At 41.8% G+C, this 144,179-nt stretch overlaps 3 protein-coding genes and 1 long non-coding RNA gene across 4 annotated transcripts; 1 reads left to right on the top strand and 3 right to left on the bottom strand.

The window, feature by feature from the left end:
* Nucleotides 1-5,258: 5,258 nt before the first annotated feature.
* GOLGA5 (golgin A5) lies at nt 5,259-23,934 on the bottom strand. The gene is made up of 13 exons (XM_074908569.1): nt 23,763-23,934; nt 22,352-22,967; nt 19,277-19,498; nt 18,294-18,513; nt 17,594-17,717; nt 16,574-16,777; nt 15,236-15,406; nt 14,450-14,578; nt 12,379-12,477; nt 10,985-11,210; nt 9,647-9,752; nt 8,283-8,346; nt 5,259-6,632 (listed from the first exon to the last, which is right to left on the bottom strand). The coding sequence occupies exons 2-13, from the start codon at nt 22,914-22,916 to the stop codon at nt 6,552-6,554; spliced, it is 2,211 nt and encodes a 736-aa protein (XP_074764670.1). The 5' UTR covers nt 22,917-22,967; nt 23,763-23,934; the 3' UTR covers nt 5,259-6,551.
* A 12,180-nt stretch (nt 23,935-36,114) lies between these two features.
* On the top strand, nt 36,115-63,142 carry LGMN (legumain). Its single transcript, XM_074908568.1, has 14 exons — nt 36,115-36,206; nt 42,604-42,783; nt 50,016-50,113; nt 50,953-51,034; nt 51,582-51,667; nt 54,675-54,750; nt 55,229-55,291; nt 56,193-56,259; nt 57,894-58,012; nt 58,690-58,779; nt 59,414-59,611; nt 60,265-60,435; nt 61,488-61,555; nt 62,359-63,142. Exons 2-14 carry the CDS (start codon nt 42,646-42,648, stop codon nt 62,396-62,398), a joined length of 1,296 nt encoding a protein of 431 aa, XP_074764669.1. The 5' UTR covers nt 36,115-36,206; nt 42,604-42,645; the 3' UTR covers nt 62,399-63,142.
* Nucleotides 63,143-69,487: 6,345 nt separating this feature from the next.
* Nucleotides 69,488-141,511, bottom strand: RIN3 (Ras and Rab interactor 3). Its single transcript, XM_074909247.1, has 10 exons — nt 141,223-141,511; nt 119,397-119,583; nt 115,700-115,814; nt 96,434-96,506; nt 93,696-93,787; nt 87,714-89,195; nt 84,963-85,271; nt 76,172-76,303; nt 72,412-72,575; nt 69,488-70,613 (listed from the first exon to the last, which is right to left on the bottom strand). The coding sequence occupies exons 1-10, from the start codon at nt 141,267-141,269 to the stop codon at nt 70,305-70,307; spliced, it is 2,910 nt and encodes a 969-aa protein (XP_074765348.1). The 5' UTR covers nt 141,270-141,511; the 3' UTR covers nt 69,488-70,304.
* Nucleotides 109,504-113,975, bottom strand: LOC141961894 (uncharacterized). Its single transcript, XR_012633841.1, has 3 exons — nt 113,865-113,975; nt 112,103-112,159; nt 109,504-110,115 (listed from the first exon to the last, which is right to left on the bottom strand). It is a non-coding gene; the product is annotated as an uncharacterized LOC141961894 (long non-coding RNA).
* Nucleotides 141,512-144,179: the final 2,668 nt, after the last annotated feature.

Below are 144,179 nucleotides of genomic sequence, written 5' to 3'. Positions count from 1 at the left end.
CTTCACTGCTTTCCTGAAGTAAAGGCTGTGAAAGTTTATATGTGAACAGCTTGTAGCCAGCTGAGATTCCTGTAAAGATCAAAGACATGGCCCACTAAGCTAGCAGGGCCCAGAAGAATCAAGGCTTTCTGAAAGAAAGTTCAGACTCCTTCCTACAGGTGCGTAAATATGGTTTTAGGAAATCCCACTTGTGAAGTCTCAATCCGCATATCCAGTTGGCAGAAAATGGTAGTCAATTCAAATTGAGCTGGCTTTATTGTACAGGGAAGCTTTGAACATCAGCAAAACCAGCTTGGGAAATACTAATTTATGCTCTTTGTTTCATCTGCTGCATCTGTGCAACCTCCTGAGCTGTCAACAGCAGGAATGAAACTGGAAGGCTCTCTCCCAGCCTGCCAGGGAGGCTGCATGGAGATGGAACACTCATGGGCAGGGATCTCCTCAAGCACCTATCTGTTTGGGCTGAAAACTGGCATTTCTCGTCTCTCATCCGGCAGAATATGTTTTCTAATTATAAATGATAATTATAAATTATAAACACTAATTGTGAATCATTAGATTTTCTTGCCACTGAAGATATCAACGCAAATGCTTTCAACAAGCTGCTTTTTTTTTTTTTTTTTTTTTTTTTTTAAATGGAGCAATTTAGGACCTAATTACAGCTTGAATTTGCATATAAAATTACCTCTATTTCAGGTTGCTGTGAGACACTAATGTTAAGGTGATATTTTCTTTGTAAGCTTTTGAGAAAACATACCAAATACATTAGCACAAGACTGGAGAAAGCACTGTCTTTGATAATGTTTCTCTTCACTACAAATGCTAAACCAGACTCCTTTTCTGTGTGGAAAAAACCCTCACATTCACTCTATCCCATGCCTCCAAGCCCAGAGCTTTCCTATATCATATCAAGTATTTTGCTGCAACTGATTGATTACAGCTTTGGTAGCAGCTGTAGCAAATGAGAACATAATTTTCTTATCACAGACCTTTACCAAACACATCTGCTTGACTTTGCAGAACATCTGGAGCCCATCCACTTGTTGCTACAGAGCTCAAACTCCCACTTATTTGTGTCTTCCTCCAGTTTCTCTTCAACAAAGCTGGACTCAAAATACAATTTGCCTGATTTGAACTGAATATGCAAACATGAAAATCTGCACATGTCACATCTGTCTGAAAAGAGATAAATTTCAGCACAGGAAAAGTCACTTTTAGGCAACCCACCCGTCCATGTTTCTGATTCCTTGATTAGAAAACCCTAAGTCATGGCACACAAAGGCCATTTCTTGTCTTTTATTATCTTTTATTTTCTAACAAGAAGTCTCCTACATGAGATATGACCTGTCAGACTTTTAACAACATCATTAGCAGATTTTTTAAAATCATAAATCAGCAGCTTTTGTTTTTTCCCTCCAACATAAAAAAGTGTCTTTGTGTTCCCAGCCCAATATTTGTCCCTTACACCTTGGATCTATTCAAAAGTCCACAATTCCCCCAGTTTCTTGAGCTGCCTGTAGTGTTGGATGCTTTCTCTGAACAGCTTGCACTTAATTCTTGATGAACAAGTACGTAATTCAAGTAATATTGGCAGGAAGCAACATTAGGTAGAGAGAGCTCAGAAGGTTACTCTGCTATTTGTGGAATTCAGTGGTGGGGTTCGGTTCTGCCAGCAGCCCAACATCAGGTACTATAAAATACAGATTATATTCGTAAGTGCATATCTGAAAGGAAACTATATATCTAGGAGTATTATTGAGTGCATGCACATGGATGCTTCTTAGAATAATGCAGATAATTTTGTGAGCTGCTATTCATCTCATAATTTCTGGTTTGCTGACATCTGTCTGCTTGTTTCCAAGTCAAGGCTTTCTAAACCCAAGCCATAGTGCAAGATGGTAACATACAAAGGAAAGCAATTGAAATTCTTATGAATTCTCATCAAAATTTCCCTACAGTTTCATGGTTAAATACCTAGAAACACATTCACATCAAATCTTATAACCAGGCTGCAGTCGGTCAGCAAAACAGGGAAGAAATCCATCTTCTGTGGTAAAGCAACATCTGTCTCATCCATACTGATGAGAAATTAGTAAATTACCAAGGTAAATCCCCCTTGTTCGTGTTATCTGCAATCAAGCAATAAAGTCACTTCCTCCATACAGGGTGTTGGTACACATATGGCTGACCTAGCACAGTAAATAAAGCAGAGTGGTCAGATATCAGCAAACCAAGGTGGCAAAGAAGAGTTTGTTATCACACAAGGGCTTGTGAGCATTCACACAAAGCTCTCCTTCACAGAAACCCAAATGCAGCACTGAGTGCATCTCTAATTGAACATGTACCAAGATGACCAGTGTCTGAAGAAATAGGCCTTTTCTAGGCTTCAAAAGATCAGATAAAGGGTAGCCTTGCTCTCACTACCCGTTGCCACCTTCCTCTGCAGCCTCCACCACCTGAGCAGCTCCCACCCTCCCCTGTGGTCTGCCAGCTGCTCCCCGCGAGCCTGCTTCCAGCTGTCCCGGAGGGGACATCTCACCCCTTTCCATAAGGGTGGCATAATGCACTCTGTCCTTCTGAACATAGTATGGAAACTGAGCACAAATGGGGAGGGGGGGAAAAAAAAAAAAAAAAAAAAAAGGGATGCTCCCTATCAACCCTCTCTTCCTTATTTTTCATCTTTTTGACTCTTTCAAGGTGTACACTTGGTTGCTAGAGAAGTTTCAGTCCTAGAAGGAAGGAAATGAAAAAGGACTTTTCTTCAGCCACACAATAGCTTATTGTGCTCTCAAGGCAGTGAGATATGGCAGCTGGGAGACAGAGATTCCTATTTTCTGTGAGTTATTATGACCATTATTTCTGGTGCTAGGCTACAGAGCATGGAAAGATAGGCTCAGCATTTGTAAAACATTTTTAAAACACCCAAATTGCTATGTGGGTCTCTGAAGTAGTTTAACTGTTTAGTTTACTGTTTGGTTTAACTGTAGTAGTATGATAGTCCCTCAAGAAGACTTGGCGCTTGGAATATCCTCCCGCCACTTATGGTAGAGGCTAACAGAAGCTTCTTATTAGCTCCAGAGCCATCTGTTCAGTAAGGCAACCTCCAGACATCATTAGGAGCTGCTTGTCAAAATGGTGTCCTTATGTCACCTTTGACCCGTAGCTGTGGCACACTTTGCAAATCTGTATAGATGACATTGGAGCCCAACATTGCTAATCGGAAACGTATCTTACCATTCAACTCAAAATTTTACACTTATATTCAGACTCCATCACATCGACTTGTGCGTTCTTGCACTACATCATGCGCAGCTTATTAAAATGAATTATGGAAAAAGATCCAGTGTGCTTAAACAAAAGCATTACGGATTAGTTCTTTGTCTTTCTTGTATAGCTCTGAAACAGTTTAACACTATAATAAAGGGTTTTCATACTGCTCTATGCTTTAAAGGTGTTTAAATAAACTGTAATAAAACCATTAATGGCACCGTAACATTAGTTTCCTCATCCCATGTTGCTCTCCACAGTGAACAGCCCTTTGTCTGGCAAGGAACTGTGACTATAAGGTGCCTACTTCCAGGTTTTTTACTAGGTGAAAACACACATCCACAGTTTGATTGTTAACATTGCACCTTTTAAAAATCAGAGTCTAATCAGGTACTCAAACGCCTATGTCCTTCTTTTACAGGTATTTAAAAAAATAAAAAGGAAAATTAATAATGTTAAATATGGGAACTGAAATTGTGGTAAGAAAAGTATATTATACATCATTTCATGGACAAGGAATAGAAACAGAAACATCTTAGCAACACACACAGAGGTCAAGAACACAAGGCTGATGCTACTCAGGTGCCCTGGACTAAAGACATCATTCTCCATTCTAAGACATCACAGGGGTCAGCACTACACCAGCCCAAACTGATACTGGAATACAAGAGCCTAGTTCAAACACAAAAGTCAGCAGGAAACTTCCAGCACTTACTCCTGTAAAATTTCTAGCATAATACCTGGAAGAACTGCAGAAAAAAAATTTTAAAATGCTAATCTATGCTAAAACTGTCCTAGAAGCACTGTAATGGCTTTAATAAGTTACCAAAAAAAAACCCCCAAACCAAAGCTATCTGTGGATTCCAAGAGGTTATCTGTACAAAAAAATAGAAGCAAAAAAAAGGGAAGGAAAAAAGAAAAACATAGGGAGAAAGGAAGCAAGAATCGATCTGCAATTAGTATGATGTCAGCAAAGCTGCAACAGGCTTATACCCCTAAGAATGTTCCCTCAAATTGTAACAATATACTGGAGTGTCCAAAGATTCAGTGGTTTGGAGGTTTTAAATGAAAAAAATGCATGTGTATAGAAAATAAAATTTAAAGCACCTTACCTGATCTCCTTCTATAGCAATGAGCTCTCTCCGGGTTCAGAAGTGGCTTTAATCACAGAATCATTCAGTTGGAAAAGACCCTTGGGATCATCGAGTCCAACCATCAGCCCTACTCTACAAAGTTCTCCCCTACACCATCCCCCAGCATCCCACCTAAACGACCCTTAAACACATCCAGGGATGGTGACTCCACCACCTCCCTGGGCAGCCTATTCCACTGTCTGGCCACTCTGTGAAAAAATTTTTCCTAATGTCCAGTCTGAACCTCCCTTGTTGGAGTTTAAAGCCGTTCCCCCTTGTTCTGTCACTAATTACCTGTGAGAAGAGACCAGCACCAGCCTCTCTACAATGTCCTTTCAGGTAGCTGTAGAGAGTGATGAGGTCTCCCCTCAGCCTTCTCTTCCTCAAACTGAACAGTCCCAGCTCCCTCAATCTCTCCTCACAGGATTTATTCTCCAGGCCCTTCACCAGCTTCGTTGCCCTCCTCTGCACTCGCTCCAGCACCTCGATATCTCTCTCATATTGAGGTGCCCAAAACGGGACACAACACTCCAGGTGTGGCCTCACCAGTGCAGAGTACAAGGGCACTGTCACCTCCCTACTTCTGCTGGTCACACTATTTCTAGTACAAGCCAGGATGCCGCTGACTTTCTTGGCCACCTGGGCACACTGCTGGCTCATATTCAGTTGCTTGTCAACCAGAACCCCCAGATCCTTTTCTTCCAGACAGCTCCATCCACTCCTCCCCAGGCCTGTAGCGATGCATGGGGTGGCTGTGGCCCAAGTGCAGGACCTGGAACTTGGCCTTGGCAACAGGAATCAGGCAGAGTGCAGCAAATGTGACAGAGGGCAGGGACACAGCTTACAGTAAATGCTCTCTTTTATTACTTAGTTCAACAAAACATCTCAGTTTTCTCTGCAAGATCTGAACCAGAGCAGCAATACAGTCATTTCTCTACTGTAACATTTCCATATGAGTTAGCATGACAGACTTCATGCGCAGGACCTAGTGCTTAGTGTGTTCAAGTCACATGAAAACTGAACCATATTCTTAAGAGCAGGAGTGACAAATTGCTCATATTCATCTTTTCATTACTCAGCTTTGAGCACCACACAAGAAAACAAGAAATTTCTTAGGGAAAGAAAGTGACCTTGTATTATTAATGTATAGAGAGTTCATAATTACAGAATGCCATGGTCTAACAATAGAACTATTACAGTAGGCTTGGTTTGGTATTATGAGGTTTATCATAAATAATTGATGAGGTTCATTTATTTGTATATTTGATAAGTGTTTGGACATAAGAAATTTTTGATGTTTTGACAGATTTTATATAGAAATAGTTTTAAGTACCCAAAGCTTTAGAAAATAAGTATTTTGCTGAATATAAGATCTGATTAAGACACGTAGCAATGAGAGGTATAAGAAAATGCAGTTAAAATATATAAATTCCAAGTGCAAAAAGAAACATTATTTCTAAAGAGTTTGAACCTTCTTTCTCAAAACCATCTCTCTCTCTCTAATAAAGCTAAAATACCAGCCTTTAAATAGGCACTGCCACTATTCAGCTGGTAGGGAAGATACATGTATTGCACTAGAAGTACAAAGCTAAGAAGAATGCATAATATTTTATTTTTAAACTTATTTACAAAAAGATATTGCACAATCCATTGTCCTTTTTTCAGTTTAACATCTTAAGCAAAAGCCTATTATTTACAAAGTTAAAAACAGAGTGCAAAGACTGAAAGAAAACAGAAAGACTAAAGTTTATTCGAATTGCTAAGTACAGTTTATTACCTGACCATAGCCCACATCCAGTATGATCTAAAATAGTTTGTATCCTATATATCTGTAATTTCAGAAATCCTTGCGCTTCTCTGTAGGTGCAACCCTCATCTTTTACACTAACCACCAGAAGGGTCTACGTAAAATGTAAAGGCTAACCATAGCTTAATAGCTTTATTTCTCCAGGAAAGAGACACTCCTTTAGGTAAATTGAAAAAGTTACGTAGTATTATACATGTATTTGAAAAGTAGTGATAAATCAGGCATGATGGTTTTCATTCTTTCTAAGAACCAGAAGGAAAAGTTTGCTGATATTTCAGGACTGATTATTCTAAAGACACCGCCAGTCCGAATTACATCAGCACAGCATATCGTCCTGTCTCAGTCTATCTGCCACTGGGACTGTCATGATGCATTTCTGGGGTGTAGGTAAGTAGAACAATCATGACCCAGAGATGAAGCAATGCCTAGGAAAAGAAAAGAAAGAATTAACTTATCAGCACTGACAAACATTGTTCACAGCAGCAGTAAATATGAGAGCTCTCAACAAGAGCTAACAAAACCTAGTTTTGTAGAAATATTTTAAATATTTTTCATATTATTCAGATACTCCTAAAAAAAGAATTCTCCTTTGCACAGTGAAATGCTGAGTCAGATTCTGAAGAAGCCATTTGCAGAAAACTCAAGATTTTACACAAACAGCAAAACTAAAGCAGCCTGGTTTCCTACAGATTTATGTCCTCTGGCTTCTCTTTCCCTCCACACCCCAGTAACTCCAGCTGTTTTCTCTGATATCCAGCCCTCAGCCAGCACATTATGTGATCGACCTCAAGTGAGTGGTAAGTCACTACTCTTGTGCCAAGTGGCTGATACCAGACTGTGTAAAACAGCTGAGCTCTGCTTTCCTTGCCACAGGCACTGATTTGAGGTATTTTAATGAATGTTTTAGGAATGTTAATTCTCATTCAAATTTGGCTGAAACTATCTAATTAGAATAGAAGTTGCTGGGTGTACAACAAGGGAGGTAATTGACAGAATACATAAGCCACATTTCCTTAAAACAAAAAATATTTTTTAAAAAATCAAGTTAGAATAGTCATAGTCAAGGTTCAAGCTGAAAAAGGGTATCAGCCACTGAATGCCCAATATACAGCTCCTATGCAACCATCATTAAGTTTCACTTCAGATAGCAGCTTAGATGGTAGAAGTCTTCAGTGTTTTGGTACAAAGCATTTTATTCACATATTGATATGTCTACGTCATGAACATGGAGACAGAGAGAGCTTAGGAATTAAACAGCTATGTTTCTTCCAGTACCTAATAGGCTGGAAGAAGCAATTGCAGGGGGAAACTATCAATTTCTTTATTCACATGTGTCTGTCTGCTGTATATCCTGAAACAGTGACAGCTGTTCTCAGAAACTCTGTTCAGAAGTATCATTATGCCTTCTCAAGCAATTTTTTATTTCAAAGACTCAAAACGGCTCAACTAGTGCAATATTTTCAAGCAGGGTAGACTGCACACCTAGCTTACCGCAGGCCACCTAAACTGATAGACATCTGCCCTCCAGTGGAAAACAGAGGAATTTAATTTTTATCAATTTGAAGTCTAACAATTTCACCTGGTATAGATGAGCAACTCGCTACTATTTGTTTAAGTCCAGCGAGAAAAAACTTCTCTTGCTACTTTTTCAGCTACTAGAGAAGTGTGATTATTAGCCACTGAAGAAAAAGTGAAGTGACAAATATAAAAAAAAGCTGTAACAGATGCCATTTTCCCAAATGCAGTGCATTCAGGTGTAGTGGGTTAACCTTGGCAACAGGTCACTATTATTCTGTATTTTAATAATAATACTCTACTTTTACAATCTTTTAAATGGTTGTTACATAAATGTCTTTAAGACTGCTATACTAAGAATTCCTGGGAAAAACTGAAAACTGCTAAGCAACATGACTCCAAAATACTATTAGGTCTGCTTCACAAATAAACACACTGAGTTGTTAAAGTTAATTGTATAGCCTTTTGGACATCAAACATCCTGCAATTTAAGAAGTATTATATAAACTGATTATAGAAATCTTGCATTAAACTTCTTACTTTAAAGAAACCTTACCCACCATGTAAATGATTACAAAGACTCTTGCTATGGGATAGCGCCTTAGAAAGATTCCCAGCCGAATGCTACACAAGAGAAAAACAATATGCACGTTAGCACTGAGCAGTAATTCTTGTTCCTCTCATTCCAATCAACACAAACTCATAAACATCAGCTGATGTTCTAAATGTGCCTTTGTTTCCGCCTTGAATTTTATTTCATGTACTCAAGATATTAATGGAGTGAGAAAATTCAGAATTTTCAGAACATAAAACATTCTCCTAGGTTTTTCTGTTACATGCTAGGCTCAGTGTTTGTGAAAAAGCGCTAAGGTTCAAGACTTGTATAGGTATTTTAAAACTCACAAATATGCTATATATTTGTCAAATTGTGTTACTTGAGGAGCTGTCATGAACCTTTGAAAAAGATTTAAGCAACTGAAACCTTGTATTTCTTTGAAAGAACTGATACATCACTACCATTCTTATATTTCATTAGATGAAAGAAGACGTGGGTTTTACAAGTTTACTCCGACAGTGCTACAGGGCATACTGAATTAGGTATGTGCTCAGTAACGTCAGTTAAAGAAACCCATGCATGTACTAAAGTGAGTATGATACTGCCAAATGAAGTTTAGTATTAAAACATCACATATAATAGGTCCCAATCATGGAAATTCTGATATTCTTCACAATAAGATTAAAGCACCATGGAAGCAGAAAAGACTTTCTATCAAGGTATCTTACTTTCAAAGGATTAAAAAGTATTACCTAATTTTGTTTTCTACTGGTATTGGATTCAAGTTTTGGAGCAGAGCTTTGTTATGAATATTGATGATTAACCTAACTGCTCAGAAAAAGGGATCAAAGCAAGTCTTTTGCTGGACTCAGAATGATTTTTGTGTACTAATTCCCTGAACAGATTATCTTTCAAGATAAACAGCTGCACTGGGCAGAACCCAGAACCCAGGTATCCTGTTCATCAGGATACCTGAACAGGAGTAAAAGAATACATATGATACTCTCCCACTACTACACTCCTACAGTGTTTATCACAGACACAGTCAAAACCTCTGAAAGTGGAAAAGGCAGATGGTAATGAAAAAGGTTAGGGGTTTTTGTACATAATTTAGTGATTCTCTTTGTATCAACACCTACAAGAGCATTGTTTAAATCATTGACTATGATCTGCAAAAGCCCAAGGATATTAATAACCTAGGAAAGCACAAGTGAACTAGGCCAGTATTTAGTAATTTATACCATATTTTAGCTTCTTTATTTTTTACTTTTACCTTCATAAAAGCAGTTCAAAACAGAAGGTGTGCCAACTGAAAACTGAAAAAGAATTCCAGCAATTATAAAATGTATTCCCTTAGGACACTCTTACCTAAACTGATCTATACTACTGGCAGCTTTGCGAACTCTTCCATACATTCCTGCCACATTAGTATCCATGTCACTAAATAGGACAGGAACGTTACGCATACGAGCACCTATTTGCAGGGAAAAAAGCAAAAAATCTCATTAGTTTAAAACCAGCTAAGTTGTTATGTAAAACAGATCAACAGTGTATAACAAAGATACGTAAGAACAATATAAAAATAGTGATTAATCGGATTTATTAGTAACGTTTTGCTGGGAGCAGAAGGGTGCATTTCAGGGCAGGATTCTTGACAAACTTACAATCAATTAAAATTCTTCAATTTAGTATATTTTTAAGACTGATGTTAGTTTACTAGACGGACATCTTGATATTCAACTCTCATGTAATAATAATTCTATAACTAGGTGTATAAAATGATGGGCTTGATACTGTCACACTTTCTCCAATTGCTTTTATTTCTCATACAGTAAAGCTTTGATAGCACGTCTGATATTAACTGCTTTGTTCCAAAAATTTCTACCGTATTTACATTTTCAGTATGTATCAACTTTATTAAAAAATATTCTCAGATAATATTACCTTTGTGCAACTTAAGTTTACTGATGTTACTTAAAAACAAGCCAAAAGAAAACGTGTTTCAAATCTGTTAGTACTCCTGCCATGTTTTTTCAGAAGTCTTCCATAAGCAGAGAAACAAAAGACTGGATTGTCAATTTACTCCCCTTCGTAATTGTCCATTGCTTGTGAAGTTACTTCCCATATATACAAAATTTTGACTTTGAAAAGTAATCTCAAAACCATGGATCAACTGCTGGTGTTTTCTAGAGAAAAAAATACTCGCTACGCAGTACAGACAATTCAAGCTCAGCAGAACCACCATATTTTAAGCTGCTTTTCAAGAAAAAGAGAAAGCAAGGAGGAAACTGATTTCAACCAGAATTCTGATCAATTCTCAAAAGTAAGTATCCCATTCTTGCTCACCTCCTAAACCCTTTTTACAAGAGAAGACTTATATCTTGCTTCTGACATTGTTTAAACCCCAAGACAGATTTAATTGCACCTGTGACACGTGAATGATTGTTTCAATAGCATCTTAGTATTGGGAATTAAAGATGAAATTGGCTTTATTAAGTTTAAAGTAATTTACACACAAAAAGGAGCTTCTACTTAACTATTTTTTACGATAATAGCTGTTGCTGACAAGGTCTCTGGCATAAGCTGCATATTTTCAGCATTTTTTTTTTCCTTATAGACTCAGACTTCCAGGGAAAGGCATTAGGAAATATAAAAGTCTGAACTGCAGAAAGGACAGAGTTATAAGAATTATATTCCCTTATTTACCTTCAGCACTGTCAATGCCTGCCATATTAATGGAAGGTCCATTAGCACTAGTGCCTTGAACAGCCTTCAGCTGTTGCTCAAGTCGTTCCAGTTGATAGACAAGTGAGTTTTTCTCTGTGCTCAGGCTCTCTAACATGGTTTGCTTCTGAATTAGTGTTTCTGTCAGCTGATGAAGACGATTTTCTAATTCTGTCTGACTGCTACTACTTAGAGCCTTGTTTGTGAGCTAAAAAAACAAAGCAAAGAAAAAAATATCAGAATAAATTCAAAGTCTGACCAACCAACATATTACAAAACTCAAAAAAACCTAAGCCCTCCAAAAACCAAGTTACCCCACTGTAGAATTTTCACAGGATAATACTATAAAAATGAGCACAATAAAGAAGAAACTAATTTCAACAGTTGCTAAAATGAGATTTTACATGACACAAGAAACTATGTAAAAATGTATTTCTATGTTTTCTACCTCCAGTCATATGAATCTTTCTGTATAATCATAAGTTTGATCACAAAAGTCAATGCTATGCTTCACAGTGAGTTTAAATGGTAGGCATGACAATAGCAAGATAATCCAGTCTGGCTATCATACTTGCAACTTCACAAAACAAGTGCGTATGTAAAATGTTTTCAAGCGAGGAAGGAAAAACCCAGTACAAACTGGGAGAACCTGATGTCATTCTACAGGAAAGCTTGAATGAAAACGGTGAAAATGCAGGATACGTTGCAGAAGAATTGAGGAGCACTGAGGCAGAAAACATGATTGTACTAGCAAATAGAAACTGCAAGGACAGCAAATAAAGACATGGATAATGTAATTCAATTTGCAGAAAATATTTAAAGCAAATGGGAATCTCCAGATTAGCCATATGTGCAATAGCTCGTCTATTCACCAGAGTCTTGGACCTCAGCCACTTGACGCATCATATACCACAAAGATATAGCTTTTAATGATGAAAAACCAGAATCATCAGGAACCAGAGGCAGTGAGATACCAAAAAAATGAAATAGATGCATGCACCAGGGCAGATGCAGGTGGTCCTGAGGCCAGCATTACCAGAAGAATCATCTGACAACAGGCTCAATAAATTTGTATCACAACACAACACATTCCAAATCTTCTGACACTAACTGTACAGCTGACCACAACTGACTCTAGACTATCAATTTTTCTACATATAGACTACTTCTCATTATGCTAAGATAATTTACAGAAAATGAGGCCTATGCCTTCATACTGCCCAAGGACACTGTGGGGGCTGACAAGTATCAGAAGGTTCCAAAAGGGATTAGACTAATTCAAGGAAAATAGGTCCATAAACACAGATATACAATAGCTCTCATCACTTTTTTTTCATAACTGAAGTTGATAAAATTATTTTCTACACACACAGTACCTGATTTCTGAGCTTCTGAATTTCTTCCTCTCTGTCTTTTACTCTGCTTTGCAAAGTATTCTTTGTTCGATACAATTCTTCTTCAGTATAATGGAGTTCCTAAAAAAATTATCACAATCACAAAAGATTTTATACATGTATGTATTGTGAGAGACATTTTCTTATCTAGTATTTCAGAGTAGAACACAAGAAGGCAATATGCTGCAATCAAATATAAACTGAAATTTAATCTTAGTTAAGTGTTTGGCTAGGATGGGAAGAAAAAAAAAAATAGAGATGAGTATGAAGACACAACCTACAAGACTTACCAAATTCTTTTGTGGAGACTGACCTAATATAAATATTAATCCAAACTAGTTTACCAAGAGTCACACAATTTCATTGGGACCATGATTTATTTCTCTTATACTTTCACTTTTTATTATATTGCTATCTTGAAACAATTTCAATAATACAGCCTAAACAATTAGGCAATAGCTGGGGGGGGGGGGGGGGGGGGGGGGGGGAGGAATATGTATTCCTAAAATAAACCCATCAATCCAATATACCATTTTTTAAAAACTCTTTAAAATCGTTTGGCATATCTATCTATAATTATGTATGACACAGCTTTTCTTTTAAAGTTTAGGATAGATTAACACAACAGATGTGAAAAGGGAAGGAATATTAGTATGGGATAACTTACAGAACAGTAAATCTAACCATAAGTTTTGTTATTCCCATGATTTAGTGGCTATTTTAATTCTGACTTAAAAGACCTGGTTTAATTTAAAAGATAAGCATGACAGGTCTTCAAATCACTGTATCACTTCAGCTGTCAGTTGTTACAGAAAACAGATACCCTATTCTCCCTTCAAACCATCAGATGTACAAGAAATAACACATCTACTTATTTTCTACCTTCAGGCTCAGAGAGCTTATGGCAATATTTAAAGGAATTCCCAGACAGAACAGACTGTAATTGTGTTAAATATCAATGTACACAATTACTTTAAAAGCACAAGTAAGTGTGCACCAACAAAAGGAATACTTTAGTTTCTGTAATAACGGATGCCTTTTTTTTAATTCACGTCAATTTTTCTATATGTAGTATTGACTTACAATACACTCCTCAGAAGGGCAGAAGTAACAAAATACAATCTACCATCTGCTTTGATACAATAAACATCAGCTATCCATCAAAACCAGACCTTGACTTCTGCCTTTTAATTACTTCAAGCTGCTAGCATCTCATTAAAATGTAATTTTTGGAAGGACAGATAATCCTATAAGATAAATTGTTCTTAGTAGATACAGTGTACTCTCCTGCTTTCCTCAGTATTAATTCTCTTCACATGAGCTTTTTCTTACAGAGAAATTTTTTAATAGGGTGCAAAGCATTTGTCTGATTCCGACTGAAGAGTAAGTTTGTTCACATGAAATATGCGTTTGTCTTTTTTTCCCTCTTTTTAGCACGAAACTGCTGAAATCAAGGGGGACTTTACTAAAAAAGATGATACAATCTGACAAAATTCATTAATATAATTTTATAAGCAATTTGTCTTATAGACCAGATTGGAGGTAATATTTAGATTCAGAACTGAGTAACAAGTGGATTAAAAAAAAAAAATCTATGAATTGGTACTACAATAACATTGTTTTACGAGCTAAATTGTATGTAGTAATTGAGCACAAGAACCTCCACAGTAAGCATTTTTAGTTATTGAATTTCCTGATATAAATAATGGTTACAAATGTTACTATATCCTTATTGTTTGCTTGTTCCCCTGCTGAATAAAATTTAAAATCATGAACAATTTTGTGCACTCCCTAGGGTCAATGTTTATTTTTTAACACATCAGTGAGATCTCTGTTTATCAGGAGTACCCAGAAGGCCCTGTCCATTACTTAGTACTGGTTGTACTTTGTTTGGCCTAGTGACATTCATTAAGCTCTTGGGGATTGCTTTGGAATACTACACAAAATATAACATAAATACTGTGTAAACTACTCTCTTATTAAGCCAAATGCTTTACTAATGACACCACATGAGGCCTAAAATAAGATCAAACAGCTTTCAAGAACTCCTTACCTGTTTTTGCCGTTCTAGTTCAGCTTCTGCTTCTTGCTTGGCCATTTTATGTGCTGCTATCTGCTCTTGCAGGTCTTGAAGCTGCTCTCTCGCTGACTCAGCTTCACTTACTTGCTGAGTCTCCATATCCTGAAATGAAAAGAAATGTTACCATTTCACAAACATTCAAACAACACTGCAACCTGTCATAGTTAACAGCAAAAAACAGTTGTATCAGCCATATGGCTTCAAAGGAAAATGAAGTTAATTGTGTATTTAATAAATGACATTTGGTCATCTTATGCAAAATGTTTTACTAACATAGTAATAAAATAAAAGCATTTTGTGAATGTGAAAAGCCTCCACTTTTCCCTTTCTACAGTCTACAGGCTAAAACTGTGTAAACCAGGTTTGCTTGGGTTGAGCCAATTATGCCAGCAGACAATTTGGATTAGTTGCTTCAGGGATTAGCAGCCCTTGCAGAAAAGGATATAGGTGATCTTTACAGAAATCACCACACTTGTTTGGAAAGAAATACTTCCCTCTAAAAGTGCACACAGTAGTGAGAAGAATGGCGGGAGTACCATAGAAGCAGTACTATAGTATTTCTCCCACCATTGCTGAAGTGGTGAGAGAGAAAATAGAAAGAAATTGGATATCAATAAGCACTTGTCTCACCTCAAGCGGAAGTTGGCTTCTTTTAATAGTAGGTCAAATAAACACTAGAAGCAACAATCCTAAATATACAAGAAAACAGTCCTTTGTGCATGGTTAACTACAAATACATGTGTACATAATCACAGCTACCTGTAGCTCTGTTCTCATCTGTTGTATCTGCCCCATTAGTTTTTGTATTTCTTCTCTCTGAGTGTCTCGCTCATGTCTCAACTCTTCTAGTTCCATCGTGCTTGCAGTATTGCTGTCCAGGCCTTCAATACCAGAGCCTTCTTTTAAGCTGTTTATCAACTTTTCTTTAGACTGAAATAATAAATCAATGTATTATTTATATCAGTATTTATGCTCAACTAGAATATGCCAGAATGACTCTGCTCTAAAATTCAAGTGTAGACATATAGTAAAAGACCTGCTTTATTTGTTCTTTTAGCCAAGTTAATAATGACCCTACATATTTTGAAATGAAAGTGATTCCCTGCTGATATTTTCTCTGACTTCCGTATGCCATGATACTGGATTTATTGGAAGCCTGTTACCTGAGGAAGAGTCCAGCTTTTCTCTTTAAAAGTGCCTGGAATGCTAAACATGTCACAGATCATAATTTTGGCTTTCCAGCTATCATAAGAGGTAAGACAGTAACAAACACTAAAGACAAAACTGACCCCCTTCCAGTCCACCCTTTCTCCTGACAACAAAGCCAAATAAGAACCAAATACAGCAATAACTCTTCCGGGAAAGAGGGTGAACCATTTTATTCAGAGTCAACCTAACGTTGGTTCGAGATTGACTTCTGATCTCATGCTTTTCATGTTTATCGCAATGATTTAAAACCTGTCCTTGGATATCAGATTAAATTAATTGTTCTAAACAGAGATCTTTATCTTCAATATTTTGCTAACTTTTATAAACAAGACTCAAACTGACCATATTTGGACTTGGTATCTTTGGCAATTTAAGTAGTATAAAACTCCGCACAAAATACCTGATTTTCCCATTGTTTATATAATGTTGATCACATGCAACCTTTCAGAATACATAAAAATATTTTCTTTGGTTTCCACATAAGTATCCAGTATGCTTCAGCCTCAAGCAGAATAGAACAATATTCCTGACTCAAGAGTACTGGGTGTGGAACAAATTGTAGGTTACATCTATTTATCTATCTGCCTAGGATTGGATTCTTGGATGTGGAACACACTGACAAACGTTGCACAGTAAGTGCAATGGTTCACTCTGATTTTTCTTTAAGTTCAGGACCCGAACTCTCATTTCAATTACCTAACTCAACCTGTAAACTTAAATCTACAAAATGCAGACTGGTAGCTGTTCTGTATAGGTATCATTATAGATATGCCCCAAAAGATATTAAAGGTCACATGAAAAGAACCACAGAGTAGATTATTTGAAGCATAACACCTTGAAAAAGTTAAGTGTACAAAGCAAACTGGACTTCTTTACAGATATGCTTACTTGGAGTATACGCGTAGCTTTCTGTTTATAGTCTGACAGTTCCTGCTTTGCAGATTCTAGGTGGTTTTTAGTTACTTTGACTTGCTGCTGAAGCTCATCAGCTCGCCTCTTTTCATCTAAGTACTTTCTTTCTGCTACAGTTATCCCTTCTGCCAAGCTCTGGCGTTCTGCTTCCATTTTACTCAGACGAGCAGCAAACTCATTCTATAAGCAATAAAGAAACAATACTTTGTGTGTAAACACAGTTTCAACTTTAACCTAGAAAGTTAAAAAGAAAGTTTAAAATCGACTGCACACACAACACCTCATATCTATCACCTCCAACTTAAAGATGCATTAGTGCTACGTGGAAAGAAATACTGCTTGCTTAAGCAAGTTCTAAATAGTATCAGTAAAAATACGCATTTCTTTCCCTCACCAGAAATAGTGAGGGAATAGCAATCTTCCCATTCTTCGTGTTTATTTGGTAAACCAAAGGCAAGCTTTCCCTTCAAAAAATATTATCAAATGTAGTCTGCCGTATTTTGACATACTTTAAAAAACGCAGATGCTGATAGAGATTTTCAAAGATGCTTTTACATGTAACAAAGGCCAAGTTAAGTGTGGAAAGCAGGCTTTAGCAATGATGTACTCACATCTTTACCACAGAATTGATCACCCAGCTTAATATGTTTAAGATTACATATTAAAATTGTGTAACAATTTGTTGTGTAAGAACATAGCATGGAAAATTAAATTGGTTACTGATTTAGTTTTAAAACATATTTTAACATTCAAGTTAACATGAAAAAAACAGTAAAAAGTGTCAGCATTAATCCTCAAAATTTTAAATCACAAAGCTTTCAAAATAACATGTAAGAAGTAAACTTGCATCATAAGGATAGTTGGTGCAGCAGACAGCATATCCTTCCAAGTACTGAACAGGAAACTGAAGTCAAGGGGAAGACAAAGCAGTTGGAACCTCACAGATCTGATCTCAAAAGCAGTGTCTGAAACTCTTGCTTACTCTTCATGTCTCACCTGCATTTGTTTGTAACCTTCTTGCTCTCGCTTGAGCGCAGAATCTGCATCACGCAGCCTCTCCTGAAGAGTTTGAAGGGCTTGATTTTGCAAACTGCTCCCTTCACTGTGGTCTTGTATTATCCTGAAAGAGCGATATACGTATTAGTTGACAAAGAAGAAATTTAGTGTGATTTTCAGGTAGAAATATGAGTACCTGGTTTTCAGAACAGCTTTGAAAATTTACCCAGTAAATTATCGAATATGGCTGGCTACATGTGTGAGGCCTGGAGTTAATGACTCATGCATCTCTTCCCTGATCTATATTCTGCAGTATCCAATCACCGATTCATATCCCAGCACTGAGGTAAGTCAAAATATTCATATTTGTGGATAAGCAAATGTATTTTTCAAGACAAAACCATTTTTCTTGAGATCTTCAGCTTCAGGCCTCTGACACAAACATAAATACTTTGTACAAAATTAATTTCAATAATCAGGTGACAATTGCTCCTATTTAATACTCATTTGCCCTGTTCCCACTGCCAGCTATGATATAGTGGGCTCAGAGCAAACTTTAATCCCCATATTTCAAATCTTGATACAATCTCTTTCCTCATTAGTTTATTCATTTTTGTTCTTAAAGAGACCAAATTATCTACCTTGAATTTTCAAACCTATTACTATTTGCAGAATTATGAAGTATGAAATTACGAAGTACCGTGATTTTTCACTCTGCAACGCTTCCAAAGCTTCTGTCCGAGCACTTAAGAGTTGATCAGCTTCTTGCAATCGTACTTTCAGCACAGCTAGCTGTGAATCCTTGGCACCAACAGCTTCTGTCAGATCATCAACTCGAGCTCGAAGTTCCCTAACCATCCTGTCACTCTTTGAATGGTCAACATTCCACTTCTCGACCCGTTCACGGGATTTGTTCAATTCTACAAAATAAGAATTTTCTTTAAGGTTTATAAAAGTAGGTATTGCAAGGTCTTGTAAATAGTCAGGATGCACACATCACATTTCTTAAAGAAAGAATTTAAATACAACCAAGTTGAAACAACACTGAAACTTTATGAGCTACCAAGTGACAAATGCCAGACTGTCGGTCAAGACAACAAGAAGTAATCTCAAAAGAGGCATTTCATTCTGTGTCACACTGCAGTTGGCAAATTTTACCTGCCCCACCCCTTGCAATGGCCTACTGTTGAATAGCCCTGTGAGAGTAAGCCTTTGGAAACCTCTGCGTAAAGCACCTAATTCAACTCAACGTGACAATAAGCTCAACCTAAAAAACAGTAGAAAAATACTAGTGTTGGAATAATGCCTGAAGTTCTGAAGTATTGAAAGTAATCTACACATTTAAAAATTAAATGTTTTGCAATAGCCTCTAAAAAGCAGGAAAAATACTTTAATACCGTTAACATTTGCTAAAAACATTTTAATAAGATGTAATTTTCAGTACTAACTTGATTGTGTCATTTTAATCAGTATTTGTGTTATCTTTGTAGTTGAACAAGCCTTTTAGTTTCTCACAGCTCATTATTCTGAAACCAAGAATCATTTTGCTTGGCAAGTCATACATGCAAATTTAACTAGAAAAATTTTATTATAAATACAAAACACTAACGTAGAAATAGAGTTGTTTTCTAGTTCACTAGCATTTCAGTAATATGTTACAGTTTAGTTTCCAAACCACAGTACCTTCTTGGGTTTCTTTGGACCTCTGAATTAATGAAGCCATTTCCTGATTTAAAGACTGAACTTCATTCCGCAGCAGCTGATTCTCCAGGCGAAGGTTAGATAGCTCATGTGATTTGAGATCATCATTAGCTGAAACGCTAGGATTAGTTACTGTACTTAGTGATGCATCCTTCACACCACCTCCTTGTGCTCCTAGTCCAGAGTCTGAACTGTCTGGAGTTTCTGTACAGAGAGATGCAAGTTAGAACTAGCATATGTATTTGTAAGTTGCCTTGATATAAACTGTAATTCCATGTTCTGCATCAGTGGTTAATTGTATAACCCCAAAACATCAAAATAGCTTATACTGAAACGAAATATGGAGATGATTGTCCCAAGGGACTTGCACAAAAATAGATCTCTTATACAGTATACATGCATCATGCAGCATTTTTGTTAATGCTGCAAGACAAGACTTGGAAGTTACAAAATTTCTTATTAATGTCAAATTTAGGATTTCAAACCAGTAATACTTTTTTATGACTATGCTGCCCAGAGATGTCTTCAGAACCTGAGAGAGTAACAGAAGAGATTAAATATATATAGCAACTACCTAGGGGAATATATACTGCAAGTTCATTCTGGTTTTCCCTTGAGATTTTTGATTTTAAGGATGTAAATTTTATTTTTAAAAAATTCTGTTAGATTACTATAAACATTTTGATATCAAACCTAAATATGTAACTTAGCCACATAGCTACATATTTTAGTTATCTTTATGTAAAAAAGCATTTTAAGAATAATTTCAGTCAAAACATCACCTTACTGATAATTCTGCATTAATAATTTAAAATATCTTTTTCAAAAGCACTTTTAATAGGAGAAATCAAGTTGCAGTGATTTGAAGCAGAAGCATGATCTTTCCTTTCTCTAACGGAAAAATATAAGGTAGATATACTCTGTCAAACCGTCAAAAGCTTTCTGCCAATAAAAACTGTAATTCTCTTGATTATGGAAACCAAAATACAGATTTTTACTTTTTTTTTTTTTTTTTTTTTAATAGAACCTCAGTGAGAACAGCAAGGGAGCTCCTGGCAGTAGTCTGAACAACAGTCCCTTGCAGGGAAGGAGGAACCAACAGCCTTCCCACATCATGCATAAACACACACAGAGGATCCTAGATCAATGCTGTGAAATTGATACATCCTCTCTAACAGTCGTGATTCCAGCATGCAGATAGTTGGAAGCTTTGCAGCAGTGTTAAAGATAAAACAACATAACACACAATGAGCAAACAAACAGGGGATCCAAAAATATTACTTCTGAATTTGGTACGTCCCAGATGAGTAACTGCTGAAAATCCAGGGGGACAGACTGCAACTAATTCCAAGTAAGTCTGCGGTTTAGCTGTCACAATGTTATTTACTTCACCCTGCGATCGCCAGCCAACCTGCTCCTCCTTACTTGTTACCACTGCAACAGCTCCTACCACCCAGAGCTCAGGGAGCTGGGGCAAACTATTAATTATGAACAACACATCGACAAGCAGCAGCAATGACAGCAACCTTTCTTCCATATTTTCTCTAGCCCCTTTCCTATTTAAACAGTTGTAAGAGGTGTCATGTCCTTCCTTTTGATTAATTTACACAACTGCCAGATTATCAGACAATTTATCCTCATTCCTTTGTCTGGAAAACTCAACAGACTAATGAAGCAAGAAATTAGACATTTATAGCCCATATTAGATTATAACCACTGCAATGTACAAAGTGTAACATTAGCTGGTTTTGTCCATAGCTCATTTGTCATAAGCTACTTTGACAGATGCTATACGGAGCATTTAAATGACACAGATATATATCTATACAATCAACTTTGAAACTAGTGTGCTCAAACTCTATGTTGTAACTGTGTGCTTCGTCATTTGGCAGTAATGTAAACTTCTCTCAAAAAATCCTTAGAAGAAAATTCAACAGGCCACACTGAACAAAACAAGTATGTTCCTTAAGCACCAATCTGCAAGGCCTTGTTGATTACAGCCTATTAGCCAGGCTGTAATTTGAATTATTAGTATTTGAATTATTATTATTAAAACTTACTGAAAAGTCACAGACCCAGTAATACAAAAATATTCACATCTTTGGAAGCAATCCCTTTTTATATCTAAAACTTTTCAGCATAGTAAGTAAAACCCTGGCATTTACAATGCTTTACATGCTCAAAGTACTGAACAAATAATAAAGTCTTCCAACTACATTATTAAGGAATGATATCACCATTTGCTTCTATTTTATAGAATTGCAGATATTGCTTCAATTTTACAGAACAGCAAAGTAGCACAGCAACAGCAAGGACTGATATAGATTGGACAGTCTGATAGAGAACACAGGTCCCTGACACTTCCTAGCCACATTCTTCTTTGACCCAACTTTTGAGCATGAGGCTCTTTCAGGCATCTGGATTTAGACTGCAGTAATGAACTATTTCTGGCAAACCCAAAGGCTTTATCTATGAATCTCTCTCATGCCTGTAGCTCCACAGCAGCCTATCCACATCCAACTTCCCACTCCGCAGGACAAGCAAGTTTGACAGCTTATCTAGCTTTCACGGTGGAACAGAGAAAACCTCCCATCACCTCACATGCACTCACTGCATCACCTTGCATCACCTCACTGTGCAGTAGGCAACAGCCAACACCATCTACCAGCCAGTGAAAGTCACTCTCTTATGTGGCAACAACAGGTAAAGGGCCCTGAGTGACCAAACAAATGCAGCAGTGCCTGTGCTTCTAAGTGGGGATGTACGGGGGCTGATACAAGGTTACATCATAGCTCAGGGAGGTCAAGGCGAGCAGTAGCAAAGAGGCAGATTGAAAACACAATAGATTTAGGTATTAGTTATACAGCTTGTCAAAACAGCATGGAGTCCAAGATTATCCCAGTGTTGAAAAAATGTTAAAGACCCTGCTGTACTCCACACATTTGACATATTACTACCACTAAATGTTTCATGAAGTGACAGTAAATCCATTACCTAGCCTTACCCTAGACATACTTGGGTTTTAAATATCTCTAGGTTCAATACTATTTTAACTACCATTGCCTTGGCTCCTCATGGAATTATCTTCAGTAGTTTTCGCACTCTGTGTACTGGTAGACACAGAACTAATGCTTGAAGTCCGAGAGTGATTTTGAAGAACAGGTGCCTTGCTCTTCTCTTTCTTAGAGTCCATCCTTCCATTAGGCTCTTTCTCTGAACTGTTGAGAAAATCAAATAGCAATTCATCATCAGGTTCTGACTTTTTTCTTCTCACGAAATGTGAGGCAGCTCTGGATGTGGAAACACTTTCTACTGCAGAAGCAACCTCCGAAGATGTCCTACGTGCTGGTTTAACATTTGCTGTTCCTGCTAGGATTGTGGCCTTCTGATGTTTAATATTATCAGCTGCTGAGGAGATGTAGGCTGCTTTGGATGATGTCTGGTATTTCAGTTCTCCAGTATGCTGGTGCAATTCAGAATATTCATTGGCAGAGTCCAAATTCTTATTATCATAAACTGCACTGCTTGCTGTGTCTTTTTTGCTCAGAGCCGATGCTGCTCCTTGATCAACTCTGTTGAGCAGATCCTCTGCCTTTCCAGCGAGATCAGCAAGCCAAGACATGATGGATGTCTGTTGATAAACTCTATAAAATTACAATTTCAGAACCATATGCTGCAAAAGACATAAAATGATTACAAATCAGACTAGTGTTGATAAGGCAAGATGCATGGGTTACCTAAACAACTGTCGTGTTAATTATTTAGTGCTGTAATTATCTTAATACTTTTTTCCTACTTGCTTGATATTTTGTTGTTTTGGTAACTGATGGAAGTAAACCAAATTAGTTTAAGGAAAATAGACAAAACCAAGGCTTAGCTATCAGGCCACCAGATCTGTTTCTGGCATTACCATCTGCTACAGAGCATTCTGCCTGCTAGCCAATCTGTAACAGTAATAGAAAATGGAGTCGCACCTGACAACATCAAACTCAGTTGGAGGAGGAAAAGCGTCCAGGTGCTTATTACATGAACAGATCACAAAGCCTTACATGTTTGGCCTGCAGATTCAAATCTGGGCCAGACAGAGGAACTTCTCCCCAGCTTTGCAGCCTACTGTCCCTTCTGTGACACCACCAGCGGAAGCATGCCTTCATTTGCACTAAGGGCCTGCGACACTACGCAGCCGACGTGTGCCCCTATCCCAGCTCCCGGGAAGGGCTCCTTCACCCCCGGACAGGCTTGTGGACGATTCCTCGGCCAAACACACCCTCAGCGGGAAGGGGGAAGCGCAGGGGCTGGCGAGGCCGGGCGGGAGGGATGGAGGGAGATGTTCGGGGTGGCCGCTGCCCCCCACTTCCCTCCCACCCGTAGCAAGGCCTCCTGTCCCCGACCCTCCCCCGGCCCGGCCTCCCGCCCCCACCCAGCGGCCCTCAGGAGCGGCGGAGGCCTCAGCACAGCCCGGCCTCACCTCCTCCCTGCGCGGGAGACCCCCCGGCCCGAGGGGAGTCGTGAGGGGAATAAGGGGGGAAGGGAACGGCGACAGTCACTGCGAGACCCCGGGCCGGGCTCGGCGGCTCAGCCCCATCTTCCGGCAGACGTGGCCGCCTTTCCGGGGCGCGTGGCGCATGCGTAGACGGCGGCGGGAGATGCGCGACGTGACACGCCGCGTCAAGACCCGCCCCTCCCACCGGGGCGGGGCTTCTCCTGGAAGACGGGCAGGTGGAGCGAGGCTTTTCTGATGCAGGTTTTAGGGATGGTGGTTTATAAATGGCTTCTTGACTTAACAGAAACTCTCTCGCTGCCTCTGCTCAGAAATGGTGGGTGATCCCTTCGGGGTGCCCCTGACCTGCTTCAGGCCTGGGAAGGCCTTGTCCTTGTCACTGCTCCCCCACTCAGGATGTCAGACCACTGTGCAGGCCCACTAGAAAGAACACCTTGGCCTTGATGTTGCAAATAAATGATAGGAGTTTCCATCAGAAGAAACTACATGAGGCATTTATGTTATGTTCTCCACAACCTGGAGAAGATGTGAAGAGAATGACCTTATCCTCAAGGGCAAATGTAAGGTAACAAGGAACATGGCAACCATCCCACCCCCCCAATACAAGTAACTAAAGGTTTCCTTTTAATCTTCTAGATTCACAAAACTTTTATCAGAAGCTTTCATGGCCAGGCTAACCATTATCCTGTTGCAATAATCCTTCTCATACATTTGTCCTATATGACAACATATCACCTTGCTTCTGCTGAAACCACTTGAAAGGTGCTGTGCAAGCAAAGGTGACTTACTTGGGTAACAGGCAAATATACTGAGGTTGTCTTAACTTTTTTTCAGATTTAAGTTCACATAAGGTATCATGACTAGTGTTAGAAAAAACATTAGTTGAGGTTAACACAAGGGCTTCCCACATCCTTAGGGTAACTTTTATAAGACAATATCCTGGGCATAGTAAAGAAAGAATCTATGCTCTAAAACCCCGATTTTGTCAGTCTTCAGTTTTGATTCTACAGAAACTTTCAGGATTTTCTGAGTCCATTTCCTAATGACCAATTCAAGTGGCCTATTTTCTTTTTCAAAGCCCCATGATTTAGAGGTTTGTATGACAAAAAAAAAAGGAAACTTGCACACACAGAAACCAAGGGGCTTGGCATAAAGAGCATGCTCAGCACTTGATAGATTTGCACTATTGGACAGCTTTTGTGTCAACCCAAAGAAGAAAAAAAAACCCTTTAAAAATTACTTTTGTTAAGTGAAAACTACTAATGTCCTACAAGGAATAAAATACTGCTCCAACAGTGAATGATACTTATGCATATTTATTATCATTAATTATATAAAAGGAGCATTCAGGAAGAAGGAAAGATTCTGATTTTTCTGACATAAACAGGAGACTTTTACTCTGGCTTTGTATGTATGGGGTTGAAGTAAAGCAAGTAACTTTCAGCTAATTTCAGAAGTTTTTATAGTAAGGTAAGAAGAGAAGAATGCTTCTCCAGTGATGTTTCATCTGTACTCATTAGCTGACAGGGGAAACGGAGCCCCGGTCATCTATTTTGCACATTAAACACAGGATGGTGAGCAAAGAGGAAGAAAACAAAAACTTTTTGTGGAAGGCTGTCTCACGACTTCAGTTATCTGACAGGTCAGCTAAGGCAAAGGTTGGAAGAGATAGTTTCAGGAATATGGCTCATGTCACAGGCAAAAACATAAGAATGGATCTTCTTTCACTATTGCTTTAGTCCTAAAAGCAAATGTATAATAAAACAAATTCCCTTGACAAAACAAACTTTACATTTACTTACTCTTAACAAGTAAGTCTACTCTGACAGAGACAGTATCTTCAGTAATTTTCAGTCACTGTTTCAAGTCAAAACCTCTCAGTTGATGTCAGATTTATCTGTGAGAGCTCAAGATCCCTTGTACATATACATTTTACTATTTAGACTCTCTCTCAAATGAGGTGTTTGAGTGAAGACATTTGGTGAGCATTGTTTAGAGGGATTCCCACACTGTCCCATACTTGTGACTGTAACTTCCTTCCCCTCTCATCATCTGTGACTCAGTGTCCCAAACCTGCAGCACTTGAACTCTTTCAAGCTTTATGGCTGTTCTCTTTGTAAATGCTCATTCTTAGTCAGGATATCTGTTAAAGTGTAAGTAATATTAGGTTGAGTTTCGTTGTTGTTCTTTCCCTCACCCTGCCCCATTACTTGTTTCCTCAATCTTCTATACCAATATATTGCAACTAACCACTATACTTTCTCCATGGAGGACTTCTACTCAAGGTACCAGCAAGAATGTGGATGAGGACAACACATACAACTCCTGCCACTTCAGATCCTCCTCTTTTGAGGACCCGTTCTTCTCCTGAGTTTCCGATTATATTGCTAGATACATGGTTGGTGGCTTATATCCACATTTCCCCAGAATGCTAGATGTCATCTTCTCAGATCACACAAATATTCTCTGATTAAATTCACAGCTATGCTGAATTTTGTTTTCAAATAGCTTCCTCTGGTTTACAGAAGTTTCCTTGTATCTTATCATAGTAATCCTCTTCGCATGGGAAACCCACAAGGTTTGGGAAGATCATGGAGATCTCCTGTGTAGAACAAAGGCTTTAAAATGCTTGTCTACAGATATGAATTATCAATTATCATAGGGCCTCCTTAGGAGTCAAACCCAAGGAGAAGACATCAGCCCTGATGCCTATTTGGAATATGCTCATAGCACAAGTACTGGCACGAGTGAATAGAAAATCCATCCTTCCTCATGACAGATTAAGCAACACACTGGAAATAATAAACCAAATGAATTCATAATCTTCAACTTCTACATCATGTGACTCAGCTGCACATAATCACAATTTCAATTAATGTAATATATCACCTTCTCAGGCACTAAGAAGAAAAAATGTTCAGGACTCCTCGCAAGTCCAAATAAATGTAGGGTATCTTCTCTTCACATAAGGTCATAGAATCATGGAATGGTTTGGGTTAGAAGGGACTTAAGAATCATCTAGTTCCAACCCCCCTGCCATGGTCAATGACACCTCCCACTACATCAGGTTGCTCAAAGCCCCATCCAACCTGGCCTGAACACTTCCAGGGAGCAGGCAGTCACAACCTCTCTGGGCAACTTGTTTCAGTGCCTCACCACCTTCACAGCGAAGAATATTTAAAACCATAACAACCAATGCCACCAGTGTGGGATGGGAAGCCCATCTAGACCACTCAATCATAACATTCTAGAGCTAAAGGCATATGTGTCAGGATTTTTTTTAAGTGTTATTTTACCATCTGTTCAGATTTCACCAGGCAATGGCACAATTAATTTTCATGTAAACCAGTAAGAAAGAGAAGAGGGTTTTAGGATATTGTATTAATTACAAATTAATCGTAGTTGTATTCCACTTACTCGGTCTTCAAAACACATTACAAAACCCCTCAGTGGAAAATTCACATGATTGTGAATGTTTGAAGTATTAGATCATTGAAGACCAAAGTGACATGAACAGATCTATTCCCCATGTTGGAAAGAAACAAGAAGGGCCAAAGCCAATGCCCCAAATTATCTCTGTTTTTCTTACAAAGAGCATACAGACAAAGCATATTTTAATCCAGAAAAAATCTAATTGCATCACTAAATCTAGCAAGCTTTTCTCTGCATTGGTTAGATTATGAAAACCTTTTCAGGAAATACATCCACAGTAGAGATATACAAGCAGCAAGTGGAATTCAGCACACGTTTGAACATGTTCTATTCCACTCTACAGCCATTGCATGGTGATTGTTTGACTGGATCATCTTACAGATGTAATCTAGTTTAGATGAATAAACAGTTGGAAAGAAAAGCCTTTTATTCAACATTACATAAACAGACTCCTAGGACCACATCTGAACTACCCACAGCCTGAGAATTACTGGTTCTTGAAGATGACATAGTTATTTACCTTGAAGTAAATTCCATGGCAACCCTCTTTCCCTATTCATACAATATCTTAAAAACTGAGATCACATATTGATAAAGGGATTGGGTGAGAGTGGAAGTAACACACATATGTAACCTGGAAAACACATTTGTTCCCTCTCAGCCCTCTGATAAAATGTAGTAACTTCATTACAATTTTTATGCATATTCGTGCATAATCTTTGTAATTGCCTGATTTTCAGGAAGACATAAAATTTACATCAACACTATTAAAGTTTGTTCCACTTACATTTTCACAGTTCCTGATAGTGTCAAAAAATAATGTTTCAATTTACAAAATGAGGAAAAAAAATTAAGCCAAAAGTTTAATATTTTAGACCCTGAATAATATAGAGAAATCTAGAGTAGTGATATCTCTTTCACTGGTGCTTCTTAGAGGTCTGTATTTTCATTCCAATAATTGATGTCCTCAGGTTGCAAGGATTTGCAGGGTGGCAGGGAAGAAAGAGGAAGGAAAGAGAACTTGCTACCTGTTTCACTGACCCATTGATAACATCCCTTATGTCTGCGGTATCGACATCTCCTTCCAAGAATCCTGTGACTGTGAGGCTGAGTGGTGAGAATATTTAATTCTGTCACAAGGGGCATACAGCTTCATTAACTACCACTTTGCAGGTGCCTTTTCAGTTTACAGGTGCCCTCCCTAGAGTCCAGACCCTGATCTCATATGCTACATGGGCTGCTGCATAGTTCACAAGGTTCTGTGCTTCTCTGTCTGCAAGCATGAAAAATAAGAGATTCATATTTGGCTGTAGATGAAAAATTAGACTCTGTACAAAGACTTTAGATCCCTATTCATATTCAAATTTGAGGTAATTTTTATCAATAATTTGCACATATTAATTTTTCCTATTATAGCTCTTGTAAGGAGATTTAAATAACAAAGCTAGAAAATAGTTGCCACAATAACTATATCACAGCAAGATTAAATCACTTCCTCAAAATTCATAGCAAGAAAACACATAGGGCTTTAGATCTGATTATTTTTTGTTACTGCATTTCTTTTCTTTTGTTACTCCTATTTCTTTTTTTTTTTCCCATAATCACAACAAAACTTTTCCTGTAGTGTCCTCATTATCTTATTTCCTTTCTCCATATGCAAATGACAGAGCTAGCACATTATTCTTCTAACAGGAAACAAAGCCAGCCCTCCTAGGCACTTCCAGAATTATCAGTGTTAGGAGACCAAAAGTGTCTAGTGACGTTTAAAAAGTAGCAACTTTGAGAGTACAAAGTCTGGAGAGTAAAATGCCATTTGAGGATTTGGGGGGTTATTTGCATTCAGCCATATAGTGCGGGAGAGCTGAGCACGCACACGACCAAAGTGATCAAGCAATGCCCGTTTATGACACTAAGAAAGCCCTTTTATAATGTTCTCCCGCACACGTGAGTAACATACAGTACAAGTCCTCAAGGTTGGACAGTTAACTTAGCCCGCGCTTTAAACCTTCTTATGATGGGATAAAAAGTGCCACATCAGCCTTGCCAGGCTTCCTGCCTTGTGGAACTTCCTCTTCTGTCCCAAACCCTTCAGGGGGTGGGTGGTTTGTCTCGTCGAGTTTCTCCCCCCTCATTCAGCGTCACATCCTTATCGCATTCTTGCTTGGCTGAGGCTCTTATCAGTCTTGTTCTCATACAGGATTGCTCACATGGCCATTCTCTCACAGAAAGCCCTCTAGAATCCCAACAATATAGCTTCTTCATGCATTTGCATGTGTTATTTGTTGAAAAGAACTCAAGATACTCAGAATAATTCTCTAAAAGGGTAGAGGTCTACCTGTACCAAGAAGATGCAATTTGATGTAAAGAATGAAAGACCAGTGGCATTTCTCTTCCTTTTTTGATACTTATATTTGCTTGGTAAGGCAAAACTTTTGTGTGAAAATGTTTGCAAACAGGTATTTTTCAATAAAAAGATTGAAAGCAACTGAACTGTTTTGCTGTTCATTTCTATTATATCTGACCCCTCTTGCAATTAATTTGATATTGAAGATGTTTCTCCTTTTTCTTTCTCTCAGTGAAGATGTAAGTTTTTCCCTTTTTGGCAGCAGAACTATAGAAGACAAGTTTAAAAGGCCTTATCTGTCCTGAAGGCACCTAAGTTTGCATGCAGCATGTTTCTAGGATGAGCTTTTTACTAAGAAACTGTTATCTTCTGAATACACACTCTCACTCCTGTGGATGAAAATTCAGCAGCTCCAGTGCCATATAACTGCCTGAGGTCTTCCCAACCACTCTTGGCTGACATGGCCCGTATAGGCTATGAGAATTTTTGAAAAGGAGGGTGACAGACCAAAGACAAACATAAAATTCAACAGGCTGCCAGCACAAAATGCAAGTGCAGCTGGCGATGTGAGTGCTGAGTGGAAGGTCTTCACTGGGCCAGTTTGTCAATTTTCTGTCTTAACTGTGAATAACATTAATCCTGGAGCTGTAAATGTGTAGATTGACTGGGCAAGCCTGAATCTAATATGGAGGGAAGTGTATTTTAACTGAGAGATAAAAGCATTCTTCCTGCCATGTGGTGATGGGTAATTTGATTGTTTGGAATACGAGTGCAGATTCCACAATGATACTGCAAACATATCACATATTTAGACATTAGTTGAGTGCAGGAATCATTATCAAGGGGATGCATGCAGTGAGGATTAGGAAGTATCTCAGCCTGGTGTATACACTTAATAATTGGCATTTTTTTCAGTTTTCAGTGGATAATTTATAGGTATGAAAATCCTGACAAACTAGATTTGCAATAAATAACACTATTAAGCCTACTGCTGGCTATTACCTCATTCCACAATTTTTAAAATACTTTCCCCATTGCGTTGTCACACAGGTTATTTGGAAGCCACTGCCTGCAAGGACGTGTTTGTACTCTTTTAACCTTTAGACTTCTTCCCCTTTTCCCTCCTCCTTGCTTGTTTCCTCTAGTACACATTGTCCTTCCCTTGAATTTCCTGATCATATGGATATTTGAGGCTGTCACATCACACCTACTTTATTCTACTCCAAACCCTTCTTTTTTCCATACAACTCACGTAACACTTGGCTACAAAGGCAGAGAGGTGTCATCTGCCGAAAAGATGCATATGGGGATAGGGGTCATTTTCATGTTTTCTGTAGGATAAAAATTGAACCCTAAACTGAGTGCATTTACCTTTTCTGATGAGCCTTTTCTCAGGTCTCCATGCAAGCATACATTCCAGGAAGCATTTCTTGGTTTGAAAATGATGCTGTTCTATATGTGTATGTGGTGATCAGACTGTCGGGCACATAAACTTATTCAGACTTTCCCTGATACAAAAATAAAACTGTTATGTGCAGACAGATCATAGATCAGGATGTGTCTTAAGCTCTGTCTTCTTCAACATACATGTCTCTATGTATTCCTATTCAACTGCTTTTGACACAGATCAGGGTAGAAGTATATGCCCCAAATTTGCACCAAACTTCTACTTCCACCGTAAAGGAAATTACTGGGTACATTTCAGTCATATCTTTACTCTTCCATTAAGTGTCAGTGCTGTGCAAGCTGTTTTTGTAATTATGCAGAAATCAGAGACTTACTTCTCCTGTCTTACTTTCATACTCTTGCTAATTTATTTATTTTTTGAAAAAGAAATGGACACAAGGTCTCATAGAGTAAAGCTCAGCTCTTCCTTCCCCAGCCAAGCTCTGCCTGGAGAATAAATCTGATAGAAATATTATAATTTGTGGGAGATTGTTGTCTTTCTCCAAAAAGCCCACAGGAGAAAGGAACAAGAAAAAATATCTAATTTCTTTTAGTCTTGGAAGAAACTGTGTTTGTATGGCCATGTTCGTAGGCTTCAATGCTAAGGACCATTTCTAGGCCAGTGCTTTAGTACCTTACCATTGAAAAAATATTTTCCACTGTAATCTACAAGTACCTGTTGCATTTTAAGACCATTATTTCTTATTCTATTTTCCGGAGTTATGAAAATATTTTTACCTTCCTCTTGCAGCAACCTGTTACATGTCATGGTAGAGTGTCTCTCCTGGATCTTTGCTTGTCTATACTAAATTGCCCCAGCTCTTTCAATCTTTTCTCATAAGTGATCTTTCTGCAGCCTCTAATTGTTCTTTTCTACACTACAGTTCATTCAGTTATTTATTGACCCGATAAGCACAAAACTTATCTAGGAAGCACTAAATGCTGAGGAGCTCTGCATGTAAGGAAGCTTTGATCTGCAAATCTTTCCCCCAAATTGAAGAGTTTATGCAAATGAATAAAATTAATGTATATACAAATATATGTATAGTATATAGATACTCTGTATCAAGATACATATATAGAGATTTTTCTCTCTAAAAATATAGATAAAAGTAACAAATTGATCATTTGCTCTCACTCACCCCATCTTTCTCTCCCCTTTCTCTAAAAAGGGTTGCTGTGTTCACTGGTTTCCTCTGGTGCTGTCTCAAGCCTTTTCCCTCTACTTGTCCACCTGTTTCCAAGAATAACATAGGAAACCAGTATCTTGAACACTGTCAGATGTAGTTAAATCTGTCAGAACAGTTGAAGAAAGCATATACAAAGCTGTAGGGATAAGGTTTTCCCTCACTTCCTCTCAAAATGTATGTGTACATATTCCCCTAGTGATGTATGTGAACTAAACCTCTGAATCCCTCTGCTTCCTAGAGTTGCTTAATCTCAGTTTATTTCCATGACGATATGCCTGACACTAACTCTCTTTCAGAATTAAGGTCACTTTGTGTAAGTCTCTTCTGATTTTCCTCCCAAAATAAAGATGAACATTGTTTTTTCCTTTAATAATTTGATAGCTAAGATCACCCCCTTGTTAATCTATTAGTTCTGCTAAAATGAAAACTAAATTTCCCCTCTTTTGAAACATATGAGATAACCATGTCTGATGTTTGCCTTTACAAGGCAACTAGCCATGCATCACTTCTAGTCTGACAAATCTAATCTCATTGCTGGTAACGATGTTGAAAGACCAGGCTTAGCACATAATTTTGTTTACCATAAATCACTCCCACTCTTTAACTTACATACTAGCTTTTTTTTTTCAGAATTTCTTATTTTGTTTTGTTAAGTTATGAAATTAGTGCAACTACAAAGAATCAGCATTCTTTAAAATGTTTAAAATAGGTCAAGGAAGCTTAAAATTACACAAATATCTGCAATCTAGGACTAATGTTAAACAATCATTTAAATTTGCATTAAGAATCCAGCATTTAATAGAACTTGTTGATCTTATAGAAGCAGTTCATTGCCATGTAGGGGCTGAGGGCAGCTGACCATGCTGCCTGGGTACAGAGTGGCTTAGGAATATCCTTTTAAGCCCTAAAAAGGAGATGGATGAGAAGAAATTGCATTTTATCTCACCTACTCAAGCATCATGTTGGTAAATATTATGCAAACAAACAAAGGGGTTTATATGGCAAAGCACTTTAAAGCCTACAATGTCCTGAAACAAGTGACTGCATGAGCAAACCTGTAGTTGAGTGGCTGAATAAGCATATGGGTATCACAATAACAGTGTATTAGTCAGCTATGGATCCAATGCAACTAGTGTGGTCTTGGCCCCCTGCATTCTTAAACATTATTACTGAATCAAGTAATTTAAAAATCTTCTTTTAATTAATAAAATCCTTTTCTCTCTTTTACTTTCCAGATTCATCCACATGGGACATATTTATGGATTCATTCCATCTTTCCCTTTGAAAATTTTCAATAATGTTTGGTGACAATTTTTCCAAGAAATAGAAAACATTCTTTAAAAAAATACCCTGCAGAATTTATAAGGTCTTATGTGAATGTTTTGGTTCATTCTGGGTTTTAATCTAATAGTCACCCGATTCACATTCACTTACTACTATACCAGTGTGTAACCTCTGCATCTTGCTCCCTGGTACATGCCCTAAGTGAGCTCATTTCATGATTCCAGTCCATTTTCTCCCAGCTGAAAATGTCCTTGACTCATTAAAAGAAAGTCTTGATCTATTCAGATGCTGTTAAAGGAAAAATGTATGTGTAGTCCAGAATGGCTTCCCGTACATTTTTATAAATATCTTTCCTGGCAGATTAAAAGCAAAACCAATTACTTTTCAGTTGAATTTTGTCAGCTGTAAGGTTAGTGGCATGGTGCCATAAATACCTGTCTGCCAGACATCTGGAAAACCTCCTTTGGATAAACCTGTGCTTTACCAGAACTACTACTACCATGCCAGCACTTTAAGCCAGCCCAGTGTCAGCAACGGTGGAGGTCAGAGTGAGAATCCTTTCAGAGCACTCTTAGCAAAACAAAATCAGATCTAAACTCCCCATCCTTACTGTATAGCAGCCTTGCGGTCTGTAGGACTTCCCATTCTTGGTTGGTGAAATCTCTATATTGAGAAAGAGTTCACCTTATCTGCAGTTTTGAAGTTTCACATTTGGGGTTTTTTTTGTTCTCATTCGGTCAACACTTTCAGAGTTGCTAGCGTCTCAGTTCTCATTTATAGTGTGTGGCTTTGGTGGGTTGGTGGAACTGCATTCCAGAGCGTCAAAGTTTTGTTATGAGCCGTACGGGTGATGGTTACTTTTGTTTTTTAGTGCTGCCAGAGCAAGGAGCAAAACATTTCATAATTCCATCATGTTTTTACCTAGTTATGTGTTTTTCTCTTTTAGAAAAGATTATGTTTGTTTACAATAGCTATGAAATGTGTGTTTGTGTGGTTGACAAAACATTCTTTCATTTCTTCTCTTCCATGGTAGCAGCGGTCACAAGGATCATGCTGTTTTCCTGCTGCAGGAGATCTAACTGCTTTTGTTTGAGACTCCCCACAACTGTATTTTAGCAATCTCTCTGCTTACTTCAGCCCAATACCCAGCAACACCATTCATATCTTTCCCTTAAACAAACTCCCCACCCAATTCATGAAGGCTTTCTAACTTTCTAACACCATCAAAGAAATAATCACATTCAGTAGTAAAAACCTGAGTATTACTTGACTATCTTTAGTACCTGTCTGATACGTTTTGACTGAGATGTAGGATTCCTGTGGTCATCTTCCCATCTATTATTTTTCACAATAAGGAACATCCAGCTGAATTTTACTGAACATAGAATTTATAGGCAGGTTATTTGGCAATGGTATTAGGCTTTTTAGAACTGACAGCTGACACAAGGTGTACCTGCTATGACAAACAACGTCTTAACGCTGCAACGTCAGCAACGCTTTTAACTAATATTAGGTAACTTTTAGGACAGGAGGAGAATACTGAAAACATAAGCATAAGCCACATGGCTACTAAACTCAAATTAAACTGAGGGGAAAGGAAGGTTTAGGGCTTGTTTGTTCCTGTTGGATAATCAGCATGATGGTCTTTGTCAGTTCAAAAGGTCATCTCTGAACCAACTTGAATTTTAAAAGCCGGACTGGGTCAGGAGGCATGCTGGGTTACTAGGGACTCCCAACTTCTAGAAAAATAGTGATCACTAATCCATGACCTTTTACATTTATGATCATAAGCAAAGCTGTGATGGTGCAAATAATGCAAATGGCAAACTCAGAACAAAACTACGACTTCCCGCAGCCGTTCAAAACCACCATCAGTTGGTAACAAAATACAAGTTGTTTTTTTTTTTTTTTTACTGATAGTCAGCATGCAAGGGAGAAGCTGGTGTGCACCTATGTGGTTTATTAGGCAAAGAGCCTGTGCCTGTGCTTTTCATAAAGCATCTTTGCTTCTCTTCTCATTAAAAACGAGAAAGACTTTACAGCAGTGTTTCTCAGGCTTTTTCGAGTCTGTAACCCAAACTCCTGAGCACCCCTTTCTGCCGGTACGTGCAGGTTTCAGTACCATACCCGAGCCGCTCCTGCAGCGGGAGCAGGCCGCGAGCGCGGGCTGGCACCGCCCGCAGCGAGCAGCCAGGAGTCTGCTGCCCAGCGCGGCTGAAGCGCACAAGGACGACGCGGGGCCACGAGTTTTCTCTCATTTCACGAACACACTCCTCCACCCTCCCGTTCTGGGCCTCCGGCCCCCACCCTGACCCCAAGTCACCGGAGGGCAGCTCCGACGGGCAGGCGCAGCCAGCGCTGACCCCTCCGTGCCCAAGGCACGACACGCGCCGAGCCCTGGGCCGCCCGCGGCCTCCGCGCCGCGCCGCGCCAGACGCGCTCCCCCGCTGCCCCCGGGACTGCAACTCCCGCCGTGCCTTGCGCGCCGGGCCCGCGGCCCTCTGCGCGCGGGGAGCGCCGGGCTTGCCGGGGCACGTAGTGCGGCCGGGCGCGTGTCCGGCCCCTCCTCCGCCCGGTCGCTATTGGTCGGCGCCGGCCCCTGCCCGGTCGCCATTGGCCGGCGCCGCGCTCCGCCCGCAGTCGCCTCGCTGGGCCCCGCACGGTGCTCGCCGCAATCACAGCGACCGCGGCGGCGACACCTCCGCAGGCAGCACGGTAAGGGCCGGCGGCGGCTGTGGCCGGGCTGGCAGCGCCGCGGGACTGCGTTGTCCGGGGAGGGTTCTGGCACAGCCGGCTGCTGGCTGGCGGCGGGACGGAGGCAGGGGAACGCTTGAGGGAGGGGAGCGGTGGGGATTGCTGGCCCCCTCCGCTCCCCGGCGGCAGAGATGCTCGGGGTAGGGGCGAGGGGCCCCGCCGGCTCCAGGGGAGCGGCCGAGGGGCGCCGGTTTCCCTCACCGGCTCCGAGCGCTGCCGAGACCCCGCCGCGCGTCCCGGCGCCCCATCGTGCCCCGTCAGCCGGGAGCTGTTCGGGGCCCGGCCGTTAGTCAGCGTTGGGGCTGGCACGGAGCGACTCTTCGGTCGGTTTGCAGTCTCCCCCCGCCTGGGGCGCTGCGAGAGGGGCCGCTCTCCCCGCCGTCCGCCTGGGCGTTGCGGGCGTTGCTGCAGAGCGCCGAGCTGCATCGTCAGTGCTGCCCTTAATAAAAGAGGTTTGGGCGCAAGTGTCCCCCCGTCACGGGGCCCTTCTGGCTTGGGGCTGTCTTTGAGCTCGCCCTTCTGGAAGGGCTTCACCGGGGAGGGGACTCAAAGCTGGGGGGCGCATTGCTCAGGGCTGGCACAGGAGAGAGCAGGGAGATCCGGGGGGAAGCAGTAGCAGCAGCACAGATTTAGTCCCCGGTAATACCTTTTTTAACGGGGGAAAAGGATGGAATAAGAATATGGGCTTTCTGCGAAGATACGATGGTGCCCGAAGGGTATTGCACTGTGGCTGCTGTTCCTTAGAACTGGTAGACAACCCTGCCATAACATGAAGGTCTGCTCGGAGTTAGTAGCACCACTAGTTCCTAATTAGGATGGACCAGCACTGTGTCGGGTGTCTATATTTGAGGGTTAAAACAAATTTTGCAGTGATGATCTGAAACGCTAAGATAAACCACAGTAAAAGGCATGTGGAGTGCAGGACTCTCAGACTTTCTGAGTAATTATTTCTCCAGAATTTCATTCTGTCCACACTCCAAATGCTTCAGTCGTTGTTGAGCAGAAATGCTTACCCTCGTCCGACTTATTCTTCTACCCTCAGCCTCCACCCCCCCTTCCTTGAATCATGAAGTGTACCAAGTTATTCTTGCAGAGTTGCTGTAGCTGTTTTTTCTACCATCTCAATGTGATTGCAGAGGCTTTTGCACATCTGTAGACAGATGTGAAAGTAAATAGCAGAAACAGTTTTACTGAATCCTTAAGATCTACCAAATTTGAATCTGGGCTTTTTGAAGTGCACAGGGGAAAAAAAAAAAAAAGCTTCTAAACCAGGTATATTAGATTGTCACTATCCTGGGAAGCATAAGGGGTATTTTTTATTTTTATTTTTTCCTCCGGTAAATGGTGCTATTTCTTTACTGCTGAGAGAGACAAATCTGCAGAGTAGAATGAGCTTTACTTCTTTTACTATTTACTTCTAAATACTTCTATTTAACGTTTAAAAATGTTTAAAACTATTCTGAGTTAACATAATTACAAATCCTTGTTTTTACAGTAAAAATTACGTCTTCAGTAGCTACACTGAACTATTCTACAAGTGCTAATCAAATAAAGTTGATTCATAAAATGATTACTAGTAGACTTTGTAAAGGATTGTTTTGCAACAGAGACCATAATCTCCTTCCAAGTGTACCTTATCAGAGTTTATAGTGGTAAAGACTTTTTCTTTCTTCCATACAAATGCATAAAGAAAATCAGACTAATTCTACAGGGGCTTAATCACAGGTTTGGGTGATTAAGTTTGCATAGCAGTCGGCGCAACATATAGGCAGAACATTGCTGACAGGGAACTGCAGACTTTAGTTTCCTATGAGGAGGGCTATCGTGAGTCACATATTTTGTGGAAATCGGCATCTAAGTATTACAGTGACAGGCAATATGCAAGCACTGTGTAGGAAAAGGAATTGTGACTTGATTCTGAAAACTTAAAAAGCTGGTGTTCATAAGAAGAGCAGCTGAAAAGAGAATTTTCCAAGAAAAACTGGAATGATTAGCTGATTAGCTTAAGGCTGTTATTTTTCCCCAAGACTACTGTTAATTCACTTATTTTTCATGAAGGGAAAGTGGATATATGGTTTCTTGTTTACATAGCGCTTAGAGCCTGTGCTTAAGGTTTTTGGAATTTAAGCTACCAAAGTGTCAACATCACTCGAAATACTAGTGAAAGATACTTTGATCAACTCAAACTCCTTTCTTTAGGGTGGCATCCCATTGATCTTAATGGACTCTTTTCCCAAAGAAAAGTTGGGAACTTGGCTGTTGACCAGAAGAACTGTTCTAGCAGCAGCTGGCCACTTCCAGATGCATACTTAAGCATTGCTCTCTTGTCAATTCAGAGATGTGTGCTAGCATGTAATGGGAAGTGGTCAAGGTATCTCTGTCAGGAAAAACAGGTTTTTAGGAGCTGAGTGAATTGTTCTGGCAAAAGTCACCCAGTTCTGGCTATGCTTCTTCCAGGGACTGTGCAGACTGTGCAGCAGCCAACCTGTGGGTACGTGTTGTGGTTCTGCATGTGTAGATCTGATGCTGAACCCACTATGTCCATGAGATGTGCCTTTTTCCTGACATGGTCTCCAAAGCAAAGTTAATTAACTCTTCTACCAGAAAGACTAGGCAGAGCTGATCACATGATCTCATATTTTTGGGGATCAGCCAAAGCTCTAAGATTATCTTGTAATTTTCAGCTCTTCCATGCAGTTTCACTCTGCATGCATTTAGGATTGCATGTGAAATCTTTGATTCCTTACTTTCAGGAAAAAGCTTTTTGCGTACCTGTGGTAAACTGGTCAGCTGAGCTGCTTTCTCTTCTGATGTGACCTGAAGACATAGCCGGTGATGGGAACTTTCTCTTCTCAACTGTAGATCAAGAACTCATTCTACACAGCCCAGAACACAGTCTTTTAAATTGCCTGCCTGAGCACTCAAAGATTTTCTTTTAAAACAAGCAGAAATATGGGGGGTGGGGGTGAGGGTGTGTTCAGTTGGTTTTGGGTTTTTTTGAGGTTTGGGGGTTTAGAGGTTTTTTGGTAGTTGGAAACAAGCAGTGAAAGACCTATACCCACCACATGTGTTTAATGGTTAAACCTATTTTAAATGCTGCTTGGAGAACCCTGGGGAGCTGAGCATTTATTAATCATGATTTGTTAGTGCATTGTATGTCTAGGGGTTTTTCCCCCCTTTTTTTCTGGTGTTGATTATAGGAGAAGACAGATAAATGGGATTATATGTCATTCATTAGTATGAAAGAGGAGAGTTTTTTCTATTCTAGATAACCTGTGACAAAACGTATGTAGTTTTGTAATACAATCCAAATGTTTCTTGGTGTTTGCTGTTTGTTTGTTGTTGGTTTTTCTTTTCCCCCTGGGCCTTCTGCATCATTCACAAGTTTGTCTCGGCAGAGGTGAGATCTGGGTATCTGCATACCACATGGGAGGGACTGCCTGAGGGGCTTGATAGCTTAAGTCTTTGTTCCTGATCTGGCCCCTGGGTTCTTCTGCTGTGAACCTGTTTGCAGGCAGAATGCAGGGCTGGTGTCTGGTACACCCACGTCCTGCACAGCATGGCCCTGTGCAGAGGTACTGGCTGGGGTCTGAGAGCTATAGATCCTTGTTAGTATAGTCTGGAGTGTGAATTTGCCAGGACAGTCCCATCAAACTGTTTCCAATTCAGGATTTAGCACTCCACAGCATATTTTTTCTGAAGCGACTTCAGCCTCCCTTGGTTGGTGTATCACTAACTGACAGCCAGTGGCAGTGACTGTTTCTGTGTGATGGATGCCTGTGTGCTACGATCTGCCTTGAAATTAGCCATCGTGTTATACAACCCAGTGTACAGCTGGCAGCAACTTGGCTTCTATTGATATGTTCTGGATTGAATTAATAATTTACATCTCTTAAGAGCTAAGCATCATCCAGCCTTTCAGCAATCATTTGAACTATTTATTTTCTCTTTGTATTTTTCATGTAAATGTAAGTAATGTTTTTAGTCGGAAAAATGAAAAGTTACACTTTAATGAACATGGAAAAAGTTTCTTCTCATGAAACAGATACTCAGCCCTGAGAGATCTGTTTGCATGAAATTCGTCTCCATATTCCAGTAAGTCAAACTTGGTTAAGAATTCTAACCAGATCATCTGAAATATTTTCTTTTCTTGCCTAATATTTCAGGAGTTCAGTATACCTGAAACTGAATATTGGGAATGAACAGGCTTGTTGGCCCATGACATATTTCAGCACTTTACAAAAGTTTTAAATAACTTGGTCTGAATCTTAGCTGTGCTGTAGGCAACAGAATAGGCCGGTTTTGTGGATGTCGTGGATGTTGTAAATACGGTATATCTTCAATATAGTCATTAGTGTGTTATTTGTCTAATCATCTGAAGAATTAACCAGATAGACAAGGTAGAGTTGTCAGAGTCACCTGTCACTGCTGACAATGACAAGAACTTACAATTCCCGCTCCACATGAGGGATTATAACTGTCTATCAAACTGCAGAAAAATTCTGCTTATTTCTCCATATTTGCTTAACTGCTGAAGTAGCGAATAATTCAAGAGACCCTAAAGTGTTAAATTATCATGTATTTTTCTCACTCTCAAATCTCATGCTTGATGACACTGACAGGAGTGGTTGATTCCTGAAAGATAAGTTTCTTAGATTCAAATGAGTTTTTGGAAGAAAAGGTGTCATAGCACTTAACGTTTAGTTCTGTCTCTTTGGTTCTGTTCTGGAGTTTTTCTGTGTGGTAACAGCTCTTCCTGTAGGAGCTGATACACTAGCATGACTTCCTTTACTTTGTGCTAGCTCCATTAAAAAGAAAAAAAAAACCCCACACTTCCATATATATATATATATATATATAAAATGTATATTTTTCATACTACTGCCTGCAGGACTTAATCTTTGTGACCACTAGATGCAGTTTTGGAAAGACTCATACTACATGTTTTGTTATCAGTCCTCACTGTCCACAGCTGCTTTGGAGGTGAGCTGACTACTTCTCTGTTTCAGCCTCATTTGAGTGGCTGAAGATGGATGGTTTTGACTGTGGGGAGCTGAGACTGACTTAGATACGGTTTAGTTATTTAGTTTAGTGGCAGCTTTGACACTGTGCCTTGTGACTGTGTCGTATGGCTTGGGAATTTCAAGCTTTTATTCCAAAGAAAGCCATGCTAAAGTAGCCTACTCCACCTCTTACTACAACACCTCTTCCATACATAGCAGCAACGATCAACCTCCGGAATCAATTTTTTGTAAGTAGACCAGTGTAAAATCCCATCTCTTGGAGCATGGGAAAATGTGTAATCTTTGTGCGTGTGCCAAGACCATACAATTCTTCAGGGTAGTTTGCTTTAGGAATTATACATGGGATGCAACAGACCTGGGACTGTGACCAATATACATAACCTGGTCCTCCTTCTGGCTCCAAACCACTCAAAAAGCAAACCTTTGATTAGATATGGCTGGATTGTTTGCTTTTAGAGCAAACACTTAATCAGACAATCAAGGTGCTCAGTAGGTTCACTAGTGTGTACTTCAAGAAAGTAGAAAGAGCCATTTCTTCATGGGCTTAAACCTCTTCTCTGGCTCTGTTTTTCTGGCATCTACAGGCTCAGACCTGAGTCTTGTTGTGCACCTTCTGCAAACACTTAACCACTGTGCAAAAGAGATGAAAATGCTACTCTTTCATGTGGTACTAGTTCACATTTGCTCTCTGCTAGCATAACAGGTAGCACAAATAGCATGAGGCTCTCACAGTCTGCACTTCCCTCCAGCAGTTAGGGCTGTATCTTGTGCAGAACAGCAGCATGGCCTCTCTCCACCCTCTCTGGCTTTCCAGGCACAGAGAGCTTTTGTGACACTCTGACCTTCCAACTCCCAAGCAGTTCTCCATGTCTGTGCATCCTTGTGCCCACAGCAGCTCAGTAATAATGGGCTAGATGCCAGTGAGTGGAAACCAGGGAAATATGTAAGCAGAGACCAAGAGAATAAATAGTATTGATCTGGAAAAGTTTTATCTCTGAAATACTTGATAGTGAGGCTTACTCTGTATTTGAGGCTTATTCTTTACTAGCTATTATAGAACAACACAACCAGAGGGAGCTGAAAGACTTGGCTGTCCTATACAGGATTGCTTTCAGTTAGTTTTGAAAGCTGACAGAAAACTCTTGTAAGTAATAGCAGCTTGGAGCTAAAAGGAGATATGACCAGAAATTGTGCTGTGGGTTGAATGGTCTGTAAAACACACACAATGCCTACATGCAAGAAAAGCTTCTAGTTGTGATACTACTGATGATTGTTGTGCTTTTGCTTTATTTTTGACTGTCCTCTGATTTACTTCTCTCAAACTTCTTCATTAGGAATTTTCTTTCTCGCATTTGTGGATTAATTAAAGAAGAGAGATGATATTGAAAGCAGTTGTGCTGCTCGGCTGTGCTCTGGGCATCAGCACATTCCCCATGGAAGAACCTGAAGATGGAGGCAAGCACTGGGTGGTGCTTGTGGCAGGTTCGAACGGCTGGTACAACTATCGACACCAGGTAAGGACCACTGGTCCCATGTGCTGATGTTGGCCACGCTCCAGAAAATGGCAGTTCTGGGACTCGTGGGGAGATAACTGCCTAGACTAGTTCAGCCCTTCTGTCATTTGGGCAAGTGCTTCTACTTCTAGACTTCCAGGATTGTGTGAAGTTTTTTCAAAACAAAAGCAACAAGATTCAGTCAGAGCCTGACCTTAATTCTTGTTCTTGCCCCAAGAATTCCCCTCCACTGCTCCTTTTACTATTTGAAATTTTTTTACTTACAAATTTGTCCAGTCATTCATCTTTTGAAAAGCTGTCATTAGCAGGAGGATCTGATCCCAGCTTGCAGGTGAACAAATGATGTCTAGAATTAAATCTCATTTTGAGACACAATGCATGTTTCTTTCCATTTGTTTTCCTCTTTTTCCTATGTTATGAAAAAACTCCCTTTCTTCTTTAAAAAAATCTGTGAAGGCTGCAAATGCACAGTATGTTTTTGGGAGGTGGAGGACATGGAGAAGGGGGGCCTTTTTAACCTGAATCTGTTTGCTGACTGTGTTTGGCAGCACAGTCTCAGAGCTGTGTTGGCAAAACAAGGATATGGTGCACCAGGGTGCAGGGATCGGAGAATGGTAGAAAGAGGAGAAAACGGAACAGGAACTCCTGAGTTTGACACAGCTGTTGAAGCCAGTGTGTTGTGGAATTGTGGTCTGAGTGTGAGTGTCAGGGTGGACAGGATTACATCCAAGTGATTTAACTCTGATTAAGTTCAAGACTTGTAATGAGCTGTCAGGAGACTACAGGAGTTTTTCCCTTTGGGGAGTTCTTGGGCAATCCCTTAAACACATTAATTGCTTGTAACTTTCAGCACAGTGATGAGCTTAAAACTGAATGAACCAGACTGACAACTTTGTTGCATCTGAAGAAGAACCTGTTACTGACAAATCCTAGTTCCACGCTTTGACAGGCTGCTTTCAGGGATTTTGCCAGCTCCTTGCACTGTAGCTGTCGCCTGATACCATAGTGGGAATATTACAGCCTTAATAAAATATATTCTTATTTCAAATTAAAAATATCTTTCTTAAGACTTAAAGCTGGGATTGGAAAACAATTATAAAAATACTAGTGGTGCACTTAATCACTGCCTGCTCTGGGTTGTCTAAATATAATTACTGAGTTGTACTCTGGTTGTTGCTATTACTATTACAACCAGTCTCACTGTCTCCCTCCCATTCTAGGAGGAGTTAATACAGCAACATTCATTCTTTAAATAAAACTATGTTTTTGAAGCTGTGGTTCATGAGAATTCCTTTTCTACAGTTGCCCAAGCACAGACTTTTTAACCTTTCTCTTAGTGAGCTTTCAATGACAAGTGTATCTGCCAGCTATAATGTCGTTATGAAGAACATAAGATGCACACTCAGATATTTGTGTCCAACAATAAGTCTTTTAACATGCCAGTTTCACAGAAGCAAATCAACTTTTGAGTGTGGTTGTGCTTTGCAGACAGTTACTGAGTAATTGCTTTTCAAGGTTAGAAAAATGAGAAAGGGATTTTTTTTAAAGATCTTCATTTTGAAGATAATGTCAACTAACAGTGCAAAATATTTGCGATGTCAGATTGTTCTGAATTTCAATTCTAAACAGTTCTGTATTTCAACCGTTCCTGCTTGCTTCAGGTACAATATTAAAATTTGGAAAAAAAGAAAAGAAGGACACCGCTAATAATCCTATGGAAGTTACAAAATCAGCGTCATAAAGTAAGAGTCTGCTTGAAGGATGCTTCAGAATGGAATTGAGCTCCTACCTACCTGTCCTGGGCAAGATGCCATGCCTCTAACTTGTTACAAAAAAAATTAATTCCCCCAAGATGCAGCACATCAGCAGTCTGTGCTGTCTTGCCTAGTGGCCATTTGTGACCAATCTTAAGGGCCTGGAAGGAGTGAGCACCCGTGGTGGGAGGGCACACTGCCAGACAGACCTAGCAGTTAGTCATGGAAAATCCACTCTGTGTCACAAAGTGTAATCCAAAGAAGGGTGCCTTGGGTATCAAAAAAGTGAGGAAATTTTATTCCTGGCAAAACCGGCTGAACCATAGACTTTTAGGAAAGTTATACAGAGGAAGAAAGGTACTACAGAAATCTCAGATATATATAATATATATATATATATAATTTGGAAATATTATGCAGACTGATCACCGTGTCTTTGTGCGTGTTAGTGCTCCTTACCTTCCAGCAGTGGAAGCAAAAAGCACTGTAAATATTCAAATTATTAATTTGAGTCACTTGCAGTGGAACTAGGAATAGGACTTGGACTTGCAGTTCTGTCCTTCATCCATCGTGAAAGTCATTCCACAATGAATACATGCAGAAACACGTGCTATTTTTCAGTAGAATAATACCTGTACTATCAGAAAGCAAAGCAGTCTTCCAGGATTGCAGATTTGTGTAATTCTTTGCTTTCCAAGGGAGAAATTGCAGAAGAAAATGTTGTGCTCAGAATTTCTCTGATTTAGCCTGTGTACATGTGAATTTGTAGGTGTCATTGTTCCTGTAAGTAGTTACTTGGTGTGACTGTTTTATCATTGGACTGGCTGCTCTTCACTACGTGGAACTAAGCACTCAATAAGCACTTTGTAATTTGAGACCTCAGCAGACACATCTCTGGGTTTCAATTGCTTAGTTCAGCTGTTCAGGGTACAGTTAATACATGATGTTGCATGTTTGTATTACATTTATATTTTGTGAGCTCCAGTTTGGCATGCTCTCTGCACACAACACAGTCAAAACATACTCTCTTACTGTCACCAGGTAAGTACTGCAGAAAGTATGTGTTCATCTGACTAAACCACCATAAAAGGAGGAAAAGAAGATTGCACCTTCAAACATTTCTCAAATTTCATACCTGAAAAGTTGTTGGGGAGATTGTCCATCATTGTATGCTGTACAGACCCCATGAACAGTAGGTTTGTAAAAACTTTACAGACCCTGGAAGCACTGAGCAACCTGTAACCTCAAGGAATCTGAAACTCATTCTAAAACTTGTAATTCAGCTGTCAGTGGTCAGGATCCACTGTCAGTGTTGCAAACCTCAAGTGTAGACAAGAGGAGGAAAAAACCCACCCTTTGCACTTATCTGCGACTGAGATTCACACCTTGCAGGCACTTGTTTCCTCTGTGATGGCTGAGCTGGGACTGTCCTAATCAGAATGATCTAAACTTGCCTTACTCATTTGTTTCATCAAGTTCTTAAAATAAAATTTAAGTGTTTTGAGTAGGATACAGCCCAGTATGCTGGGCTTACTGTCATTGCAAAGCTAGCTTGTGTACTGCATTGTGCTTGTGGCCTCTCAGTTCTTTGATGTTTTCACCCATATCTTAGTGTTTTTTTATTAGAGTTGCTTGGGCTGTGGAGGGGCTATCAGCTTGCTCCTTTCTGCTCCCCAGCAGTTATTCTGACATCTCTATGGCAGCTTTTTTATTACTAGACTCACTGCTATTTCCTAAACACAACTAAGCACTCATATACCGGAAAGAGTATTCCCCCCGTTCTCTGGGAAAGTGGCTCAGGTTTCTACTATGTAAAGAGCTAGATATATCTCTGGAAAGCTTAGTGACATATGTGTCCAAATACAGCATTAAATGCTACTGGTAGGTTTAGAGAATGAGCCAACAAACTAGTTCTCCTTAAGAGAAATAGAACTTTGTATATACTTCTGCCTCTCCTGGGAGCTGATTGTACCAGCTAACTCAAACCTGAAGCTGGCTTCACAAACAGATCAGAGAGACAGACCAATACTTTCTGGATACTGCAAAAGACATAGTCAATGGAAAAGCCTGATGTGAAACACAGTCTTACTAAAGGTGGAGTACATACTCAAGGAGAAAACTAGCAGAAAAAGTCTGTTAAAATGCTGAAATTCAAAACATTTGAATTTGCATCCATGGGTCTGTATTTAGTTGGTTTTAGTCTTGTACTTACTGAGCTTTATGGGCCGGGGACTGTATTTATTCCAGGCTTTGCACACTGCCAACCAGAGCAGTATCTTACTCCAGCCCAGTCCTAAATTCACCACAGTCTTGCAGGTGATGGACATTGAGGGTGCCTTGAGTACCTGGCTTTAACAAATGCTTCCTCACTGTGCTACAGAATTGTAACAGGAGCTACAGGAAAACCTGTCCTAAGTTCTTAATGCAGTTATTGGTTTTGGCTGATTCACTGATACATGTTTAAGCAAGGGAATGAAGCATGGCTGATATTTCAGATGTATTAGGATTCATTCTTTTTTAGGCTGGGACATTTCAGTGTACCTGTTACGGGAACAGTGCCACTTTGCAGTGAAGCTGACAGTTCATTACACATGCTTTTTAGCCATGAACCTAGTAGTCATAAGACAAAGTAATCAATTTCACAGAAGTTCAAGCATTTCCCTTTAGGAACTATCCATGCATGCATCATAAACCAACTTGATTTTTCAAAAAATTTGCACCATCCCAGCCCCCTGTCCCCCCCAGCAGTCTGCTTGAATGCTGTGTCAAACAAATGTGTCAATAGCTGTATGACAGAGGAAAGTTGTAGCAACAGCTAGCTACAGGTTTATGCTAACCTGGGGATGAAAGATCTGAACCATGCTATTAACAGTGTCCAGTTTGGAGCTGGCATGTGAGGTCAGTTGTGCAGTAGCAGCTATACAGCTACACTGTGCAGGGCAGCTGCTACCCACCCCAATCATGGCCACAAAAGTGTGATTTGCATTTAGTGACAATTTATCCAGTCAATGTTCATACCATTCATTTCACATACTAAACCAACAAGAATAATACCAGCAGGAGATCTGGAACAATATTGTCTGTCTCTTTTAGGGTGGTTTACAGGTACAGATATGCAAGAAATATTTCTAGAAGAAGCCAGGCTCAAGTAGCAGTATTTGAGAGGCAGTTGCACATCAACAGGAAATATTCTAGGTTCACATACACCTCTCTGCTCTAGCAGCAGACTGTTTCTGTTCTGGTTTTATAGAGGTTTGGTTTTTTTTTTACATGTACAGAGGGAACAGGAGGACATGTGAGCAACATCAGAGGTGGCTAGTCGGGTCAGCTAATTCTATACAGAAACTTGCAGCTGTTTACTCAGAACTGTCCTATCTTAGCCAATGGAGTTTTAGCAGTAAAACATGTTTTTGCTGCTCTAGTCTGGTTGGTGATACCAGCAGGTACTGTTGCCTTAGCAAAAGCCTTAAAAGGCTGGGACAATCCCCAAACAGAGATAAGCTAAGGTTGAGGGGAGTGGGTGACATTGATCTGTTTCCCTCCACACTTGGGAATTTAAATTTAACCCATTTAAACTTACTGCCTATATCTACTGTTTACTAAGACAGAACATAGCAAATGGTCAATGGATTGTAAGGATGGAGAGAGCAGACAAAAAAAGCTGATCTATGCATTTACTAAGCTTAACTAATTTGGTGTAGTTTGCTATTAATTAAAAACATCTCTGAAGTTCCTACTGGCCAGCCACATGTCTGTGGGAGCACAGACACTTGCTGGTTGAGTATGTTGCTGTTATATAACTATAGTATGCCTAAGTATTTCCTTGTGTTGCCAACCTATAACTGTTTCTGTCAGCGTAACAGAAGTGTATTATGTCTTGAGAGTGAGAGGGGATTTATGATCATCAATCAGTGCAGAGAAACCCTGAGTAAGTGTTTTCTTCTGCTTGGGTTGCTTCTGAAAATCAAATACGTATTTAGTCCAACCTGCACTTGCCTGTTTCATATTATATGTGATGTCTTTATAACTCCTTTTAACCTCTACCTTTTGACTTGTTGAGGCAGCAGGTGGTATAATGACATACAAGGAAATGGAGAACAATAAACAGTGGAGATTGTCTGGGAGAGTTGGAGAAGAACATAGGCTGAACCTGCATAGTAGGAAATGGAACTGCTTTAGTAAGGACAATTTAACATTCAGGATTAGTCACGTGAAGAGATTTTGATGTGGGAGAGTTCATTAGCATTGAATGTGCCTCACCCTTCCCAGAATCTTGCACAACTACCCTGTTTTCAGCTGCAGCTACACTTAGAAGAGCAAAGATTACGAAGTGACAGGATTTTACAGTGTCCTTTCAGTTAAACTAGTCAAAATCACTAATACTCCTAAGTCATCTGAACTTACGTAGGTTGCACTTAAACCACTTCAGTTTGGTTTACAAACTAGAAAATTAGATCAGTTCAGCAGAAGTAAGCTTTAAAGCTTGCTTCTTGTCTGCATTTGGAGTGTGCATTTTTAGATGAGATTTCTTCCATTAAGTCAGCACAGCTTTTTCTAGTATGTGGTAGGTTGTAGTTCTACAGTTTAGTTGAGAGATTGTTTTAGTTTTGGATTGAGATTTAAATTAGCTTTAGATTAGATTTAGATTTTTAGAGATTGTTTTAGAGTTCTAGTTCAGCGATTGTTAATATCCCATTAGGTCATTCACAGACTGCAAATCTAAAAGAATAGAATTATTTGGACTGGGAATACTAAGAATTTGGCATTCCGATGGAGGTTTACATTTACTGTAATATGACTTTGATGAGTATTGTTATTTCTGCATCACGGGAAGATGGTTCTGTAAAGAAAAGCTGCTTATTCATATCCTGCACAAGTCAGGAAAAGAGCCTGAATAGAAATTCTGCAGTTCTGTTTTCCACTGAAATATGTTTTCTTGACCTGAAGTTGCTTCAGGGTTACTCTACAAGAAATACATAATTAAAAAGGAAATTTTCCTTAACCAAAATTCTCACCTAGTAAAACAAAATTTAATAAAATTATTGCAGAGATGAGATTGGTAAACCATACTTGCTTAAGCCAAGGACAGTCTTTGATGCTTAGTCATGCAAGCTTGGTGCAGAACTAGTTGAAATTGGTGGAAATCCAACTCTTTTCTTCTTCTGCTTGACATACTTCGGATTGGTCTGTCAGTGCACGAGGTTTTCATTTCGATTTGCTTATAAAATGCAGAACATTGCTGTGAACCTTTTGTTAAATTTTGTTATCTGTACCAAGTCTGAAGTAATGTCTGTTTTTTGTTTAAATAAGCAATCAAAATAGGTAAATGAGAGATTCTAATCATAGTCTTTATTATTAATGCAACTACTTCTAGTTAAAGACCCAGAGTTTTGATTTAGGCCTGCAAAGCTATTTTTGTTCTGGTCTCAAAGGTAACATCTCTGTTAAAGCTAGTAATGAAGATCTGCTTAATTTCAGGCAGACGTGTGCCATGCGTACCAGATTGTACACCGAAATGGAATTCCAGATGAACAGATCATTGTCATGATGTATGATGACATTGCTGATAATGATGAGTAAGTGATGAATGTGCCTAGTCACAAACTATATGGTTACTAGAAACAGGCCATAGTTACCAATGAGTTCTGAGTTTGTAGTAGTTTTGTAAGAAAAGCCTTTAAAACCATTGGTGATATGCATAAGAGACGTTTTATCTGTTAGCACAGTAATTCTTCTTTGAAATGTGCTCATGAGCTTTCTAAGCCTTACTTCGCAACTCAGCATCAGTTGTGGCACTGAGGACTGCAGAGCTTCATTGTTATGAGAGTAAGTGATCTTAACTCCCAGCTGTAACATTTTACAGCAAAGAAATCTCTGAAAAACACAAACATAGGGAAGCTCTGTGTATTACTTGCAGGGCTTTTTTGAAAGGACATTATCAGATTAATTCCCAGAATGTACATTCAACAAAGCGTACGTGTCCCATTCTTGGTGACTCTCTAGAGCGTATCATTGTTTTCTATATGAAACAGCCTCTAATTCTGAGACAACTTCAGCAGAAGTCAGCAGACTTCACATGCACAGCAGCACTGAGAGCGAAGAGTAAAGGGAACTAAAGGCAAGACTGAAAGTAGAGAACTGATAGTATAAGAGACCACCCACCTGCATCTTCAGGTTAATCAACATGGTCTGAGATAGGATACTTGGAGGTACTCTGAGGGTAAGGAGACTCGAGGCAAGCATATGTAACTGGCTGAAGTGAAAAGGTCTTTATATTCTGAGATCACTTAATGACACATGGTACAAGTACCCATACTCTTTCTCTCAGGCAAGCTGGCCAGCCAGGACAGTTATTCTGTGGTCTTTGTATGGCACATGGCTAATTATTCATATTTATGTTTGGTTTAACTTTCAGAAATCCAACAAAAGGCATTGTCATCAATAGACCTAATGGCACAGATGTCTATGCTGGAGTGCCCAAGGACTATACAAAGGAGGTAGGAATGAAACACCATTCCCCAGGGAAGGTTCTGCATTAGCCAATGTTCTGAATAAATCCTTTCAGCCTATGCTGACAGGAGTAGCTTACACTCCAAAATGCACATAGTATAAAGCCTCCAGCTTACTCACCTGCATGGTTTGGCGTGAAGTTTGGTGTTTGTAAGATGAATATAAACAATAGATGCTTTGAAGTGAAGCAGTGGTCATAAAAGTAAATCTTTATACTGTTTCTGTGCTGGCACATGAAATACAAGGTGGAAAAGTCTTCCATTCATAAATGTTGTAAGTCAGTTTGAAGAACAGCTGTGTAAGACATTGTTTTATTAAATCAGAACAGTAATCCTGTCACTTGGTGATTTCATGATTCAGTATCCAAGTGACTCATCAGTGGCTAATACATTATATAGTGATGGATTGAAAAGGCTGGTCAGCTGAACTTGCTATCCATTCACGGATTCTGACTTTCAAAAGCCATCTTTCTAAATGAAGATTTTGTTGTTGGTTTTGTGATCAGATTTAACTTTAATCCCCTTAAATCCTTAGGATGTTACTCCAAAGAATTTTCTTGCTATTCTCCGAGGAGATGTGGAAGCAATGAAGGGAGTGGGATCAGGAAAAGTCTTGAAAAGGTAAGAGAAGTTTAATTTAGAAAATAATTCCCTGTGTAGTTGTGCATTAGCACTGATTTCAACAGAAGAATAGGGTAAATTAGAGGAACTTGAGAATCCTGCAAGACTATTGATGGCAATTCCAGCATTCATATTAGAAATACAATGATTCTGGTTTCTTAAACTATCCAGTACCAAGAAACAACTGCTGATATTTGACTGGTATGGAGTCCAGAATAGATTAAGGTATAAAAACTGTAGAGGATAGTATAAACTTCATCAAAGTATTTGTTATTTAGACTATTGTCTTTTGCAAGTGTGGCTATTCAAAGAGAATTTTATTAAGGTTTGGAGACCTTTAGAAGGGGTTTGCTAAGGCTTGCCTTAAGCTACACGAACAGTTGTATCAGTCACCTGAAGTGGTGGGATTTAGCAGTCAGTGGCAGAGGGACAGATCTTAAACAGCTTGTCAGCTGGAAGAATTGCATATCTAATCCCAGCCTTGGTCTTTGTGGCAGAAGTAAGGTTATTGAAGCCTTGAATGTAATGAAATGGAATTACGGTTTATATTTAATGCAAAAAAATCTTTGTGATTGAAAAAGTAGTATAAGCAATTAATCTTGTAATTTATGTATTATGGTTAAGGAATTTGTAAACTGAGTTACACAAATGATGGTAATTTTGACAATATTCTAATATATGAACAATAATAAATTGTAGACTGGATAAGTAGAATGTAAGATCTATAATTAAATGGAACTGGGATTGTTTAGTCTGGAGAAGAGGAGGCTGAGGGGAGACCTTATCACCCTCTACAGCTACCTGAGATGAAGCTGCAGAGAGCTGGGGATGAGTCTCTTTCGCCTAGTAGAAAGCGACAGGACAAGAGGGAATGGCCTCAAGTTGCGCCAGGGAAAGTTCAGACTAGATATCAGGAAGCATTTCTTTACAGAAGGGGTTGTTAGGCGTTGGAATGGGCTGCCCAGGGAGGTGGTGGAGTCCCCATCCCTGGAGGTGTTCAAGAGTCGGGTCGATTTAGAGCTTAAGGATATGCTGTAGGTGGGAACTGAGCTAGGCGAACGGTTGGACTAGATGATCTCCAGGGTGCTTTCCAACCTAGATGATTCTGTGATTCTAATGGGTGTCATTTGTAAAGGCTTATGTAATTTCGATGATTCAAGAATAAAAGCAATATATTTGATGGCCTAATTAGAAGACCTCTTGGAAAGATACCTGGTGTCAGTTATTCATCTTGCTTCTACAGAGTTTGAGATATGGAAGTATGATGCCTGTTTACTAAGGTGTATTATATTTCTGACTCAGTACTGCTGGTAAAGAGTTATGTTATATTTTTCTATGTACAGTATCTCTTGTAAAACCTGTAGGAATTTAAATTTGACCATTTGGAAGGACTAACCTAGTTAAAGAAAAAGTGTGTGAGTGCCTATCTTTATTTGACAGTTTAATTTTAGAGGCTAAGCAGTGAAACAGAAGAATCCGTCCCTGGCGTTGGGGAGAATAAAAAAGAGAAGGAGCTGGACAGTAGTTGAATAAGCTGTTGCTCCCAGTTGTTTAAACTTCATCCTGAAAAGCTGAGATAGAAAATTATATATGCAAGGCAAATATCATTATAGGCAAAAAGATAATAAATTGCTGCTCATTTACTAGATTGTTCTCTTCTAGTAGCTGGAATGAGTCAAGATGTGACTATAAAGCATTTTTCATTGAAAAAAAGTACTTAAGAACACAGCTCACCTGTAAAAGCTTGATGTTACAAGTCAAATAAGGGAGTGTATATGCAGATGGCCAAAGACTCTGAGCTACTCAGGAAGACAACTTGAACCCACTTATAAAAGTGCTAGTTATTTACATTTCACCTTTGCCAAAATTTTTGCACTGAGGGTCAAGAGTGGGAGCCAGAAAAATAAGTGAGGCCTTCTTTGTTAGGCAATGTGTGAATTTCCCAGTGGCCTGACTTCTGCTATTGGGTGGGACAAGAACTCAATTGTCCTCTGCCCAGAAGGCTTTGAGTTTGTCTTCCAGGTTCTTTCCTAATCACCAGATTATTGGCCAGGCAGAGGGCTGGACAGTGTCCCCTTGAGCTGCTGTAGTTGTACCTCTTTGCAGTCAGGAAAGAGCAAAAGCAAATATGGATTGCTGGACCACTGATACAGAGGAAAAGAGGAGGGCTTGGGGACTCCTTCCAATTTGTTTGCATATTTTATATTTAATTGTCCCTGAATACAGGTTAAAAGCAAAATCCCTTTGCAGATCTTGCTATCAGGGCAAGACCTTAATATCACCCAAACCCGATCTGTTTGCTTTAGAGTGCAATAATAATCTACAGCAAACAGTGTACTACACAGATGTTAAGGAATCAAAGTCTGTGAGCCTGCAGTGCTCGGCTGACTGCAGAACCTCTTAGTGTGAATGCCAGTCTAGATTAACAGGGGAGTTTGCATGCACATCAGTTCTTCATGGAGATGTAGGCTGACACTGATCTGGTTAAGGGTGGCCATACAGATCACAACAAGGTAGCACATAAACATACCTAAGGATCTCATCAAATAAGTTTTTATGACTTATCCCTGGGTTATTGGTGCCTTGGTATAACTTAGCTATAAAAACATTCCTTTTTACCAGACTGCTACAGATGCCCACAGTATAACAGATTCTTCAGATATGCGTTAAAAGACAACTGTGCTCCCACTATACTCGACATACCAGCCCCTGCCTCACCAGCAATCAATTTACAGTTTGAAACATGAAGTGTAATTGCTGTATTCCCCATGCTTGAGGGACTAGCCTATATCTGTGTTTTCATTCCTTTTGCAGACACTCCTCTCCTCTCATAAGCACCCAAAGTAGCATACTTTGGGAGGAAAAAAATGCTAGCAAGAGGAGGAGGTGCTTCAGCTGTATTATTTGCAAATATTGACATGTCTTGGCATTGAGAAGCAGATGATTGTTGTTGTAATGAAGATTCGGTTGGAGTGGTTAGAAAGAATTTGCAATTTTTTCGTTACAGTGGTCCCAAGGATCATGTGTTTGTTTATTTCACTGACCATGGAGCTCCAGGACTTCTGGCTTTTCCTGATGACGATGTAAGCGTTTTGGAGGATTACTTTGTCATAAAAAATATCCTTTTAGTGACACACTAAAATAATAAGTAATAAATGTAAAACACAAAAATATTTGATGCATTACCATACTGAGGTGGGGAGGCAGAAAGCCAGCAATATTTTCCTCATCATAGCAGTTTGGATTTTTTCAATTTGAATCTGAAGCATTCAGCTGAAATTAAGTTATGTCTTTTAATATTTCATTGGACCTTGATGGTCCAAGCAGACTGTTTCACACAGGTATGACTTGGGTTTCTGGTGCACTATTACATATGATCTAGGACCATTACTCTTTTTTTTTCTGGAGTACTAAAATGTTGTATTTCAGAAGGGCAAAGCACTGGATGTATTTAATGGGAAACAGTATACATATTCACAGCAATTAGCATTTATTCCTGTTAAGTGAATTGTGTGTCTATTGAACATAAGTGGTTTTAATACAAGCCTTCTTATTTTACAGCTTCATGTGAGGGACTTGAATAAGACTATTTCGTACATGTATCGTCACAAAAAATACCGGAAGGTAAACAAGCGTATCAGAAGTTGCGAGATTAAAAGAGCAACTGTCATGGAAGAGAGACATTTGTCTTCATTTTGAGAGTTGTTTCAAGCAGTAGGAAGCTGTTGTCATGCAAAGAAATTTGGGTTAGGATTTTGCACTTAAAAGGATTGATCCTCTTGAAATTTTTGCTTTCTATTTTTAGTTTACTATATATTTGCAGTCAGTGTTGAGATGTAGTGTACTGCCTTTTAATAACAATTTATATGCTGACCAGTGGTGGAGAAATAACATCCATAACTACTGCACCCTCGTAATATGTACCTTGACTCTTTCTTCCTGTGCTTTGTTCACTTCAGAGTGAACTGTTACTGCAGGGAGTTTGTATATACCTCATGTTTCTCTTACAGTTACTAATATAGTTTAAGAGATTGTACCTCTTGTCGGAAAATTCTGTGCATTTAGTTCATCGCATGTAGTTTTAAGCAGAAAAACTAATATTTAGAACATTCTAGTAGCTTGTCTTTTTAAAGCAACTTTTTGTGGTAATGTCTGCTATGGCTGGCTGTATGTAGGAACACAGAAATGGCCATTGGTGCCAGAAATACATTCAGTGGTGGTACAGTGCTGAGCCTAAAGAGTGACTGTATATTTGGTTTGTGCTTTGTACATTAGTTAGTAGATCCTGGTGGATTCTATAGAGATTAATAGCATCTTTTCATTGTGATTGTTTCTGCTTTCTACATAGCTTAGTTCCCAAAAATGAAAAATGCATCTAGGTGCTTTAGCATTTTATTTGTAGCATTATGACTAGCTTTTGTTTCAGGGATAGCAGTACAGGCCAGCTAGTTACAGCTGAAAAGCACTGAAGAACTTTTCTCCATTTCCTCATTAAATTTCTTAACCTGTCTGGTTTATTTTTTAGATGGTGTTTTACATTGAAGCATGCGAGTCTGGATCTATGATGAATCATTTGGCTGATAATATCAATGGTGAGCAGTCAGTTAACTTACTGAATTTAAATGTCACAACTTGCCATAGACCTTAACAGATACTGTGTCAGGGATAGGTTCAAAGCACTTTTGTATAGCGTTTTAGCAGAGGAGCACAAGAATTAAAGTACTATTTTCCATTTATGGGAAGTTCCTTTTAAAGAATTAATGAAGTCTTAGAAAGACTAGCAGAGCTTTCAGTTTCTTGCAGATGAGAAGTTGAAAAAGTATTTATTTTCAGGAATTATGTGGTTGCCCTTAACGGGTAGCAGTTAAGTTATACTGACATTTCTCAGCCTCAGCACTGCTAACAGCAGTTCCTGCTACCAGTTTCATTGAGTAGCAAAGGCACTTGAGACACCATTGCCAGGCAGTTTTGCTACACTTATTTGCACTGTAACCCAGGAATCGGAACTCAGATTTTTCAGGGTTTCTAAGCTCTCTGTTGCAGAGCTGGGAGCTCAGCCTTGATTAGGATGAGGAATCACAATCTTTTCAAACTCCTGTTCCATGGCAGGGAGACTGAGTGCTCTGACTTTCTTGTAGTTCTGAAGCTGTGATTCCAGGGAAGAGCAACCACATGCCTATCCTTGGCTTCTTGGGTCTTTGGCTCTGGAGCGCGCTGCCTGGCACCCGTCTAGACTTCTTACAGCCCTGTCAAGGATTTACAGAAAGTTCACACAGAATGTTTCATATTGACAGTTGTTCAAAATAAATGTGCAGTGAATCAGCATTTTCAAAGTTTGTTCTATTAGAACTTTCCAGTCTGAGAACTCTGGTTTTACCACCAGCTCTGCCACGGACTTACAAAAGTGGAAAATTGACAATTTATGTATTACACTATGAAACTTTCTTTAGCATCTTCAATGGTGAACTACAAAGCTTAACTGGTTACTTAGTAAGTATTTTAAAGGATGGTAGGAGCACTCCTTTACTACAAAGACAAGATTTAAGACTTTTTTTGGCTTTTGAGCCTCAGGTACATTCTGAGTAGAAACAACACTATAGCTATATAAAAGCATAACTAACCGTTTTTCATTTTGAAACTTGGACTTTCCTTCAGTTACGCAAGTATACTCTGAGTTGACTGTGGCAAAAAGCCAAAATAACTTTTGTCTTACTACATTTCTATTGTGTTAGAGATGGTTTACTGGGAATACTCTGCTTGGGGCAGATGTTGTAGAGGTTTGTTTTGCTTTTCTCGTAGTGTAGAGTGTTATCCAAGAAAGGATATTACTTAGAAGGTGACATTTTCTGGAAGAAAAGATGATGCAGAAGATTTACTCCAAGTTTTGGAAAAAGTCCTCATTACTGTAATAAAGAAAATGAATGTATAGTTAGTTGTCAGGGCACTGTGTTGTTCTCAGGTAGTTCTTTGAATAGTAGATTTTCGCTCAGAAGCACATACTCTTCTTTAAACACCCCAGACCACACTTTTGGCAGCAAGGAAGGAGCTCTTATAACAGCACTGAGGCTGACTGAACAGAATGATTAACAGGTTTCTTTCCTTCCTGCTATTTAGAAGCAAATGATTGAAAACCAGAATATTTAGACAAATATATCAGATGTAGTTAAGTACTAAATCATGCAGGGGGTTAAAAAAGAAAAAAAATTACTTCCTATTTGTCTTACAGTTTATGCAACAACAGCTGCCAATCCCAGAGAGTCATCTTATGCATGTTACTATGATGATGAAAGGCAGACTTATCTTGGGGACTGGTACAGTGTGAACTGGATGGAAGATTCAGATATGGTAAGTTACTTAGATGAGGTTTCTGCATTTCCATGCATGAAAATCACTAGGCTTTTTAAAAATAGCTCCTTTACAGGATTTGTGAAAATATTTATTTTTATGTGAGCCTGAAGTCAACAAATTGAGTTGGTAAGTGTTTATCTACTACTCAGAACCAGATATAATCTTTATTTGTTTGGGCCACTAAGTTTATTTCCGAAACTAACCTTCAGAAATGTTGTATTTTGTTATTTATAAGATTAGAAACTGTCTAACTTCTAGTTTCAAATTCATATAATCTTGATTTGCTAATCTGAGGCCACATCTCCAAATCTGTGAAACAAATTGGGCAGTTTGGTAAATTGTACCTCTGCTTCAGGGATCCTTAAATGCTGAACTGTGACTAAGACATTTGTTAGCAGAATGGAAAACAATATTACTGAAAAAAATCTGGGATTTGTATACTGGCCCACTCCTTTCTTGCCCATTTGCTGGGAGAGTAGAAGATCATTAAAAGCAATTTGAGAATATGCTGTCAAATCTTTTCAGTTTTTAACTTTATGTCTTTCAAAGGTTGTATAGATCTTGCCCTATACTTCCTTCTACATACTGGCAGCTAAGACCCTTTCTAGGTTTTCTTGCATTTTTAGAATGCTGAATTTAAGTATCTGTGACCACATGGAAGTTTCTTCATGCAGGAGGATCTAAGAAAAGAAACACTCCACAAGCAGTTTCAGCTGGTGAAGAAACGCACCAACACCAGCCATGTGATGCAGTATGGAAACAGAGTAGGTATTTGAGTGGGCTTCCTGGTCAAATATATCTTAAAACCTTTTTTGCCCTATACTTTCATCTCTTAAAACTTTTTTTTAAAAAAAATCACTGTAAACTGGCAGGTTGATTTAGAAAATGAAACTTCATCTCGGGAGACTACTTAGCTTTTAAGAGACAATGGTCCAGAAATACAGCCTTGTATTATGCTTTAATCTGAGGAGTCAGGATACAAGTTGTCCTCCAAGGTCTGCCAGTGGTTTAACACTTGAATGAAGTATAAGAAGGGTATTTATCACTTCTGGGCATATTATGAATATTAATGGAATGTCAATAAGTACACTGATCCCTTGAATTGAAAGACCTAAGAAGTTTAATTTATTATGGTCTCATTATTCCATAGATTAAATATTTGTTAAGAAAAGAAGTCAGATTATTTAACCTGACAGTCTTTTTCCCTGCAGTGAGTTCTGGAAGTAAAAGTTCCCTGATTTTTGGCAGCTTTGACCTTGTGTTAAAAAAAACCAGCATACACGCGCACACACACAACCCTATGATCTCCTTTATTTTCTCCAGTGAAGCAAGTTTAGAGAGTTAGGTTTGCATGGTAAAGCAAAGACAGTTTTAATTTGTTTACTTTCTAACCTTCAGAGTATCTCCTCCATGAAAGTGATGCAGTTTCAGGGCATGGGGAAGAAAGCTGTACCCATTTCTCTGCCACCTGTAGAACACTATGACCTGACACCTAGTCCTGATGTGCCTTTTGCAATCATGAAACGAAAGCTGATGGCTGCCAATGACATTTATGAGGCTAAGAATATCGCTGCAGAGATGAAAACACACCTGGAGGTAAGCAAAGAAAAAATGTGAACTACAGATCAGGTCAGATTTGTTTCCATCATAAGCAACAGCAGATGTAACAGCCCTGAAGCCAATGGGATTGCATCCGATTTTTGCAAATTGGAACAAAATTTCAGACTGATAATGTCTAGCTGATGGTTTACTCCAGAATTTAGGGATCTGTTCCACAAGGTGTGTTCAGTAGTGATTATCTAGGCAAATATAAGAAAATGCAAAAGTCATTCTCACAGTTTCTATTGTCAGGAAATTCCTCATCTGCATCTATAGGGATTCTGGTTGCGAGGAGTTACTCTTTGGTATCAGAGAAATTCTTGTCTCAGTAGAACTGAAGTCTCCCAAATCAAATAGCTCCTTGCAGAATGGTAGTCAGTATTGGTGGTGTTGGTGTTTTCTTTCTTCAGGCAGAACACTAGAAGGACAGTGAGTGATTTTGGGTGCCAGGAGTCTGACTTTGGCTCCCTAGTTTTCATTTGTGCATTAAAGAGACAGGTCCAAAAGGCTGCTAAAAAGAAATAGCAAAATTGGGTTCCTTAAAGAGCACCAAAAGTTGAGGGAGATTTTAAGAAAGAAAAATTTCATTCAAAGTCTTCAAATTAGGTTTAGAAAAAGCTTGGTTTACGTTCTTGTTGTTTTATGTGCAGGTGAAAGAATTTATCCAAGAATCCATGCGAAAGATAATCACCTTGGTAACAGGATCAAAAGAACAGACCAACCAAATTCTGTCAGACAGACTGACCATCAGCAATTATGACTGCTACCAGTCAGCGGTGAACCACTTCAAAACTCATTGCTTCAACTGGCATTTGCCCTTGGTAAGTCAAGCATTAGATATAACCTGATAAACGTACCAGTAAAACAAGCACAGTGGTCATAAACACACCTGCAAAATCAGCTTTTATTAAAAAGGTAGATGGGAGCAATCATACAGCTTAGTTTTGAAGAAAGGTTACGTAATTTGAAAGCAGGAAACCACTTCCACTACACCTGTAGATAAACAGGAAGATTACTAAAAGTGCTTCTAGTAAAAGCAAACCCAAAAATAATCCTTAATTTTTGTTAGTTAGTGCTGTCCCTTCATCAACTCCTCCCCAGAAATCCCTATATTAAATAAGTCATGTTGTAGTTCTGCTTGAAGCACCTCTACTGGCAAAACAGAAATACAAGCACCACCACTGTGAATTCATAATCCCAGTACATTCAGATTTCTGTATTATGACTGTGTGTTGCATAGTTCCTTGCAGCATCCTAGCTGCTACTTCCATGGTCTTGTTGAATTCCTGAGAGCCACTTTTTAGTTTAGGGGTTTTATTACTGTCTACTCTTCCTGAGATCCCAGCTGAGGGCCAAATCCTGTTGTGCTAAGCACTGTTTAGACAAAAATAAGAGAGGTCAGTTCCTAGTCCAGAAAACCCAGTCCTGATGTCAGGCAGGATAACTTAAGCAGGCAGTGGCATGTGGTAAGATGAGTCAACAGCAAATGAATTGATTTTAGCAATGGGGTTACTTTGTAGTTAGTCAAGATTTGAGTACTGTATACAGATCAAAAGCAGATGCACTCCTTCAGCTGGTGCTTCTAATCAATCAGGCCATTATTGCTCTGCTATGAGGTTTTTTGAATGAAATGGGTTTGATGGGTGAGCCTTGCCTAAGGGGCCAATGTGTAGCAACAAGCTGAATTTACCTAATGAAGTTCAAAGAGCAAAGTGCGCAGAAGGATACCTTTAGCTCAGTACTACATCATCAAGACCATCAATTAGAAACCTTGAATATTAATAGCATGTCTAAATTACTTCCAAAATTTAGTTTGGATAAGCAGTACCTGCTCTTCATCACTGCAGTTATTAACAGCGTTTGTTTATTTCAGTATGAGTATGCACTGAGACAGCTGTATGCCTTGGTCAACGTTTGTGAAGGAGGATACCCCATTGACAGGTAATGAGGCTCCCAGATACACCGTATGTAGTATGAGCTGGGGCTAAAAAAGTAGAAGTTAATAGGCAGATGAAGCTGTATGCTAAAAACTTCTTCTAACTTGTTCTGCTGTGTTGACCATTTTGTCAGTAAAGTTCTCGCTCTAAAGTTATGAATGCTTATTTTGGAAAACATATAGTTATTAGTCCCCTCCCGCTCATAATGATCCATTTCCCCTGTAACCCTTTAATTTCCTTGTTGAAGACCGTCAGGGAAAATTACAGCCAGTCAGACGATCCCACTGTGCCACATTACATAAAATAGCATGACAGGTGTGTGAGTGTTTCCCTGTAACTCCTGTATGATCTTACACTGAAACAAGGTTGGGAACTGCTGTATTTTCTCTGCTGCCCCCTCAGCTGCTGGCTCAGAACACCACAGCACTGCTGGGTTTTGGTAAGGAAAGGGAATATGGTGCTAAGGCCCTCATCTATCTGTGAGCATGTGGTAGGAAATAATGGTCCAGGCTGACCCTTTTGGTGGTGTGGTAGGGGCAAGGGAAGCATGGTGTTGAAATTCTGTCTTAAAGAGTTTGTGGTAGAGGGTGGGATCCTAGACTGTGAGTCACGCGAGAGGAAGAAGAGAGAGGAAAGCAGAGGGGTAAGGAATGGGAGCGTGGACTCGTAGGCAGCGTGCACATGCAACCCAGAAACTGAAGAACTGCTGTCCCCACTCCTGGTGCCATCTTGCTGCAGTCAGGTTGCAAAATAGATTGAGAGCAGAGCTCCTGAAAAGTTTCTCATCGTTATTGTTCTCTGTTGCAGAATATGCCTGGCCATGGATCAAGTGTGCCTTGGGTATTGATGGAAACAACAGTTCCTAATATAACCCTTACTACAAGTGATAACTTTTCATAACTATAATAATCCAGATGTTAGATGCATGCAATATGAAGAGTCAACCACTGTACTGGAACTGTGCTGGGAGCTGAGGCACCTGACTGACTGTGAGCAATGCAGTACTTGCCAGTGCTATCCCCTGCACCCCCACCTGCTGACAGCCTCCTGGCTTGACAGAAGCATTTTGACAGAACACCTGGAGCTTTCAAGATGGATGATTTATTTCAAATCTCAATGCTCTCAAAAATCTCTGGATGAACACTACAAACTACTTATGAGTGATTGCTAAATCTGTGTGAAATTTTAGCATTGAGTCATTAATTCTGGAAAGTGTTTTTATACTATTGCTAACTATGAGCTTTTTAAAAGAGTTAATGAATGCCATTACAGTGACTAATTTGCAGATTGGTTAAAGAGTGAAGAAACCAAAGCTTGTTCTTCAAATTTTAACTCCTTAACAGATTCAAGATATTAGTTGCATTCAAGAACTATTGGATGTTAACAGCACAGTTAAACTGTGAACAGTAAAAGTCTTTGTTGGTAGAAAGCACTGTTTCCCAAAGAAAAACACAAATATTTAATGCTGTAAATCTTGCACCAGTATGCTAGAATTAAATGTATGTACACACAAACCTGTGGGAAGTCACAGAGTACAGGAATTGCCTGTGAATAAAAATAAAGTTGGCTGTTTCATCAACCTATAGGGCAATACAGTGTTAAACATCTTATGTCTTGAAAATAAGTGAGAGCTAATTAATTTTATGATACTGCATTAGAAGGTTATCTAGCCCTATAAGCTTCCCATGTCAAAACTGACCCCAAACAAAAAAAAACCCAAAACAAACCTCCACCAAAAACCCCAACCAAAAAGCAACAATAGCAAACATCAAAAATCACATTTGAAGGTACTACTCCTTAGAGGTGACTCAGTAAATGTCAAGCAAGAGGCAAATTAGAGGTTGTGAGGTGATCAGAATATTTTCAGGTTGTCTATACCTGTTTACATGTGGAGATAGGATTCAGAAATACTTCAGGGTTCTTTCTAAAGTCTGTTAAAATATGCAAAATTACCTCATCTCCACAAAAAAACCCCAAGCTTTAATAAAAACTAAACCAGCATCTCCATAAAGTTCTGGGTAGTTCTCCTCAGAGGAAGGTTATTGCTGAAACTGCTTTTATATAAAGAAGAGCCAGATAAATCCAGAAACATTAGCACTTTCAGCTGTCTGTTGAGTGAGTGAGAGAAATCCATGAGCACAGCTGGTGTCAAGGGGGATAGGAAAAGGTAAAAATATGTGGAACTAGACTTTACTGAATTAAATGAAAGTTTGCACCTGGGGGGGGGATGTTGAAAGTTCAGATATGTGCTGCTTTTAAGTTACTTCCTGTTTCTTTTCATCTATAAAGGTTTTTTTTTTTAGCAGAAATCTAAAAATAAGAGTATGAAATTATTGAGTGCTTGAATGTGTTGCAGGTGTTCCCCTGATGGCAGGAGAAAGGGTTGGTCTCACAGGACAGCTTTTAGGCAGTCTGACTGCTATCATGAGTGAGAGAACAGGAAAAATTAAAAGCCCTGTGTGAATACATATATTAAATCTGCTAAGTTTTACAAATCTCTGCTTTTAGAGTTGTTGTGTGCACTAGAAATCCAGTCTGCTTTTCAAGCACTTAGCATCATCAATTTGTAGTTTTAACAATTTTCTTCACCCTCTAGAAATACCCATTTTCTTCTGAAGTATTCAGAAGAGGCTTTGGTCTTTTGCATTTTTGTATCTAGAATGCAGAGGGGAAAAAAAAGCCCTCCAGGTTCTTCACAGATAGCATCAATTTACAGCCAAGAGTCTCCAGCCATAATAAGTAGGCCTCAGAAAGTAATTATCGGATGAAAAATCAGCTGCCAGCACACATTTTTATTTTCACATTACTGACACCCAGGTGTCACTTGTACCTCACTATCATAATGTGCCAGGGCCCGCCCTCCTGCACACCGTTGTAGCTCTGAGGATGCAAAGCAGAGACATGTGAGTGGGATTTTGTTCTCTCTGTTTCCTCCTGCAAGAGCAATTTCCAGAGCTTCACCATCCTAAATGCTACACATGGTGTCGTTACCCCTTCCCTCAGGGGTGTGCTGAAATGAAAGCAAGAGGCAATCTGCTGAAGGTGTCACTGCGTCTGAGATGCAGCAGGTTCTTAGCCATACTCTGCAAAAAGCATTAACGTGCTACTGGAGTTCCAGTTTGCATCCAGAGACCCATTTTCTTTGCAGACACTCAGGGAACAGCCCCGCAGAACAAAAAAACCAACCTTCACCTGTGCTGATCAATACATTTATTTTAAGACCTCCAAATAGCATCACACAGGCTTAGTGCCTGCCTGGCAGGCTGTTTATTTTGGGATGGTAATAGAACCTGATGAGAAAATCATTTAAGGATTGTGCAAGGTCAGTCTTACACGAGTGTCTTGCGGTGTACTGGGCAAGTGCAGACACCCCCACCCTTCCTGCAGGCATGTAGTTCCTCAGGCTGCCATTTGTAGAATGGCGGGGTGCAGGAATGACTTCTGCAAAATACAGAAAGCTGTCAGGTTACCAGCAAATTGTCATTGTCAGGCAGAACAGGGCAAAGTTGAGGCTGTGTTATTTACAAAAACCTTTCCTGAGCAGAATAGTTGTGTATATCCGTAAGCCAGGGGAAGAGTGTCATTGACACCTGCCAGGGCTTCCTGTCCTCCTCTTCCTTATTGCTAAAAAGAGAGTTCAAGGCCCTTTTTCCAGCCATCCTGTGCCAAAACTGATGTGTGTTTCTACCCAACATCCTGCTGCACACAGCAGTTCACTGCCGTTCCTTTGAGAGGACCTGGAGGGCAGGAGGCATGATCAATCTCTATAGTACACTGTATGCTGACTATTTCTGTATAATGCAAACTTACATGGATGGAATTTTGTTCAGAGTGCCTGTAAGCACCCTCCCTTCTCTACTAGCAATAAAACAGAAAGCAATCTGCCTGGAGTCACAGATGATGCACTTTTTTAGAGATTCCAGTAATTAGTAGTATCTTAGCTCTGTCTAAACCAAGTTGCAGCTTAAGGTAAGTGCTGAGCAGCTGTGCCCATCTCAGGGCAGGAGGGTGAAGGCCTCTCATTCCTGTGCTCAGTCTGCCCTGTGAGAACAGGGATGGAGGAACAGCAGAAGGGAAAGACACTTAAGCTAACTAAAGTCCTGACTAAGCAGCATTTCATGCCAAGAGCTCAGGCAATTCTGAATCAGGGGCCACTTCCTTTCTAGGAACATGATACCCCAAAAGAGGCAGGACACAACATAAATATTACAAGTCTATAATCCCATGCACCGCAGGCAGAGCTGGCCAGTATCCCACACTAGCAACACCCATCCAAGGAGGGTCTCTGATGGCACAGGCAGGGTCTTTGCACCAGCTAGATAGGCAGAAACTGTTTTTCACAGTGCAAGGGGTTGAAATGCTGGACCAGGGCCCCAGTGAGGCACTATGATCTCCAGCCCTGGAGACCTGCAGCACTGAAAGGATGAGGTCCTGAGCAACCTTGGAAGACAGCCCCACTTGAACAGGGATTGAACTGGTGGCCTGAGGGGTCTCTGCCAGCCTGAATCACTCCACAACCCAGTGAAAAAAAAGGGGGTTGTGCTGGGTTCTGAAGTACAGTTGGCGACTGATGCATGATGAGGTCTTAAAGTTCTTGAATTCATCAGGAACACTGTGTTTGATTTCAGTGGCTTTTATTTTAGGTTGTACATGACCTGTTGGTGCAATTATTTCAGTGAATTATTGACAGATTGTATCACAGGGTGCAAAGTGGCATTAAACCATTTCTGTGCACGAGCTGGCCACATGGGCTTTTTGTTTTTTCTTTGCAGATGTTGCCAGGTTCAGCAGGTCTCCCTGTTTGGTCACATTGTATAAACTACCATCAACAACTTTGCTGGTAGTTTATATAATATACACCTCTGGCGTACAGGGGTGACCTGGCTCCTCTCTCTCTCTCTCCGTGAGAGCACAAAGGGATCCTTTGCTTGTGAGTAAATGAGTGATCGTTGCACAATGTTTCTCTGCAAACGAGTGTTTGAGGATGCCTTAGCTGGATTGCACAACCCTATTTGGTCAAAGTCTCCTGAAACACTCCTGTCTGCTGATGGCTCATGTGAGGGCCAGAGCATGAGTCATGGCGTGACCATCTTGACTAACCAGGGGAAGCCACAGATCACCAGACTGGACTGCTTCCTCCTTGCCTGGGCTGCAGCACGAGGAAACCCCATGGCCAAGCAAATTGATAAATTCCCATGGAGCATTTAAAAATGCCCATTCCATTCCCACATTTGACATTTTTTTCCTCACCACCTGAAATGTCAGATACCAGCCCAGAGCAGTGCAGGACCCTGGTACCCAGGGTCCAGAAGGAGGGACATGCTGAACTGCTCCAACAGTCACCACACTTGAGGACTTGGAGCTTTGCCAGGCTCCCCAAAACAGCAGCATGTTTGTTCCAGACAGGCTGTTTCTGGATGACCCTGGCACAGGCAGAGCCTGAGTCCCCCCACTGAGCTGTGAGCTTGGAGAGACAGCAGCAATCTCTGTCCTGGGTCCTTCAGGATCCCATCATTTGGGTCATCTCCCAGCTTGTGTTTCCTGACAAGGAACAGCTGTGGTCAGGCCCTGGAGGAGCCAGGTCACCCCTGTACGCCAGAGGTGTATATTATATAAACTACCAGCAAAGTTGTTGATGGTAGTTTATACAATGTGACCAAACAGGCCAGGTGCCCCACAGCCTCTGAGCAGGCCCTGCTCTGTACCAAGCCCCAGCACAGGGATTTCCTTCCAGGCAGCTGGCAGCCAGGCACAGTAACTCACATTACTCGATAATCTCTGAGTTCAGCAGAGCCATGGGAACCTTTGTACAACAAATCAGAGCTCTGCAGTTGTTACGCCAGAGGAAAAGGTTACATGCGAAATTTGAGAGCCTTTATAAAAGCCCACAGAGATTCATCTGGCACTCCTTGCATTTTGAAAACTGGGATCTGCAGGTCTGATCTGGGGACTAGGATTTGCTAAATTTTAGTCTGAGCCCATTTGGATTGCAGTGATTTAGTACTGTCGCAGTTTCCACAGGCTCCACTGACCAGCCACATACTCCCTGGTCCCCGCCTTGTCCCAAGGTCCATCTGCTGACTGTTCCAGGATGCGGCGAGGTGCCGGAGCGCTTCACTTCATCAATCTGTTGCTCAACCTTGGCCAGTGCAAAGTCTGGTTGCTCTCCAGAAATATTCAGCAGATGATCAGTCCTAGCTTCCTTCCTTGCATGTTTCAACTTTAGCCTCATGCCATCAGATTACTTTAGGGTCATCAACTGTGAATGTTACAGTGTAAAGCTAACCTGATCAGGCCAAGGACTTTGGCAGACATACATGTCTTTGCTCCCGGGACTTAAAATAACTTGCAGCAGCCATGGTCAGAGCCCCCCATATCTCTGGGTCTGGTGCTGGGGACCCCCAGTCCTGCCATACGTGGACCCCATGCAGTGTGATACCTGTGCACAGGTGGTGGGAGGCAAGGTGGATACATGGCTTGGAGTCCTACCAAGGCAGGATGAGGAGGCTGGTGGGAGGGGGGCCAGAGCACTAGTCTGGGCCCATGGTTTGGGTGAGGAAGCGAGGTGAGAGGCAGGGCAGGGTGGTGGCTCTTTTGGGAGAGTGGGCGCAAAACAGGATTTGGAGAGTGTGTGAGGCATAGGTTTGAGAAAAAAGGAAGGGTCATTAAGTGATGCTGCCCAGAGGTTGGACCCTCCTGCTGCCACAGCTCCAGGGGTGACAGCTGAGATCATCTTCAGTATGGCCAACACGGAGCAATCAGCCCTCAGGACACGGGGACATCAGTGATGGTACCTACAGTGGAAACAGGACAACTCGCTTGTCTGCTGTGTGTCGGGGATTTACTGGCAGTGCTTCCACTAAAGCGACGAACCGCCATGAGCCAACGCGCAGAGCTGGTGGTGGGCTGAGGAGCTGGGCAGGGTGAGGATATGTTGCCTCAGAGCCAGAGAGCCCAAGGGGCCTTATATCCAGCCCCCCGGTGAGGGCCTGCTGCCGAGCCATCGGCACACCACATCCAGGGCAGCACAGCAGAAGGGCAAGAGCTGATGTCCCTGCAACAGCCTGCAGGACGGACGCGGGGAAGCTGCTGCCGGGGCAGAGGCCAGCAGCTCCCGGGGCCATGGGAGCTCCCCGGGGGCCTCGCCCACTGCTACAGCCAGGAGTGGGGCAGCAGGAGACACCAGGGACAGCCCCAGTCCTGGGCATCAGGGACCTCCCTGGGCATGGGGACAGGCCGAGGCGGAGCAGAGCCATAGCTGCGGGGAGCCGGAGAGCAGCCCCGCTGCAGCGTCACTGGGGCAGGCGCTGAGCCCTGCGAGGCTGAAATGGGGACCTGAGCCGTGGGCAGGGTGGGGTAGCCCTGGGGAGGCACTGGAGGCAGCAACGCCTGTGAGTGCCCTCAGGGCCCTGAGAGCAGCATCTCCTCCATCAGATCGGTACTGGAAACCTGTATTTCAGGTTTGGTCATGACAGCACAGGCTCCCAGCAGGAGCACGCTGTCCTGCAAGAGGATAATGGGAGGGGTTCAGCTCCGGCACCCCGCGGGTGTGCTGCTCCAAGGCAGGGCAGTGGTGCTGACAGCAGCAAATGAACAGAAATAACTATGAATTTAGAGTCAGCTCAGCGCCAGTGTCACACTCCGCAAGCTCTGCATATGATGTCCTCAAAACCAAGATAGCTGTTATTCACTGTTCCTCATTCGTGGTTGTTTTCCCTTCCTGACAAGATGTGCATGCATCCCAAACTGGCAGATGCACGGCCCTGGTTTGCTATTTGTATGCAGGTTTGGCCAGTGCCCGCTCCAGCAACTGACAACTGAGTAAAACTGACAAGTGACAAGTGACAACTAAGTAAAAAGGGACAGGTATTTAATTCTAGCTCTTTTTGACTTTTAAATTTTAATCTGGTTTGCTACACTGCACAAATGATTGAGTTCTTTACAAATGTTTATTTTAAAATAATTGCACCATATCACACACGGAAATAAATATACAATTAACCAGACACTATCATACAACCAATGTGATTAAAACTGCTGTACATGTAAAACTGATGGTGAAATCTCTCAATCTTTAAGAAAAATACGTTGCTGAAAATGCCTATGCTACCTGATTTCAGTGACAAATACATGGCAGAAAATCTATTCTTAGTGAATATACAGGATCATCTTGCATGATCTGTAATTACATGGATTTCAAAGGCAATGACATGTTGTAGACAGAAATAAAGAGATGGAGTTCTGCTACAGGTGGCAACCCTATTCCACTGAATACATCAGACAAGACTCAGATTATTCAGACTGAGTGAATGGATACTGTAAGGCCTAAATGCAGTTTTAACTCCAAACAGACAGGTGTGTGTAGACCTTTCACAGGCCTCATGCACAGAGGTGACTCACACCTGCCATAATTTATTATGGGGTAAATGTCCACTTTTCTGCAAGATCTCTGGATTTTCTCCATTGTCCATTTGCATTCTGTGACATCAGCTGGTTGTTAGTGGGAGGTTCTGAGGTTTGATACTTCAAGTTTTCCAGAGGATGAATGTTCTCCTGAATGCTCCCTTTATTTCTGCAAATCAGCTCTGCTGAAAAATGCCCTGTATTCAGACAGCATCTACAATTAGCACATCTGCCTTGTGTTGAAGGTCACGCTCCAGAGACATTCTGAGGTCTGCAGATACCAGAGGATCTCATGAGATAAACTATCCAGCCCTTCCAGGATGACAACAAACACAAGAGCAGCTCAACCCTTAGGGAAAGTCTGACTCTTTGACGATTGTAGCTGGTGGGGTTTTATGGTCTATTGGTTTATAAATAAAATAGAAATCTTTCTTGGTTTCACTCTTCAGCAGGGAGGCTTTGATATGGTGAGGAAGGGCATCTTTGTCCAGCTGCAGCCACTGGTCATCAACATAAACAAAGAGTCCATAGTCCTTGGGATGGGAGACTTCAAACTTTTCAGCACACTGCTGGCTCAGCTGCTCAGCTGTGGTGTCCTTCCGGGAAGCAAGTGTCCTTGACTGAGCACCAATTTCCAGAAAAGAGATAGAGATGAAATCCTGAAGAGAAACATGAGGATAGATCTTGCAGTTAACACAGTGACTTAGGACTGAAGGAGGTAGAATTCAGCCCGAAAGCTCTAGCTGCCTGGAGCTGCTAAACGCTCCCAAATATCCCCCAACCATTCTCCAACGCTCTAGTTATTCTCTCTTTTCTCCCCTCTGATGAACAAGCTCTGAATCAACAAATACTTAAATAACATTTAACTGAATAATTAATCCTGTAAAGATACACAAGTGAAAGCTCTTTTTCTGATTTTGGTGAATATCCTTAGCGAACAACCTGCAACAGTTCCTTCTCCCACCTTTCTACAGCTTCTGAAAAAATAGGATGCAAAGAAGTAACAGACCAGAATAACAAACCAAAAACCTCAGAGATCTGGCCTGAAAACCCCCTGTCTCACAGGAACAGGAAAGGGCTGGCAGTATGCTGACCCTTGTAATTCCACCATCACCCAAACAGCACCCTGAGAGTGTGTCCTCCAAACTTCTTCCATCAGTAAGGATACAGCAGAAGTTATCCTGAGAAGGTTGATTTACTTGTGTTCTGTTTCAGGCAGTAACGACTGTTGGGGTGACTTTCCCCTTGCCAAACTTATGAGGAACAGAATCTAGAGAACCTTTGGCCATAGTGGAACCTGCATGTTTAATTTGTATTTGTGAAGTTTAAAAAAATCCCCAGCCTTTTTGGTGAGAAAACACTCAGTTCCCCAGCAGCAGTGAGATTTGCCAAACATTTGGACTATGGGTTTCCAAACTGCATTTATGGAGTATCACTGCAGATGAGTAAGGCAGCCAGAGGGTGTGCAGAGGCATGCTGAAAACCTCAACGGGCTGTTTACCTTGGCCAGAATGGGCTCACATGTCTCTGATATTACCACTCATTCAGAGGAATGGAAAATGGCCCTTACACTGCTGGAGGCAGAGGGAATCTTCTGGGAAAATGTGGCATTTGTTGCCCAGCTATTATGCTCCAGGGTAGGTACTTGCTATGAGCTACTGCCAGAACAGCACTTGGTGCTGGATGGGTATTTGATGCATCTCAGCCGTCATTCACAGGTTCTGAAATCATCAGGGACTGTTTTGACTGCAATATGGGAAGCATACTAAGCCCCATGCTTTCACGGGGCTATGTGGACTATGTCTACCCCTCAGATTTTCCCCTGGCATTCCCCTCAGCATTCACAATTTTCAATTTTGCACTGTGAAGAACAGTATACAGTGTACAGAACCTGAGACGTAGCCTTTGCTGCCTCCCTGTGGGTGAAAATTTGATCACAGGACATGGGGCCAGCAGGGCATCCCAACTGCCCGGTCCTGCACCCAGACTCACCATGGCTGGAAGCCTAGAGCTCCCATCCCTCCTGGGACCCTGTCCCACAGGGTGATGGGGAGGACTCCACCGGGCCATACGCAGCGTGGGCTTCAAAGCTAGCCAGCCGTTGCTGGGTCTGTCCTGCTGTCGGATGGGAGAAGCCAGGCTCCAGAAGGCACTTGTCTGACTGGCCCTTGGGATGTCTCAGGTCCTCCTACAGCTTTATGCTACCTAGGAACCACCCGTGAGTAGCCTGCTCACATCTCCTCAGTTTAGACCAGGATTTCCTCAGGCCCCAGGGAAATTTGAAATGAGGTGTGGGTTTTTTTAGATTTGGAAATCCTGTACTGCATGTACTCTTGTTTTTTAACAATGATTTGGGTTAATTTTGTTTTTAAATAATTATCATATTCAAAATTACTAAGTATGGAGAGAGCATGTTCACCTTCCAAGGCTTTTTCCCTAGAAAGTAATGCCAGCTACCTGCACTGATGAGCGGGAAGCCCGGGCCTTGTTCAGTGTCCTCCGTCGCTCCCAGCGGTGAATGGAGTCCTGCACCTCCATGCTCAGCTGCCGCGTGACAGTGATTTTGTCGTAGTTCTTGATGTGCTCCAGGGCCCCATAGGTTGTGGTTAAATAATAAGAGCCTGTGAAAGAAGAATATCTTGTATGAACACTATACCTGCATGGGCCATTCATTTCCGCTTCCATCCTGCCTGCTTGTGCCTGTGCAGTGGCATCTGTCTAATGTTTGCACTGTCAGTGCCTTGCTGCAGGGAGTGCAAGGGTGTCTGGAGTTAAGAGAACCAAGAACTAATGACTACAGTGTCCTCCACCCCTTTCCGCTTCACAGCAATGTCACTGCCCAGACTGCTGAGGTTGTAGATGCCTTAGGAATAAACAAAGACTGAAGGCAAACAACTACAAAAACTGCTTTCACAAACAAATCCAAACCATTCTTATAACCAATCTAAATTTACCCACTTTCAGTTTAAAACCATTGACCCTTGTCCTGTCACTACAGATAGATAAAAAGCCTTTATCTGTCTTTATATATTGAAATGCCACAAGAAGGTCTCCCTGGAGCCTTCTCTTCTCCAGGCTGAACAACCCCAACTCTCTTTGCCTCTCCTCATAGGAGAAGTTTTCCAGCCCTCTGATCGTTTTTGTGGCCCTCCTCTGGACCTCCTCCAACAGGTCTTTTCTGTGCTGAGGGCCTCAGAGGTGGACACAGCACTCCAGTTGGATCTCACCAGAATGGAGTAGAGGGGGAGAATCACTTTCCTCGACCTGCTAGCCACACTTCTTTTGACACGGTTCAGGATACAGCTGACAACATTTAGAGCCTGGGACCCCTGTGGGCTCAGCACTGTTGAAGGCTGTCTCAGACCTGCAAGGACAAGTCACCCTCTCCTCCCTCCATCTCTACTGACTACACAAGGAGCCCAAGTGTCTGGCTGAGAGTAATTTCTAGACTGTTTAGAGTTGTGGGATAAATCTTGATAAAGCAGGGAAACAGGGGATAAAGCAGTAAAAGCCTGCAGCTAGCCCTTTTCCACCAGAAACTCCCTGACTGTTGTGGTGTGGGCTGCAGCAGGTAGTAAATAACAACAGAAGAAGCCAGGGAAGCAGCTGGACCATTATAAGAGCAGACTTCATCAGCAGAGATGAAGATAAGCCCTGATAAAAGGGCAGAGTTGAATATGAGGAAGTTGCTGCTTTGGTTGTGGGGCACCCTCATATCAGGACGTGGCCCCAGAGCTGGGTTAATGAAAAGTACTTTTTCCAGCTGCCTCCTGGGCTCAGATCTGTTGATGAGTGAGAGGCTTGGGCCAGGGTCTCCTCTGAACGGACGGAAAGAGTCAGCCTGCAGAGCTGCTTGAGCGCCAGTGCAGTGTCCCAGCGGCAGTGGGGCGAGGACATGTCCCCTGGGCCTCCAGGTGAGAGTATGTCTGGCCTGAAGCAGGGCAAGGGGCCAGGCCTCGGCGGGGCCGGTGGTGCCCACGTCGTCTGAAAGCCCCCATGCTGGGCCAAGCCCATCACCCTGGCCTCTGTACGATTCCCTGATCCTGCTCCCCTCATCTCGGATGCCAGGAAAACAGGGAGAAATAAAAATTGCCCATCACCTGGGCACAACTCCCTGGTTTCAGTAAGTTTTGTAATAATTGAAGTGACCTCTAGATGGCACTTGCACATCACCCAAACGTCGCACCAGCCCGCCTGAGGTTTCGTAGCCCTTCCTCGGGTTCTGACGAGCTTCAGACATTGCGGCTGGTTGCGTAAGTGGTGGCTAAGACAGCATTTTTTTTTTTTTTTAAAGCAGTATTTTTAGAGCACCATTAAAGTTTGGTGTAGCAGAGGAGAGATCAAGACATTGCCATTTGACTTTTCGTACTTCTCCAGTGAAGAATGTCCTACAGCTACATAGGACTGCATACACCAAACCGGTCTCTTTTTCTTTACTATCTCCCACAAAATGCTGCTGAGGACAGGATAACAAGCCTGAAAGTGCCATTTCCCCCCTCTTAAATATAGTTATTACCCTCCTTTTTCTGTCATTCAGTATTTCTCCTGCTCTGGAAGAGTCGGGGTGCCTGTGGTGGGACACGCAACCTGGTGTCTCACTTCCCTCATAATCCAGGGAGGAAGATTTCCCTGTCCCTCATGACAGGAATTAATTACATCTTCTTTAAGAATTAAATTTTCTTCCACTTTCCAGTATCTTCATTTCCACAGAGTCGTTCCACATCATCTGTCCTTGTCTTTGCCCCAGTAGTCAACAAAATTCAAAGTAAATTCTTGATTTTGAGGCCAAATTTAAATGATTTTGTGTATTGACCTGACACAATTTCACAGTTTTCTCACTTCTGCTTTCCTTTTTTTATTTTTATTTTTGTGTTTGAACCACCTTTTGTCCTTTAACTTTGAAAGGCCTAACTTAAGTTGACATTTGCCAGTTTCTGTTTTAGCCCTGTGCTTTGCAATCTCATCGCTGAGATGTTTGGGTTTTTTTCCTGTTCCCTGTATCTGCAGTTACTCCCAGTCTCCTTTCTGATGTGGTTACTTAGCCAGTTTGACCTGGAACTCCCTCACAAAATTTTTCCCTTTTGACTGGTGTATACATTTCACACAGCCTTTGCTGCTTTGACTTAAGAGACTTCCAGCCAGCATTGTCTTCCATAGCCTGAGCTCCCCAATGCAGCTTCAGTAACCAGCCTGGTAGGGTGCCCTTTTGAAATGTGGGCAGCATAGTCACCAAAATCAGCTTAGTTATGAAACTGCTGTGCTTAGGATAACATTTTTTCTGCTAAAAATTCTTTCCAGCAGGAAAATTAGCCTGTGCAGAAACTCCTCACTAATACTACTAATAACTAGTGTTGCTACTGCTCTTTCTGTTACTACTTACTTTTGCCCACCTCTGCACTGTGCTGGGATGACACGCTCTTAGTTACAGACTTATACCTCCATTTAATGTAAACAAAATTAGTCTGCTGTTGTTTATCCAGAACACCTTTTTAGAACCTCAGTATGTACCAAAACAAAATAAAACCCATTTTATTTGTTTAGTAACTACTTGGTGAAAAGTAATACGTGTTCCTAATTTAGAACGTGTAACCCTGTCAGTAGCATTTGCTTCCCAAGCTATATTTGAGAAACTAAAGGCTCACAGATCCCTGGGGTGTTTATCCCTCTAATAGCAGAGGTCTTTATTCACATCCAAAACCAATATTCCTCTCTAACCTGACTTTCCTTTCTCTGCCTCTGTATGACACACAGCCAGAGAACATTGTCAAAGGGTTCACTCAAATTTAAGAGTAGAGTGATCATGAGAATGATGTATGGCCCCAGGCAAACAATGCAGTTTAAGAAATGTGCTCTTTTCTCATTTGAATAAATAGAAGTGTCTGTACAATGGATTGCAGCAGTAGTTTAATTTTAGGCAAAGACCTTCTAACTTTTCAGCCTTTGGGCCAAGAAACACTAGATGTCTCTGTTTAGGTTACTAATTCAGCAACTCAGTTCTTGTTTAGGCTGGGTCCCTGCCTTTCTAGCTGTTGTCTAAGGGCACTGCACTGCTAAAAACAGTTAGACAATAATTTTAGAGCCTCAGATGTGAAAATCTTGGCCAAAGCTTATCCACAAAGCCTAACCAGTACCTTACTGCCCCACTTTCACAAACAGTGAAGCAAGGTAAAAAATTATTTCCGAAGTGAATATCCCAGGAACAAATACTGTACTCTACCTTCTCCTAGCTGCAGAGCAGGGTCCATGAGCTCCATCATATACTCCACATTCAGAAGGACTTCAGTCAGGTTGCTGCGGGCCAACACATACATGAGCACGGGAAGGAAGTCATCTGCACCGTATGGTTTCCCTGAGCAAAGAGAAACACAGAGTGGTCCTAATAAACTCATCACAAAGACATGTTCCACAAAACAGTGACAGCTTCTCATCCAGCATATCCTTTGCAGAATTCAGCTTCCATTATAAGAAAAGTTAAAGCTTGAAAGAACCAGCAAAGAAATAATGACAAAAAAGGGAAATTTACTTCACATAAAAAGTAAGTAAACTTGCTTCAAGTACAAAATATAAGCTTGAAAATTTTTAGTGAGCTCCATTACTGCCATCCTTTATTAAATGGAGAAAGAGAAATTTAAACTTTATGGATCGAGACAAAGGACGATCCTTGAAAAGTGAAAAGGCTACCAGCCCAGATGTCTGATTTGTCATTGCCATCAAGACTGCAGTGCACATTTTCAATATTAGCAACAAAGTGGACTACATACATTAGGGGTATTTATTCTCATAGGTTAGCTCTATATTTGGGACCAAAGAGCAGAAAACGGAATTTGAGACAGTGGGTTTTAGGACTGAGAACTTCCATGTTCATATTCTTTCAGAAGTCAAACCATCACACTATCTAATTAAAACAGTCTCCCAAAAGGTAGGATCTAAAATGAAGCATTTTTCCAGGCATGGTGTCTAGCTAAGAAAAAAAACCCTTTTACACTGGACTTAAAACTAATTGTTGGACTTAGTATGCAGCAAATGCTACAGGAACAGATACTCATGGGCTCAAAATTTCCTGTGTTTAAAACATTCACATCAACAAAGTCAACAAAGTGATCTCATATGTAATCTGTAAAAGCTCCTTGGGATCTCTGAGGGCAAAAAAGCATGCATGTTAACAGCCATCATTATAAATAATTGCTACTTAAAATAGGATCCAAGCTGAATCTTCATTGCATAAATGGCAAAGAACATAAGGATAACTTTTCTTATTTGAAAGATGCTTTCACTTTTTACCAACATGTCATAAATTCATCATGAACCACCCATAATAACAAGTTGTTTAACAGGCCTGTCTTCTGAACTTTCAGTGCTGCCCATTCCTCTTAGCCTAAGACCAGACTGCTCTCATTCTGAACGTCCTCCCTCAGATATTCTGCACTTTCCCTCACCTAAGCACTCGGATGTGTTGGTTTCATGGGCCATGTGTGTCTCACTTGAGAACCATTTGCCTCACCTCAAAGAATCAAAGCTATCCTTGGTGTAGCTTCAGTGAAATTATGCCCTAGCCATTTTTGGCCCATAGTCCACGTGCCCTTCCATGGTAGGGCATAAATTCCTGTTTCTCAACTGTTCCCACTGACTTATTTAAAATCTTTGCCATGAGTCAGCTTTCCTTTTTTGTCATTCATAGCTGACGCAAATTCTCCACTGGCAAAGAAAGATACTCTTCTGAAGCCTCAAATAAACATGAGCTTAGCCCCTGATTAAAAAAAAAAAAAAAAAAAGAAAAGAAGAAAAAGTATGGCTTTAAAATAATCCCAGTAATATATCTAGTGAACAGACAGTTAATCCAGTTAAAACAAAGTGTTGGATGATGAGAGACTGTCAGACCTGTAATTCAGTCTGTTTCTAACAGAGTCCTCACATGCCACAACACAAGACAATTTATTTAATGAAAGCTGGATTAACGCTTTCAATTCTGTTTGCCTTATTATGGCTGCCTTTAGTTAAATGACACAGCCTTAGGTCTGTAAAAGGACTGTATTGTTTCATTAACATCTGGATGGATATTTTGTCTGTTGTTGCCTTGGCTTACGTCTCTGTGAAAGCTTCAGCTCTGTGAAGTGTCCAATTAATTACTGTCATATATACTACCTTAACACAAGCAGCTTAGTATTATAGCTATTTAATATTGTCTATCAAAAATAGATTACACAATTGAGACATGAAAATGTACTAGAAAAACTGCATAGAGAAAAGCTGTTCTCCTTTTGACCTGAGTAAATCAGATCCCAACAGAGTTAGTTCTGTATAAAAGTAGTATAAAGGAAGATGAAATACCAAAGAGTTTGCTAGGCTCATTTTTTTCCCTTCTTTAAAAACTTTTACTTTATCATGTAGAAGTTACTGATCAGTGGCATGGATTGGGTGCTTCTGATTTCCTGAAGGCCAAGGGATTTCCAGTGCAACACCAAGAGCAGAATTTTCTCTTCCCTACCATTTCATTTTCATGACAAATCCATGTTCTGTCTGCTAGGGCATCATAGAAAGTTGTTCCTTCACAACATGAATCCCTATCCACTGGAAAAAAAAAAAAGCTGTTTTTTTAAATAAAATGTCACCAGAAGAGTTCACCATCCAGCCAACAGACTGACCAACCAATACACAGTGGAAACAAAAACTTGGAACTAAACAATTCCATGTCCCTAGCCTTCAACTCCCAGTGTCAACTGAAATGGAAGTTAGAGGACACTTTCCAAGAGCTCCTACAGGATCTATTTATTTTTTATTGCCTGAGAAGTGATTGTATGTACAAACAGGCACCAAGTCAATTATTTTTCATTGCCGTCTATCTCATTTCTATAAGTTGATTTAGCTGCTCTGCCCACCAGCCCTTGTTATAAACCTTTCTCAACTTTAAGATTTCATAGAAATATTATTGAACTCCCAACTGTTTATATAGCTTAAATGCAAAAATCTGATACACAGTTTCTTTTTGATTAATAAACTCAGAGTAGGGATGTCTGACTGCAATAATGGAAAGAGTACTCATTTTTCATATGCTGTAGGCTCCTAACCTGCATAAATTACTAGACATCATTTTAATCCACTTGTGAAAATACGAAGCCTGATTCTTAAATACCCACATCTGTAGCTAAAGCTGAAGTCAGCAGGAGCTGTAGGTGTCAACGAGAGAAAAGCAAAGCTAATCCTCAGGGATCTAGTTCTGACTTCATGTGTTGCTTAGGGCAGGGCAGGCATGGTATGTATGTGTATATATATATATATATATATATATATATATATAGTGCCTACTGCTTGTAGGCATTGCAACAGCTTTTCTCCACTGATTGCACATGGAACCAAGGATAGGTGCATGAGAGGGCAAGACTCTGAACCTCCTCATGTTCTTCTGGTCTTGGATGTCACAGCAGGCACAGGGACTAGCTTAGACATGTATAGCCATCAGACCAAGTATGGCCCTGAGATGCCCTGTATCTCAATCCATCCATGGGGATAATAGGTGCTGTCAGCAACTCAAATATGACCAGAAGAAGGAGGCTCAAAGATATATGAAACAATGCCTGTGAACCAAGACACCTGAGAGGTTGGTGCTGCTCAGCATCCTGCAACCCACATGCTCCCTCTGCCATGGAAGGCATCAGGGCACTAACCGGTGTCCATCCAGGGGCTGCAGCAGGGATGTTCTTGGCAGGCTGCTGCAGCAGGGATGTTCTTGGCAGGCTGCTGCAGCAGGGATGTTCTTGGCAGGCTGCTGCCTCCTCAGCTCCACTTTCAATCTGGGCCAGAGCCAAGCTCCCAGACCTGCATGTCTAGCTCCATCTATGGTCTCTCACAGAGGGGTTTGCAGCTAACAGAGTTAAACCTATCTCTGACCCTCCCAATGGTCTCAGTGACACTGGATCTGAGCTTGCTTGTTCAAGGTGGTGGTGTCCTACTCCAGCTATGACTTGCTTGCTTTATTTCCCCCTCTTTCCTCCAGGATCAGGATACATTTATTTCATAAATATCTGTAAGAGGCTTAAAATAAGCCTTCTATTCTGCCACAAATTCATCCTATTATGTTTATAGCAAAGCAAATACAATGTCATCTCCTGGCTGGGATGCAGCGATAGAATGGAATGGGTATTAATTAAATACATGATTTAAAGCAACTGGAATTCTGCCCAAGCCTCCATAAAGAAATTACAGCCTATTTTAACACATTCATGCTTTTTTTTCCTTTATGTATATTCTGACAACCGGCAGACAGTGATGATGGTCTGCATCTTGCTCTAATAGTTTACAAACACTGGAATGATGTCTAGCAACAGCTCTCCAGGAAATATGAATTTTAACTTCAGTTTACAGCTGGGAAACCTGATGTACAGAAAGATTAACTAAAATTTGTTCAAGATCATAAGAAAAGATTGTGACCACCCTTCTACTCCCTAGCATTTTGCTGTCTCTTGTCCATCCCACACTGTTTCAGCAAGGTCTGATTTATGGTACAGTTGAATTAAGAGAGTTAATACATGCATGAATCTGTTTCAAAAACACATGTTTTACAGATCAGAGGAATTTGTTCCCCTTGAAAAATCTGAACGAGCTTTTTCATTCAAATGTAGCAATTGTGCTAGCCAGAAAAAAAGTATAATGTCTAGTCCATCAGCCTTCATTAATAGTAACTTATATGCAGAGATCTTCTTCCTAAAGATAAGAAAGCAAAACTGTTATGTATAGCTTTATTTTCCTTCTCAGAAGTGAGCAGTATGGTGGGATAGCTCTGACTTAGTTTTAGGAACTTCTAGCATTAGTTCTACACTGATTGCTGAAGTATTTGAGGCCAATTTCCTTTTCACAGGCTCAGATATCCCACTGAAGACACACTGCTTCGTGTCCATGCCTTTGTCAACTACAAAGCCATAGAGTAGTGCATCAAGGCAACTAGTATTCAGCTGCTCAGTTCTATGGGAGATGGCAAACCATCCTAAAAGCTAGAGAAGAGAAAGATTCCAATGGAATATATATCCTAGATTTCCTCTTCTTCCAAAGGCACACTATGCCTTAGCCATGCCAAACTATGAAATAGAAATCATTAAATCAGATATTTTAGGGCCAATCACCTAGTCAACTTCATCACTAGTACAAAACTGGTTTTGAACTATATATTCCAACTCCCTGTGCAGTTCAAAGATACTTGAAAAAAGAAGCTTCATAACCTTAGGTAGTCCACAAGTTAAAAATGTTGCAGTAAGAAAGTTGTTCCTCTGTTCATTCTTCTTGAATCTGTCAAATTTCCAACCTCAGTTTAGAGCCTTACCATGCCTGATTTTCCTCATTCATGAACTGACCAAGCTTGGCCTGTTTGTCTTACACAGTATTTCTTCATAAACCAATGCCTACGGCTCCATTGCTTTTGCTTTTCCATCATTTCTCTTCAAGATTAGGCAGCTCCCAGGTAGCACAGAGCTGGGACCTCCAGGCTCACCATTGCCAGTACACACCACTGCAGATTTGCATCTTGTTTAGTTTATCATTCACAAGTGTCACTTGTGGTTTTGACAGAGTGAAAAGCAGAAATTCTCATTCTACACCTATAACATAACATGCCTTTGACTCTGAGAAAAGGTGTTTCTGAAAGATAACTAATAAGCAGTCTTTTCTACATAAGATTAGAGTGCTTCTGTATAAATGAGGTACGTGTCCAACTCTCCCTATGGGTATTGGGGCATGCCTTCCAAATGTAGGAGCAGTCAGAGAGTTGAGAGCTCCCTGTGAGTCCTGCTACTTACTTCTTCTAGTGCATAGATAAAAAATGCCTGACAGTTTGCAGGGGAGGGGTTCGGTGGATTTCCAAACTCTATTTTTTAAAATCTTTCAATGCATATTATTTTTACTAACTAATCCTAGTGTTTTTAGAAGGCAGGTTACATTTCTGGATTGTAGGTTACATTCTTGGAGGCATACATTGCTGTTATTTAAATTTGCGCAGAACTTGGAAAAGTTCAGTGAGACACTGTAATGCTATCATAATTGTCCCTTTGGGGACGATTCACTTACTAATACCACTGCCTACACTGTACATGTGAACATCTGAACCAACACCTCTAAACGCCTTTTATAGCCAGTGATGAGCTAGTCAATATCATCAGTGGAGTTTGTCATGAGTCATCTCACCCTAAAACAGACACATACCTCTAGCCAGATGAATCAACGGAACTCCATCAACTAAGTTCCCATTGTCTATAATGAGAATCTAGACATGATGCCCATCTGTGGCCACCTACAGCTAGATGTAGCTGTAGATGAGTTCTAATCCAACATAGATCTATATCTTGTAGTTGTGCTCAGGGGTCTATTGGCAGAAAGGTGGATGTACTGACAAAGACTGTGAACTTATTTTCCCAATTCCTTGTGATGAATCAGATCTGCAAGTTGATTGCCTTCAACTTGAGGGCAAAATATTAGTTTAAACCAGCTGAGGGTCTGACCCATTCATGTCATTGTCTAAGTATCAGGGGGCTCAACCACAGTCAATTTTTCAGACACATTTTGTCATGTAGTATGAATTGCAACTAAACCAGAGAACTCCTCCTTTCTTAAAATGGCCTTATATACATAGAGTCAGTCAAGACTGACTTCAAAATTTCATTACTCTTTCAGCAGTGTAAAGATGGGCACTACCACAGGCACAGATATTCCTGAGTAAGCCTTTCCCTAGTTTTAAAGAAGACTTGGTACCTGTCTGGACACCCTGGCCAAACCTGGACTGCTGTACCCAGGTTTCAATATGTTAAAAAACTTGTGTTTTCATGTGGGTCTGAAACAGGATACTTGATTTGGTGGTATTTGGACTTTGCTTTGAAATATGAAACTATATTCTTAGGTCAGCTCATCCTACGATCAGTCTAAAGTGGACTTGGCCTGAGCTACCAAATTGCAAATTAAATGGGACAACATAAGTAGTTATTGTGTTACTGAACAGATAATTTTTCTGACAGAAGTAGACTGATTTTGGTCCTGCGGCAGAGAGAATTATTAGTTTTGTGTTCCACCTGCTCTGGTCTTGGAAGAGGAGGGTACTTTCTAATTCAGCAGTAAGTAAAAGGAACTAAAAGAAAAAGAGTCTATTGCACAGGAAACTGATCATGGCCTCTGCTCTTCCTGTGCAAAGAGCACTGCACTGCCTCAGGTCTGGCTGAAAGCAAAAGGAGCCCTGGGCTGCAGCTCTTGAGATGGGCAGAGAGCAGGAGGAACATTCCCACCCACTGAAATCTGGTCTGAGCAGCCTGCAGCGTGCTCTTCTGCACACCACCAGCTGGGTATTCCCTGTCAGAAAAGTATTTCAGTTTGCTGAATATTTGTCTTTGCCAGGTGGAAAATCAAAGTGATCTGGGGTCAGTTCATTCTGTTGAAGAGGTTTCACACATTTCACTTCTAAGTGGGTCTACAGGACATTTTCACTCAATTTCTGAGTCCACTGTCTTCTGGCAGTTAGACTACAGCATTCTTCTCCCCTTAACCTCTTTCTCTGGTCTGAATTAATTTGGGTACATTTCCTTAATGCCAGGTCAGTTTTCTTCTGACAGGCCCTGATATGCATCACTGATCATATATACTGGAGAGGGAACTGGATGCACAGGTGTGAAGCCAAGCTTCTGACCTACTCCCTGCTTGCAGTAGTATTCAAGACAAAACAGCTGAGCTGGGTGAAATAAAGTGCTTTGGTTAGCATAGCAAACCACAGTGAAATTCTCCGATTTCATGAATGCAAATCTTTTAAAACATGTAGGGTTTTTAAAATTATTTCCCTGACCCCTAATTTCTGTTACATAAAATGACACAACGGCATTTCCTGCAACAGAGAAATTCCAGCCCCGAGCTAACTGAGGTGTAACAGATAGGTAAGGTACCACCAGCAGCAGCAGGAGACTGTCTCCTACATGGGTTTAATGAGGCACACAAGTCTTTGATCTATAACAGATTTACTCTCAACACAACTGTTTTAACAAAGTTATAGCAAATTCCTCTCTATGTGTCTAAATTGTCTCATAACACTTTACGGCAGTCAGAGGTCCTATCCACCCTGCAGCTTAGGCTCAGCCCTGGGTTGGCATCTTGCTCTGCTGTTAATGTGTCTAGATTGGTCACTGAACCTTGCTGCTACTGTCCAAGGGATGACCCTGAGGTGAGGCTCAGAAGGGACACAACAATTCCTGTATCAGTGCTTCAAGGCCATCGTCAGTACAAAATAAAGCAGAATAGCTAAAAGCACCTTTGGAGATTATGAGGTCTCAAACAACCACAGGTTGTTGCAAATTAGTATCTGGCTTCTCTCCAAGTTTGTGCATGGCTGGTCATCACCTTACCAGTATACAAAAAAAGCCCTTAAACTGGCAAGGCAGGTTCCTAGAGAAAGGGTCTTCCTGGCCTATCTACAAAAATTCATCCTGTCTGCAGACCAAGCGCTTAACGTGTACATTTAGTGTTGGCCTGAAGCCCAAGTTATATTAAACTCACAGCACATACTTCCTCACACCGAAGCAGAGTAGCAGTGGCTTTTGGAATTTCCCAGAGCAACAGGAATTAGTAACAAACAGTACCAGCATTCTGTGTCTCCTCAATTTAGGCAAACTTTGTAAAAGCCAAATGACAAGACTTTGCCTGGAGACCCATTCCTAGAATTTACCATTAAGCTACAGACTTGGACAGAGCTCTGAGGAATTATGTGAAGACCTGTGCAAAAAGGACATTATCCACAAAACACACACTTACAGGCATTTGATTTTTTTGAGTTATGGAGCTTAAAGTTAACCTTATACCTGCTATTAGTGCAGAGAGCTTCATGGTCATTAACCATCCCATTCTGAACACAACTTGTAGACAGCTGATACCACAGCAACCATCACTGTTACCTCCAATTTGAATAACACCACATCAGCTGTATCATAAACCCTGTTCCTTTGATACATGGAGAAGGACCAGTGAGGGATACCATTTCAGTAGGAGTGCTGTACCTGGGTTTCCCTGAGCCATGGAGTCATAGATGAGTTTGCAGGACTTCAGCAAGATGGCAATCTTCTTTTCTGGGGAGTAGGCCTTGTGCATGGTTGTGAACTTGTGAAGTATCTTTTCTAGCACAACGGTTTCAGGCACACTGGTCGTGATGCCTAGGTCAGTGGTAGTTGTGTTTTGTATCACAAGTTGGTTCTCTTTTAGCTGCTGTAAAGATCTGTCTTTGTTGTGGATTTCCTTCAAGTAAGAATCAATGGCTTCTTTTAAAGGTTTCAGGACACATTTGTACAAAGCTGTCTCAGCAATGACTTCTGCATAGAGAATAGAAAACACAAAAGTCAACGATAAATAATCAACACAATAGTACAGGTGCAAGTAAAACTCCCAGGAAAGCATATGGCTGGTTATTCATGCACTACTGCATAGCTGTGAGCAAGGAGCAGAAATGAAACATTTCATTACCAACACCCTCCAGAAGTCCTGGATAGGCTTGAGATGAACATCAATGCATGGTCACTGCCACTGGAGCTGTGGGAGAGCTCCTGGTACCAGCAGTTCCTGCTGTATTTACCTGACTCCTGGCTGACCAACACAGCACTGTCAGGCAGCAGAAAAGCCAACTCTGGGAAAATGAGGAACCCCACCTAACTATGCTTCTCTTCACAGCCCTGCCCTTACAGACGCCCAGGTGGGATTAATCTCATGTCCCTTCTGACATCTCTCTCTGACCTGTTTGAGATATTCATTTTGGGATGAAATGAATTGCATCCTCAAAGCACCCCTTTCTCCGTAGTGACTGAGAGGGGGCTGTAGCCACCAGCTTAGGGGCAGACACCAACGTCTGGTCAGAAGTTTCTCACCCTTAGTGCTCAAGTGAGTCTAATTTACTGATACTTGAGTCATTTCTTACGCCACCTGTGGATGAGGAAATAGTCTGTGTGGGTTGACTGTTTGCTTAATATTTAGCAGGACATAAAAGGAGCATGAGAGATTGTGAGCAAGTCTATTCTCTGACTCCTAGAAACCAGAGGCAGAGCTAGAGGGACTGCAAGGGATCCTCTTGTTATCCCTGAACTGAGGCAGAAAGGTCACTGGCAAAAGAGTTCATTCATCTCCTCAGGCCCTGAGGAATGAAACAGAGGGCAGTAACATTTATGTATACAAAATGCAACTGTTTTAGAGAATCCAGAGAATCAGTCAGCCTGAAGCAGTCCAAACCCAAATGTTAAATCTTCCGCAGTGGGAAACCCTGTCCTCCACAAGAGAAGACAGTCCTCCTTAGGCTGACTGGGCCATATCACCCTCTTAAGGTACTGCCAGCGAACAGGGCTAGATCTAACCAGGCGTGTCTGTGTGAAGGTGGGGGGATCCTTGCACACACACAACTCTACCAAGCAGAACAAGGACACTTCTTCTTTCTGCCTCCTCTCTACCTTCCCTAATCAAGATTCAAGACAGACTTCTCTGTGCTGACCCCCTCTCTGCCTCGAAGAAAGGGACACAAATTCAAGATGTTACATGAGGTGCATGAGAAGCAAAACTGTAGCTCCCCTCTCCTAGCTATGGCAAGGTGCTGGCAGCAGGTCTGTTCTGCTGGGGAGACTGCAGGATCATGTAAAGTCTTTGCTGGGTGAGAAAGAAGTCAGCAGGGCCTGCTGAGGCTGACAGCTGAGTACCCCGGGGTCCTGGCTCACCACTTAGCTGGGTTCACCTAATACTGGAGCTGCAGGGTCCTGTGGAATCCCTGGTCTGTGTTGGGGGTCTTCCAGCTCCCAGCTTGCTTTAAGCTAACTTAGGAATCTAATAAATAGCTCTGCATTGTTTCTCAGGTCCTCAAGAATCAATTTTAAATCAAAAGAGCATTTGAGTACATGCATGTATGCTTTTTCTGGCTATACAGCTTTGACTGGGACAAAAATTCCTACAGTTCTTTGTATATTCCCTCACAAATGTACATTCAACAGGCCAGTCGATTTCTTAGCAAGGTAAGTAGCATGTTACTCCCTCACAGAATATTGAACGAGAAGTAACAAAACACCCCTAAACAGCCAAAAATGCTATTATTCCTCCCCAAAGGTAAACTATGTCTGTGGCAAAGAGAGTCAATGCTGCATTTTGGAGCCAGCAGTAGCCTTTCAGCAGGAAGCTCTTTCATGCCTCTGAATTCTAAGGAGCACAGAGCAGGATCAAGTGATTCCTCCAACCTGCCACTCAACATCATCGTAGTCTTGTCACTTCTCCTTGTGAGACAGTGACTGACCCCTGATCTGGTTGCCACGTGCAGGGACTTCTCCATCCCCCCTGCAGAGCAGGGCAGTGGCAGTGGACATGGAAGGCCATGGGGAACACAGCTGTGCAGTTGGAAGTTGGCCTTTTGTGTTTCCAGTGAACACAGCTCTGTGTGTGTGTGCCCATGTGTACACAAACACACACATACTCTCATATTTGTATGCATGTATATGCATATACGTATATACATGCATATATGTCTCTCACACATACAAACACACATTTCTTCAGCTTAAACTCTTCCCTTTAAAACATTCATAATGGGATTTTCCCCCTCATTAGTCTCCCAGTTTTTAGAGCTGCTCCTCCAAGTGCTGGCAACCACAGAGTAGACTTCAATTTGTACCCCTCAGCTTTTAGGTGATGGTTTATAATTCTGTAAAACAGAACCTCTGTCTGTATAATTCTGTCTTCCTCCTCACCTTCCCAAATCCTGCCCAAGGATTAGTAAAGCACAGACCTACCTAACTGTTCCTCAGTGTAGGAGGCTGGGTCTATCAGAGATTTCAACTCGGTGCTCTGCACTAAGTAACTCTTCAGTTGTGTCATCATCATCCGGATTTCTTGTAGCATCTCTGTGCTGGAGCTCTGCTTTGCCATCATCTCTAAACTGTACACTCTGTAGTCCTGCACCAGGTTGCCAAAGTATGAATCCTTGTCCTGTGCCAGCTCCACTATCTTCTTCTGCAGCTTCCTGTCACTAGACAAAAACACTGTGAAGACATTGGACAGGCTCACAAAGGACAGCCTGTTCTTGGCCTTGCCCAAGATCATGGAGCGTGTCTTTTTATCAGATGAGCTACTCAGCATGTCCAGGTCATCCTCTGTGCTGCTGGTGGAGTAGGAGTCTGGCTCGGATGCTGATGCCTGAGCCATGGCACTGCCTCCCGGGCCCTCCAGGGAGGAATGTGAACCTTTCAGTTCTACTGAGCTGACAGATTTGCAGCCACGTCCCGGTTCAGTCTTGGCATGTGTGCAAGTGGCACCACTTGCCACTGTAGCTGAGCTGCTCTTGCACAAAGCCTGCGCCGTGGCTGCAGCTGTCTCTGCCACTGTTCTTTGCTTTGACTGGCAGGAGCTGGGGATCCTTGGTACCTGGGAGAGTCTCTTCCTCCTCGGTGGTGGGATAGGAGGTGACTTTCCTTTCTCAATGGCATTGCTTTGGATCTCAGGCATGTCCCCTGTCTTCTCTGCAGGTTCGGGCTTTGTCTCCTGAAACTGTGATACAGCCCTTTCAGGAACCTCCCCAGGCATTTCTACAGCTTTTTTGCACAGCGACCTTTTATCTCTGCTCTCTGTACTTGTGTCTTGTTTTTCTTCTGTCCGTTCCCCCTTCAGCGTTTCACAACTTCCAGGCTTACCCACACAGCTCTCCTCCGAGGTCCTCTCACACAGCCGCCTCCGTGGGGGGACAGATGGCTGGGAGCCCTTTTTGGGGCTCACTGCTGAGGGCTCATTGACTGAGCAGCTCTGCTTTCCTTCTTCTTCTTTATTGTCACCACCCTTAATTTTCATTTCCTTGATGCTCTTTCCTAGTGGCTGAAGAAGCAGCTCGTTTTCACAGGCAGTCATGGGATCCTGCAGGAGCTTCAGAGAAGATTTTTGAACTAGAGCATGAGGAGGTGGAGGTGGAGGTGGGCGGCAGGGAGACCTCCTTTCAGCGAGAGTGGTGGCAGAGGGGTGATCGGCGCTCACAGCATGGCTCTTAGGAGGAGGTACATCTGGAGGAAAAGGATTACTGCACTCTTCTATAAAAATAGGATTCACGAACCACAGCCTGTCATTTCCTATTGACAGCTCAATTTCACATGAGCAGTGGTTTGTGCTACTTGCAAAACACTGGGTAGGTCTTAAACTGTCTGCCTGGGCAGTACTGAAAGCAGAGTCTTTTGCAGGGTGAAATAAATCCTCTCTTCTTCTGTGATTTAAGGAGGAATCCCAGAAATCTTAAAAAATAAAAAAAAAAAAAAAAAAAAAAAGAGAAAGAAAGAAGAATGAAAAAATGCTCTGAGAGAGTTTTAGCTACTAATGGTATGTAAAAGTCCTACTTTTTGTTAAAAGAAATGGTACACAAGCTTTAACACCTCTGCACAAAATAGTGTGAAGAAAGGGTTCCCTGTTTTATGTGTGTGAGATGCTTCAAACCAAGCTCAGAAGCTTCACCAGAAACCACTTTCTTGACAATTTTAGAACACTCATCTAGTGAAAACTGATGATGCTTTACAGCCTATGCAGTGTGAGCAGAAAGGTACAAGTAAAAAATATGATCAATGATTGTGAAAAGGAGTCTATGGCTTGTTCAGTGATCACTGCCCTTCAAATGCAAATAGCTGTGGGTGCCTGAGGTGAGGGTGTGAAGACCCCAGGTGAGTTCTGTCTCCCTTATCCTGACCATGGAAAAGTGCAGGACTGACATATACAGCCTGGATCCAACGTGCACCAGGAGGACAAGAGACATCAAATGAAGATGACTCTTCTGTGCAGTAAGCTCATGTGGCAGACTCTGTTCTACATAAAGGTCAGATCCTGCTCTGCAGTAAAACCAGTCCAGAAACATATCATTTTAAATGCTTTCCACAGATTAAAAGGACCATTAAAGTCTATAGCCATAGCCATGCTCACTCTCTCTTGCACCTTTGCCTTGAGACTGCTTGCCTGCAGGTGTAAGAGAGTAAAGATGGTGCAAAATATTGTGTACACAGGAAGGCTGATGGACTAAAGAATAGTTAAGTACTTCAGTGCCATCAGCTGTGACTGGAAAAGGAAGATGGTGTTTCAGATGCAGGTAGTAATTTCTGTATGTCACAAACCTCTTATTAGAATTTGTCTTTGAGTAACCTGTTTTAAAAAAATTACAAAGCATTTGTACATCTTTTGAATAGATTCAGTATCATATTTAACCTTTTTCCCTTCCCCCAGAGGTGAGCTTTCAAACCTGCTTGCTTTACCAGTCTGATTGCTTTTAATCACTCTTACAGCTGCTAAGGCAGGGTCCTCTACTGGAAGCATCAGGAAACAGGATCCTGCAAACACCATGTATTCTGACCAAGGAAAAGGGTATAAACCGCTGAGGGTATTCACTGAGTGAGGACTGTATAGATGCCTACAGGTTTAGGGACAAGGGGAAGATGTGAAATCCTGGAAACACAATGCAAATAAATGAATAACTATTCCAGCATGCTTGGTCCCTGGACACAGAGCTGACACTGACAGCACACTCTTCTGGCTGGGCTTATAGGGGACATGAACAGGGCTGCCACACAGCGCCTGACTCCTGCCCTGTGCTTGGTGCCAAGACTGTCTTGCTGCAAAAACATCACATGCCAGGCCCAAGAGGGGATGGATGGGGCTGCACACGTGTGGGATGACCCTCGGTGCTGAGCATACGGTACAGCTTGCAGGACAGTGCCTTCAGCTGTGCCTTGCCAGGGCCCCATTCACCTCTCGGCTGTACCAGCATAGCCTCCAGCCCATCACAGGAAAGGGGGCACAGGGCTGAGCTGGCCAGAGTCTGGGCAGCATCAGCCTGTGTCTCTTCCTAAAAATCAGCACCCCAGAAAAGCTCAAAGAGACATCCAATTAGGAAGGTCATAGAAAAAACTCAAAACAGAGCAAAGAAACTTTTCAACTAAAGCTAATGCAGAAGTCAGGGGTGAAACACATTCAGATAAAATCTCTCCTTTGCTCACTGCATCCCCAAAGACAGGCCACTTCTTCCCGTTTCGCTCCTCAGTGCAACCATGACATTTTATGGCTTCCTGCTTGCAGCTGGCTCCACACCGTTGCTGGAAAAGCCATCTTGTTTCTGCCACTGCCATGACCTACCTTCTGCAGGGCTCTGCCTTTCCCCCTCAGTGCCCTAAGCCTACTGCTGGCCTTGCCTCCCTCTGCCAGTGATGAGGTCCCCTGGGCCACAGCCAGCTTCTCCAGGGACAGGGACTGTTCCTGTTCCTCCAGTGGGTGCAAGGCAGGGCAGGATGGGCAAGGCTGACTCCTCACCGCCCCTCTGCTCCCTCAAACCAAGCATTTCTATAACATAGGCACAGAGTAAGCTGCGCACAGGTGTACTAAAAGATGTCCATTACCATCAGAATAAAATTGCCAGTATAGCCTCTCGCAGCCTAGGCTAGTATCCATGGCTAATTCGGCTTTATAAGCATGTCAGCATGTTTTCTTAGGGAGGCTGAGGTTAGAACAGCTTTATTTTCTCTTGATTTCCTACCATGAGAGGGTGGAGAATGAAGAAGCTTAAAATAAAAGTGTTGCCAGGAACAGCAGCACTTTTGACAACAGAATTCAGTAGACATGCAGATGCAACCGCACTAATACCATCATGCTGCCAACCCCCTCACATCTGAGACTGTCTGGGGTGTGATTTCCTTTAAATGCTCCAACTCTGCTGGGTATCAGCAAATGCAGGACAGTGGAAGTTGCTTGTTTAAGTCAGAATATAATGCTGTGGAGTCTCATGGGCTGAGGAAATGGTGAGTAAACCAATCTACAAAAGGGAAGTTGGTTATTTTTCTCAGTAGTGGTCAGAATAAGACACTGTGATGAAAATGCAATGCTCCACTCAGACTTGTGAAGGACCAGATGAGGTGGTTCTACCAAGGGTTACACAGCTGCTTCAGAGAGGGTGTTTCCCAGCCCAGCCACACTGTTTCATACACCAGGAAAGGCAGTTTGATCAACCGTTGCTGACCTGACTCTTCCCTTAGCTTACACTCTGGGAGGAATTATTAAGCACGTCTGTGATGGTATGTGCTCTTTGTGCAATGCAATCACACTAATTGTCCTGCTAAAATGCCTTCTGTACCAGCAAGGTCAGGACTTGAAGGCTTGCAGTGCATCCTCTTTGACAATATACATAACAGCCAGATTCAGCTTGCAGGTAAACATCTTACTTCTATGCCCTCAAAAAACATATCACTTTGAAATATATAAAAAGCAACATACTAGAATTTCAAACAAATGCTAACTTTCTTTTGGGAGTGCCACTTCGGGTAGCATGTACTGTTTGTACCCACAAAATTTTGTTCCAAGAACAGTAAACAGCATCACTCACTACTTCTGCCTGTTTGACTTTACTGAGACAGCATGGCACTCCAAGAAGTTTCCCAGGAAACCTTTACACAACAGCAGGTTTTCTTCTGTTGTCAGAAACTTTCCTGGCATGCAATGTACCATGACAAACAAACCTCCAAGCAACACCACTATTATGGTCACCGATGTACAGGAGAAAAGGAAGAAAACTACAACCAACATTGCTTTGGCACTTGTGCTTTAGTTAATCCTTTCTTTCAGAAGCTGCTGGAGATTGTTGCCTGAGTCAGGATCTCCTCTGCTGGCTCAAATTAGACCAAAGTTGGAGAATCATGATACACTTTTTATATTTTAATCCAAATATTTACAGTTGTTATAATAAAATTAATAATGTTGCAATTTGCTCAAGTTGTGAAGTACCTTTCTTTAAGCAGTAAGTGCTACCATACTCAAGGATGCTTTGACAAATCGGAACATATTGAAAATAGAGGATGCTGAAAGTGTTAGAGGCAAATCTGATGGCCAAATTCAACAAAGCTCCCTGAACTGAAACCAGCGGTGTTTGCCCATGCCTTCTGGGAGCTATAATGCAGAAGATCCAAAAATAGATCGCTAAAGCCCCAGGGTGCTCTAGTGAATATCTCCAAGTGAGCCAACTCTTCAGCTTTCACCATTGCTTGGCCATTTTCAACAAGTGAGAGAAAACTGAAAAGCGAAGTAGCATGAGAGTGGCTAACAGTAATAGCTGTCTCAAGTGGAGTGTGTTAAATGGAAAAGAATAGGAAGACCACCTCCTTTAGTCAACAGAACTGCATTTCCCAATACTCTAACTTTATACATCTGATCTAAAATTCGCTTGTTTGGTGCTGTCACTAAAGATAACATTTGTTTATGTATCTGATTAGTGTGAGGTGAGAGAACATACTAGGACACTACATATTTCTCTACCAATTAGAAATCCTGCAAGTGGAAAAAGAAATACCAAAATTCAAAAACATCACACATTCATCAGCATTGCCCCCACACATCAGAAGGGAAAATTGCAAAGGTGTTTTGCTCTTTTCATATACCTCAAATGCCAACTACTTCCAATGTGTGTAAGATATCCTGATAGGCTGAGCCAGGCTTCAGTTGTTGAAAGCACCCGTTTATACAGTAAGACTATAGGTCCCACAGCCTGCATGGAAGTCCAAATGGAGGTTTATGTCCAAAGGGCCAAGTGGCCTTTTTTTCAGTGTGCTTCTATAAATATAAAGATCGTAAACATCTTCTCTTTGGCATTCAGGTCTCCTCAGCTATTCTGAAGACGATAGTTCATCTATCCTCCAGTTACATCATGTCTGTGCAAGGCACCATTGTTCTCAAAAGTCTGAATGAAACTCTGACTGCTTTGAGAGACTTACCTATCCCCAGACTAGAGATAATTTCAAGGTCTTGAAAGTTACTGGCTTCTAATATTGCTTGTGGCAGCTTCAGGGTGAAAGGCAGCAAATCCCTGTAAAAAGAAACACAGTGAAAAACCAACAAAAGAATAAACCCTGCAATTGTTAGGAACTCCAGAATTTACTGTTTTAGTAATTGAAATGGCTTACAATTTCAGGCCTTTTCTGCAAAGTCCTGGATGTTGTCAAAGGAAGATCTCACAGCCAGTAAGGCATCATGGACATTGTACCAGCCTGGGTTGCTCTGGTTTCACAAGAGATCATCAACTCCTGTGGCAATGCTTCATAAGCCCACTAGCTTAATCACTGCATCTTGGCTTCCTCCTCTGAAAACAGCAGGAACACCTCTCACCGCAGGGGAGGCCACAAGGGTTGAAATATCTTCTCATGAAAAGTGAGGTGTTGCAAATGGGAATTATTGTAATTAGAAAAGCCATTCTTTTTGGTGTGGAGGGGATTTGCAGTCCTTTTTCTTTCTCTTTACCCCTCTCCCCACCCTGATTCATCTTTTAAAAATCAGTATCAGTGTAAGGCACGGGGGCAGGGCAAGACACAGTAGGGTTAGGGAAGGAAGACCCCTCCTGGGGAAGGGACAGACAATGATGAAGTGTTGCATGTCACTGAGAAAACATATATCCCTCTACTCTTTGCTCTCAGACTTCTGAAAAGTTGCTGTATTTTTACTGAAAAAAAGACACAGTTTCTCAAAGGATGTTGTTTGGGTTTCACTGTAACACACCTCAAATAATTTAAGGGAGCTCATGGCCTGATGGTGTACTGTTCAGGTTTGCCTCCGGTCCAATGACAATTTGCTAAACCAGTTCCTGCATCAATTCCCATTCCAACAAGGCCTGGAAAAGCCAATAATAATAGTCCCTGAAAGGTAGAAAGGAATGGTGCAGGATAATTTTACACATTAAAAAGTTTAACAAAATATTCTGCAAGATGCAGGAAATTATTTTAGAAAAAGCTGGCCTTATGAGTACGTGGTGTCCATTATGCAAACACACCCAAAAATGCACATGACTGCAGACCTGGGGAGGACCCGTCTGTTGACAGATGACCACAGGGAGGCTATTTTTTCCCTTATTAACAGATACATATCTTACTGATGTACTGTGTACTCCATGGGTTCTCTGTACACCACTGAGCACTCTGTTGTCACATTGTTTGACATAAATTGATGTGATCTCAGAATTATTTTTTTTTCATGGCAGATAGGTTTAAAAGAGGAAGAGGGTCCATGGACCTTCTACTCTTTTTTGCTGTTGTTGTCACATGCATGAGTAGCTGCCTTCTATTTTATTTTTTTTTTCTTTTATTTTGTAGAAGGATACATCTAAAAATCAGGAAACATTAAGCCATTACCCTAACAGAAAAAAAAATCTGGTTTTATTCATGGGGCAGCAGCTTGCAGACAAGCCACCGAGTCACCCGTAACCTACAGGTGTTATTTTTGGGATCTAAGGTAATCTAGCCAGGCCAACCTTTATTTTGAGAAGAGCTTGTTAGCCCTGATAAGCTGTTTTCAGCTAATTATAGATGACTATTTACTACAGCCTGGAGAACAGACTTCTACTCACTGTCACAGAGAGCTCCTACAAGCTGCCAGCAAATGGTAGGTCAGTGCCTAAGCAGCCTTTTTTATTACTTCCTTCTCTCAGAAAGTTTTTCCCTATTTATCTTGTCTTTTGACAGCAATCTGAAAAATCACATGAACCATCTGAATGTGTATTTGACACTCAGAAATAACATCTATAACAGGAACTAACAGAAAAGCTTTTCCTGGCTGGGTAGGCTGCCGCACACTGTACCATACCATAGATAGACTGTTCCTACTGTGTGACCTAATCAAGTCACTAACACAACTGCCTTGTAAACATATCCCGAATCTGCTTTCCCCTCTTAAATTGAAAGAACTACTTTAAGAGTCATATAAGTTTATATAGGGGAGGTTGAAATCTTACATTGAACTCAAAATCAGGCCTGTGGCAGCAGAAATGGGGTAAATACATTGTGGAGGTATTGCTGCAATGTGTTCAGCACAAACACACAGATTAGAGGAGACTGCATACAAGTGCTTAATTACACAGAGGGACACATCATCTGCTGATCAAACCTTGCTCTAATGAAAATGACCTTACAAGTCCTTCCCACCTCTGTGCCCACTGTGTTTGGTATTTCTGCAAACAAACAAGGTCTCACTTTATATTATTTTAAAATTTTGTCTAAAGAACAAAAATTGTTCCAGGACTACTCTCCTTGCCAGATTCCCCGTAGGTGACTAAGTGCTCTGAGTCTCCCACAGGCAAGTCTGCTAGCAGGTTTTCTAAGTCACTGCCAGGTGCGCATGGGTACTTAAAGCTGCTTTTAATGAGAAATGGTAAATCCAGGACCCTTTTTCCTCTGTGCCCTCCTAGCCTCAGTTCCTGTGCCTCAGTCCTTTGGGGGTGCAGCCCTACGGACCTTCCTCAGACAGTTTCCAGCTTCTGGGACAGCTGTGGTTATGGTGTGCCTGGCTAGAAACTGGGTGATCTGGCCCCATCATAGGTACTAGCTTCTGAAATACCTCCTGATTTAGCAGGTTAAAGGAAACTGGAGGAAACAGCGTGGGCTGTACAGTGACTGGATACTGAGGAAAGGCAGTCCAGAGGGGAGAGCAAAGCAACCCCTCTATGGAAGCAATGAATCCAACTCACCTACTGACACAGTAGAAGGCAACCAGTTTGAAGATATCCTCAAATACAAGGACAGATCCTTCCAGGTACAGGACTAATGAAAAACAGAAAAGACAGTCAGTAACTGTTTTCTTTGAGCTGTGTGGTAAAAAGACCTGGTGGGTTTGTTCACACTTCCTATATTCTGTGATTGTCCAGTATTTGCATAGACTAATATGAAGAAACAAAGAACTGGCTTCAGACAGCCAAATGCAATGAGATTCTTCAGGGAAACAGTAGAGAAGAAATGTCTAAGCCTGGCTTTCTGAATGGTTGGCTTGAGATATCATAGTGTTGTGACAGTAATAGAAACAACGAGAAGAAAAAACCCCAGGTCACAGCCAAAGGGTTCATTACAAGCCCATCTATCTCTAAGGATCTGCATAACCACAGTACATATGGGGCTGACCTTGTGATTCTCCATGCTGGAATCTGGTTTGGTCTGAATGGACAAAGTGCTTTGAAGCAAAAAAAATAGAAATTACTGATTCATTACTATGCATGTGGGCTCTGACCTGGGTCACACAGGCAGTGTGAGCACAGCCTATTTATATCTGCTGTCTTCTCCCTCCCATTGTGTTATACAGCAACAGCACTTTCCTTTAAGTGGCAAAATAGAATCTATACCATGTTGCCGTTTTTCAAGATGACCTCCTTTATAACAGCATGCTATGGCATTGTGTAGCCCGAATCTCACATGTTATTGTAGAGTTTTTGGCTGCTAAGCTAGAAAAAATTGACTGGTCAGTGGAGAAAATTTCACATTGACCATTAACACAAGGCAGAAAGAAAGAGATGGATCTGCAGGAGAGAAGCATCCATCTTTGCTTCAGCTTTATAGTCTCACAAATTGTCTGTGCCTGTCACCATCACAAGTTTAAGGAAATCTGTGGTGGATTCTCAAAAATGCCCACTTACTGGTCGTGGAGAACGGGAGCCCCGGAGCTGCACTGTTCCTGCCATGGGAGCACACCAGCAAGTCCTCGAGGAGCAGCACCAGCTCAGACCCACATAGCAGCCCCCACAGCTGCTCTGCATCTTCTTTTACTCTGTTTTCTAGGCCCTAGTGCAGAGCTGTGGACATGAAACCCAGCTATCATGATTCACTTTCCTCATTCTGCCATGACTCACAGCCCTGTGAAACATCTCCAGCTCCTCACCCTGCCTGCCTGGTTGTTAGCTCCCCTAGAAAGCAGGGCCTCCAAAACCTGCAGGAGGGAGACAGCCGCCTGGCTCTCCTCTCCCTCGGCTCCCTGCACTGGCTCTTGTTCTCCAGCCAGCAGAAAATCCCCCTGGAAGGAAATGCTCAAGCTTGTCTCTTGTTCAGCTTCACAGCTCATTCCCCAAACAAGGCATTTCCTCCTTTTACTTCTCCCTTTGTCCTAGCCCAGGCTGAGCATGTTGCTATTTTGGGCTTCATATACCAATGTAGGCATTCTTTAAAGAGGCAAAGGCCATGTAATTCTCAGAAGGCATTCCTAACATCAATTTGTGTTGGATCAGCATAAACAGATCAACCTCAGTGTATGCACTGATACCAGCCTGCAATGTGGAATTTAAAACATACTTCAAGAAAAACAATGCCTTTCCCTTACTTTTCTCCCACAACTGGAACAATAAATGTTCTGCAAGTTTTTTCTTTTCCATAATAAGAATCATGTTTTAGTCAGGGATTTTCATTAAACATCTACCATGAACAATTTCTATAGTTTGTAATCCATCTGCTTTGCAGCTCTGAAACAGGAAACAAAAATGAAGACAAAACCCAGTGCTGTTCCAGAGAACAAACCAAACCCCAAGAGTCTGAACTCACTTGAATCTCCAGCAATTAAATAAAGCCCTTTGTGAGGACAATGGTTTTAGGGACTTTTTTTCTGTTAAGAACCACATGTTCTCTTTGGCATCCCAACTTGCAGGTGTATGTAAGAGAGCAGGCTGCACCTGTACATGTTTACATACATGAGCAGATTGCCTGGGTCGGGACTAATGATTGTTTCTGTACCAGGAAGCTCTGCCACTTGGGAGGTGGAATTTTAGACAAAAGAGCATCTGTCTGAGCCCCTCAGTGTCAGGACTATCCATATAAAATTGCCTTGACACCATACAGCTACTTCTCCTCCCATACATAGTTAAATAAAACACCACAGATCACATTGCTAAAGCAGTCTAGGTACAAAAGCTGCAGGAGCTTAAAGACAGAAGTTTTCAGCAGGTGGTATATAGAAATTGAACTGTCCCTGGTCTGCTCTGAGAGGTCACAGAAGGTGACAAAATCAAGCATATTTGTCAGCAGGCTGGAAATCACTGTACAAAGACACACAGCTCTGCTGGGACTTTTTTGGGTGGCCTGCAAACAAGAAAGAATAGAAAAACACTGCTTTGGATGGATCATTGCTCAAGGTACTAGCACCATCAAGATGAATGCTCTGCCCAAAATTCATTTCGAACAGTGGCAGTGTCAAGCAGCCTGTGCAGGGCTACCACGGCCACTTGGGCCCACTCCCAGCACAGCACCCACAGAGAAAGCCTTGCAGTCTGTGTGGAAGGTCTTCCTGGAGAGGAACTGCAACACTTTTTCCTTAGCCTGTTTTTATCTAGACACCTGCTGAGCACCAGCAGGCATCTCTGATAAGTAGTGTTTCCTGACTGCTTTGCTCTTAGGTGGCAGATGATGGGTTTGGTATAAGGAACATCTCTTGTGGGAATGGTTGTCATTTTCTTGTGGAGACCATTACGTGGATCCTGCTGAATGTTGCTGATTCTTGGAAAGATGCAGAAAATAGCAAGTTTGTACAGCTAAAAAGGCTCTGCTGACTGCTGGGGACAATGTATCTGTCCCCCAGTGCCATTACTGATTGTAAGGGACCCTGCTCTGAGAAGACAGGAAGAGGTGCTTTTCTCTGGCTGTTGGATGTGTTGCGGGTAGCTGGAGACATTTCACTGGCATGAGCACTGCTACTCAAGAAGGGATCACAATGTTGCCATTTATAGGAACTCATGACTTTTGCAAAAGCTAAAAGCAGACACTTCTCTGCAAGACTGCTGTAAATCCCGCTGAAAACTGCAGTGACAAAACTCACCTTTCTTTGGCTCATAAAACTACACCCAGGATGCCTGAAGAACAAGGAAATCTTTACGTCTCACCAGAACAGTGTCAGGACGTCAAGAATATGATCAAAAGCAACATCAAAAATAGGCTTTCTGTGAGCCAAACATATTGCCACAGCACACTGAATTTTACCCAGTATTTAGAAGCCCACAGAAAAAAGTCACCTTCAGGAAATGAAAGGGGAAATGTGTAAATCAATGAGCAATTTTGAGCAGTCTAAAACAAAGATATCAGGATTAATTTAAAAAAAAAGAATTGTATGGGGTTCATTGTTGACTATACTGTTTTGTTTCCTTTGTGCAACTCAATATGTGAACAGGACATGGCCAGGTTATGAACTGCTATAAATATTTAAGATTTTCTCATCTTTCCCTTTACTACACCAACATGCCCTGAAGAGTGTCATTTTTAGGCACTGACTGCAATCTGTCCTTGTGTTTTCTTTACTCTTTAGATCTCTCCATCTTTAGATCTCCATTGAGATGAAGATGTTTTTGAGTCACACTGTTCCTGGGCTTTCTGCCTTCCTTTCTTCTTTGATTTTTCCCTCCAGAATTGTGTTTACTAGTCCTGTTGTTCTGGTCACATGGACAAACCACCCCAATTTCCATCTTCTTACTGCTTACATAGGCTCACAGGACCCAATTAATTCAGTTTCTTCTTCTCTAATGGTGCTGTTAGTCCTATTCACTAGTTTTGATACCTGTGCAATCCTTCAGAGACATCTGAATTCAAAGATACGAATTCTTCATTCTGCAGCAGTTGTGTCAACAGAGGACTGCTAAGAACACAACCATCCTCAGAAGTCCTGCTTGGATGTGCTTGAGATGTTTTTATATTTCCAAATTCTGGTAAACTGTGAGAATGGAGTGAATCCATTTTTAAATTTCTATTTTAAGACTGTGGATTATAACTCCACAGTCTGCTAACCAGACCTCTCATTGGTGTTTCTCCCATATCTCTCTGGCTTGATACCACAGTTGCCAAGGCCTTGCTTGCAGTGAGCTTTGCAGTAAGCAGCACTGGCCAGTTTCGCTGCTGTTCTGCTTTCCTCAACCTTTTACTCACTATCAGGATGGGATCACTCCAAGGCAGAGGTTACTGACTTTCCAGCTTCCAGCTGCTGATGTTCCTAGCTGTTGCACAGGCCAGGTTAGCAGTTTTTTGCCCCTGGGGAATGAGCCCTGGGTATTGTAATAGAGAACTGCAGTGACTACCAGGTGCTGAGGCTGTTGTGTTAGTCACTATACCTGCCGTGCTTCACAAAGATTCGTGGATGAATGATGTAATTACTTCAGGTTATTGTTTCCCTTCTCTGAGCACATGCAAATCTCCTTCAGGCCCTTATTCATGCACTAGGCTGGTGGTGGTATTAAGAGAATGAGCTTTAGCTAGATAGAGGGGAATTTAGATTACATTGGTATAAGTCCTTAGGGTGTTTATGGTGTCTTTTACAACAACTCTGTTTGTTCAAAAGTTCCTAGTACCTGTCCCTAACGTTGTTTCTTGTATTACTTTTGATGACCTTCTGGATGGTACTGTATGGCCTTTAAGTACTGTGTTCTTGTAAAACACTAACACTGTTTATCTGTTTTGTCTTCTCAAGGCCATTTTATTTCTTCTGTAATCTGATGTCTCTGCTTCTTTCTGTCAAAGCTGTAGTTCTTTTGGTTGCACAGTTCTAGGCTGTTTTGGGCAACCCAGTTCTGTTTTGTCTTTCTTGTCTTTCCTAGTGATTCTTCCACAAGACTGTAAGTTTCTTCTGTTTTTTCTCCTCATCAAGGATGGGCAGAAACTTCCCTGGTTTGCACTTCTGCCAGAGTCTTCTGTTGTGCATCTAACACATGCTTTCTCACAGGATTTCAATTTTATGGCATGAAGAGTTTAATCTTTATGGCCATGATGAAAAAAAAATCACTGCTGGTGGCTGTTCCTGGGAAATTGAACTTATTGAATTATGAAAGTGATAAAGTGTTAATGAGCTTGAGTCTAGAGTGTAAGAGAAATCTATTTTTAAACTGTTTTTCAAAAATTATAATTGTATTGTGCAGAATGAAATTAATGTCATTAAAAAAGATGCAAAACACAGGCTTTTGCACTCTTCTCAGGCTGGTGTAGAGTGGAGGGGTCACTCAGTAGAGTTGATTGTTTCCCTGTGCACCATATGCATATCCTGGTGCTAAGAAAAAGGACCATCCTCACATCTAACAGCCACAGGGGTCTTGGCCAAACGACTGTACTTTGGCTTATCCACATTCAGCCAGGCAGATGGGCAGCACCTCGGTGTCCACTTAGATTTTATTCCTTTAGTTCATCATAAAATCCTGCTGCTGTCTGGTCTCCTTGTTTCTGCTTCAGGATGCTTGAGCAGAAACTTTTTATGGTCATTTTGTTGCTCTGTTTCCTCCTTATTGCGATTTGTATGTGAGCAGGGGTTGAGAGGGTGTCTCTCAAGGGTACTTCAAGCACAACTAACCCAGCTACAAGGAAAGGAAAGTGTCACAGCTCCTCAGTGCTCTCCTTACAGGTATCCATGTGAACAGTCCTGGCAGGCCCATGGGCACTGCCAACCATTTCAGGGGTTAAGAGCAGAGCACAGTCTGGCAAATGGCTGTTTGGTTTCAAAGCATTTGCCTTCCTTGTCAGATCCTCACCCTGCACCTCCTCTTCAGTGCTCGAATAAACACATTAAAGTCTGGAAATTCCATACCTGGTTTGCACTGTTTCTACAGCCAGAGTCTGGGGAGATCCAGGACTTCCCAGGACCAGATGGCAACATGAAGTTTAGCTGGAGTTCTACATGTAGCCATGAAGAGTCTGTTTTCTTGCTCTCACACAGCAGGGATGAGGGGGAAAACATGGCCTTTCTGAAATGTTGAGGACTGAAAGGGCTCCCAAGAACACCACGTGGACAAGTTTGGTTGGTGTGGTCCCTGCTGTCAGCAAGTGAACACTGTGGGATCATTGCTGGAGAAGTCACATGTTCACGGGTAATTTATCATCCACCCATACATTACAATGGCAGTACAAGATTTATGCTGCCCATCACGGTAATTCAGACTGTCAGGGCTCAGGGCTATGGCTGACAAGTCAAACTGAATACAAATACTTGCACGTTGCTCTCAGATGGCAAATTGGTGAAACTTTGTGAAGTAAATGAAGCTTTCAGATATATAAAGGGTCTTCCCTGTGCCTCATGTAACAGGAAATGATGTTATGATTTGAAATTCTGGGGGGTTAGTTCTTAGCAGCAATTTCCTGGTCATATAGATCTTGAGAACTTTGAGAATCAATCCTTATGTGAAAAATATATGTTAACATACAGATGTATTTTATAAAGAACCAATTTTTTCCATTTACTCTGGAGAAAAGTTTATTTCTCTGGCTCTGAGATACATCATGAAATACCACAGAATTGATGTTAATCATATAGAAAAAGGAAGTTTTCTGAGCATTTTAAGGGAAACCATCCAGTACCCAGAATCACATTCTGCGTGAGAGACTTCCAGGAAGAAAGAAAAGACCACACTTTCCATAGGTGACTGATGAAAGGGACTAACCCACTCTGAAATGTCAGAGTTCAGTAGTGTGGACAATACAAGGAAAAAAACGGTATTTCTGCTTCTGAGAGCTGCAGTCCCACCTAGTTGCGAAGCTGGTGGAGGAAGATCGTCTGATTCCCACTCTTCTGAGTGGGATAGATTGCATGCTCACTGACTTTGAGGGTCCTACTAAAATGTCAAAGTATGAGGCCCTTACTGCCCTCATTTTACTTTAAGCAGTATCTTATTTACCTCATTTACAAGTCTAAACTCTTGTTTATTGAGTTCATTATGATATTCAGATAGCAAACAGTGTCCAAGGGCAAAAACTGTAGTTTGTTCCAATTGAGCCACTGAGACAAGGGCACTGGTATTATGGGTACTGATTTAGAATAGCTGTTTTAAAAGCAGTGAGCTTTTTGGGTTATGTTCAAAGGACTAAGCAGAATAGGGTGAGACAATATTATCCTAGAACAGCATGCATCGTCTCTAGCTCTGATTACACACAGATTTTGCATTATGCCTCTTGGGAGTGAAAAATTAAGCAAAAAAAAAGCTGAAGTGAGAATTAACAAAGCTAACAAGACCCTGAGGACTTCTTTTCAAGATGCTTTCCCCACAGTCCTATTGGTTTAAATCCTAAAGTAAAAATGAAAATGTTTGCATGGAGAAAGGGGAGGCAACTCTTCAGGGTGAGGGTTTAAAAAAAAAAAAGAAAAAAATAAAAAAGAAAAAAACCCAACTGCTATAAGCAACCAGAATGTTTCCAAAACAACTTGTAAACCACACAGAAATCTGGCACTGTTACATCTTGAAAAAGCAGCTGCACAAGTGTCTTATGTTTTATGTTTTAAAATAAGCAGTGCATCAAAGCTATGTGGAACTCGGCTCAAATGAGTGGGTCTTCATGAGACTTTCTGCTTTCCTTGTGCATGTGTGCATTTAGAAGAGAAATTATGAACTTGCACAACAGGTTTTAAAATGTGTCCTCATACCATGTTTTACAATATCCCCCAAGCTCTCAGTCACTGTTCTTGCCAAACCAAGACTCTGGGCTCATACTTCATAGGAGTCTCCTGAGTGGGAACTCCGACACAACTCAGTTTTCAGGATTAATAACAGTGGGGATATTGGAGAACTCATCCTTGGCAAGATGGACTGACCTTGGGAAGATGTCTACTTAGACATCCTTGGGGCACTAGAAATCATTCAGTCTCTATCTCCAATCAAGCCACAGACAGTAGACCAGGCAATTATAATGTCTCCTGTGACCTTGTAACAGCCCACACACACAGAGGTGGCCTTTGGCCTTGCACTGCCTGTAGAGGCAGATGAGATCCAGCAGAAAGCAACAGCAAAATGGCACGCCCTGAGCTGCAGGCCAGGGCTGGGGCAGAGCTGCCTAGTTATCCCACGCCATGGGGCCAACTTGCTCAATGGTAGGTTTTTCATGCCAAGAAACTGTGTAGGTGACAGTAAGCTTTTCTTGCTAATGAGAAACATGCATAAACAGGGGAAATTAGCCCATGCTGAGCCCTGGGTGATGCAGACAGATTGTTATCTGTGTCTGAGTGAGGCTAATGTGAAGATAACTAGGGTAGCTCTACATCTTCAGAGCTGCAGCACAAACACACCATCAGCAGCAACAGGAACCACATTAAAACACAACATTCATCAGTCTACTCTCCTTAACAGCAAGGTGTCTACCACACTGAACAGGAGTAATTTGCTATGGGAAAATAGGATACTGGCCTGCATGTCCAGAGGTCTCCTTGTATACAATTAAACTGCTTAAAATTTGAACTGTAAGGTTAACTACGTATTCAGCTTTTCCAGCCTCCCTTGCTAAAAACACACAAACTTCTATTCATTGACTGGATAATCTTTGAAAAAACTAGTCTTGAACAAGTTCTGTTGCTGAAATGTATGATTTTCTTAATTGGGATGGAATCAGCCATTTTTGGCGAGTGAAGAGAAGAGGGATCTTTTCTCCCAAGAGCTGTAATAACTCTGTTGTTATTTTTTCCAGCACATTTCTGCTATTTTCAGGCTAGTCAGGCACAGAGACCATCACACAACAATAAAGAAAAACATTCCTCTGAAGTGAAACAGAAAAATTGTCTTCCCTTACAGCATGGCAGCAGTTGCCTGTCAAGGTATACAGAAAGAATACAAAAAAGTCTGAACAATAGTGTTGGTACCTTGGTGCTGAACAAAGTCAAGTGCTTGGCAGACAAAGGGCTTCTCTGCAGCCTGGTAAATACAGCCCTGGCCAGGAGCTGGGCTTGTTCAGGACCAGTGGTGCACAGCTGGCTGAGACGCTTCAGCAACCTGTGCCTCAGCTCTCAGTCTATAAAATGGGTGCAGTGACACTGACTTCCCTGGTAAAATTCAGTTGAATTCATCTTGGCAGGGAGGGGATGAGGCAGCTCCTTGGCACGCTGACTGCAATGCTCTGCCTCGAGGAGGCTGGCTGCTACTGGGCAATTTGGCTGCAGTTTTGCACCGACTTCCCACCCATCCTGAACTCTTCTAAAACCTGGCTCCTCCCTCTCCTAGGGACAGCGACCAAACCCTTTTCCACCTACTTTACTTGCGCTCATGTGGCTGCAGTACCTGAGTTAACGGGACTGCTGATGTTTTTGCCATATATATATATATATATATATATTCAGTAAAACCATGTTCTACAGTAAACCTGAAGTTGAAGATGCTTAATGACCTTCCTGGCTGGTAGACAAGTCTCCAGGGTGGTTCATGATGTGGTTGCCAAGGCAGTCTCCTCTTTGCTTTATCACTGAATAAAAAACCCAAACAAAAAACCTTGATCTTTTCAGTCTGCAATGTCAGGTTTAGCCTCTCATCTATTCAGAGGAACTCAGAGCTATAAATAGTCCTACCTTGCTTTTCATGCCTTAGTTTATAGTATGAAGAATTTTTCTTTCTGGTGTTGAAAGCTGCAGGGTTTCCACTCAGGGAGGCCAACCTTTTCTGTTAAATTGACCATTTAAAATAGAACTCTGGTACCATTACAGTGATATCAGAAGTAACTGAATGTACTTTCTGATGGGTCCTTCTGCCTGCCCTCTGGTGAGTCAGAGGTTGTCTTGATAGGTTTGACTTGGGAAGGATGGGATGTACATTTTTGGATTGTCCTACTCCAACTGAAAAGTCCCTTTAGCACCTGTGCAAAAATAGTCCAGGAGCCTTGCAGTGTTATTAATTCCACATGATAGAGTCTACCTCAGCCTCCAGCAAGCTCAACTCTACAATATGCCAAGGGGCATATAATTGCATCTATAGGGTATTACTAGGCCTTTTCAAGCACGTTGAGATACCTCATATGAGTTAATTCAACTGGAAATCTGCACTGATTAAATAGACTGAGCACATTCTCTCCTTTCCCATGTACACAACGTATCTACCAAAGAAAGGAAGGTTATGGTTTTGCAGGAGATCACAAGTGAGACACTAAACCAGGGAATATTCATGGTTTATTTATTTTTTTCACCACCATCCCTCTGTAAATCTCAGTGGTATTTCTCCCAGAACCTGGGTCTTAAAGAATGGGAACTGCTTTTGCTGCTCTACTGTGACATCCCTTCTGAGAACTGCAGTCTGCCTTGATCTTGCCCACAGCCTGACTCAGTCTCACTGGCTGGTTCCCTCTCATGGGATCACTCAGTCTGGCAGGGATCCCAGGAGGTCTCTATCCCAAATTCCTGTGCAAAGCAATGTCAAGCATGAGGTCAAACCAAGTTGCTCAAGGCTTCATCCAGCCCTGTCTTGAAAACCTCCTGTTAAATTCTGCAAGTGCTTACCCAAATAGATGGCTTGATCTTAGAAGCCAGTGTCATGACTACCAGCACATACTTCATTTCACTCACTTTAGCTATGAAGTGAAAGATCCCATGTTTCTGACTTCAGTCAGTACCACAGATTTCTACATTTTCCATCTCCATTCCAGTTCAAGGCATCCAAAATAAATGCAATTAAAATTATTTTTAAAAATGAGAGATTGTCTTTCTATAGGTTATTTTCTTATGACTTCTGTTTTCTGAGTCTTTAAGAAATTGTAAGGTTCCATCTTTAGGTTTTTCTCTGCAATTGTGAGGGTCGTTTCTCTTTCTGAAAAAAAAAAAAAAAGTCTGTCTATCTTCATTTTACTTCCTGATTCCAGCAGGCAGGGTGTTAGCAAAAAGACTTGCAAAACAGAGGAAGCTATTGCAAGAGCTGCCAATGCTTCCACAAAAATATTTATATCACAAAAATCATCTGCATGACTGACCACTCTCATTAAAGGAGATAAATTTTGAGTAGGCTGCAGTAACTGAGCTATCCTCCTATTTTTTCCCATCACCTCATTTGTGCAGTACTTCAGTGCAGTTCATGTGGGAAAATATCACCTGACCATGCTGTGCCATGTTAGCAATGAGGACTTTGGCCTCTAAATTTGTTAAGCCAGCCTTAGCAACATGTATTAAAAGAATTGTTAACAAAATTAAAAAGGGAAATCTGCTATAATGGCCATAGCTACCAGCAGAGTGCAATAGGCAAGTCCATTATTGGCATCTGAAGATGTCTAAGCCAACAAAGAGCATGTACTGAGTTGTTCTTAGTCAATCTGCTTCCTCTTCCCTGCCTCATGCTTACTTGGTGAGTGCCCTCACATAGTGCTTAGACCTACCAACCCATGCAGGGACACAGACAGGAGTTTGTATCCCTTGCATCTGAGCTCTGCTATCATGTCAGGTGTGCTCACAGTCCTCACCTCAGGCTGGTTGGGCTGTAAAGACCAAGGCTTTCAGCAGCTTTGTTGAGCTAAGCCTGCAAAGATGAATGAAGTCCATCCCTATGTTACTCTAATGGCCTTCTGTAAAAATGATGCTGCCTGATTACTGTTGTTTAATTACCATCTGTTACTGCTACAGGACAGTCAGAATGACTGCACACATCCTGTCATTTTATCCTGTGCAAATGGCATTAGTCTAGAATAAAAAAACTTTTCCCTCCCCATATATGCTTGGGAAGGAGGAATGAAAGTATAGAATTGGCTGAATTAACTTGGTAATGACAAAGTTGGCTTTGAGGGTTAAGCTTGCTTTCACTGCACCTATTTGGGATTATTAAGGCAAGAAAGTAGATTGTTAAATCTTAGCCTTCAAATAACCTCTTCCCTTTTGTGATTGATTTTACACTTCCTAAAATCCAGTGTGCAAAGGAACACCTTTACTTGTCTAAAGAGCTGCTTTTACTCCCCAGCAAGACCAGCCTTCCTGCTGCCTCTAGACCTAGTGTAACTCTTTCTGTCCTGATGGACAGATCTCAGTGAGTCCTAGATGTACAAAGTGGTCAGGTCCTCATGAACTTTCATGGCAAACAGATTTCTCTTGGTAAAAGTTAGAGAATTAACCAGGCGGGTAAACTGCTGCTGAGTGTTTTACTTGAGTTGTGGCCTTCTCCTAAACCCCTACTGTCTGTCTCAAGCCTTTCTTATCAGGCTCCAATCTGTACTTCCTGAGCTCAGTCTATTATTAAGAAAGGCCAAATAAGGTGACGAGAGCAGGACATTGGATTTCTTTATCAACATCCAGACTTGCAACTTTGCAGCAATACTCACTGATGCTCTTAAACTGCTTTTGAGTGCAGTGATTGCCTGTGATTTCTGTCAAGGTATATTGTGAGTCCTTACCACAAGCCCATACCGTATAATCTGAAGTACAGCAGCTGTCCATAAACCAGAAATTGAGTATAATCTACTGTGTCCAAAGGCGCAATGTCTCATCTTTCAAAGGTGGTGTTTAACGTGATCTGGACATTTTTGCATTACTCGGAGATAATTTATTTTGGGTTTCCTAATTGATTGTGCTAAGGTTATTTCAAGACCTCTGTTATGTTCCATTTTGTTCAGTATTTGTCTCCAGAGAAGCCAGGAGGGTCAGAGCAGGCAGTTTTAATTTAAATCTTAGAATTTTCCTGTAATAAATGAAATAACCACACTACAAACAAGGCTGCACTACAAACCCCTCCTTCAGATGTGCACTCATTGATTTTGGGGACTCAACTCAGCCTTGGCTCAGCATATTGGAAGAAATGTTTCTGAACATCTACACCTGGTGACAGATTATCCCACGTGGGTACAGTTTAAATAAGGAACAAGGACAGCAACTCCACAAAGTAGGCTCATGTGAACAGCCTCCGGAAAATAAACATTCAAGTGAGCAAAGCCAGCCACAGTGATGGGGAAGGCAGGAGCATGATTACAAAAGTGGACATCCATGGCATGATCAGGCCAGCCTCAAACCCCATAGGACATGAGCCTGAGGAGTTCAGTACTGACTTGATGAATCAATTCCATAGTTATTTCTATTAAAAATCCTAATAATATGTTCTTTATTCTGTGCAATTGCAGATACTCCTCCTGTTAAGCATCATTTTACATATTTGGAAATGAATCATATTGTCTTTTTTTGGTACAGAAGAGTTTGGAAAACGATTATTACACATTCTGCACAAAGCATATGTAGAAGACTCCTGAGAAGTATATGGTCAACTCATGCATTTCACGTAATCAGATTATTTTCAACTATAATTCACAAGATTTCCCAGAAAAAAGGAAGCATTACACTCAGTATATGGTGCATTCTTCTATTAAAGGACTTTACCCTTGTGGCATAACTCTTTGTGAAAGTAAAAGCTACTGTCACTACCTGCACCAAGTGGTCTATCACACTCAGAAGCTCCGTTCAAGCTCTCAGTATATGTTACTTGAACATTTACTTTAAACATCTGATTCTTCTCTATTTAGTAGTGCTGCAACATCATTGATGTCAGTGGAATGATTTCTGACTGTATACACATAAAGGGGAAGAAGAATCAGGACCTGAGGTTACAACTCGTTTGCTGAGAACCAAGGGTAGGAGTCAGCTGAGGAAATGGTGCTCAATTCTTGAGGTATGTGAGGCCAGGGCTTCGTTTTGGGATGAAGCAGAAGTAAAGGACAATTCTCGGACCTGAAAGTGCACAAAGTCATTGAGATTTTAGCAGAGAATGAGAGGTATTTCCCAACACCTTTACTGGATCCAGAGGGAAACATGGTAACTAAGGATGAGGAAAAGGATGAGGTGCTCAATGCCTACTTTGCTTCAGTCTTTAGCGTGGAACTGGCTTATCCCTGGACACCCAAACTCATGAGCTGGGAGATGGGGAGGGGAAGCAGACTGAGGTCAGCACAGTTGAAGAGGAGGTGGTCAGAGACCTCCTGCACCACTTGCATGCACACAAGTCTGTGGGACTGGATGGGTTATACCCAAGGGTGCTGAGGGAATTGCCAGATGTGCTCGCCAAGCCGCTGTCCATGATTTACCTGAAGTCATGGCTAACTGGGGAGGTCCCATTGGACTGGAAGGTGGCAAATGTGACACCCATCTACAAGAAAGGCAGAAAATACTATCCAGGAAACTATAGACCTGTCAGTCTCACCTTGGTGCCAGGGAAGGTCATGGAGCAGGTCATCTCGGGTGCCATTACAAGTCATATTACAGACAACCAGGGGATCAGGCCTAGTCAGCATGGGTTTATGAAAGGCAGGTCCTGCTTGACAAACCTGATCTCCTTCTACGACAAGGCGAGCTGCTTATTGGATGAGGGAAAGGCTGTGGATGTTGTTTACCTTGACTTTAGTAAGGACTTTGACACCATTTCCCACAGCATTTTACTGGCAAAACTGACTGCTTGCGGCTTGGATGAGCACACGTTTCACTGGGTAAAAGACTGGCTGGATGACCGGGCCCAGAGAGTTGTGGTGAACAGAATTAAATCTGGTTGGTGGCTGGTCATGAGTGGTGTCCTTCAGGGCTCGGTTTTGGGGCCACTCCTGTTTAACATCTTTATTGATGATCTAGACGAGGGGATCGAGTGCACCCTCAGTCAGTTTGCAGATGACACCCAGTTGGGTGGGACTGTTGATCTGCTCGAGGGTAGGGAGGCTCTGCAGAGAGACCTGGACAGGCTGGAGCCATGGGCTGAGGCCAACTGGAGGAGTTTCAATAAGGGCAAATGCCGGGGGCTGCCCTTGGGCCACAACAACCCCCAGCAGCGCTACAGGCTTGGGGAGGAGTGGCTGGAGAGCTGCCAGTCAGAGAGGGACCTGGGGGTGTTGATTGACAGCTGGCTGAACAGGAGCCAGCAGTGTGCCCAGGTGGCCAAGAAGGCCAATGGCATCCTGGCTTGTGTCAGCAATAGCGTGGCCAGCAGGGACAGGGAAGGGATCTGACCCCTGTACTCGGCACTGGTGAGGCCGCACCTCGATTCCTGTGTTCAGTTTTGGGCCCCTCACTACAAAAAGGACATTGAATGACTCGAGCGTGTCCAGAGAAGGGCAACAGAGCTGGTGCAGGGTCTGGAGCACAGGTCTTACGAGGAGCGGCTGAGGGAACTGGGGGTGTTTAGTCTGGAGAAGAGGAGGCTGAGGGGAGACCTCATCGCCCTCTACAGCTACCGGAAAGGAGGGTGCAGAGAGCTGGGGATGAGTCTCTTTAACCAAGTAGTAAGCGATAGGACAAGAGGGAATGGCCTGAAATTCCACCAGGGAAGGTTTAGACTAGATATTAGGAAGCATTTCTTTACAGAACGGGAATGGGCTGCCCAGGGCAGTGGTGGAGTCCCCATCCCTGGAGGTGTTTAAGAGTAGAGTCGACATAGCGCTGAGGGATATGGTGTAGTTGGGAACTGATAATGTTAGGTCAATGGTTGGACTGGATGATCTTCAACGTCTTTTCCAACCAAGATGATTCTGTGATTCTGTGAACACCACATCTCTAAATGGAAGAAATCTTATAACAGGCCTTCTTTCTGGGAAGTTTGCACTCTTCTGAGTAAGAAATAAGGGATCCCTCAGGCCGAGAAGCAAAAAGACAGAGATCCAAGGCTTTGAAAGTTGTGGGGTTTCACATATTTCTGATGAACCACGGAGTATCTGCTGTTGGGTCTCTGCCATACCTGCTGTTGGGTCTCTACAATAGCTGCTGCTGGAACCAGGCTTTAGCTTTCTTGTCTCTGAAGGAATTATAAGCAAAGATTAAGAAACAAAAGAAAATTCTAAAAAACCCAATCTCTTCATTCTTCTCTTTTTTGTTTCTAAGGGCTACTTCACAGAACAGTTGAAAATTCCTCACAAAAAATTGGAAAGAGGTTTCATTTCTTGGGTCTCTTACCTAGTGGGTTTTTTGGGTATTTCAATTTAAAAAAAATAAAAATAATCATAATTAAATCCAGTCTTACTGTCAGAAATCTATACTTCCCTAAATATTTCATTAAACGTCAACAAAGCAGATGTGATATGGGGAAAAGAAAGAGAAAAACAACCATCCACCATTATTTGGCAGTGCAATGCTAGGAATCCGTTTTTTTGTACTTCATTGAATGACTGTCTATATATGGATCTCAGGGGCTGGGCAGCAACCTCGTCATGATGAAACCGGGGAAAACCTCTTCAGATACAATCTGAAAAGTAGGACAGGATGAGAACAGCTTTTTACAAAGATCTGAGCAGTAAAATTTGCTGTTTAAAGCTGCATGTGGTAAAAGTAAGAGATGGACATCCCTGTAGATATGGCACAGAACCATCATGTCACCTCTAAGGATAGTGCACCCTTTTTTGTGTCACTTGTGAAGCTAAGATTGCACTGAGTCCTTACGTGAAAGACAAGAAGCAGCTGGCAAGGTGCTCCAAAATAGTAAGCTGGGTTGGGCTGCAACTTGAATTTTAGCTGGAAGGGAGGATCTTCATAAAATCTGAACTATATATGTCAAGGCAAATTCAGTTTTCAGTTTACATCTGAATGGATCAAGTCTGTAGAGTGTAACAACAAACTGAACCATGGTAATAGGGAGAAAAGCTTGTTCCCACTTGTTCCGAGGACTTCCTCCCACTGAGAGGAGTCATCTCTCAGAAAAGGACAAACAGAACTCCATGGGGCACATTACACAGATCATTGCTTATGTGTCAACTCAGAAAGGAAACACTAGAAGCAGGCCAGCAAAACCAAAGCTGCTTGTCCCCAGTACATCTGGGAAGGGGGATTCTCGAATGGCAGGGCAATCACAGCCGCTCCCTTTGAAGGACACTGGAAGGGCACCAGCTCTACTCCACTTCATGCATACTCAAAGAGCAGGTAGCCATCAGGAGGATTCACCTCCATGTTTGTGATGTTCAATGGCAAATTGAAGCCTCCTTTTCACAAGCACGGAAGAAATAAAGAGACGTCCTGAAGTCTTGAGACTAGATGCCTGAAGAAACACCCCCAGTCTACAGTGGTCCTCAGGCTATGCAGCTGGGTGCATTACACACCCTCAGGAAGTCTAACATCGAACTTTCAACAGACTTGCATTCCACAACAAGGTAACTGTCTCTGGGGTCCTCAGAGGTCTCCTTATCCTGACACTTACAGAATACCAGGAAAAAGTGAAGGACACATAATTAAGCTAAGGCAATCAAGATGCAACAGGGTACTTAGCAAGGAAACTCAGATACTGGTTTTAATTTTTTTAAAACATTCAGACAACATATAATTTTATTTCCTAAAAAATTTAGAAAGCAGTTGAAGTAACTCAGAGACAATAAATCAAAGCTAATGTATTAGATTACTCTGAGACACAGACGATTTACTATCTCCCCTTGTGCCAGGTACAAGGGGATACTTTAGCTTTACTAACAGAAATTAATTCAATTTCTTCTAAATTCAAAAGCCAGGCTACTTACCCTGAATGAGAAAGAAAAAAATGCATGATCGTTTCTGTGCCCAGTGTGTTCCTGTGAAAATGGTGGAGGTATGGAGAACTGAGAGGCTTCCTACAGCTCAACACTGACAGAACTCAAGCTAAAAATAATGTGAATATCCACCATAGGAATGCATCAGCCTCATGGCTGCTGGGATCACTGCGCATGTGATGGCAGTTCTTCTGCTTTCTGAATGAGAGATGATTTTTAATTACTCTCCTCCATTTACTTTGCAACTTGTATGAAAGTGGTGGAAACCGATTTAATTCTTGTTCCTGCCAGAACGCTCTGTCTCTGAACATATCCCGTGCATTAAGTTAGTGATAAATTAGAAATAGCAAGCAAGTTTGAAAAAAAAAGACAGAAAAGTCTTTCTAGCTAGGCTAGCTCACAGTGAATTTTTTGCACTACGTTTTATTTTGCTTGTCCTCAAAGAAGTCAGATTTTATGGCACAGAAGTCAAGAAGTAACATTTCTATAAATTACATTCTTAGGATGGTAGGATTTTTTTAAATTTTTATCCAAAGGAAAACTTGAAACCAATTCTCCACCATGCAGAAACTAAGCCCTAGGACAACTTCGAATAACTAAATAAAGAAAAACGTTTCCCCACCCTACAGATAACCCTTGCCCTTGTATACTTAATCTGGACACCTGAAGTTGTGGCAAAAGGTTTGCTATTCCTGCCCTCATGCAGGAGCCCTGAGCATGTGCAGCATCTCTGCAGTTGCGTTGCTCCAAAGTGCATGCAGATGAGAGAGAAAACTCCTGGGGTGTAAGCAGCAGCCAGGCAGGTGGCTGTGCTCTGTGCAGGAGCAGCACTGTGACAGCCTGTGGTCTGTGCTTGAGATTAGAACAGATTAAGAGGTTCACTTGTCTCTCTGGCTTTAAAGTCTGTTTACAATGCAGAGGTATGCAAAGAAACATATGAGAAGGAAAAAATTCATTTGAGCAACAGTCAAGGGGGAAGAAATAAGCCACAACATTGATTAGTGGAAACACATGTTTTTTAGCAGGGAGTAAAATGTATACCTCGGGGAGCTGTCTTTGGGGCAGAGCTCAGTGACAGAGGATTTGGATGTGTTCATAGTAATAGTGTGAAATTATTCTGATGAAGTCTTTCAAGTGCATGTTGCTGTAACTATCCTAAAATTCCCTTGTTTACAAATATTTCCTGGAAAGTGAAAATCATATGTCTTACACATCCATTTACACTGAGGGCTGCATCAGACATGCTGGGTTCATTTTTGCTTGCTCACGGCAGGCTTGGTTGTCTGATCAGGAACAGCACCAATACCACCAGCCCTGAGACCCAGCTGCTTCCCAGAAACAGTGAGGTGTTGAAAACAGTCAAACAGTTTAGGAGCAACCAGTTGTTCAGTATGACTGTATGAGGTCCATGAAAAGGGAATGTAGCAGATATCAGATGCCTGCTGGGCCCCAAATTCTGTGACAAAAATAAGAGACAGAGTCAGTGAGTTAACAAGGCTTAGTCTGTCAGTGCCTGTGCTTTCCTCAGGGCTTACACCTGCTGAAAGGCAGCTCCTCTAACTTGATCAAAGCACAGGCCTGCTTGTCTGGGGGTGCTTTATTTTTCTGTTGTGAGTCTGTAAATGATAACACTAGGTGCAGAACCACAGGGGAGCTGAGGTAAAGCAACTGCAGGAAATATTAACTGAACTACAGTGTAAAAGCAAGATCTGCTGCCGGTCACAAGAGGAACCTGCTCATCACAAGTCAGACTACATAAATACTGATGATCACAAGAGGATTCAGTACAATAATCAGAGCAAGACCAAAAACTGTAAAGAACTTACTTGATTTTTCTTCTTTAATGTTGTACTCCACCACACCAGGAGCCTCATTCTGCAGGGGCAGGCAGACTGCAAGGACCATGTTTTTCACATTACCCTCTTTCCTAACCAAGAATATCTGAAAAAGGAGAAAGGAATCAAAAGCTTAGTTACATTATGTGAGCTGCTGAACTTTATTTTAGGTCATTAGCAATGAAGTTTTTTATCAGTACAATCCACCTTTAAATGATCTTATTTTAGCTTCGTTCCACTTGCTTGAACTTTACACAACAAAATTCATGAACAAAAGGACATTTTGTTTGGGTGAAGTTCAGATCTGTGAAGGAACCGGCAAAATTTCTGTGTACCACTGATGTCCCACTTAAGCCTAAGACAAACTATTTCACTAAATGAAGAGTATAAAGCTGCACTCACACTTTGTCAAGTGATGCTCCTCACCTAAGTGCCCTAATTCATGAACAACACACCCTAGAATGTCCCAGTCCAAGTCTAAAGCAAGTGAGTCATTTGAATGATGAGAGTGAAAGGATTCAAGTGCCCATAAGTGGAACATAAGGCCAAAGGCTCTGGTAGCCACAGTGTCTCATGGCAGAGATTTTTCAGGGGACCAGAAGATCATTCAGGCTGGCAGGGACCCCAGGAGGGTTCTCATCCAAACTCCTGGGTGAAACCATGAGGCCAGACAGGTTGGAGGCTGCAAACCTCTTCCAGACAACCTGTCCCACCACTTACTGTCCTCAGAGGGAGAAAGCTATTCCCTGTACCCAGTCTGAACCCCTCTGGTTTCAGTGCACCGTCTGTCACCTCTTGTCCTCCCACCACACAGTGCCGAGCAGAGCCTGGCTCCATCTTCTCCATGAGCTCCCAGTAGGTACCAGTTCCCCCTAAAGCTGTCTTTCCTCCTTTTTGAACAAACCCTGGTCCTACAGCTTCTCCTCAATGGTTTTTTGCCCAGATCACTGCCCACCAGCCCTACCAGGGCCTTTCCCGCAGAGCTGCCCAGCCAGGCAGTGCCAGCCTGGATCGCTGCTTGGGGGTCTGCCTTCCTGGAGGCAGCACTTTGCCTTTGTCCTTGTTGAATTTCAGTAGGTTCCTGCCAGCCCTGTCCCCCCAGCTTGTCTAAGATCCCTCTGGATGGCACCACTGGCTTCAAGTATATTGACTGGTCCCAAAATCATAGAGCAAATGTGTTTGGAGGGAACTCTGGAGATATCTAGTCCAACTCCCATGCTCAAAGACAGTCACTCTGGATTGTGTCTTGTCAGGTTCTTATTATTTCCAAGGATGGAGTCTCTACAGCCTCTTGGGCAACCTGTTCCAATGTTCAATCATCCTGACAATAAAAAAAGCTTTTCTTGATGTTTAAATAGAATTTCCTGTGTTTCAATTTATGCCCATTGCACCTCATCCTTTCACTGGATAACACTGAGAATCATCTGGCTCAATCTTCTGTACTCCCTCCCATCAGGTATTCATACACCTTCATAAGAGGCCCCATAGTCTTTAACTGGAACCAATGGAACCACAGTAGCCATTGGTTCCCACCAATGGGACCAGTGAAATTTTAAAAAAATAAAGAAAAAAGAAGAAAGAGGAAAGGGGAAAGAAGAAAGAGGAAAGAAAAAAGAAACAAAGAAGACTGAAGTCAAAGGAAAAAAGAAAGAAAAAAGAAAAAACAATCTCATTCATTGTATTGAGTGAGCTCCTAAGTGTGTTTCTAATTAAAGCTCATTGTCAAGGATATTTTTAGCTTGTTCCTTGAAACTGCAGATACAAAGACAAAGTAAACTTCACCTTTATCTGTTCTTTGATAGCAGGTTTTGGCAGGAGCGACTCAAGATATTTTTGTAAAAACTTAATTTAAAAATCAGGCTAATTCTGGAGTCTGGATATTAATATTAGAAAGAAGAAGTGTGAGTTGATAAAATGATTAATCAACTCTAGTGCAGTGGAAATCTATCAAGAAAACATTAATTTCTTGTATGGAGGAATTAAAAAAAGCTTGCTTAGAAGCCAGGACCTTTCTTTGCATGAGTCCCAGTCATAAGGGCATCCCCTGTCACTTTGACACACCCATGCTAAACATGCAGCTTTGGGGCAGCTTCACAACCTCACACAGTGCCATTGTCTTGGCCTCTGCCATTTGTAAGAAATTGAGACCCACAGGCTCAGGTTCACCAGCAGAGAAAATGCAAATAAACACACGGCAAAGAGGTGCGTGCCTGAAACAGGCCTATTTCTAATGCAGGGCAGCCCCCACCTTCTACATCACAGAAAGCACCTGTAGGTAGGAAAAAGCCATAGAGACTCTCCCTTCCCCAAGTCCCACCCACCACCCATGTGTCAGCACGGTCCCTCTAACCCACCCTGAGAGACTACTGAGACCTTGGATCTCAGATGGCGCTAACTCACATTGCATTGGTCAAGTACTTCATCTGAAATTAAGTTTAAACAATGTGAAGTGAAACCTGGAAATGAATCACTTCCGTTTTCCTGATTGGCACAACTCGTTGCCATGGCTCCAAAGGCTAAAACTGTACTATGGCTGTTCAGATGAGAGGGAGGTGGGTTTTCTGAGCTGTACCTAACCCTACTGCCCGGGTCAGGACCAGCACACAAACCAGTCTCTTCTATTTTCACTAGTGATGGGAAATGTGTGGTGTTGATTTGGCTTCAGGTTGGCTGAAGAGTGGGCAAGAGAGCCTACCCTTGCTGTGGGATGCCTCCGATGCCTCAGCTCCTCCCTTACCTGCTTTGAGCTGCAGCTGAAGATCATGCCCAAGGATGGTGTGAATAGGAGGAACAGAGGCAAGATTAATCCCCAAAGCTGCTCAGAGGTGGGGAAATGACCTGCCTGCAGTGAGTGGCCAATGACCGAGGAGGCTTGGGACTATACACAGCTTTATCAGAGACAGTCACTCAGGTCTCCCTTTACAGTCAGTGTAGAAAAACAAAGAGAATTAATTTGCCCAACTTACTTGAGAAGTCTGCTTCAGGGTGAGGTGTGCTGCACAGTCCAGGTTGGTCAGGTGAGTCCCACTGAAGATTGTCATTTGGCTGTGCCAGCTTTTAGCCCTGGGACAGGCTGACTCAGGCAAGGGACAGGTCCAAACTTCCTCAGAGCAGGAGAGAGTGAATTCCCCTTGTGCTCTGACATCAGCTCATGTCATTTGCACTGGCCCTCTCCAGACCCAACCAGGACACATACTCCCTGCCATGCCTCACCTCTGAGGCCCCAGGGATGGGTAGTTCCCTTTCCTATAGAGCTGTTTTCCTTAAGCAGGTCTTTGCATGAGTCTGCCATTTTCTAACGTAGTTTATGGGGACCAGATACCAATAATTGCACTGAAAACAACTCCCAGCAGCTCCCAGAATTTAAGGGCCTTTTCTTCAGGGATTTTTTTTTTCCTCCAAATTAGGATAGTCAACATACCTATGGGTGTGGTGGTGAACAGGAAGGCATATCCATGAATCTACATGCGAAGTAAATAAAACCAGAGACAAGATTTCTTGCTTCTCCAGAGACATTGTATCTGTCTTGTGTCATTGTGAGTGTCTAAAGCATCAAAAGGTAATGGAAACCAAGAGCATAGTCTGCAAAATATTTTTGCTTCCACATGAAAAAAAGTACTGCTCTCCTAACCAGCTCCACTAAGGACAGGAAATGTGGTTGTCTGAATCAAAATCATGTTGGACTTACCCCTGCTGTTTCTTTGCCAAGTATCGCCCCAGCTCTTTCCTGGTTCATGTTCAGCTGAAGCCAGACAGGACAGGTCTTGATGAGTTTATCAAGGATGCTGATCCCTGGAAGTGGGAGGCAGTTTTGCAGGGCAGTGGCCTGACAGAGATGTGTCTTTTTTCCCTCTTCATTGGTATCTGTGATTGGGCTGAAACACAGCAAGGGAGTCCCTTGTAAATAAAACTGCAAATAGAAAACTTGGTGGGAATAAGGACTGTAAACACAAACACACAGGCACACACAGAGGCACTTAGACACCAGGAGAGCTCCTCGAGGGGCATCAGACCACAGATGCCTTGGTATGACTGAGGCAGACTGTGTTTTCAAGCCTCAACAGACAGATAGGCCCTGTCCTTAGGACTATGGCCTCGTGCTAATGATGCACACCTGGGTTTCAGACCACAGGCTTTCAGGGCGCTTTGTGCTGAGCTCTTGTGGTCTCAGATCATCTATCTGTGTAGCCTAAGCACAGCTACCCACAGGCAGGCTATGCACAGAGGCAGACAGCACCGCAGAGGGTAGAGCATGCCTGTCCCCTGGACCCCAGCTGGAGGGTCAGAGCAATGTTTCATGACTCCGAAGGGAGTGATGTGGCAGAGGAAAGGGGCTGCAGACCTCGCCAGCAGCCGGGGATGTGCACATCGAGCCACAGTGCCACAGTGCGTGTCCAAGGTGTGCAGGGGTCTGGCAGCCTGCAGCTCACCTCGTGGCCACGCCACTGTCAGCACTGTCAGCAGGCAGGAGCTGTGATGAGCATCGGTGTGTGGTGCCTTGCCCAGCTCTTGGAGCCTCTCAGAGGAAGCTTGCCAGCAGTAGCCAGAGACACTCTCAGCGGTTCTCATATTTTGGGAGTCACCTACTGTGCCCAGCTTAGGTAGTCTGCCAGAAGGCAGACTAAGACATATCACTGTTTAAAAATAACACCAGGTGCTCCCTACCTCCACTGATAAGTCTGCGCTGGTGCTGGTGCTTGCAGAGGTGGATGCTCCTCCAGCCCTGCACGCAGGGAGCCACTAGTGGCTGCTCGTGGGGAGGGGGAAATCCTCCACCTCCATTGTCACTCACAGAGTACATGAGGAGGAGGATGTGTTGGGATGCATTCAGCAGCAAGTTATCCACTACAGAAGAGGTATCTTTGCTGATTTCAGAGGCTGATCTGCAACAGGAGAATAATTCAGGGTGCGGCCCTGCGAACAGCTCTAGGTTGCTCAGCACGACAGACACATCAAGTCCTGCAGGGCAAGACTCAGAGGACACCGACATAGCAAACCCTTTCCCTGTGCCGAGAGAGGCAATTGGAGAGAGCACAGGAAATGTGTGGAGAAACACCAGAGGAACCTTCAGGAGGAAGGAAATGAAGACTTGATTTCCCTCTTTTTTTTTTCCTGCCACATTTGTCATTTTGACCAGTTCTAAAGATGTAATTGGAAGCTCCAAAAAGATGCATGGGAGATGCTGAATGACAAGAGAGGAGCCATACTGTGGCATCACATGTTAGCAATGCCCAGTTGCACCTTATGTCTCAGAGCTCCTTCTCAGCTGTATAAGATGTAAGAATACTGAAATTATGCTGTGGAGAATCTTAAAGATCTGGGACACGCTCTCCTTTAGATTGCTGTTCTGATCAGAGACACAAAGAAATAATTCTATTTATTTTTAGTCCCTGCAATCTAATGGCAGACTGGTACTAAATGCTAGTTTCTAGCTTTGGTGCTGATTCAACAAAGCATTTATACATGTGCTTAGCACTACAGTGGAAATACTTGTGCTGAAAGGTCTGGTCAGAAGAGCTCTAATGTATAAGGCTATAGATTCATGGTTACAGGTTTGTCATTCAATTAATTGATTTTAAAAGTAAAGAAAATGTGGGAGAACATACAGAAAATATGTTTTTCTGCACTGGTTTTGCTGCTTAGATGTCAGAGCTGAAAAGAGGAGGACTCTCACTTTTGATTTGGTCTTATTTCAAGTCTTTTTCTTTTTCCTTTTATTTTTAAAGATACAGATCTTGAAGTAGTACATCTCAAATAAGGTTAGACTTAAACTACTAAAAGAGACTCCCTTCAAAGGCTTAACCTAACATAGCATGCTTATCCCAAAAGTTAGTTTTTACAAAAATTATCTTTCAAATCTCAAAACCAAGAGTGAGATTTTATTTTTAGTAGTTTTCTTTCTTTTGCAACCTTATACAGACAGCTTCCTTAGAAAATATATGTTCCACTGCAATCCCAGTTGCTGATTCAGAGTATTAGTCCACAGAACCTTGATTTTAATCAATCCATTTTTGAGATCATAGCCAAGGCAGTAATAATAAGAGAACTATGCTTAAAAAAGCAAATAGAAATAAGTGAAACACTCTCTCTTCACTTGTGATAAAAGCCCAGTTTGTCACACAGGTGAGGAAATTTCTTTCAGATGCAACAGCATATGATTTTAATCAGTAGCATCTGAACATATGGAATAAAACAGTGGAGGACAGCTTTTGGAAGCTGACCTGATTCATCTCGGTTTCTTTCTTTACAGTAGAAACCGAAAGAAGTGCCTAGTAACCATGTGAAAGGAAAACGTGAGTTAGATGGCAACATGCATACTCAGTAAAGGGAAAGAAGTAATGCGCTGAAGGAAAAGAAAGATGAGTTATAATGAAATGTTCCATAACACTGTTAGCAAAAGCTGCTCCCCAAATTAGGCACACAACCATGAATCTGATCCTGCCAATGATGTGTGAAAGCTAGATCGAAAGGAGGCCAATGCTGATAATGTCTTGCTGCAGTACCAGAAGGTGACATGCATTACAATAGAACCAGTGATGCTGAGCTTCATTACCCTTTAATTACATGAAAAGAAAAGTGTCAGCAAAGCACTGATGCTCAAGAATCCCATTGCCTGGACGGAAATGAGGATATCAACAAAGACAAGGAAATAATACAAAGCAGCCTGGACCGGGCATGTAGTGACACCGGTGCGGTGTTCCCCATGGGGGAATGTAGGTTTCATGCAGGCAGAGGCCCCCAGCCCTCCGCTCCCTCCAACAGGCATGTCGTCTGGATGGAGGCCTGCTCACAGCAGCAACACGGGTTTGGCAGCAAGAACAGACTGGTGAAGAAAAATAACAGAACTGACCTTCCAATGCATGTGGTTGCATGTATGGCCCATTGTCTTAAGTTTTGAAGAATGGATGAAAAATAGAAAATAATTCCAGACTTAGACATACAAGATCAAAAATTAAGAGCCTGAAAATATTTGTCTTAATGGAAACATCTCACAATTTGAGTGTGTGGGGTCTTTCAGTGCAGATAATTAAGGGCAGTGGATGAGGCTTTTTGGCAGAACAGGATCCCAGTCTTTTGGGGGTCCTCTGGGAGGAGAGCCCTCATGTGGGGTATCCTCCCCTTAAAAGCTAGTCCAGCCCAGCCAGAACTAAGCAGGCTATTGTACCTGTACAGAGGGAGGAAAGGACAGATCTGTGAAGGAGGAAGCTTTGATTAAAAGGAAGGGCAAGAAGAGTCATTAATGGGATCATACTAAAACAGAGGAATGTTAGGCTAGACACTTCCTGGCAGTGAGTTATAACATGATGGATAAGTTCCCAAGAGAAGGGGAAGAGGATTGCATGGCCCAAAACTCTTAAAATGCCGTGTTTAGAGCAGCAGCAAACACTTTGAGTCAAATCCTGTGCTGGCTAAGAAATGGAAGTAAATGATCTAAGAGACATTTTTCAGCTGTAATACTGTGATCCATAACACACCAGCTGACGCCGTTATGGCACTGATGCTTGACTTCTTTCCTGGGCACAGCTGTCACAAAGGTCCAGATGCTGAGCTGCGGGAGTGCTTAATCCAGCAATTTAATCTGGCTCCGTGGTAGCTCTGTAGCTGCACAGAGAGGAGGGAGCCCAGGCAGATCCTGGGTTTTTGCTGTGCTGCCAGTTGAAGGTATTTATGGGGTCGCTGCAGAGAGCAGCTGGCCTTTGCTATTTTGCTCAGAATTCATGCATTGGATGATTTCTAAGATCACAGTGTTGAGAAATAACATGCAACTCTCTCCTTCTTCCACAGTGCTACAAAACCCTTTGTTACAGGCAGGTGCTCATTTTTGTTAGGTGTGATGCAAAGCTGAAAAGCTGGCCCTAGAGCTGCCTGCTTTTCTTTCTTTTTTTTTTTTTTTGGTGTTTTTATTTTTTTGTTTGTTTAATTGAGTTCTCACTGCAAAGTACTTTTAAATCCTGTGGCCGTTCTGCTAAATTGAACTCAGCTGGGATGCAGGGAGCTATGTGTTGCATACTGATTGGCAACACAGGTTAATTAATTGCACCGTGATTACATTCACACACCTGCCCCACTTTGGCAGAAGGTATGAGGCTGCTTGTTGGAAGTAATAATAGTGATGATGATTTGAATTATTGCTCAGTGTCTGTACACTGAAATAATGACACCAGCATGATTCATTGTTCTAGAGACAAAGCACCACACTTGGCAGCTGAGTATTCCCAGAAATCATCAGAGCTGCAAGGAAATATAATCCACCAAATTTCATGCAGGTGCAGGCCTGGGCATACCTTTGCAAGAGACTTTGAAACATTGCCACAAGCTTGCCGACACTAAAGGGCTTCCTGGCTGTACTATATAGGCCTGGTCACTCTGAATTTCCCTGAGGCAGCTGAGACACAGAAAAATTGTGTGCAATGGGAGCAGGACTGTCAGATGAATTTTTCACTCCTGCACATTTGCAGCTTCTGCCTGTCACCAGACCAGATTTGAGAAGATGCATCAGGTGTTTTTAAATCTGAATCTTAAATTGGAAACCAAATGTTCTGTAGTGCACTGATTAAGGAAAGACTGAGGACCTTAGCTCTGTTTAAATAGACTGGGTGTAAGAATTGGGAGCTAGATTTTTATTAGTATGTTTTATTGCTTTTTTTTTTTCCCCCTGAATATTAGAAGATATCAAGAGAACAAGAGCAAAGGTTTGCTGTGCTGTCCTCAAGCAAAGAGATACTCTGGTATATTTACATTTATAGCAGAGCAGACACCACAGGTCTTAAAATATGTGCCAGCTGGCTTGCTGCTGAGGGAGAAAGTTGGACAAGTGGCCATAAATTCCATGCACCACGTGAAAAGCAACTTTTTGTGCCAAAGCCACTTCGTACCTGAAGGGTTACCATTCAGGACAAACCAGCTTGTGTCTGAAGCTCACATGTGGAAACCCTTTGTGCTGGGTTTGAGTGGTGGGGGTTTTGGTAGTGGGGGAGGGGCTACAGCAGTGACAGAGAAGCTTCTTGAAGCCACCCTGGCTCCATGTCTGACCCGCCTCTGGCCAAGGCCGGGCCAATTTGTGCCCTCTGTGATATGTATTTAAGAAGGGAAAGCTGATAGGGGAATTGGGACTTGTGAGGATGTGTTACGAGAAGGACACCTATGTGCACGCTGGGGTCAGTGGAAGGAAGGAAGGAGGAGGAGGGGGATGTGCCAGAGGTGTGCTGGGGAAGAAGGTAGAGATATCTAAGCTGGGCCTGGGAAGAAGGAGGGATGGGAGGAGGTGTTTTAAGATATGGTAATGCCTCTTATTGTCCCATTCTGTCTGTTAAGTGTTGGTTTTCACAGAATCACAGAATCATCTCAGTTGAAAAAGACCTTGAAGTTCACCTAGTCCAAGCATTAGTTTAGCACTGACAGTTCCCAACTACACCATATACCTGAGCACTATGTCAATTTGACTCTTAAACCCTCCAGGGATGGGGACTCCACCACCTCCCTGGGCAGCCCATTCCAACACCTAACAACCCCTTCTGTAAAGAAATACTTCATAATATCCAGTCTAAATCTTCCCTGGTGCAGCTTGAGGCCATTCCCTCTTGTCCTATCACTTGTTAGTTGGTTAAAGAGATTCATCCCCAGCTCTCTGCACCCTCCTTTCAGGTAGCTGTAGAGGGCGATGAGGTCTCCCCTCAGCCTCCTCTTCTCCAGACTAAACACCCCCAGTTCCCTCAGCCGCTCCTCGTAAGACCTGTGCTCCAGACCCTGCACCAGCTTCGTTGCCCTTCTCTGGACACGCTCAAGTCATTCAATGTCCTTTTTGTAGTGAGGGGCCCAAAACTGAACACAGGAATCGAGGGGCGGCCTCACCAGTGCCGAGTACAGGGGTCAGATCCCTTCCCTGTCCCTGCTGGCCACGCTATTGCTGACACAAGCCAGGATGCCATTGGCCTTCTTGGCCACCTGGGCACACTGCTGGCTCCTGTTCAGCCGGCTGTCAATCAGCACCCCCAGGTCCCTCTCTGACCGGCGGCTCTCCAGCCACTCCTCCCCAAGCCTGTAGCGCTGCTGGGGGTTGTTGTGGCCCAAGGGCAGCCCCCAGCATTTGCCCTTATTGAAACTCCTCCAGTTGGCCTCAGCCCATGGCTCCAGCCTGTCCAGGTCTCTCTGCAGAGCCTCCCTACCCTCGAGCAGATCAACACTCCCACCCAACTGGGTGTCATCTGCAAACTGACTGAGGGTGCACTTGATCCCCTCCTCTAGATCATCAATAAAGATGTTAACACAGGAGTGGCCCCAAAACCCAGCCCTGGGGGACACCACTCGTCACCAGCTGCCAAGCGGATTTAACTCCATTCACCATCACTCTCTGGGCCCGGTCGTCCAGCCAGTTTTTTACCCAGCGATGTGTGTTCCCATACAGGCCATGAGCAGTCGGTTTTGCCAGGAGAATGCTGCGGGAAATGGTGTCAAATGTTTTGTTAGTGTTTGAATTTTTGCTTTGAATTTTGTTTTGTTAGTGTTTGAATAATTTTTTTCTTCTTCTAACAAGTTTGACTTGAGAGACCCCTCCCTGTCCTCATCTTGATACCTGAGCCTTTTTGTTTAATTTTTTTCTCCTTCCCAGGGCTGAAGGGAAAGGAGTGAGTGAATGGCTGTATGGTGCTCCATTGCCCTCTGGGCCTAAACCATGACACCCTTTAAGCACAGCAACACAGTTTACAAGGAGCACATGAAGCAGGAGTAAAAGATAGAAGCTCCTGAAGCTGACATACCAGTCCTGGTGGAAGTAGATGGACAATGCTGGTAATATCTGTGGTTAGAAGAGAGAGTTGGGAGCACAGGCCTTCAAGGAGATGGGTCAGATGATGGTTCTGAGATTAAGAGACTGACAGAAAACTCACAGCCCTGTTTTACATCCCGTGTCACAATCAACCCTACTGGACTTGGCTGTAGGGCTCTGTGCCACTGGTGATAGAGGCAGATCTCTGTATCCTTTTTTTTTTTTTTCACAGCCACCTTTATGCTGAAAAGAGTGTGAAGTTCAGAACCCAGCACACTGGAAAAGGAATAACCAGTTACATGAGTAGCAGCAAAAGAAGAGTAACAAGGTTTCATCAGCTAGACCCTTGCTATGTACATAGCTACTTTGTTTTCCTTGGTTTAATATCACTTCTGATTAGATAGACTCATTAAAAATCCTTGTTCAGACACATGTGAATTCATGTGCTGTCACTGGGAGGGAAGTTACGCAGTGTCCCAGCTAGAGGATAGCAAGCTTCACTTTGCTTCCATCTTAGATGTGGTAATTTCTTGATGCTTTCTCATAAGCCAGCCCATCTTTGCTCACTTGATCAGTTCAGATCAAACTAAATCAAGATAACGGAGAGAGATCCATTTACTTTCTGGATCTGGCTTGGGTCACCTTGCCTGATTCTTTTTACCTCCAACATGTGGTGTAACTGAGGCACTGTACACAACAGTTAACTTTGTGCACCAAATGTTAACACTGCCTCATGGAAGATTCAGGCTTTAATAAATGTTTTTTCATAATACAGCCAAGAGATCTGACAAAAATCAAACCAACAAACAGGAAAAAATCACAATGAAAACTCCAACAAGCAGAAAGATAAGGAAGTTCTTGAGATCTTTAGAGATCACACTCACCTGATTGCCACCCCTTAGTCAGAAATAAAAACCAGGATTATTCTTGTCTGATAGGTGAAAAGGAAAAGTTGTAGGTGTTAAGCAAGCCATGGAAGCTTCCTGCACTGTAAAATTCTCAAATGTACAGAAAAACAGGATAATGGAAGTAACATCACAGGCTCAGTGTGTCCCTTGAAGAAGGCTTGCCTGTTCAGTAGCTTCTCCTACCTTGCAGAATGCTCCTGTTATTGGTCCACCTTAGTGACAAATATATAGCTCAGGAAGTTGTGCTTCTCAAACTGTGGTCTGCGGGCAACCTGTGGTTGGCAGAGCACTTCCTCTTGCTCACTGCTCTCCTTGTTTCCACTCTATTTTTGTGTCGATCCTTTGTCCGTTTGGTGTTCTGCATGTCCAGGCCTTTCTGCTCAGCCTGGAAAGCACATGCTTAATAGCCAAGGTAAAAGCTGTTCCAGCTGCCAAAAGGTAAGGCAAACCAAGGGTGTCCTAAATACCCTGACACCTCATAGCTCAGTAAACCTCTCTGTTCCCCACCTACTCTACTTTCTGTTACAGGTACCCTTAATTTCAGCAGTGAAGTTTTGCACCCCTCAACTGAAGGCTCACTTCTGTGAACTTTTCTGTACCTGCCAGAGATTTTCAAACTGCCTGCCTCTGTGAAGGCTAGCAGGGGCTTGCACACACACACTGTAGGCATCCACCGCTCCCCAGCTGGACCCTGCCAGCATGCGTTCCATGTGTTCACATATGTTTGCCAAAGTGGAGCAAATCATCATCCTGCCTGGGACCTGCACTAATGGACACAGAGGGATCAGGTGTGGGACAGCTCATCTGTCCTTAAAGTCACTCACCAGCTCACCAAGCCCTCACCTCCCTGGTACAGAAACCAACAGAGGAAAGCAAAAAAATGAGCAAGTGCTATTATACTCCTTGGGAAGAAGGGTGCAGTGGCCACTTGTGCGGGTGGAAGGATGTTAATTCATGGGTTGAAGTAGTAACTGGCCACAGGCAGTTTTCTGCTCACAGATGACACTGGATTGCTGTCTTGCACAGTACAGGCCTCACTTTGAAGGTCTGATAGCCCAATATCACACTGAAATAACTGTGTGGACTTGTACTGCTGCCTGCAGAGCACAGTAAGGATAGCTGAGCTAGTTTAAGGATGTTAGCTGAGCCACAGGAGTAAGCTCTATGCAAAAACATGGAGCTCACTGGCCGAATAACTTATAGCTTGTGCTAAGCTCTGGTAGCCTGGCTGCTGCTGTTACCAGATTTAAAACTAACAAATGTATTTTTCCTCATTACTGCCATCATGCAGTCAAGGGACATGACCTCAGCTTATCTGGATTTTGAAGTGAGCAGAATCTTGCCCCTGTTCAAAGGTCAGGAGGAGTCAGGTCAGCTCAGAAGGAGACCTGTTGAATGGGAACTACTGTTGTTTGGAGGGACCTGTAACCACTGTCACTCATCAGAGCTCAAAGCTGGTGATTAAGACTAATGAGCATTCTCTAACAGCATAAGCAGTAGGGCCAACTTACTTAGGCGTGGAGAAGGAGGGGGTGCTTGCAGTGCTTCCCGTAAACCACCCAACCGCAGCATCTGCGTTACCTGCTTCGGTTTCTGTTCGAGCCAGTCATTCACCTCCCATTGCAGGGTGCACATCTCAGGTGTTAAGGGTCAGCTCTCAGCTTCTCTAAAAGAGCTGCTCTTCCTCCTAAATTAGTCAAACTTAGTTTTAAGTGCCTGCAGTGAAGCAGTGGCACTACCCCTGTCAAAGACTCTTGTTTGGCCCTGTCAACAATCTTTCAGTGCAGGAGTGCTCTCAAGGAGCAGAGAGGTGCAAATAAATGTTTATTAAGTTGCTAGCTTCACTATGTTCCCTGGGTTCATTAGGTCTGTCCCTCCATTTACATACACAAAGGTATGTATATTATAAAGAATTGCATATGCGTTAAAAACCCGAACAAAATACAAGCTAATTCACAGTACTGCTAGTACCCAGGTCAACTTACTAACAAGGGAAGAAACAAGATAAAAAACAAACATCAGAAATTCCCTGAAGGAAGAGGCCTTCTTTCAAAGCCCTTTTTTTTTTTTTTTTTTTTTCAGTCTAGCTTTTTCTTGCATTCATTAATGCAGAAGGTATACACTGCCTGTGGCTCCACAGGGGACTGGCGCTACTATATCCTACTGGTGTAACATGACTTGGCTTATGTTAACCTCACAAATTATACTGCTATCTTTAAGTAACTTTGCACATATATATTTTGCATTCAACAATTTGTATCAAAATATCTTATCAACTGTCTTTCTCTTTTTACTCAGTCAAAACATATTTTTGCAAGTCAAAACCACTTTGCAAATTTTATTAGCCTACTCCCTTACTAACAACAGGCAGTTGCTGTGTTAAAGATAAGCCTTCTCCCCCGTATTCATAATCAGAGTTTTTCAGGTTATTTGTCCTTTGTCTATTTCAAGCCCAAATTATTTTCTTAGGAATTTCAGCATAACAGAAAAACTAAAGATTTTTCTTTGTGTGCAGGCAATGAAGGATAATTTATACTTCTGCAAGGCCTTTTCACTGCAAAGAAAAGAGTTTCTGAAATGTGGGTATAGCCAGGAGTCTTTTCTGGCAAGGTCAGAGGAGCCAAAGAAAGAGCATTTTCCTTAACAAAAAGCTGTGAAAGTGTTTGTTGGATAATTCTAACTTCTCTGGAAAGGCTTGTGAGGTGCAGACCTCACAAGAAAAGAAGCAAATATTTGGAAGAAGAGAATCAACTTCCTAAGCTGTAAGAACATAAGGAAGTCACAGCCCTTCCTCACCCACTGGTGTCAGTGCACTGGAAGGGCCCTGCAGAGCCACCAGCTGGACAGAAGACAGATGGGTTTGTTCCGTGCTTTTGAAAAACACCTGAAGTGTTCGAAGCCCAGAGCACTCCCGTTTTGACTGCAGGGCCAGGGCTATTGACAGAGGTTTTGACCTTTCCCAGCTCATCTGGCCAGGAAGGAAGACAGGAATGAAAAGCTGGGGAATGTTTTCTATATGGTACTCACTTAACAAAGAGGGGAAAGGGAAATGGAAAATAAAGGGGAGGAAGAAATTCCCAAATTCAAACTTCATTAAGAAATTACTGTAGTTTTGCTTAAATAAAGCCATTCCATTTCAAACCCTATATACTGAAAATTATTTGAAACTGCATGATTTGTCAGAGCCAAAACCCTGGGCAAAATGTTAAGAGAAACATCAGATGAGTTATAAAAAGCAATGGCTTTCCTCATCCTGTAAGTGAATTTAGTGTAGACATATGAGACACACAGGAGACGCGGTGCTAACCACACAGACCTGCATGAAGCTGAGCAGTCTTCCCCTCTTCTAAGAAATACCTGCAAAAACTTATCTTAGTCTTGATTTGCAACTAGAAATGGCCATTTTGCCAAAAGAAATAAATCCATTGAACATTCATTCTGAGGTATCTCAAGAAGCAGAGCACAGACCTTCAGGGGTTCCCTCTCTCATTAAGGCACCACGCAAAGGGTCTTCAAACCAGTCATTCAGTCACTGGTCTGCAGACTTACACATAAAATTTCATATTTTGAGTAAGATTTCCTTCCAATGCCAGTGTGAAAGCATTTTGATACATGGTGCTGTTAAAAAAGTATCTAAATCTGTGAACCTACTCTTTGTCATCCTTAAGCCTTACGCCAACAATTTCATACTCCTCTTATTTAATTTTGATTAGGTGTTGGGAAAATGTGTTTATTTTTTGCTTTATGATCTGACAGGATCCCTGCCTGCATTCACACTGAGGCAAGGTTAAAGATCTGCCTTCCTGAGGGGAGAGGAAGAAAATGGCTTGTTGGGGTATTTCAGGGATATGGAAAGGTGGGGAAAGGACATGGTCCCCTGCCACAAGGATGAGAGAGGTGTTTGAGTTTGCTGGGCTAAGTTGAGCGACCTGCCCTGTGGGTGGGCATGGCCCTTGTCATCAGGTGCTGCAGGACAGCCTGAGGCCAAAGAACTGGTTAGTGGAGCAGTGTCAGAAACTGCTGAAATGTCCCTGCAGCGGTCGGGAGCGCAGCTTGTGACTACAAAGCCTGCCAAGCAGCAAGGCAAGCCTGTCAGCTCCTGCAGATCCAGCTAAACCTTTGCTGGAATCTCAATCTTGCTCATTTAACAGTGTTTATGGTCACTTGGTCACCAGAGTTATGATGTAAACAAATCATGAGCCAAAGGCTGTGGGATCACAGCAGTTTAAGACAACCCCTAACATGGCTACCCTCAAAACAACATCATGTCCTCCTCAAAACAACAGTGCTGCACCCACCCCCACCTCCAAGCTGATCCTGGGGCAACCTGACTCAGTGGATGGGAGGGTGGAAGAAGGTTTGTGCTAGACATAGCTCTCTGGCCTGGTTCCCTGCTCAGCTCGGTGAGGCATGAACAAATATTTGACTTGGATTCAGCCCACTGGCACCAGTCACCCTGAATTACTACATCAAGCTGCTGCTTCTCCAGTAAGACCAGAGATCTTCAGGGGTGCACAGGCTCCTAAATGGGACACAAAAATTAAACATCTAAAGTTAGGCTGGGTGAATCCAGGCTAGACCTAGATAGCTAGGTCTAATAGCAAAGGGAGATGCTAGAATGCCAGTCCAAGGGACTGACCCTACCATCCATCCTTATCACAGTCTGCTCTTCACAGTGCCCCTCAGGCAATCTCTACCACAGCTTCCCAGCCCAGAGGACCCATCCCTGCTGGGAGGGTAACAGTCACTTGCCCTTTTGGCTGGAAAGGTTAACAGTGAGATCCAGTCTAAAACTAACTAACTTCTAATCTTTCGGAAGAATTAAAATGGAAGTTCAGTACAGAATTGCACCCAAACATCCTGTGTTACATATCTGTCCTCTGGACAGAAAGGAAAGTCATCCAAAGTCAAGCTCTTTCCTGTCTGCTGATTCAGCAGGAAAAGCTCTGAGCTTTGCTTAGTTTCTGGTTTTGTGTGGGGTATCAGGAGTGGCAAATTCCTTGGAGAGAACTCAAGGGGAAAAAAAAAGGAGAGAGAGAAGAATTCTTGGCAGGCGGGATGAAAGGTTGGGCTAGGTCCCAGGCTGTCATTTAGCCAAATAACATGGGACAACCTTCTTTTGCCCAGAAGTTTGCTAGCAATTTGCAGAACAGTGTTCCAGGTAGCCAGCAGAGCTGTCAGTCTCCAGACTCTCCATTTTTTTGGTCTTTCTCTGTTTCTTTGGTGAATTTTCCCAAGCAGCACAAATTTTAATCCAGTTCACAAGGGGCTGTAGCTGCTTCCAGTTCTGCCCAACAGCTGATTTCACAGGACCAAGGCTTCAAAAGACTGGCTTTCTCCAGAGTGCCACAGGATAGGCATAGCTGAGCTGTGTGGATTGCCTAGATTTAGCAAGGTTTTCCTAGCATCCAAAAGACTGTATGTATTCAGTTGGTTTCAACAAAGCACTTGAAATTCCTCAATGATTCTTTAGCTGCACAAAAGCAGATACTACTAATTAACATGGTCAGGAGATAATTTCAAAGAGTAAGACAGGTCTTTCAGTCCTACCAAGAACAGTGTCAATCCACAGACCACAGCGAGTGACCTAGAGCAAGTATCAGCACTCCCAGCCCTTGCAGGACCATTAGCTGAACCAGAATTGCAGCCCTGCCTCAGAGAACAACTCTCAGGGTTTCACACTCCTCCCAGTCCAGGATACTGCTGAAAGGGCAGTCCACTGACCCCACTTGAACACACTCTCAACACTTCACTTTTGCTGTTTCTCTTGCTTCAGCTGTAGAGGCTGTGTAAACACTGAGGAAGCTGCTTTAGCTCCATAATCCAGCATGGAACTCATCCACCAAAAAGAAAAGGTTGAGAACTGAAATCTGTTCCTGGCATCACCCCAAACCTAAAGGATGGCCTGGGGTAAGGCCAGGATTTAACTGCTTAACAAGGATCCAGGGGTTTGGGCTATGAAGTAAGTGACTATAATCAGTTCCATGAGCTCATGCCTCAGTCTCCCTTCCTACAGCGGCAGTACCTGCCTTCAGCTGGTTGCTGGGAGGCTTAATATTCATGAAACACCCAGAGATACTCTCATACATACAAAGGCTTTATATTAATCATGTCATTACAATTAGTGAAAACACCTTGTCTCTTTTAAAGGTACCAGTAACGCAGAAAGCAGAATTCCTTTACTCAGCCATAAATATATTCCCTGTTTATCAGAAAGGTGATGGGAAGTCTGGGAAAGGCACCCTGAGCTATGCATGTATATATTCATCTATTTGAAAAGAGCTGCATTCCATAGCACTCCCTGGCTTGTGTGCATCTAATAGAATATCTATTTAGGAAAATGTGACTAGCATAACCAGCTATGCAATGCTCACATCTGCTAATCCTTTGCTGCTCAAGTAATCATCTTCACTTGCAAAAAGATTTATACCAATATGGGTGCAGCCAAGTGCAGCTAAGCACTCCAAACCTCTCAGGGCTGCTATCCTGAGGGAAACATTGCCTTGATATTCCCACTCCAGGAAGGTATATTGATGCAGGAATCTCTTTTCTGGAGGTGTGTAGAATTACTTTAGATAGCTCAGAGAGGTACAAAATGGACAGAGGAAAGGCTTGTGGCTACAATATTTACCATATTGGGTGATGCTTGTAGCTTTATTATATTTGCACAGTTTAAATAGCACTGCTTGCTTGACCGCAGCTTGTTTGCAGTGCTGGTTTATTGTGTTCTTTCACACACACCAAACTTCACAGTTGAAAAACATCGCCTGAAAGCTTGCCTTGCCTCACTGAGAAGCAAGCCCCTGACAGCTTGGGATAGATTCTGAATTCAGCCCCTCTCCAACTCCAGAGAGTTACTCCAGACTGTCACCAGGACGTAGCTCCAACATAGCCATGTGCATATTTGTGTTTTAGGGATTCCCTCTGTCAGGAGGGAGGATGGGGTTGGCCCATGTGTTCCTACACTGTAAGAGCAGATCGTGGATGCCAAACAGAGTGGTGGAGAGAGAGCAGGGTGGCGAGAATCTCTGCACAAAATACAGCATACACACAAGCAACCTTGTATAACAGCCCCAAGCCCCTCCCCTGCAGATAGGGTGCAGGATCGCACAAGGACAACACTTCTCTGCCCTGCATACCACAGGCAGCCCTCTCTGGCAGGAAAGTATAGAAACAGTTTGGCAGCCAGGTTTTAATCCCTGCAGACACTCTGCACACTCTTTGGTGGATAGTACCTATGGATGCCTGCCTGCCTGTTCAAACGTCTTCTTACTGCTCCTTCTCTTTGTGCAGCTAGATCAATGTCAGAGCCTGGGTGTGCCCAGCACACTTATATCTCCCACTTTGCAGTACAGATGTGTCCTGCCCCTGTAACCATGAATTTCGGAGTAGTCCACTGCTGCCTGGCTCTACTAGAAAAGCTGTGCATCCTCATTCAAGTGGTGTGTGTGCAGAACAAGACTCAGTAATACATATCTCCTCAAGCACTTTGCTTGTCAAATTCATGGGCAGCCCCTATTGATTTCACCCCATAAGTGCCATACTATGTCCCCTGCAGCCCATGGCCAGTAATTCTAGTAAACTGACCTAGCTTTGAACAAGTCCTACAGCTCTGATAACATAGTCAGTAACCTAGACCGTGCCCACCAGGACTCTAAGGGCATTGCCTCCTCTCATTCAGCAAATCCTGGAGAAGGAAGCACCTTCATTAAATCTCTTATGTACCATCTGTGCCCAGATTTTACGAAAGACTTTTTCTCATACAGGCAGATAGGCTGGAGTATTAGAATACATGTTTGAAGGTTTTTAGCATTACAAAATACCTAACAAGCACTCCACACCACTCCAGCTCAGACAACATGATCAACAAATATTTACAGCGCCAAAAAATCACTTACCTGTCCACATACAAACCCCCCCCTCCAAAAAAAAAAAAAAAAAAGTTTGCAGAAATGTAACTGAGGAAACAAAAGATTGGCAGAATTTTGATTCTTCATCCTCAAATTAAACATCCCATAAGAGTAAATTTTTTTTTCCTAAAATAGACATAATTCACTGACCTGCAGAATTTCTGCTATAGATCTTGCAACTCTGAGAAACTGATGTACATACCTCCTCTGAACAGAATACTGGTTTCCAGGCTCCTTTCCTCTAAACACCAGTATCATCTTGCCCCCACCACCTTAAAAACTTCACAAATTTCAGTTAATTCTTATTTTGCTCTGGTGATTGTAGTGCTGCTACTCAGCTATTATTCATATCTGTGACAACTGTGATAGAGGGAAGGTAAGCACGAGGTCTTGACTTTTCGGTTCTTTTTTGAAAAGAAGTACCATTTACTTAGGTATCTACTTATTTACTTATCTGTATTGCAATAGCATCCCCAATCATCCCTAAGGATAAAGGCATGTTCATTGCTGGAGAGGGCCTTTACCTCAAACTGATTCTGTAATCCAATGTGCAGCTGTGGGAAATGGATGTGACTGCATCATCCTCGAGGACAAATCCATGCACAATCCCACTTCCCTAGGGGCCAGCTCCAGGGTGAACTGCCAGCCATCAGAACCCCATGGATGAAGAGGTTGGAGGAGGAGCCAGATGGATTTTGTACTTGGTTACCAGACAAGTGACTCTGTAGGGACCAGAGCCAGTTGTGAGAGGTCACAGGAGCTCATTGGAGGTGGCATGTCAGGGAGTGGGTGGACAGAAGTTTAATTAAAGACAACTGAGTGATTTAGTCTAGCTCCTACTTGGCTCTAGATGAGGATTTACTCTGGAGATTCCACTTGAGTTACTCACGATGAAATACCCGCCCAACACCACAGAAAAAATTAATCTCAAAATTAGGAAGTAATCTAGGACACAGGCTGAACTGCAGACCACTGCTTATACCAGTGCCTACTTTGAGACCCAAGAACTGCTACTTAATTGCCTTTTTAGTGTGACTGTGTTAACTGCTTTCACTAGATCTTAAAGGCCTTCTTAAAGCTATTCTTCTGTGGTGGAACACAGTCTTCCATTCTTGTTTTCTCAGTTTTGATCCGTAACTATTCTGAAAGATAAATCTGAAATCTTTGCCAGTATAAATACTTCAAACCTACAGAATATTATGATTTTTTTTTTAAATGACCAAACATCTCAGGTTTGTAGTTATTTGTGCTTTAATTCCTCAGAAGTCCCTTCCACGTAAGGCCCCAGATCAGCACAGTGATCTATGATCTAATTCTTGCTCTGAACACCAGGGCTGCCAAGAGCAGGTCCACCCCAACACATCCCACCCCCTTTGACTGTAGTACCACTCTGTACTGATGATAATATGGCAAAAGGGATTATAATCTCTTCTTGGTCTTCTAGAGAACATGTACTAAATATGCTTTCCCCTGGTTCTTTCTAATTCTAAATCTCATAATATCTTCTTAAACACCTACATTCACTGCTACTCAATTTCAATTCCTCACAAAGGGCAACCTAAACAATCACAAACATACACACACCTTTCCCCACACAGGGGGAATACTTTTGTGATACCACTGCGAAAATGCGATAATCTTCCGGAACATCACAGGGCTTTTGATGACCATACTACCCTCTACTCACAGATCCATCTGCACTAGAATTTGGTCAGTCATTCCAAACAGCTGCATTTTCTTTCTAATTACCCTTCCAAAGAACTATTTGTTTCTATTCCCAAATGCAAGAAACCCTCCTCCCTTCCAAAATTATAATGGCTAAAGGTCTGTGATGGACAATATTTTGTCCTAGCTTCACTAAGACACTTTGATTTCTGTGTTCTTTAGCAATCAAAGCAGGCAAGCATTTAAAACTCTGACAAGTGAATCTTCCTGCAGCTTCCTTTTTTAGCATATTGGTGTAGGTATTGGCTTTTATGTCTATTTTTCAGGTAATTTTAGCAATCCTTCTGAGCCTCACAAGCCTGTATGTTGATCTCAGAGAAGGTGCCTATATTTACTGATGGATGAATTAAAACATAGTCCTACTGTCATTTGGAAAAATGCTAGAAAATAGATAATCTCTGAGATACCTGGACTATGTACACATGGTTTGGTAAAGGATGAAGACAGCCCAAATTTGTGCCAAGCAACGCTCATAGCTACTCTCCAGGACACACTGTTCTACCTGTACACACAGAGGAAGAGATGCAGGCACATATGTGTGTACATTTGTCAGCCTATGCTACCTTTAGCTTTGAAAGTCAGTGATACAAACCAGCACATAGACATTTAGGACAGGAAATGAAAAACTATATTGAGCTGAAACTGTAGCAGAAAGGAGATGAGCAGAATATTTCTAACATTCATGTCCCTATTCCCGTGAACACTGGTATGAGACTGTCTACAATGATGAGGAGTTCTCTACTCAGGGGCAACATTCCCAGTGTGGTCTATCCTCTATAAGACAAAGGGACAGTTTCCTTCTGCGCTATCAGCAGTATTACTGCGCAATGTGCTCAAAGCATCCATTAAATTTGGCAAGTAGTCACATACTGAGAAGTGCTGAAAAGGTCACATGACAAGTCAGTGTGGCTGTAAACATGCTTTTCTGTTAAATGAATTTCAGGAGATTTTTGTGTCTCTTCCCTGGGTGCACCAAATTCAGGTATCTTTGGAGAGCACCTCCTTTGTATCTTTACAGTAATATCCTGATCTTGGCACAATGAATCTTGAGCACAGATATTTCCTTCCTGAAAAGCACCATCCCCTAGGACTGAAAAGTGTACCCCTTACCAGAACTTGACAGACAGCAGAGATATTTGATGATACTGATGTTTCCCGTTGCCTGAATTGTCCCTTCCCCACTTAAACACCCCATCTCACATGTTCTAAGTTGAAGTTTTCTTTGCGCAGTACTTTGCATTGGGTCCCAGACCTCCTGAGGCCAACAGGACTTATTCCACTGATTCAAAGAAGCTTAGATTAAGTCCTTTACAGAGGACGGCTCCTGAGGAGTTTTTAAAAACTGTTTTCTCTGTTCTAATCTGTAAATGTTGGTATTAGATTTATTTACCTCACAGCAGACAGATACGTAGCCTGGGCAGAAGAGTCATTTGATAAGAACGCTTTTGTGGTCAACAAATTATCTAAAAGCTCCCATTCGAGTAGAAGTCACGGGTTTGATAGCGTGCTTACCAAAGTGGTTCTCTGGTCTGCTCTGCACAGGAGATTGGACTAGACAATAAAAACAGTCCCTTTTGAAGCTAAAATCTGTGAACCTATGAGTTGCTTCCAGATTCCTCCAATGCTTGACCTCTTTATATCTACATTCATCGCATGAAATCTGTCAACTGTGATGGTGGGTTTTGTGTCAAAAAGACATTACACTGAAAAGATGTACAATCATTACTTCATTAGGCAGCCTGGTGCCCCAGAAATAAGAACCACTGTAACCCATCCCAGCTACCCGAATCAGCCATTATCTCAAAGGACTATTTAATATTTGCATATTATGTCTCTGTCTCAGATCCTGTCTGGTCTCCTCATCATCTCCTCTATACATTTGCCAGATGTTGGAATGAAGGCATATACCTTTTCATGAAACTGTGGTCACCAGGCTCAATCAGCTCACATTTCTCCAGATGTTTCGTGATCTCACCACTTATTAACGTTCTCAGGAGTTAGCCTGACTCTAGCTCAGAATTACCGGTTAAATTTCCCCGTTTCTCTCCCAACATATTTTGGAAGAATTTGATGAGATAGATTTCTATCCAACCCCTAGCTACACTTCTCCCCACATTCTTCTCTAGGGAGCTACTAATTCTGGAGGCAGATTTCTCCCCAGTGTCTTTCTGCCATTTCAGAGGTGTAAGTCAGCAAAACTTCCTTATTGATCTGCTATATGCAGAATACACCCTTCAGTGATTACTAGGAATGGATACATGGATACTTTCCAAGTTGCTAGAGTACTTTTATGACAGTTTGCATTGTCATAGTTTCTGTGAGTAAGCTTTCCCATTTAATTAATAAATATGGTGAATGAAGGTGAAATGTCAGCAATTGCTCATGCAGTTTTTGTGCACAGAACTTGAAAATCAGGTCCAAATTCTCCACTGGCAGCTTCCCTTTTGTTACCAAATCTTTTGAAAGCCACCAGTTTTATCTGCACATACTTTGTGAAATTGCTGCCTAATTCAATGTGACCATAACAGGAAATTAGCTATACATCACTTAGACACATTTCTAATTCTATAATGTGTCTGAGGCCACAAGGAATGCATGCTGAAGTGTAATTTTGAGGATCTTCAGCAACATTATGGCATGTAAACAGAGTGCTAAAACTTTTTTTAAAATACCTAAGTTCCTTTTTGTGAGCAGAAGATAGACTGAAAATAAAAACAATCAGTTAATGAAGTAAAAGACCATTCTGTTAAATTGTTCAGATGCTCACAAACATGAAGAACATACGCGTCATGACCATTCATGCTTCAGTATTCCTGCACCCACTTGATTTACAGTCCAAATCCAGGGTCTATGGCTCATTTACTTTCTCCTGCAACTCTAAACTGAAAGTAAACCTTTGCAAGCATGTGGCTCCTTTCAGACAGACTGAGAAAGAGATAAACAGTATAAATCTTTCAGTTTCTCAGTACTTGGCATCTAAACTATCACAAATCCAGGGAATGTCTGCAAATTCTTTGGATTACCATCTACTAAATTCCTCTTCCTAGTCTACAGGGATTGGATTCTTTCAATTTTTCCTTATGGCTGTGTGCTCTTTGTCCCTCAGTGTTTAACATTAAGCGGAACTGAGGAATTGTACCTTGGAACAGGAGTGTCATTGTTCTACTTACTGTAAACAACCGAACAAGGCAAAAGCAGTGACAGTTGTAATGCAGGTTCTCCCTCCGTCCCCCATACTCCTTGTATTTGGGAACAGTGCTACGGTGAAACTATAAAACACTAGCCTGTCAGCAGCAATTTTATCAAAGGGGACTGACTTGCAGCACACTGACTGAAAACGCAAGTACCCCCTATCCACCTATACAGCTTCTACTGCACCCATCACAGACACATCTGGGAGCTTTTATTCATGGGAAATAGGCTAAGTGTACCAGACAGACAAGAAACACTCTCAATATCTGGTATTATATGTTTTTCCAAGGGGGGTGACCAAAGGTTTCAGCAGCTATGTAATTTTCCCCTGATTGTTTTCAACAGGAAACAGAAACAGTCAGCTTCAGCATCGGCTTTATGACACAAGTGAACCTTGGGCGGATTCCAGCCTGATCCTGGAATCCCAGCAGCTGATTGTCTTCCCAACCAAAACCCATTTTCTCTCCCACTATGTTTTCTTGGGGTTCCATCCTGCAAGGTGTAGTGTCTGTTGGCCAGGAGCAAGGAAAGCCTGCAGTTTTTTTCTAGCAGAAAGCATATCTGAAGTCTGCTGGGAGCCTGTGGACAGGGTTGGTGTACCTTGGTGTGCTGGAGCTGGAGTGATCATCAGCTCATAGGGACGAGCCCTTATCCACTTCTCACCATTTCAGTAGAAACAAAGCAATCCTCCCAGAAAAGATTTGTCATGTTTCCAAAAGCACAGAACTCCCTTATTCTGTGCTTTGCCCTAAACTGCAGCTTGGAATTCTTCAGTCTTTTTCCTTAAATAGCTAAAATTCAAGCTAAATAAAGGTATTGAAGTTCGTTTTCAGCTGGAACATGTTAGCTAAAGGAAATACTGTAAATTGCAGTATAGTCATGCCACATCATTGTGACTGTGTAGCTGATAACTCGGCAGACAGCTCACAACTGCAGCTGAGAGCTCTTTGTTAAGTAGGAAAAGGAAAGCAACAGTTATTAAAGATTAACAGTCACTAAAGATTCAGGACTTACCCTGAGTTATCCCTGGCTCCCTTGTCTCCTGCTGATGTTTTCATCATTACAGCAAACTTTAAGACACTTTGTTTCACAGTGGCTTTAGAGTTCCTTGGTACAGAAAGCAGTTCCTTTCCATCGCTGAGCAGAACCTCCACATCCTTAGGTTTTGTACTGAAGATGATATTTCAAGGGGCGGCAGGGGGAGGATGTTTAAAACTAGCTTCAAGCTCAGTAGTATCGGAGGGCAGAGGACTAAACAGGCACTGAAATGAAAGCAAACTACCAAGAAGGTCTGATTTTAGCCTCTCTTATTTCTACTTCCTGTATTTATATGAACAGGGGATTTCAGGAAGAGGCAGTCTTTGGTGGTCAAGGGTGTGTGTGTGCGTGTGTGTGTTATAAAGCCCTATTAGGAGCGACGGCAGGTTAACCTTATTAGAAAGAAGGGCCCTGAGCCTGTCAGCTTATTTGTTTCTCTAACTTAAGTAAGTTTTGGGGAAAATTGTTTTACAGACTACAGGTATCTCAAGAGACAACAGAGCATGGTGAACTTTGTAAAGGATTTTATAAGGCAGCAAGGCAGTAAGTCTCCATCTGCAAATTCCTGAAGCATGTGTATTTCTATTGCTTGAGTAACTGGAACCAGATGGAGCTTGGAAACCTTTATATTTACACAGGACCTGAGAAAATGAAATGTCTAACACTCACAGAGCTCACAGAGGACAGTTTTGCAAAAAAAATCCCAGTTAAAGCAAAAGCTAGTGATAAGGTTGTAAGACTGCTAGTAAAACTGTTCATTAACAGTTATCTGTGCTGTGAAGCTCCAGTCAGTCTCAGAGCACATTTGACCTGGAGTTACTTAAGCGGTCGAGTAGTGTTTGCTGTACTGGAAACCTGACTGAATATAGAACCGGCTGGGGACTGAGAGATGTGCTGTTAGACAGGGCTGATGGCACTCCTATTTGGTGGCCCTATTGTTCTGGACATATTTGATGTTAGAAGAATACATAATGGAAAAAATAAGGCAGATGTATGAAGCAGAGGCAAAGGAAAGCAACTGTATGGAATGGAGAGGGAGACAAAGGTAAATTTTTGTCCCTTTTATCTTTAGGAATTTCTAAGCTTTCTAAGAGTAACTAGGATGCCATGCAGCCCACAGCAGAAATGGAATGACAAGGCAGCTGCCAGTGTATCAGCACAAGTGATATGAACTCAGTGTAGAACACAGAGGCAATTCTGCTGGCACTAAGCTAGGGAGAGTCAGAAGGAAGGACCTTTATGATCATCTAGTCACACCTTCTGTGTAACACAAGACAAACTTTTCTCAGGGGCTTTTTGATCAAGCCTGTAACTTCTGTTGCCATTAGAAAATTTATCTTCTAGCTTTCAGGAGGATTTCTCTTAGAAAATCAAAAGTCTGACTGAATGGCTGCATGGTGGAAAATTTATTACCCTTCTGTGTAAGGTGTCTTAGTGCTTAATTGATAATCTTTAAATTCACACCTGATTTCTGCCTTGACTGGTCTAGTTTTAAATTTTCAGCTACTATAACGCTCTTTTCTACTAAGTTAAGGAGCTCTTTTCTCTAACTCATGTAGTCATTTCCAGTCAACAACAAACTCATTCAACGAAGAATTAAGCCCTCTTAGACAAACTGGTTGGTTGAGATCTGCTCAACTGTAAAGGTGTGCTGCTTTGCATGGACCTGCCCAGACGGGGGAAATCTGTGTTCACACAAATATGCAGCCATCCTAGGCAAAGGCCTAAGATTTTGTAAATGCAGAACATCAGTTTTCAGAGAGTGTTAGGCATTTCCAAAGATGTTAGGGAAGAGGAAACAAAAGGACTAGAACTATTAACAGGACCCAGGAAATAAAATGGCAAAATTACAGAATACAAAAATCCAGTATAGTGGTGCTATTTCAGTTTCACATGATTTGAGAGCAGCTCATTTTTTTTGGTTGGGTTTTTTTTCACTAAATCTTTCACACTATTTGCAATTTAAAGAATGTAGTTTCAGGAATAAGAAGTTTGAAATTAATTTTGTTAAAGATATTGAGCAATCTTCATGAGAAAATCTCACATTTTTTCTGCAAAATGTTTAGTATTTCTGGAACATAGTTAAATATTTCTACAAAATATTTAAAACATGCAGACAAATTTTAACACAAAAAAATTTTGTCCAAGCTTTGCTCGTTGTTTTTTTAAGCCAGAGACAGGTCTAGAATGTGTCATTGTGTTCTAGTATAAGGCTTTGAAAGTAAACAATTATACAAAAGTTAAGTGACAAAATAATATCCAGTTACTGCAAAATATTGCTTCTCTCCAATAGATCCAAGCCAAATGGGGGAATCCTTTTCTAGGACTGATTCACCTTTTCCATCTGAAGTCATAGGATGTTGCAGCCCTTTTTTGTATCTTTATGCAGCTGAACTGGAAAGGTTTAAAAATGGCTTATGGGGAAGCCCTTAAGTACGACGAGTGCTTTGGCTATAATAAAGTGCTTTCAGCATATGCACAGATTATATGACAGTTCTGCTTTCCACGCAGTAGGAAGCAGCTGCATCAATAATACGGCATATGATAACAGCCTGTAGGAATTGTCATGCCTATTGTGTCACTAATCCATAGATTATGTGCCTTTTATAGAGCCTATTACATAACAGATCATGATGGGTCATCATGTCAAACCTATGGGGGATTTTAATCCTAAAGAGGTACTTTCCACATTCAGATTTTGATTTTTAAAAGTTAATTCTGTGTGTCAGAAGGAATCGTTTCCTTTCCTCAGTTTAGAAAAAGTTAGCCTAATATATTCCAAAGAATGAACCCTTATACAAAAATCAAAGAATGCAGGATACCCCTTTTCTCCACTTCACAAGGAATCTTCTGTAGATGCACAAAAACCACAGTGGCTAATGACAGGTTTATACAGCAACAGGGATTCCAAAAGCATGTCTTGTGGTTAAGGA

The sequence above is a fragment of the Athene noctua genome, chromosome 6, assembly GCF_965140245.1.
Source record: "Athene noctua chromosome 6, bAthNoc1.hap1.1, whole genome shotgun sequence".
In the NCBI taxonomy this organism is placed as follows: Eukaryota; Metazoa; Chordata; class Aves; order Strigiformes; family Strigidae; genus Athene; species Athene noctua.
This window is presented reverse-complemented; position numbering and strand designations above follow the sequence as displayed.

Bases quoted from the DNA above. Each gene is read 5' to 3' on its own strand.
- GOLGA5 (XM_074908569.1), bottom strand. From the start codon at position 22,916: ATGTCTTGGCTTGCTGATCTCGCTGGAAAGGCAGAGGATCTGCTCAAC. The intron at 12,478-14,449 runs GTAAGGAGTTCT...TAATTTTTTTAG, and splicing joins AACTAGAACGGCAAAAACAG to GAACTCCATTATACTGAAGA. The intron at 11,211-12,378 runs GTACTGTGTGTG...TTGTTTTTTTAG, and splicing joins TTCAGAAGCTCAGAAATCAG to CTCACAAACAAGGCTCTAAG.
- LGMN (XM_074908568.1), top strand. From the start codon at position 42,646: ATGATATTGAAAGCAGTTGTGCTGCTCGGCTGTGCTCTGGGCATCAGC. The intron at 51,035-51,581 runs GTAGGAATGAAA...TTAAATCCTTAG, and splicing joins CCAAGGACTATACAAAGGAG to GATGTTACTCCAAAGAATTT. The intron at 59,612-60,264 runs GTAAGCAAAGAA...TTTTATGTGCAG, and splicing joins AGATGAAAACACACCTGGAG to GTGAAAGAATTTATCCAAGA.
- RIN3 (XM_074909247.1), bottom strand. From the start codon at position 141,269: ATGATGAAAACATCAGCAGGAGACAAGGGAGCCAGGGATAACTCAGG. The intron at 72,576-76,171 runs GTAGAGTACAGT...CTTCTTTCACAG, and splicing joins TGCTCTGCAGCTAGGAGAAG to GCTCTTATTATTTAACCACA. The intron at 70,614-72,411 runs GTAGCTGGCATT...GTTTCTCTTCAG, and splicing joins CTTCCCGCTCATCAGTGCAG to GATTTCATCTCTATCTCTTT.